We start from the raw sequence: 108,158 nt of genomic DNA on the forward strand, positions 1-108,158 counted from the left end.
TAAGATTTGCTTTCCCAAAATGCAGCACCTCGCATTTATCTGAATTAAACTCCATCTGCCACTTCTCAGCCCATTGGCCCATCTGGTCCAGATCCTGTTGTGATCTGAGGTAACCCTCTTTGCTGTCCACTACACCTCCAATTTTAGTGTCATCTGCAAACTTACTAACTGTACCTCTCATGCTCGCATCTAAATCATTTATGTAAATGACAAAAAGTAGAGGGCCCAGCACCGATCCTTGTGGCACTCCACTGGTCACAGGCCTCCAGTCTGAAAAGCAACCATCCATCACCACCCTCTGTCTTACACCAAGCATGAGCTCCAATCGTCACAGAATTTTCAATCACTCTTAGTTATTACAGAGGAATTCTTATCACCATGTGCTGAACTGGCGCCTCACAACAACAACCTGCATTTGTATAACCCCCATGAGCATAGGAAAACAATCCAAGGGTCTTCACATTAAGAGGTGACTTTGGGCAAAGATTGAGATTTTTAGGTGTGTCCCTGAAGGAGGAGAAAGTGACAGGGAAGTTTAAGGAAGGAGTTTCAGAGCATTGGGCCTGGGAAGCTGAATGCAATGGCAGAGGTATTAAAATCAAGGGTGCACACGAGCTCAGAATTCGAGTAACACAGAGACCCCAGAGGATTCTTGAGCTGGATGAGATAGAGATGGGGTGAGGACACGGAGGGATTTGAAAACAAGGACTACAATTCTGTGAATAGGAAGTACTGCATTAGATTAGGTTGGGACACCAGGCGGGTCTCTCCATTTCAGATAGAATCACAGGCTGTTAGGTCCCTGGGTGAGGAGAGATAAATTACACCCACCCCCTTCTTTATTCAATCACCCCCTCTGTTGTTTGCAACAAGGTTAATTTGAAAAGGAACCCTTGCCTTGTTTTATCCCAAGATGAATTTCCCACCATATATCCACTTAATGATTGTGACCAAATGGACCTATGTTTTGAAAAGGAATACCCTAGCCTAGGCTCTCTCAAATTAACGAAGAGAGTGAGTTTATTACTCTATGTGTGAAGAATTAGTCACGCAACACACATTAACACAGATTGAAAATATGAGTGTGGTCCAAAAAGGTAGGAGTTAAACAAAGAACAGATTGATGGATTAGGCTCTGAACATTTCACAAAGAGCAGACAGTTGAACAGTGTGGCCATTGCAGTAGGGATTACTGGCAATGTGGATGTTGGTTGTTGAACAGCTGACTTCATAATTCCTAGGTTGAAATTCTGTAGCTGTGATTCTTTTCGGCTGTGAATGAAATCTAGCATGCAGGGTGAGAGAGTGCTCTTGGGGCCCAATTTACATATGTCTGCTGCTAGCTGGATGACTTCTAGCACTCTGAGTGAGACCTGCAACACAGAAGTGACTAGGGGTTAGTCCTTCAACTGTGACCTTCACACCACTACAATACTTGAACCCACATTGGTACACACGAGAAGATTCAGTTTCACTTGACATTCCAGTAGAGTTAAAACTGGATTTTTAACCCCTGTCCTTCTGGATTTTTCGAAGGGGAAAACACAGACTGTTTATGAAGTTTGGAACATAGTCCATGGGGAGGAGGCGGGGGAGGTGAGTTAATGTTGGACACAGGTTTGTCAGCTCCTTTGTAGTCACAAGAGATCGCAGTCCAGTCAGTTTTGGGTTGTCTCATCCTACTTTTGAAGAGCAGTGGTTTGAAGTTCCTTTTGCATCTATAGATGAGGCTTTCTGTGAGACTGTCCCTCCAGACCACCATCTAATTTACATCCACAGTCCTCTCTTAAAAAAAACACTTTTTGGCTGTACAGGCTAAAAATATCCCATAGTACTCTGACCTGTGACCTGTGATCATTGATAGTGGTAAGATCCATGCAACAGGTTTTTGGATGAGGGTGTAGATAAGTGGAAGATTGGAGGTCACCAAGGAGTGCATTGGAATAGTCATGCCTAGAGATAACAAAGGAATGGGTGAGGGTTTCAGTAGCAGATGAGCTGAGGCAGACTCAATCAAGTGATATTGTTAAGATGAAATCCTGGGATAATGGTGTGTGTATATGCTGAGACATTCACCCCAGGATCAAACATAACCCAAATACATCAGAGTAAAGATTAATTTTGAGACAATGGAGTTCTCCTCATCAATTCATTGCAGCAGAGTTAAAGAGCCTGCTATTCAAACATATGATCAAATTTTAAATCAAAATTTCAGGCAAGGACTAATTCCTGCTCTGCCAACATTCAAGTTCTACAAAATTTGGGATTTCTCGGTGAGTAAAGCTAAGGTCTATGGAGTACTAATTGTTACCACTAGATGTCCGTAATGTGCATTATAAATACACACCAACCTGCAGTTCACATTTGGAATGTCCTTTCTCTAAAAGATGCTGGGCCATTTGAGACTTCCAAAATTGAGATAAAGTTATTTCTCAGACACAGGGATTAAAGAATATGCAGCTAAGACAAGGAAGTGAAGTTCAGCTACAGATCAGCCTTGATCCAATTGAATGGTGAACAGATTTGCAGGGGCTGAATGGCCACATGTTCCTACATTTCTAACAGGGCAGTGTTTTTAACATTATCAAAGGTTTTCTTACTTCAGTGTTCCTAGTCCATCCTCTACACTTTAATAAGGACGAAGAATCTCCTGAAATTAGCTCTTTAAACATGCAAGAGATGCTGATGTGAAAAGTCTCCTTCCTGTTGTCTTGCCTCTTTCTGCGTCTGGTTTTCATTTCAATTCTCACATTTGATCAGCAGTTCGCACCATTGCTGCTAAAACAAACCTTAAAGCCTAATTACAATAGCATGGCCCCGGCAAAGTTGTACTTCTGTACTTCTGCTGTACACCTTTTACTCTGGCACCTCTGCCTCAGAACCACTTTCTCTGTTTTCAGTCTTAATGCACTGAGGTAACACTGCTATTTCATAGCAGCAATAGTTGTCGGATCCTCACCTGGTTTAACACGATCATCCATTTAGTTGCCAGAAAGCGGCAATTTTGCTATGCTGCCTTCCATTTGTGTTGTCACTTAACATCAGTTTTCTGCTGATCTTTAGTTAGTTGGCAACGGACGAGCCTTGGGAAAAGTTGATGAGCAGAGAGATCTGGGACTTCAGGTCCATTGTACCCTGAAGGTGGCTGCACAGGTGGATAGAGTGGTCAAGAAGGCATATGATATGCTTGCCTCCATCGGATGGGGTATTGAGTATAAGAGCTGGCAGGTCATGTTAAAATTGTACAAGACTTTGGTTCGGCCGCATTTAGAATACTGTGTACAGTTGCGGTTGCCACATTACCAAAAGGGTGTGGACGCTTTGGAGAGGGTGCAGAGAAGGTTTACGAGGGTGTTGCCTGGTATGGAAGGTGCTAGCTATGAGGAGAGGTTGAGTAGGTTAGGATTGTTTTCATTAGAAAAAAGGAAATTGAGGGAGGACCTGATTGATGTCTACAAAATCATGAAGGGTATGGACAGGGTGGATGGAGATAAGCTTTTTCCCAGGGTGAGGGATTCAATAACGCGAGGTCATGCGTTCAAGGTGAGAGGAGAAAAGTTTAAGGGTGATACATGCGGAAAGTATTTTACACAGAGGGTGGTAGGTACCTGGAATGCATTGCCAGCAAAGGTAGTAGAGGCAGGCACGGTAGATTCATTTAAGGTGCATCTGGACAGATGGCATGAGTAGGTGGGGAGCAGAGGGATACAGATGCTTAGGAATTGGGCGATAGGTTTAGACAGTGGATTTGGATCGGCAGAGGCTTGGAGGGCCAAAGGGCCTGCTCCTGGGCTGTAAATTTTCTTTGTTCTTTGTTATAGTGTCTGGATTTCCTATTTCAATGGAAGGGTATCACTCATGAAATCATTTATATCCAAGTACAACCAGTTAACAAGCGTGACTTTCAATGATTAAGAGTTTGACCAGACATTTATCAAGAATTAGCACTCATTTAGTAAAGTTCACAATTTGGGCTATCTTATCAGTTCAATACTGGAAGGGTGCTATATTGTTAGAGCCCTGTATTTTGAATGTTGAACAGAAATCAGATCTGCCCTCTCAATGCATGTTCCAAGAGCATTATTTGACAAACAGCATAAAAGTTCTTTCACTGAACTAGTGAATGGTTCTCCCTTAATGTTTATGTTATAAGGGTGGCTTAGTCATGAGCACTGCTGCTTCACAGCCCAGGGACCTGGGTTTGATTCCAGCCTCGGGCAATTGTCTGTGTGGAGTCTGCACATTCTCCCCGTGTCTGTGTGTGGGTTTCTGTTGGGTGTTCGGGTTTCCACTGGGAGTTCTGGTTTTCCCCTATAGTCCAAACATGTGCAGATTAGTTTAATTGGCCATGCTTAATTGTCCATAGTGTCCAGGGATGGGCAGACTAGGAGGATTCAAATGGAAAATGCAGGGTTATGGGGTGGATCTGGGTGGGACCTCTGGAAGGTCAGAATGGGCGAATGACCTACTCCAAACTGTAGGAATTCTATGATTAACCAATGCTGCTAAAACAGGCAGTGAGTGTGTCTGTGTTTGTTTTCTGAAACATATCTTTCCGTGGGATTTACATGGATACTCTTACTTCCAAAATTTAATCAGCAAATTCAATTGTGTCATATGATGGGTATCATAGAAGATTCAGTTATACTTGACATTCCAGTAGAGTTAAAACTGGATTTTTAACCCCTGTCCTTCTGGATTTTTCGAAGGGGAAAACACAGACTTTTTATGCAGTTTGGAACATAGTCCATGGGGAGGAAGGAGGGGGGGGGGGTGAGTTAATGTTGGACACAGCATACATCATTCAATGCAGATATTTTCCAAAGCCAGGTCTACTGCCCTGCAGCTATTGATAAGTAAAGGTTTATAAACATCACGCTATCATTTATCTTGAGTATCACATTTACAAAATTGCCTCAATTACACTATGGTACATGTAGAATCAAGTGAAATAAGCTAATAATCAGGAACTTGGGACACTCTGCATTCATTTTAAAACATAGCCTCCTCTGTGGAGTGTCAAGTGGAGTGAGTGTTCCTCTGATTTAACACACTATCACTCAGTCCCACGGGTTGCACTGGAATTAGATTTATGTATTTAATCAGCTGCAACATCTCCTAGGCTAGGTGCTTTTATAATGTGTTATAATTTATTGAGAATGCTTAAGGTAACGACTAACAAAAAGCCTATCCGGCTCCATTCTGATATGAATCCTTGGTGTCATTTGACCGCTATATAACATGTAGCATGCTGCTGATGAATAAGTTGTGTAGACCCAAGCCTCAACGCTGGAGATATCAGTACATCTGAAATGTGTGGTTGTTTGATTTTAACTGAGTTAGAACACTTGAACAATTCAGACCATTTGCAGTCAAGAACTGGAATAGAGTCCTGTTGAGGTACTCTGTGAGGTAGACCTTCCAAGAAAGGTACATTTGGTTCTTACTGCCAATGTAGTCCTCTGTTCTATCATAATCTTATCTTCACTTTCAAACTGTTTCTTGGCTTCCACCCTCCATCTTGCTATTACGTCCCTTAGTCCTGCAAGACAATTGGGGTATGTGATTGACATACCACCGGGCTGTCCAGTCCCAATGACTGATCACTGCTGGTAGCCAGACAAGCTGCCTGGCTTTCAGTCTGCACTAAAAGGCAAGGCAAGGCAGAAGCACTCAGCCTTTAAGTCCTGATGTGGCCACAAAGCACCTGAAGGTAAGACAAAGAGAGGCACAGCAGAGATACCGCGAGCATTCAAATGGACTCAAACTGGGTGAGAGTTAATAGAACAAACTAAGAGTCCTTCAATGCACCCGGCTCCAATTCATCAGAAGGGTAGAATCATAGAACCCCGAGCATGTGGAAAGAGGCCATTTGGCACTTGGAATCCGTGCTGACCCTCCGAGCAGCATCTCATGCTATCCCCATAACCCCACATTTACCATGGCTAATCCACCTAATCTTTGGACTATAGGAGGAAACGGGAGCACTCGGTGGAAACCCACGCAGACACGGAGAGAATGTGCAAACTCCTCACCTGAGGGTGGAATCAAACCTGGGTCCCTGGCGCTGTGAGGCAGCAGCATTAAGCACTGAGCCACTGTGCCACCCCTGTGCACAAAGTACATTGGCAGCTGCACTTCAAGGCGAGGTGTTGGTGGGCTCCTAAACGCAACTTTGAATTGGAAAACTGCATGCCCAGTTGAGTTGGTAATGTGCCACAATGGTGGAGTGAAGCTGGTGGATGACAGATGCCAATCTCTGACTGATGGTGGGGTGTACGTGGTCACTGCCCATGGACCGCACCTTGAGATACTGGGGACTGCTGGCCAAGGTGGAAACCTGGAGGAGCAAGTGGAGAGCTGGATCCACCAGTTTCCCGCAAAGATTCTGTGTCAGGAATCACCACCATCTAGCTTCTCTCCACTGCATGAGAGAATAGCAAACCATGCATAAATTAGCAGAGAATAGGCACTAATCAAATGTTAATACATGCAGATAGGTCATTCACCACTCAAACCACGGGTGGAAACTCAGACCAGGTTTTCTGGATATTGGGAATCTCATTTTTCTGATCTCACCATTTTTACTTTCCTGACTCTCCGTTGGCAATACAGGAGCTGGGAATATTCAACTGAGAGAAACGAGTGCCATCACCACACTGCTCTAAGCTTCTAAAATATACATGTTGACCGACTTCAGCATTACCAACCCATCCAGAAAATCATGGCAATCACACACCAACTGTTACCAGTGAAGATTCTTACCTTCAACACAAAATGATCTCGACTCTGTCTAGAATTCCACAGCAGCCCACAATGTACGCTTGGAATGTAACTACTATCGTACTATAATCAGGAGCGATTTTATCTCTTTTCACGTTGGTTTACACATTGATCCCCCACAGCCAGTGCCAACCTCAAAGTAAATTGAGTATATTCCACCAAAGAAGAATTTGTGCCCTTTTTCTGAATGTGGCATTGTGATGTATTTCACAGCCATTATACCTTTAAGAGACATACTCACAATATCACTATTTGCCAGGAAATGACTGAGAGTAGGGAGATTTCAGATACTAACTTACTGGCAACCATTTAAAGCATGACACATACTTGACAGAATCATGCCTTTTTTCTTATTCATTCCCTCGAGGTCATTGCTGGGCCAACATGTATTGCCCGTCCCTAGTTGCCCTTGAGAAGGTGGTGGTGAGCTGTTTTCTCGAACTGGTGAGAGAATAGCAAACTATGTATACATTAGCACAGGATAGACACTAATCAGATGTTCATACACCAGGTGTCGAACTTCTTGAACGTTGTTGGAGTTGCACCTATCTAGCCGAGTGGGAACGTTGCCATCACATTCCTGACTTGTATCTTATAGATGAAGGAGAGGTTTTTGGGAGTCAGTAAGTGCGTTACTCGCTGCAGTATTCCTAGCCTTTTGAAGCCATTGTGTTTATATACCGGGTCCAGTTGAGTTTCTGATCAACAGTAACACCCCAAGGACGTTGAGATTCTGCGATGGTAATTCTGTGGTGGTTAGACTGCCTCTTTTTGGAGATGGTCATTGCCTGGCATTTAGCAGAGGTAGTTGCTGCGATGCTGGAGAGTAGAGTCAAGATTAGAGTGGTGCTGGAAAATCACAGCAGGTCAGGCAACATCCGAGGAGCAGGAAAATCGATGTTTCGGGCAAAAGCTGTTCATCAGGAATGAGGCTGGGAGCTTCGGGGGTGGAGAGATAAATGGGAGGGGGTGGGGCTGGGGAGAAGGTAGCTGAGAGTGCAATAGGTGAATGGAGGTGGGGGTAAAGGTGATAGGTCGGAGAGAAGGGTGGAGCGGATAGGTGGGAAAAGATTGACAGGTGGGAACAGGTCATGAGGACGGTGCTTAGCTGGAAGGTTGGAAATGGGATAAGGTGGGAAGAGGGTAAATGAGGAAACTGGTGAAATCCACATTGATGCCATGGGTTGAAGGGTCCTAAGGCGTAAGATGAGGCGTTCTTCCTCCAGGCATTGGGTGGTGAGGGAGCAGCAGTGGAGGAGGCCCAGGACCTGCATGTCCTCGGCAGAGTGGGAAGGGATTTGAAATGTTCGGCCATGGGGCGGTGGGGTTGATTGGTGCGGGTGTCCCGGAGATGTTCTCTGAAGCGCTCTGCGAGGAGGCGTCCGATCTCCTGAATATAGAGTAGACCGCATCGGGAGCAACGGATACAATAAACAACATGTGTGGAAGTGCAGATGAAACTTTGATGGATGTGGAAGGCTATTTTGGGGCCTTGGATAGAGGTGAGGGAGGACATGTGGGCGCAGGTTTTGCAATTCCTGCGGTGGCGGGGGAAGGTGTCAGGAGAGGAGGGTGGGTTGTTGGGGGGCATGGACCTGACCAGGTAGTTGCAGAGGGAATGGTCTTTGCGGAAAGCAGATAGGAGTGGGGAGGCAAATATATTCGTTGTGGTGGGGTCCGTTTGTAGGTGGTGGAAATGGTGAAGGATGATGCGATGTATATGGAGGTTGGTGGGGTGGAAGGTGAGCACCAGGGGGGTCCGTCCTTGTCGCGGTTGGAGGGGTGGGTTTGAGGGTGGAGGTGCGGGACGTGGATGAGATGCGTTGGAGGGCATCTTCAACCATGTGGGAGGGGAAATTGTGGTCTCTAAAAAAGGAGGCCATCTATTGTGTTCTGTGGTGGAACTGGTCCTCCTGGAAGCAGATGCGGCAGAGGTGCAGGAATTGACAACACAGGATAGCATTTTTGCAGGAGGTAGGGTGGGCGGAGGTGTAATCTAGGTAGTTGTGGGAGTCAGTGGGTTTGTAAAAAATGTTAGTGTTGAGTCATTCATCGCTGATGGAGATGGAAAGGACCAGGAAGGGGAGGGAGGTGTCTGAGATGGTCCAGGTGAATTTAAGGTCGGGATGGAATGTGTTGGTGAAGTTCATGAACTGTTCAGCTTCCTCGTGAGAGCACGAGGTGGTGCCGATACAGTCGTCAATGTAGTGGAGGAAGAGTTGGGGAGTGATGCCGGTGTAACTTCGGAAGATGGACTGTTCTACGTAGCCGAAAAAGAGACAGGCATAGCTGGGGCCCATACGGGTGCCCATGGCTACCCCTTTCGTCTGGAGGAAGTGGGAGTTTCGAAGGAGAAATTGTTGAGGATGAGGACCAGTTCAGCCAAACGAATGAGAGTGTCAGTGGAAGGGTACTGGTGGGGACATCAGGAGAGGAAAGAACAGAGGGCTTGGAGGCCCTGGTCTTGGCAGATGGAGGTGATGAGGGACTGGATATCCATGGTGAAGATGAGGCGTTGGGGGCCGAGGAAACGGAAGTCTTGGAGGAGGTGGAGGGCATGGGTGGTGTCCCGATCGAATGTGGGGAGTTCCTGGACTGGGGGGACAGGACAGTATCGATGTAAGTGGAGATGAATTTTGTGGGGCGGGAGCAGGCTGAGACAATGGGTCTGCTGGGGTGGTCAGGCTTGTGGATGTTGGGTAGGAGGTAGAATCGGGCGGTGTGGGTTCTCAAACTATGAGGTTAGAAGCTGTGGGTGGGAGATCCCCTGAGGTGATGAGGTTGTGTATAGTCTGGGAGATGATGGTTTGGTGATGGGGGGCTAAGGTCATGGTGGAGGGGGCGGTAGGATGAGGTGTTCTGGATTTGGTGCCTGGCTTCAGCAGTTTAGAGGTGAGTGCACCAAACTACCGTTTGTGTGGCACAAATGTTACTTGCCACTTGTCAGCCCAAGCTTGGATAGTGTCCTGACCTTGTTGCATTTGAACATGGACTGCTTCAGAATCTGAGGAGTTGTGAATGGGGCTGAACTTTGAGCAATTATTGGCAAACATCTCCATTTCTGACCTTATGTTGGAGGGAAGGTCATTGATGAAGCAGCTGAAGATGGTTGGGCCTTGGACACTACCCTGAGGGGCAATTGCAGAGATGTCCTGGAGCTGAGATGACTGACCCTCCACAACCACAACTATCTTCCTCTGTACCAGGTATGACTACAACCTATGAAGAGTTTGCCTCCTAATCCCCATTGATTCCAGTCTTGCTCGGGTTCTTTAACGCTACACTTGGTCAAATGTGACCTTGATATCAAGGGCTGTCACTCTCACCTCCCCTCTGGAATTCAGTTCTTTTGTCCATGTTTGAATTAAGGCTGTAATGAGGTCAGGAGCCGAGTGGCGCTGGCAGAAGCCAAACTGGGTGTCACTGAGCAAGTGCTGATTGAGAGCACTGTAGATGGCACCTTCCATCACTTTACTATATTTTACTTATTTACAACTTTAGTATGAGCCCAGCCATTTAGATGGGCCACTGAATGTGTCCATAATAGTGAGCTGTGTTATCCAGATCTAGGCTCTTGCTTTATGAGAATAACATAAGCATTTACGCATTAGGTAAAGATACCCTACTGGAAGCAAGGCCCAATTTATGTAGTCTCCTTCCTGGAAATGTTTGAAGTGAAACTTAAACCCATTCCCACAAATGCTGGATGAAAATCTGCAAACCAGAACATTCCAAGACCTCTTGGGTTGATTTTCTGGTTTTGTAAGTTGCTGCCAAGTATTGCCCCCCCCCCCCCACCCCCAAGATCTGTGCACAGAGGCACAGATTAGAGGGAGTATTAGTTAAGATCCAGGAGCTGTGAATTATGTCCCACTTCCCCTTTAGCAGCACAGGAACAGGAGGCAGACGTTAATGAAGGGACCTCAAGTTTAATTTATTCCATAAATAGCTGATCTGTACCTTAGCTCCCTCTATCTGCATTTGTTAGATCCCCGAAGACACTTACCAAACAAAATCAGCAACCTCAGTTGTACAGAAGCATATCATCAAAGGCCAACCTCTTGGGCAGGCCAATGTCAAAATTTCACAACCTGGGGGGGGCTGAGTCATTCTCCCTTTCATCACAGTATACTCAGGATACATATACTGTCCTGTCACTACATACCTCTTGAGTTAAATCCGGATCTCCTAGTTCAGAGGAAGGGTCACTACTACTGTACCATCATAGCCCTTGTTTTGTTGTTTGTATTTTTTTCTCTAATCTACCTGATCAATGGTGTGGTTACACAGCTCTGGAACAGATGGGACTTGAACCCAGGCCTCCTGGCTCAGAGGAAGGGATACCACCATGACACCACAAGAGCCCTTGTTTTGCTTTATGCACTTAGCATGGGAAGTGGAGACAGGTGTAATCTATTCAGATCTTGGAGACTCCTCAGCCTTTGAATAAGATCTTGCACCTCAACATCACGCTCCCACACTGCCACCTTATCCCTTAACGTCCAGCAATCTATCAATCCGATTTCTAAATCTGTTCACTGAGCATCAGCAGCGCTCTGGGATAGAGCTCTGCAAAGGTCCACAATTGTCTGAGTGGAGATGCTGCTCCTCATCTCAGTCCAGAACTACCAACTTCTTCACTAGCAATCATGACGCCTCAGTCTAGTCTCTCCAGGCAAAAGAAACAGCCTCCCTGCATTTACCCTTTCAAATACCTCAGAATTTAAATGTTTCATTGAGATCACCTCTCATTTTAGGGAGCCTAGAACCAAGGGTCATAGTTGAAAGACACAGGGTAAATTGTTTTGCTGGGTCCACTGTTTATCATCATTTATATAAATGGTTTGTATGTGAATCTAGGATGAATAGTTAGTAAGGTTGCAGATGACACCAAAATTGGAGATGTAGTGGACAGCGAAGAAGGTTCTGTCAAACTACAACAGGACTTTGATCAGCTGGGCCAAGGAGTGGCAGATTAAGTTTTAGATAAATGTGAGGTGTTGCATTTTGGTAAGGCAAATCAGGACAGGACTTATACTGTTAATAGTAGGGTCCTGGGGAGTGTTGCCAAAGAGACCTTGGGGTACAGGCTCATAGTTCCTCGAAAGTGAGTCGCAGGTAGATAGGATAATGAAGAAAGAATTGGTACACTTGCCTTTATTGGTCAGTGCATTGAGTATAGGAGTTGGGAGGTCGTGTTGTGCCTGTACAGGACATTGGTTAGGCCACTGTTGGAGTGTTGCATGCAATCCTCGTCTCCCTGCTATAGGATGGATATTGGGAAATTTGAAATGATTCAAAAAAGATTTACAAGGATATTGCCAGGGTTGGAGGGTGACACTATACGGAGAGACTGAATAAGCTGGGGCTGTTTTCCCTGGAGCATCAGAGGCAGAGGGGTGACCTTATAGAGGTTCATAAAATTATGAGGGGCATGGATAGGATAAATTGACAAAGTCTTTTCCCTGGGGTGGGGGAGTCCAGAACTAGAGAGCATAGGTTTAGGGTGAGAGGGGAAAGATTTAAAAGTGGTAATGTTTTCATGCAGGGGGTGGTGTGTGTGTGTGTGTGGAATGAGCTGCCAGAGGAAGTGGTGGGGGCTGGCACAATTACAATATTTAAGAGGCATCTGGATGGGTATATGAATAGGAAAGGTTTAGAGGGTTTTGGACCAAATGCTGGCAAACAGGATTCGATTAGTTTAAGATATCTGGTCGACTGAGTTGGATTGAGGGGTCTGTTTCCATGCTGTACATCTCTATGACTCTATGAAGAGAACTTTCTTTACTCAGAGTCATGAGCCATGAAATTTTCTGCCTCAGGAAACAGCTGAGGTTAAAGCATTGTACAATTTCAAGGCAATCAAAATGCGTGGGGAAAGTGGGAACAGAGTACTGAGTAATATAATACTGAATGATGGAGCAACTCGAAGGGCCAAATGGCCTAATCCTGCTCCTATTTTCTACTTCTATGTCTTATGTCTGAAACGTCAGAAAATACAGGCTGATTCTGCTCAACCTCATTCCCCACACCCCCCACCCACTTTCACAGAACAACAGAACACTTGTGGTGCAGTGGTAGTTTCCCTACCTCTGGGCAAGAATGCCCAGTCTCGCCTGCTCCAGGGATGTGTCACAACACATCTGAACAAATTGATTGAAAATATCCATCATGCAGCATGGCCTGGCAAGATGACAACAGACAGGAGACAATCCCAGGTATCCTACAAGTGTCCGTTCCCTGAAGACCCTGAGATTCACTCTCCCACGTGGGCACGCAGAAGATTGCTGTCAGACTCTGGGGTGCCTTGAGTGGCTTTAGGAACCCACAGTGTGAACAACAGAACCCTTGTAGTCGGGGTCATAGTGTCAGAACATGGAAACAGGCCCTTCAACCCAACTTGTCCTTGCCATCCAATTAATCTAACCCCATTTGTCTGCATTTCATCCATATCCCTCCGTACCTATCACATCCAAGTACATATCCAAATGTTTCTTAAATCACAAAATTGTACTTACCTTCACTACCTCTGGCAGCCTGTTCCAGACACGCATCACCCTCGGTGTAGACAAAAGTGCCCTCCTGCACCTTTTTACATCTCTCCCCTCTCACCTTAAACCTATGACCTCTAGTTTTAGACTCCGCTACCGTGGGGAAAAAGGCTATCTACCTTTTTTATGATTCTCATGATTTCATAGTTAAAAACCACACAACACCAAGTTAGCGTTCAACAGGTTTATTTGGAAGCTTCCAAGTAAACCTGTTGGACTATAACCTGGTGTTGAATGTTTTTTTAATTTTTTACACCCCAGTCCAACAGCGGCACCTCCAAATCATGATTTTGTAGACCCCTATAATGTCATCCCTCAATCTCCTATGCTGCATGGAAAAAAGCTCCGGCCTATCCAGTCTTTCCTTATAACTTGAATCTTCCAGTCCAGGTAACATCCTAGTAAATCTTTTCTGCACTCTTTCTAGTTTAAATATCCTCTTTGTGTTTGGGCGACCAAAACTGCATGCAAAAATGTGGCCTTACTAACATCTTATACAGCTGCAACATTTCAACTCCTTTACTCAATGGTCTGATCGATGAAAACAAGCATGCTGAAGGCCTTCAAATGCATGCTATTTATTTGTGAGCCCTTGTGCTACTGCAGAAAGTTCATCTAGAACTTGCTGATACTCAGGGCAGAAACCAAACAGAAATCTCCAGATCCTCATTTGCAAATGAGACATCAGGTACTGAAGGAACCTGGTATTGCAACTGGATCGTTCCATTGGATGTTTTGGGTTCTCTGTCATGTTATTATTTCTCCAAAAATACAGAAAATGTGTCTTTAAATCCTGCAAGTGAGGTACATTGCAAAAACACAAAGTCACTTCATTTTATTATTCAACATGATTGCAAATCCTGGCATTACATCAGAAATCAACTTCTAATTTTTATTCTCATAGCTAGCATTTCATTATGAAACTTTACACAGGGACATCTCACACGTGCGTAATTCAAGTAATCTGCTAGGTATTTGAATTTCCTAATACACTAAAGATACAACTGCTGACATTATTAAACCAGATAAGGTTATGGGCTTGAGCAATTTCCAGGCTGCTCCATGAATGAAGCAGTATTTCTCCAGAATGGTGCTTAATTAAAAATGTTATTTTAATGGACAACTTCTGTCCATTTTACATGAGGTTCTTTCTTTATCTATCCAGGTTGCTACCTGCAGTCAAGAAGGCAAGATCAATGACCACTAAGAGGCACTAAAGACTGCCCCACTTGGCTCCTTTCTATGTATTTCTCACTGAGAAGGCAGAGGAAAGGAGCAGGACACAACCTGACCCACGTCAATTCTTGCTCAGTAGCAATGGTAGTTAGCACAACACATGTACATGTATACAGAGTACCTACAGACCATGACTACTGTTAGGTGAGGCTCACTTTCCACACACTCTCACAAACATTCTCAGCAGCACAATTATGGCCTCTCTCTTTTTCTCTCTCTCTCACACGATACAACCATGGACAGGCCCACAGCGCAACCATAACAGCCACTGTGGATGTAACAGCAAGTCAGAGGCTACTGCAGAGAGTAACACCTCCTGACTCTCTGAAGCCTGTCCACCATCTATAGTGGCACAAGTCAGGAGTGTGATGGAATACTCCCCACTTGCCTGGATGGGGACAACTCCAGCAACACTCAAGAAGCTCCACACCATCTCGGACAAAGCAGCCGCTTGTTTGGCATCACATCCACCACCTTCAACATTCGCCAACAGTCCCAAGAGCATTTCACCACCGACTTTGCACCAACTTGCAACCCTTTACCTCTGGTTCTTAGAATGTGGGAAAACCACCAGCTGTGTGGTTCCTTCAAACCACACACTGTCCTTTATCGTTGTTCCTTCACTGCCACATTCAAAATCCAACAGCTCCTGTCTAACCATGGCATAGTGGTAATGTGACTCAAATCTCACCAAGGCAGCTGGTGAAATTTAAAATTGGCCAATCTGGAATTAAGGCAAGTTGCAGAAATGGTAACTGTGTCAACCTGTATCAATTGTTGTAAAATGTAACATCCTTTAAGGAAGGAAATCTGCTGTCCTTATTGGCCTGGCCTACACGTGACTCCAGAACCATGTGGGTGAATCCTAATTGCCCTCTGAGCTGGCCTAGCAGGTCACTCAGCTCAAGGGCAATGAAAGATGGGTGACAAAATGTTGGTTTTATCAGTGATGCCCATATCTGTGAGAAGAAAGACAGTCTTTTTCCATTTATTCATTCAACTCACCATCCCCTTCCCCTCACTTAATGTATATATTGTTTCTAAGATAGTAAAACATCACAAGAACATTTATCAAAAAAATCTTAACATTTGATATATTCACTTACACACACACTAGCATGCACTCAAATTTGCTTGCCTACTCCTTCACTCACTTGTTAACACAGAAAATAATTACTTCCCAAAAAAAGATAATTAATTCAAGCCTTAGTCTAAGTTTCCACCCATTAAATTATTTTACACTCTTACAAATGCACATGCATCCTTCTTCTCCCCCTTTAGTCTTTCAGTGACTCAGGAAGAGGAGGTGTCCTAGGCCTCAGGCTTCATCTTTCCCCGTTTTGATCCTAGTGCAATGAAACGATAGAAGGTGCAGTTTGACAGCGCAGGTCCAAAATCTGCGTATTCCTCCTCGACGTGGGGGCAGTGACTGAGAAACTGGCCCAATGTGCTCAACTTGTGCACATGGTTTGGCGGATCAAGTTCCTGTCGATTGATAGAGTGGGGATAAGATAGCCCAGCTCCCTGTAGTCTCAGGCTGCCTGTGCCATACAGGTTTATATACAAGAAAGGCATCCAGCAACCAGGTCTCAAGTCTCGTTGAAGTCACAAATAAGCTTGATTGTTCATTAAACATTGTTCGGTCGCGTGTTTCCTGCAGCTCTTCCAGCTGGAGCTCATTGATCCTGGTTTTCTGAGAAAAGGATTTTGGCGTAGACTGTAGTGGGACCCTGGGAGTTTGCTGTCGTTGGGTTGCTTGGGGCACTTGGTTGTGTTGGCACCAATTCCAACTCGGCATATGTCAGACTGTCTTCCACAATTCGTGGCTGAGGCAAGAGAAAAACAAACACACTCAAATAATTTTTTTCTGATTTTTAAAAAAGCCTACAGCATAGGTATAAAGATAATTGAAGAAAGAATCAAAGGGAGGAATGAAGAGAAACTTCCAGCAAACTGTTATGATCTGGAACGCACTGTCTGAAAAGAAAAGAGAACGTGACAGAAGCAGGAACATTCAAAAGGAATCTGCCTTCGTATTTATCATGAATAATCCAGGTAGGATCTTTAACATTAATAATAGTGGCATAGAGTATTGATGAAGCAAGTTATGCTAAACATTTCTAATTTGCTGTATGGCCTCAGCTGGGATAGTGTGATTGATTCTGGTCACAACACTGAGAAGGATCACAGAATTACAGAATCCCTACCATGCAGATAGAGGCCATTTGAGTCTACGCCAACCCTCTGAAGAGCATTCTACCAGATTCCATCCCCAAATTTCCCATGGCCAATCCACCTAACCTGCACAAACCTAGAGGCTACGGGGCAATTTAGCATGGTCAATGTTAACCTGCACAAACCTAGACACTATGGGGCAATTTAGCATGGCCAACTCACCCAGCCTGCACAAACCTAGACACTATGGGGCAATTTAGCATGGCCAACTCACCCAACCTGCACAAACCTAGACACTATGGGGAAATTTAGCATGGCCGATCCACCTAACCTGCACACCTTAGGACTGTGGGAGGAGACTGGAGCAAAGCCAGACAGAGACTAGGGAAGAACATTACATTTTTTACATTACATTACAGTGTGGAAACAGGCCCTTCAGCCCAACAAGTCCACACCGACCCGCCGAAGCGTAACCCACCCATACCCTTACATTTACCCCTTACCTAACACTATGGACAATTTAGCATGGCCAATTCACCTAACCTGCACATCTTTGGACTGTGGGAGGAAACCGGAGCACCCGGAGGAAACACGCAGACACAGGGAGAACGTGCAAACTCCACACAGTCAGTCACCTGAGGCGGGAATTGAACCCGGGTCTCTGGCGCTGTGAGGCAGCAGTGCTAACCACTGTGCCACCGTGCCACTCAAAGAGTGTCAAAATGTTGCAGAGAATGCAAAGGAGAATGATAGAGGGATGGGGAACTTCTGCTTTGAGGAGGGAACACAGAAACTGAGCTTTTTCTCCTTTCACCAGACAAGGTTAAGAGGCCATTTTTATACAGATGTTCAAAATTAAGAAGACTTTTGTTTGTGTAGAAAGGGAAGATGTTTTTATTGGAAGGAGGGTCAGAATTGAGAGGATATAGAATGAGGGCAATTGACTGTGGAAGCACAATGGTGAGAAGAATTATTTGAAATTGCTGATCATGGGGATGCTGTCTGAATGGGCGATGGAAGGAAATTCAACAACAACTTTCAAAGGGAACCTGGAGAGCTAGTTCATGGAAATGGGCCATTCAGCCCATCCAGTCCACAACAAATTCTTTACCACCCAGAGGACTGTTAAGGCTCTCATTAAGTATATTCAAGAATGAGATAGAGGGACTTTTAATCAGTGAGGGAATCAAGGGTGGTGGGGAAAAGGCAGAAACGTGGAGATGAGGATTATCAGATCAGCCTTGAATGGTGGAGCACTCAATGGGCTGAATGGCCTACTTCTGCCACTACATCTTGAAGTCTTAATTAGTTTGGACACTCTCCAAAGCATCAACAGAAGCATAATGAGCCAAATAGCCCCCTCCTGCATTGGAAGTATCTAGCAAGTGATAACTAATGGGGAAACACCAGCACCCCATTCTTAGGATCCAGTATTTGGAAGTGGATTTCTCTGGAGAACCCTCGAGACTCTATGTCAAGTGAATCTTCTCCGATTGCTTTTTTTTGGATGCTGTTGCACAACAAATTAACTAAAATAAGTCCATCTCGGAGGCACATGCACCAGGAAGATCCGGGCTTTAATCTTTGGTGACATCGTGTTTGCTGATCTCAGACAGACCTTGGTACACAAATCACAATTTGGATTATGAATGCCTGGGATACAGAGGGCAACCATCAACCAGATTTCCTGCTCCCCAGACACTACACAGTGACTTTTAATGGAATTGCATGGGATAGATTTTGACTTGAAGATACTGGACACCAAACAATACACCTTGGAAGGCAATGGCCTAGTGTTATTATCGGTAGACTATTAGTTTGGAGGCCCAGGTTCAAATCCTACCACAGCCAATGATGGGATTTAAATTGAATAAAAACCTGAAATTAAAAGTCTCATGATGACCATGAATCCATTGTCAGAAAAACCCATCTAGTTCACTAATCCCCTTTAGTGAAGGAAACTGCCATACTTACCTGGTCTGGCCTACATGTGACTCCAGATCCACAGCAATGTGGTTGACTCTTATCTGCCCTCGAGGTAACAGTGCTGGCTTAGCCAGTAACATCCTCACCCCATAAATGAATTAAAAAACAATAGGGATACCAATACATTTACAGCACTGCACAAATTCAAAGTCATGGCTCAATAGTGGGACGTCATATGACACAATTATTCATTTTCAAGGTGCCCGCTCTGATGGATTCAGACCATGGTAAAGAAGTCACCATCCAACAAGAGTAAAAAGAGATGGGAATAAAATCATACACTTAGGACCAAAAGAATTCTATTTCCATATCGTCATGAATGTACTAAAATGTGTTAAAACACTTCACAATATTATCCTAAACAGAATGACTCCGAGCCACATATGGATCAAATAACCAAAAACTTGGCAAGAGTTAAGTTTCAAGCAGTGTCTTTAAAGAGGAAAGTACAGTTACAGTAATATTGAAAGTAACCTTCAATCAGTGTGTACTGGATTCTGAGCCTCCAGGAAAGCCTTGTGACAGATTTGTGTGTGTGGGTGTCTTTGGTAAAATGATAAGTGTCCTGTGAAACATGGAGTTCAATTATACTAATCTGAGCCAGGGCCACAGGGTGGCCATTATAATTAACACTGAAAATCACAGCGGGTCAGACACCATCCGTTGCGGGAGGGGGGAAAGAGAGAGAGAGAGAGAAAACTAAAGTTCTGATGAAGATTCATCTTGACTCAAAATGTTATCTTGCTCTCTCTCCATGGATGTTGTCTGACATGGATGTGATCTCCAGCATTTGTTGTTTTCAGTGCAGATTCCAGCATCTGCAGTAATTTGCTCCTATAATTAGTACTGAAGCTATGGAGGGGTGAAACTGCCCCTGCTGACTGCTGTCCCCTGTGTGCATGTAGCGAGGGAGACAAACTGGAAAAAGGAGACATCTTTGATAACATATTACGTTCAATTCTGGTCGCCAGATTACAGGAAGAACATGGAGGCTTTGGAGAGGGTGCAGAAGAGGTTTACCAGGATGCTGCCTGGATTAGAGGGTATGAGCTATAAGGAGAGGCTAGAAAATCTCAGGTCATTTTCTCTGGAGCAGCAGAGGCTGGGGGAGACTTGATAGAAAATCAATAAAGTTAGGAGTGGCATAGATAGAGTTGGCGGTCAGAATCTTTTTCCCCCAGAGTTCAAATGTCTAATACTAGGGGGCATGCATTTAAGGTAAGAGGGGAAAGTTCAAAGGAGGTGGGAGGAGCAAGTTAACTTTACACAGAGTCTGGAACACACTGCCAGGGTGATGGTGAAGGAAGATAAAATAGGAGTGTTTAAGGGACTTTTAGATAAGCACATGAATATGCAAGGAATGGAGGGATATGGACCAAGGGCAGGCAGAAGGGATTAGTTTAATTTGGCGCCATGCTCAGCACAACACTGTGGGCCGAAGGGCCTGTTCCTGTGCTGTGTTGGTCTATGTCCAACATGACTGAATTTGGATAGGCTAACAGTGATGTGGAGAGACAAGGGTTATTCAGAATGGAGACTCAATGTTCATTTTTAGAAAATGATTCTTTCTTTTGAGGATCAATTCCATGGATGTACGGAAAATCAAAGAATATCTTGGTGTGATGGCTTGTAAAAGGAGTAAGAATGAAAGGGCAGAGGTTTGAGGTTTTCAAAACCACGAGTAGGCCGGATAGAAGAGATAGGGAGAAGTTGTTCCCACCTGTAAAAGGAACAAGAACCATAGGGATTTCAAATGATGTGCAAATGAAGCAAAGATGATGTGTGAAAAGAAAACATATTCACTCAGTAAGTAGTTCGGGTATGGAATGCACTGCCCAAAAATGTGGTGGAGACAGAGTCAATTGAGGCACTCAAGATTCTATTGGATGGCTACTTGGATAGAAATAGTGTGCAAGTATATGGAGAGAAAGATCAGCACGGGGCAATCACGCTTATTTGAAGAGATGGCACAACCGAATGGTCTCCTTTTGCATTGTAATTGACCACAGCACACAAAGTATGGGCGCTGGGAAACTAACTACAATGACGGAGTGTCTGGAGTCTTTAGAGACATCTGGTTCTAGCCAAAATTCTTTTCAGGATGGATTCAAAAACGACAGAGGTTCTAAGCTTAGTATGACACGATAGAACAGAAGCACGCCCTTCAGCCTGGTTGTTCAGCTACCCGTAAATCCTTGCACTACACCATTGACAGATGATAAGGATGGGACGGTCTCCTGATTAACCACAACCCCATGTTGTAGCAGCAAGACAACAGCCTCCCTGTTTTGTAGACTATATGCAGGTTCTTGCCAGTGGTTGTGTTCCATGGCATGTGTCACTATGAGGAACTAGCAGAAGAAAATGATGATATTGCTGCTTCTGTTCCAGCCTCTTCTTAAATGCATCTCACCTCACTGAATAAAGGGGTTTCTTCTGAATTCCTTATTCTATCTTATATTTACAGCTGCTACTTTTGGAGTCTCCCATGACTATCCCATTGAATCCTTACATAGTTATGAAGAACATGGGTCAGCTCACATTCTTTATTCTACAGAAAAAAAAGTCAACTCCTGTCCTGTCCATCCAGAGGAATATGTCCCCTAATGTCCAAATGATCCATTTATAAATGAGGCTTTAAGGAGAGCGCAAATCCAAAACTCCAGATGAAGTTTGATTCATTCAAATAGATGATAACTTCCGGATGTACCGCAGTGTTTAAAGCTTTCTAGTATGATGCCCACCTACAATTTGGGATGCTGTCACTTGAATACTCTCCCAGAAATGCTAGGGGCTGTCAACAGTGGGATCCCACCTTATGCACCAATATTCTGAAATACTTGCAAATGTTACAATGGGGGCTGTCGACAAACAACAATTGAGATTACATCTGGGAAGAATGCTTATCAAATGAATTTTTCTTTGAACTCACCTAACAAACACGTCCTTAGCTCAGCTCAGACAAGCCTAATCACAGGTTGCAAAGATCCAAAGGGGATTAGGGTAATTACAGTTTTGGGAGACTTGCCTCTTGGTGAGAGATGAACAGACTTTGTCAGAAGCTCCACCGCCCCCCACTACAGTTCAAAAGACAAACTATGAATGCAGGAGTAAGTGATCCAGGACTGAAGTAAAGCAAGTGGGACTGAAATAAAACAAAGATAGAAAGCTTATTCGAAATGCTAGAATCAAAATACAGCGCAGAGTCCAGAAGGTTGGTGTTGTGATGCAGTGGGTAATGTCCCTGCCTCTCAGCCAAAGGTTCTGAGTTCACATCTCACTCCAGGATGTGCTCATAGCAAAGGTGGACAGGTTTGTAAATCCTTCCAACATGCACCATTGGCAGGCAGAAGAGATTCCTGGTCATCTATGGGATGGAAGGAAATTGCAGCCTCAATCATCAGCATTATCCATAGCTCCAAACAATTATCCATTTGTTATCACAGCTTAGAATCCTTGGGATGTTGGGGGAGGCAGGGGTGGGGAAGGGGGGGGGCGTGGGGGCACATGGTATTGGTTCAGTTCATAGATATAAAAGCAGAGAGCTTGGTCTTAGTGGATCTGCCTATGGTGGAGATTGTGGCTGTGTGTCAGACCTGCCTTCTCGCAGAGAACTGGAGAAGTCCAGGGGAATGGAGAGAGAGGAACAGAAAGCTCTTCCCAATCTGACTGGCAGTCCTGTAGTCCCACATACACAAAACAGCCATTGGACTTCAAGGAAGTCCAGAGATCCTGGATGGGCACAGCTGGGACACCCCATGTAAAATGGAGCCACGGAATCCCTACAGTGTGGAAGCAGACCATTCAGCCAATCGAGATCATACTGACCCTCTGAAGAGCATCCCACCCAGATCTACCCCATCCCTATAACCCTGCATTTCCTCTGCCTAAACCACCTAGCCTGCACATCTTTGGAGTGTGGGAGGAAACCAGCACTTCCAATGGAAACCCACGCAGACACAGGGAGACTGTGTGGAGTTTGCACAGTGGCCTGAGGATGAAATCAAACCCAGGTCCCTGGTGCTATGAGACAGCAGTGCTAACCACTGAGCCACCGTGCTGACAGGAGTGGAGGATGAGTTCTGGAGGCTGGGGAGATGGGCATATAGAGGGTTGGATGGTGTCATATACAAGACCCCTCCAAAAAAAGGAGATAGCCTCTTTGTGCCCAACCACAGTGAGAGTACTGAAAGCTGTCTGGTTGTTCATCATGGTGTCACCTTGGCAATGGCAGAATGAGGTTTTTGTGAGGCCGTGAATTCTTCCACCAAACAGACACCTTGGGCTGATGTGAAATTCTGCCTAACACTGTATCAAACCCCACCCCCACCCCACCCCGCCCAGCCCCACTCCAACCCACCTCCACTCCACCCTTCATCATGGGTAGGATGGCAAGGAGGTGGAGGTGGCTGCTTGTCTTATTTAACAGGCCCTTTCCAACCAATATGGACTTCAAATACCCTGGCAGGGATCCCCAGAGTATAGAGAGACTCACCCCAAGGACTTTGTACTTTTAGTTAAGTTAATTCACAAAACAAAACTGAATGTTGTTCATAGTAAATACGGCAGTCTACTTGAAAAGGACACAGGGTACAATCATCCATCAATATTCCAATAGTGTCTATTAATAGTGAAACTGCAATTTGTACTTGGACCACGGCAGAGAGTTAATCAGCAAATGCAACGTTAGCAATACATTTCAAAAAGTTTAGAATACAATAGCAGGAACACACTGCTGAGGTTGTTTAAGGTTCTGGTCAGACCGCATTTGGGATATTGTGAGCAGTTTCAGGCTCTGCATCGATGGAAGGATGTGCTGTCCTGAAGGAGGGGTCCAGAGGAGATATACAAGAATGATCCTGGGGATGAAGGGCTTGTTGTATGAGGAGTGGCTGAGGATTCTGGATCTAGACTCAATGGAGTTTAGAAGGACAAGGGAGGATTTCATTGAAACTTACAAAATATTGAGAGACCTGGATAGAGTGGATGTAGAGGTGTTTCCACCAGTAGGAGAGGCTACGATCGGAAGGAACAGCCTCAGAATAAAGGGACATCCCTTTAGTATCGTGATAAGGAGTCATTTCTTCATCTAAAAGGTGGTGTACCTGTGGAACTCATTGTGGGGGACTATTCGTTGAGTGGCTTTAAGGCATAGATAGATAGGCTCTTGATTAGTAAGGGGATCATAAGTTAGAGGGAGAAGGTATGAGAATGGGGTTGAGAAACATATCAGCCAAGATTGAATGCAGGACAGAGACAAAAAAATTGCAGACGTTAGAATCCAAAGCAGGCAGGGAGGAGGCTGGAAGAACACAGCAAGTCAGGCAGGATCAGGAGGTGGAGAAGTTGACGTTTTGGGTGTAACCCTTCTTCAGGGCTGAGGGTGGGGATAGGGGGAGCTGCAGATAAATGGGGTGGCGGCGCCAGGGTAGTGAAGTGGAGAAAGGTGAGACAGGTAGACGGTACGACTTGGTTGGTCAATGGGAGGAATGAATCCCATTGGTAGGGAGGAGGAGTGGAAGGGAGGGGGAGGGGTTAGGAAGGGAGTCAGGTGATGGGGAGGGAGGTTATTTGAAATTGGAGAACTCAATGTTGAGTCCTCCAGGCTGCCCTGGTGGAAGATGAGGAGTTGTTCATCCAATTTGCGGTTTGGTTCGTTGTGGCAGTGGAAGAGGCCAAGAATGGTCATGTTGGAAGGAGCAGACTTGATGAGCTGAATGGCCTAATTCTGCTCCTATATCTTATGGTCCAAGTACAAATTGCAGTTTCACTATTAATAGACACTATTGGAATATTGATGGATGATTGTACCCTGTGGTCCTCAATGGAGACACGCTGCCAATACAGTCTGCTGGAAGAATCCATTGGCTCTCAGTAATATTGGAGAGTAGATTACATTGTCTGCAATTCAATCAGCTTCTGTGTTGAAATAAAGACTCTTGTATCATTGCCAATTCCAAACAATTCCTTTTCAGAACTTCAAACCTCCTTCATAGGGTAGGATAAAAGGTTGGCACAACATCGAGGGCCGAAGGGCCTGTACTGTCCTATGTTCTATTTTCTACATTCATCTCTGTATTAACTTCCTTCAACACTCTCCCTTCTCCCAACTCCCTACAACTTACGCAAATTCAAAACTGTAAACAAATTGCTGGAGAAATCCAGCAGGTCTGGCAGGATTTGTGGAGGGAGAAACAGTGTTAATGTTTCAAGTCCAATAGAACTATTCTTCAAAACTGTTCAGGCAAGGACTCATATTGAACTCAAAACTTCAATTCTGTTTCTGAGCAGATGCTGCCAGTTTTATGGGAACTCTAGATTGCCAGTGTCTGCATACTTTGCTTTTATTGAGGATTTAAAAGCACAAGTTTAGAACCACTTAAAATCGCTTAGCATCTCTCTCTCTCTCTCTCTCTCTCTCTATTTTAAACGTCTGTGGCATTTGGCAAACTTCATTATTAATATACATGCCCTTTTTTTCAAGTCCCTCTGTGGCCTCTACCCTCATTACCGCTGTCACTTCCTCCCACTCTATAACTTTCCAAGCCCTCTGTGCTCCTCCAACTCAGACCTCCTGCACATTTGGTCATCTATCCAAATACCTGGTTTGATGTCCAATTTTAGTCATTACCCCACTGTGTAGAGTTGGAGGACATTTTGCAAATCTTTAAAAAGTGTTACTTAAATGTGGGTGGATCTTTTTGTGGGGAGGGAGAGGGGGAGGGCAAGGGAGGGACAACCATCTCAACATCCTATCTCAGCAGAGGTTCCCAAAAGCACATCAAGTGACAGCTTTGCGGAATTATTTAACCATCAGTTTTTTTGAATAAATACAATCTTGGCTTCACAAGTTAAATGCAATAATTGAAAAACTATGCGAGGAAAGAATGATTTGGAAGCTTTTTGATCCTTACTCCTCCTCAAAGTGGCTGAAAATAATAAGAAAATTCTGTGACGTGCCACAAACTCTCGAAAAACAAAACAAAATCCAGCTGATGCTAGAAGTCCCAGACAAAAAACAGAAAGCATTAGCAACACTCAGCAGGCCCAGCAGCATCTGGACGGACAGGCATAGTGAATATTTGAAGCCATACAGTTTAAAGTAGAGTCATATTTGACTTGAAATTTTAACTTTGTGTTTCCAATGTTTGTTTTTACTCCACACCTTCTCGGGATGTTAATTTTTCCAAACTTAGTTCTACATCTTTGTATTTTAGACAGTTTTCCTTCAGGAAGTTTGTTGATTGCACCCAGACATGATTCTTCCTCCATTGATACGACTGACTAGAGGTCCAATTTTTAAAACAAAATTAATTACCCTCTTTAGAGATGTTATTACATGCCTCTGGGCCAAGCAGGACTTGTACCTGCATCTCTCAGGTCATGGAGTAGCTCAGGGGTTAGCACTGCTGCCTGACAGCACTAGGCACCAGGGTTCAGTTCCATCCTTGGTGACTGTGTGGAGTTTGCACATTCTCCCAGTGTCTGTGTGGGCTTCCCCTTGGGTGCTTTAGTTTCCTCTTAACGATGTGCAGGCTATGTAGATTAGCTAGGGGAAATTCAGGGTTACTGGAATGGTAGGGAGGGGTGGATCTGGGTGGGATGCTCTTTGGAGGGTCGGTGTGGACTCGATGGGCCAAATAGCCTGCTTCCATATTGTAGGGGTTCTACGAGGGGTAGGGACACTGCCGCAAGAGCCCTTAGAGGTGCAATTTTAAAAGAAAAAGCAAACTCAATCCAGCTGTTGAGAAGTTATATATTCAACCAACACTAGATCATCGATCTGTAAACTAACTCTTTATACATAATGTTGCCTTCTAACCCTTAATATCATTGGTTCATAAAAACCTCAATTTCAAAAAATTACAATTGATTAATTCATTACTTGCCATTTAGAAATAGGCTAGTATTCAGTCCGTGATCTCACATTTTGTGGGCCCAGTACTATAACCACTAGGCCATATTATACACAATTGTCTTGTCAAGAATCCTGGATTATCTCATGTAATGGGCACATTCGAAAACTACAAGGAGTCATGAGGAGCTGCTACTGAGAATACTATGAGAACTGAGGGGACCATGGTTCTGTTTTCAAATGATCTTAAGGCATCAGTTGAACTTTAATTGACTTTAATTGCTGAGGTTCCTGTTGCAAAAGAATACATTATTTCTGATCCTCACTCCCATACTTAATAACTGATCTCGCATGCAGCTTGAAGTCATCTCAATAATTTGCACAGAAGTCAGAATTCTGGAATAGGCTATTTTCCCTGGAGCATCGAAAGGCTGAGGGGTGACCTTAAAGGAGTTTATAAAATCATGAGGGGCATGGATAGGATGAATAGTCAAGGTCTTCTCCCCCAGAGTAGTGGAGTCCAAAACTAGGGGGCATTAATGTAAAATGAGCGGGAAAAGATTTAAATGGGACCTAAGGGACAACTTTTTCACACAGAGGGTGGTTCTGCCAGAGGAAGTGGTGGAGTCTGGTACAATTTCAACATTTAAAAGGCATCTGGATGCGTATATGATCAGGAAGGCCTTAGAGGGATGTTGGCCAACTGGTGGCAAATGGGACTAGATTTATTCAGGATATCTGATCGGCATGGATGAATTGGATTGAAGCGTCTGTTCTGAAAAGTGTGGTGCTGGAAAAGCACCGCTGGTCAGGTAACGTCCAAGGAGTCAACATTTCGAGGACAAGCTCTTCATCAGGAATGCTTTTCCAGTGCCACATTTTTCGACTCTGATCTCCAGCATCTGCGGTCCTCACTTTCTCTCCCCTGAAGTGTCTGTTTCCATGCTATACATCTCTGTGACTCTACAGCTGTAAACAGAGTGTACATCCATTGTCACCCGATCTGGGAAAGTTTAGATGTGGCCAAGGATCATTTAGTGCCAAAGCAGAAGTTATGAGTGACATGTCTCATGATGGGGAGCTCCTTCAATGCAAAATGTTCACATCGACCTCCATTAAGAGTACAGATTGTGTACTGTTCTGGGAGCCACCTTATAGGAAGGATATTAAAACATTGGAGACAGTACACAAGTGGTTTACAAGAATGGTTCCAATGATGAAGAATTTCAGGGATGAGGATAGATTGAAGAAGTTGGGACTGTTCTCCTTGAAGACTATGAGGTGGTTAGTTGGAGTTTTTCAAAATCTTGAGCAGCTGGATAGAGTAGATAGGGAGAAACTGTCCCTGCAGATAAAAGGAAAAAAGAACAGGGCACTGATCTAAGATGAGTGAAATAGTGTTTGATGTTGGTCTCAATCATTCAAAACATTTCTTCTCTTTGGAAGACAAGTGTTAATAAATATATTATTTTGTAGTCAGCCACTGGATATTAGGCTTAGAAAATTCATATAGAACAACCATGGAGCTATTAATACACTGCAGTTCAAAAGAAAAATCTAAGAACTTTGGCTTACTTTGATCCTTGCTGCATCCAAATATAAGCCAACACAAGAATTCTAACGCAATTATAACATGGACTTGGTGCTGATAGGTGATACTGTTGACTGTACCACTTCCATGAATCACATTGAAGGGACTGACACCCTAATATTGGATTTCTGCTCCCTCTTCCCCACACACCATAAAACACAGGTGCCATGGTAATAAAAGGAATGGAAGTGTGAGGTGATGGAAAAGCACAGCAGGTCAGACAGCATTTGAGGAACAGGAGAATCAATATTTCAGGCATAAGCCTTTCATCAGGAATGAGCTCAGGCATAAGCCCTTCAAGAAGCATCGATTCACCTGCTCCTCAGATTCTGCCTGACTGGCCGTCCTTTTTTCTAGTGCCACACTCTTCGACTCTGATCTGCAGCATCTGCAGTCCTCACTTTCTCCTAATAGAAAAAATGGTGAGATGTATAATATTGATTGGTTATTAAAAATTGATTGCTACAATTAGTCAATAACTCCTTTATTCTTGCATCATAAGATTACCAAAAAGGTGAACTAAATGACTTTAGGAATAATTAAATGACGAAAAGAAAGCCCATACAATTTTCAATGATGCACAAAGTTAGCTCAGTCAAAACAAAGGATAGATTTTGTCCTTTTTCTTACTTTGATCTTGGGATGCAGTCACCTCTGGCATTGCCCATCCCCAATAGTCTTTGATATGTCAACATACAATTACCGCCTACAGCAGTCATTTCAAAGTCTGAATCTTTCTGAATCGCATCTGACTTCCATTTTGCCATATTACTTTCACTAGGAGATCTGTTGTGAAAATGCTATTGGCCTTCTTGAAGTCAGATCTACAAGCATTTAGGCAAAATTCCTCCAGCATCAACTCTGAAATGGACATTCCATTGTGATTCTGGATTAGTGGTGCTGGACAGCATCCGAGGAGCAGTAAAATCGACGTTTCGGGCAAAAGCCCTTCATCAGGAAGGCTTTTGTCTGAACTGCTGTGCTTTTCCAGCACCACTAATCCAGAATTTGGTTTCCAGCGTCTGCAGTCATTGTTTTTACCCATTCCATTGTGATGGCTGAGAAGTATCTCTCCAGCCTGTTTTAACAATTCTCAAATGCTTCACAGTCCAAGGGAAGATATAGAAAACACTTCAAAATATCCTCTAAGTACATTTCCATTGACATTAATGACTGGGAGGAGCTTGTTACCAGTCATTTAAAATGGTGACGACCTGTCCAGCAAGCTGCATCACACTGAGGTCCATCAGCACAGAAAGAATGAAACGGGAGTGAGTAACCATATCCCACTACCTTGCGAATGCGCTGTGTTATGGACCGGACCATACCCCCCCAAAATATACTGAGGGTGAGACTGAGGGGGCAAGAACATGACTAAAAGACAGTGAGAGCGATTAAGAGATGGTGAAAGAGTGATTAAGATACAATGAGAGTACAAGAGAGTGACTAAGACAGCAAGAGTGTGAGAGAGCAATTAACAGACATTGAGAGTACGAGAGAGTGATTAAGATTATGAGAGCAAAAGAGTGAAAAGGCATTAATCTACAGGGAGAGAGTGATTATGAGACAGTGAGAGTACAAGACAGTGATTAAGAGACAGTGAGAGAGGAGACAGCAATTAAAAGACAGGGAGAGTTGCAAGAGAGTGATTAAGGGACAGTGAGAGTGTGAGTGCATGATTAAAAGACAGAGTATAAGCGTGATTAAGAGACAGCGAGAGAGCAATTAAAAGATGGTGAGAGTTGCGAGAGAGTGATTAAGAGACAGTGAGAATGTAAGAGTGTGAGAGAGCGAAACAGCCGGGAGAGATTCACTGCCTCCCAAACATGCTAATACCCCAGCAATAACTGCTGAAAGCCAAACCTAAAATCCCTGGTTCTACGGGTGGGAGCTTGATCACACCCATTCAGGCTGCTTCTAATGTTCCAAATGTTAAAAAAAAAACACTCAAGACCTCACGAATTGTTTATCTTGTCATACACTGTTCAGTGCTTGTCCCCCAATCTCTCTCTAAAAGAAACCAGGACAAAATCCACCTTGTAAAACCATTGTGTTCTCATCCTGTTTCATGTATCTGAAGATCTGCTGGTCAAGAACTGGCTTGTTCAGTCACAGGAAGACATTGGCAGAAACATGTGACTAGCTATCATCCTCAGATGATATCTGAATATTGCAGAGATTTCCATGGACCTGCTTTTTTAAAAAATAAAGAGTTTTATTTTTAAATTAACCTGTTTGGACAGGTTCTGATGCACAGGTGGGACTTGGACATGGCTGTCCTGGCCCAGAGAGTGCAACACACAACATAATATTGTGATCTGCTTTCTCTGCATACTGCTATTTGTGATTGTCAGCATAGTTGCAGTATAACATTTCAAAGCTTGTTGGCATAGGGTAAATTCTAACAACAAGTAGTATACTGGAGCAATAGCAATGTTGTGCCAGCAAATTACTAGGTGGAAGACATTTAACTAAAGCCTTTGCTTAACTCTTGGTGGGGAAATGAATGCAAACCTATCTGTAATTCCCTGGTTAATTAGTATAATCCTTTATGGATAAGAGCCAGCAATCGCCACATGCATGGTTTTGCTGCAATGTCATCACCATTTTCTGAATCAATCACCCTCTCACAATCTGCATTGTAATCAAATGCACACGTGACCCAATAACTTCAAAATGAAACACTAAGGGGAAAACAAAAATCGATTTACAAACAAAAGTTAATTTAAAAGAACCTGCACAAAATTTTAGAGACGTAATAAAAGAACTTCATTAAACACAATAGCCAGCAAGTGGATTAAGGCAATAATGTAATATCAAAACCACAATTGTAACACTTCAGCCATCTTGTGTTGATGTGATCAGAGTTAAATATTTTTCCTCACCAGCCTCCATAAATGTGTATGTGTTAAATCCTGTTCTCTCATTTAATTACTGTTTATTTTATTCTCATTCCATCACACTAGGTATTTGTAAAAAAAAAATGGGTCTTTACTGACGCTCTTAAAATAGTCCCAGTAAACCCAACTCATGCAAATTTTAGCACATCAAGTTATGAAATCACATTCTCCTGGTGTTTTATTGAATTATCATAAAATTGCATTGTGTTCCATTGTAGATTATCTATTTATTCTTTATTTTGTTATGAGTGGATATGAAAAATAATGCAGTGTTCTGAAAAATGGGTCACCCTACATGTTGGGTTGATGTGAGGTTTTCATACATTTTTATGATGGTCTGATAGTAGCTGTAATTCAATAAAGCCAAAGAGCACTAAATAAATAATTGGATCTTAGAAAGCAATAACGACACAATAAAATTAGCAAGGCTATGATGAGTAAATTGCATGTGAAGTGATGGAAACCCAGATACTGTAAGCGCTCATTGTCAGAGCATTACAAGCAAGCAATCTAAATATATAAATAAATACTGCAGGGAGTGGCAGATATTGATATAAAATGCAGACACTAAATAAAATGCAAACAAAAAGAGAGCAGAACGCAATACAAGTTACTGATGAGCTTGCTAATACTGGCGGGCATTTTCCTGGAGATTACATCACAACTTCCTGTTTCCAACTGCCCCATCCAAACACACAGTCTCCCCCCACAATATCTCCAATATTCATAAAAATTAGCGGAAAGTCTCCAAAGAAAATTGCCCTCGGAAATTCCCCTTGCAGCCCTGTTCAAGAGATCAAATCTAAATGGTCCAGGGAAGTCTTATCTGATCCTATGGGCCACTGTGTTAGAAGCAGACTGAAAATTAGCAATAATATTTGGTTTAAAAGATTTGCAGAATTTAAACAAGCTTCTCTGCACAGCGGAAGAAGCTGTTCCCCTCACATAGCAACATTTTTAAAAATGCTAGACTCCGTCAACTGAATAAGTATTATCAATATGTAGCTTTAATTTTAAAAATTGTGTCAGTTTTCCAAGATAACATTTTCATTCACAGAAGCTTAAAGCCAAAGGATTTGAGTTAATAAGGCACCCTTGTCAAATTAGCAATGCAGCATTTCAGCGAGGACTAAAGGATTTTGGTCTACTGAATAGGGGATTCATAAGGAATACAGAGTGCAAATCAGCCTGATTATTGTAGACAGAACTATTTTCACGAGAGGGGATTTGGATTTGGAATCAGCCTGTTTATTTTAATTATTTTGGGGAACGTATTAGAAATGTACAACTGCTAAGATATAGCTATAAGTACAAATATATATCCACAATATACTTACCAGAATGGATTTTGCATCCTGCTTCTTCAAAAACTTTTTCTTATTTGAGGTGTTTCTTGTTGGGCCTGAAATACAGGACAGAAGCATATCTTGTTCAGGTAACCAAAGAAATGCACATCTGGATTTTCCCACCAAGCGATAACGGATGTAAAAAACACAATGAGCCTTTCCATTTCAAGGCACACAACTCTCCATCTCATAACAGCAACGTGCTGCAAAAGTTGCAAATCTGAAATGAAAACAAAAGTGCTGGAGAAACTCGGCAGGTCTGGCAGCATCTGCGGAGAGAGAAATAGAATTAACGCTTCGAGTGCGATACAACTCCGCTTCAGAATTCTTGGATTGACGGGTTTTTAATTCCTTTTAATAAGTCAGCCTCACACTATCCTCCATCATTTAGCTCTTATGTAGGAGTTATTCAATCTGGGCGGAACATGTTGCAAATGTAAATTACACAGCACAGAGCTATAATGATAGCAAAGGGGTGAACCAAAATACAGAAAGGAAGTGAAATGGATAAGTGTAAAAAGAAAGGGAAGAGGATTTTTGCTTAAATTCAGAAAGATTATAACTCCAAACTTGCCACATGCAGTACATGAAGTCCACACTATCATGTACATGCCATCATTATTATATACACACTGAAAACATTACATTGTTTAGGCAGAGTAAATATACTGGCAATATTCCTGTGGTTCAGCTTAATCAAGGAAAGTCCACACTCTGAGGAAAGGTCTTGCAGTCAGTACACATTGTGGGACTTGAAACACATAAGTGGTTGAGAGTCTGCGGTCACATTCCATGTTGATCTGTAAGGACCTTTGCGATGGTCTTGCTGCATGGGTCAACATTTGGATGTTGTACATGTTAGAAATCTACTTTAATTATTTTTCATATCAGACTGGTTTTCCCCGAATGTAACTGCATAAATTGGTAAAAGCAGTTTCTACCCTATGCCTGAAAACGTTGGATCAAGGGCAAACCAATTTCTAACCTTAGAATGTTTCGCAATGGATTGAGAAATGTTACATTGTTGCTGAAGGATACAGGAAGTACCCATGAAATGCAATTAATCACTTAGAGGATGTGTTAAGAATTTATCATTGCTATTCCCCTCAGCAAAAAAATCTTCATTAATGGATTCAGAGGAAACTAATCAAAACCTTGCAGAACCGGGTATCAGAATGGTTGGGATACATGGATAATCACTGGGCTCACTTTTGGATCACAGAGTGCCTCACTTGGGATTTCTATCCCATTCTTTGTTCAAAGGTTCCCGATTAGAGCTGCATAATCATTGAATTATTTTGGATAAATCATGTGGACATGAGAAAATTAATTTGATCGGCAGTCAACAAAGTAAAAACATCCAACGCTCACTTGCTCATTGTTCGCAAGCACTGCCGGGGTGTTACTGAGTCTAGAGACTTTTAACCCACACTAACTTACTCTCACACAAGCTACCATAAATTGTGTCGGATGTCACATTAGTGACGGTGTTGTTGTGTGAAGCAGCTGGAAGAATGCAGAACAGGTAGATCAAGGAGTCAATCAGCAAGTGAGGTTGACTTGTACCAGTGGCACCATTTTGGAGTCACACACTCCAACTGACACCCTGTCAAACGTATATATCTGAACACGTGAAAGATTGCCACCTCATTTCCAACTGTCTGTTTAAAGAAATCATCAGTTGCTACCTGTTCCCGGAGAGTATTCAAGCTTTCCCCCCCCCAAGTATTCTTCTCTTATGTGACAGACAAAAGACAGGGAATTAACTCAGAATTTACTTAAACAAGCCCTTCTTTATTTTAACTCTAAGTGTAATACTCAACATAAAATGTACATTCGTTGCAACATTTACTTAGAGTACAGCATTGAAACAGACCCTTTGTCCATGCCGACCAGATATCCCAACCTAATCTAGTCCCTAGTCCCATTTGCCAGCACTTGGCCCATATTCCTCTCAACCTTTCCTATTCATATACCCATTTTATACTTCATCTAATGGAGCCCATTTACCACCCTCTGAGAAAAAGAACAGGAAAAGTCATCACCACAGGAAGTGACATCACCAATCCAAGGAAACCTAAACACATAAATAGAAAGCAGGTCACTAACACCAGTGCTTCACCAGAGGCTCACTGATGATGTTATCTAGTATGGTGACGAAATGTCTGAAAACAAACCTTCCAGCTCAGTGAGCAAATTTACATCCAGAACTTCATCTAATTTAACTTCAACTCACTCCATTTAACTTCACTTTACCTTACTTGAACTTAACCCACATTTAATCCTAACTCTAAATTTAACTCTGTAAGGTTGGCTTGAAACAATACCATGGAGGAGAAAATGAGGACTGCAGATGCTGCAGAGCAGAGCTGATAATGTGTTGCTGGAAAAGCGCAGCAGGTCAGGCAGCATCCAAGGAGCAGGAGAATCGACGTTTCGGGCATGAGCCCTTCTTCGGGCTCATGCCCGAAACGTCGATTCTCCTGCTCCTTGGATACTGCCTGACCTGCTGCACTTGAAACAATACCATCCCAATTTGAGTGAAGTGGCCAATCTTTGCTCATAATGTAGATCTTGCCTCATACTTCTTTGTCTTCTTTCACTTCAGGGCACGTGCTTCTCAAATGTTAGTCTTGCAGGCTCACTCCTGAAAAATCCTTTATTCTGTTAACTTCTATCACTAAATGTGTTCATTTCCAGAAACTTCTCTGGCACTCCGCCAATGAATTAACCAAAACCGTTTGATTCTAGCCATTGGCGTTTACTGGTAAACAACTCCCAAGGTTAAACAGTCACATTCCGTACACAGTAATTATGGTGACAATCTGTCTAGTCAACCACCATGACACTTGCCTTATTTGGTCAAGACAAAAAACTGCAGGCCACTATATGTTCTGGCTGCAGTTTTAACTGAGGTCAGAGCTTAAACCGGCTTGACCAAAATTTCCAGCATGCTGGACTGTAGGTCTTAATGTCTCGTAGCCATTTCTGCTGCTGGCCACCTGACCGATAAAGTGGCAAATGGGGGAGCTTCCATCATTCACAATCGTAGCATCACCTTCCATACACATACTTCCTTTATTCAACATCCCGCCCCCAGCAACCCCCACTACCCCCTCTCTACCATCCTCCTACCCCAATGAGCCGTCCCCTCCAATCTTTGATGTAACCAATCCCACCTCCATCCTTGCTTTGACACTGCCTCTAGTTCCAGCAATGGCCAGTGTTTCCTGTGGGACTGCTGCATTGACAGAGCTACCAGCCAATTTATACAGTCACATGTCCTTTCCAGTGCACTGGGCTATGAGCAGGGTAGTTGGTACTTAATTCCTACAGATTATGCTGTGACCTTCAAACAAATAGTGATGGTTTCTATAGTTCTTTGCAGTTGCTAATGTCGAAAAGCAGGAGCTACAATAAAACACATGGGACATCAATACATTGTCAGATCTTAATTTACTGATCATCTACAGGGATATTACAATGGGCTTCAACAGCATCTTGTATTTACAAACCTAGGAATGTGTCTGATAGACATCTTATCCATACTAGAGAAACTATGTTAACATAATGAGAACAACTTGGAACATTTCTGGTTATCTGCACAGAGGCGATTTCTTTATGGTAGTAAAAGACTAAAATGATTGTGAGCAATGCAAATCACGTAAGGTAAGTAAATAAAATGCTGGCCATCAGCTTGGTCCATTAATTAGATTTCCACTAATTCATTAATAGCAGTGTCAGAGGGAGGGTTAGGCATCTGCCAGCAATTACAAGCAGTCTCCATCAATCAATTCTTCAGCAGTCAAATTGCCTTTATGTACTTGTGTTGATTGATATCCTAAGTAGGCCTTTATTACTGTTAACTGTGTAAGCGGGAATAGCAGGAATGCTGGAAGGGGCAGTGCTTACATCTCTTTTCCCAGAATACAGCTTAATTGGCAGGCTGGGAACAGACAGCTCAAACTGTACAGTTCTTTGAGAAACAGTTGACGACACAAGGTCAGGGGAGGAGAGAGCAGGCTTCATTCATTCAGCCAACATCAGATATCAGTTGCACAAACAATACAGTCCGTTTAATTATAAAGAGTCTCTGCTACTCTTAACAATTCAAACTGACAAGGCAGTGAGTGTTTTGTTCCAAAGCAATGGAACAAAAAATGTGAAAAACCTTTAAGCATGATGGAATTACAGTATTGGACTGGACTTGCACAGTCACATGAAGCTGCAGAAAATACAGGGTCATTGTGTCCTTGGATCTCTCAACTTAGTTGAAGGGAAAGGCTTTGGGAGGGGTTGGAGGATAGATTTAAAAAACCAACTCGAGTAATGGTGTGAAACTCCAGCCCAGTAAACCAGGATAAAATATGTATAAAATGAGAAAAAGCTGGTTTAAAACAAAAATAAACAAAATGTGAAGACTGCCATGGTCATTTTCACAGAGGTTACAAATGTCCATTGTTATTTGTAAAAACCCAACATTCTACCATTTGTCACAATGGTACAGTCCGTTTCAAATTAGCAATGGGGCCAAGTTTTGTTGGTACAGATCTCAAATTCAGAAACACCATAACTTTCAGAAAAGTAGCTAAGCATCCGCTGAAATGTACTGCAGCATTAGATGGCCAAAGCACTCAGTTTGTCCCACAAATATTTCAACAGATATACCCAGGCACAGGGCAAACTTGACAGTTTTATCAATATTTGAATACAATCTTCTATCTCCCAATATCAGACTTCCCCAACACTACGGAAGAGTTATGATATGATTGTCTTAGCAAACAGTTGTGGTTCAGACCAGATCCCCTCAATATATTTTAAAAAGGTAGCCTAGACCTTGCTTTTTCATATTTAAAGGTAGATGTGAAGTGTCATGTTCCCAATGCAATGCAACTTGTCAAAACACTCAACGTTGAGCAAAACACAATTTGTTTAAATACTATAGTTAAAGTACAAACGAAAGAAAAAGAGGAATTTAGAATAACTTAAATATTGGAAAACGTAACTAAATAAGAGAAACAATACCTACTGATAATTAACTGTTCCAATATAAGCACACCCCTTGGCAAATTCAGACACAGATTCTCACACGCAGTTTTCCAATCCAGGAGGAAAAAACATCCAAAGAAAATTTAGAGAAAGTAGCAGCTAAGAGACATGCACTGAAGCCTCCAACTTTTTTGAGACACTAAAGATTTCCATTTAAAACTAAAGCTGAAAACCAAAATAAAACGAGAAAGCCTGATCTGTGAGAGCTGGCTACACCCAGGCTAATCCCATTGTTCCAACTTTTAAAAAACCCCTAGGCCTCACAAATTGGTTACTTTCTTAGAGACAGCTAGTAACCTCTGCCTTACAATCTCTTAAAAAAAAAAAGAACAGGTCAAGACAACTTCTTAAAATGATAGCATCATCACAAAACCATTTAACTAGTCAGCACAGGAAAACGCACGCTAGCAAATACGTTGGTAAGTGATAGAATTGTTCCCATCTCGAAATGTTACGTTTTCAAGTGCGTTGTAAAATCAACAGGAAAATGCCATTGTTCCCAAAAGGATTGGGCTAGACTCCTAGTTTGGTTAGCCTGTCTTACATATACTCAGTGCCATTTCTATATTTGCTGACAATCATCTCTTAGTGTTATGGTCAAACTGCTGTTAATATTCTCATAACTCAGCCAAATGGTCAATGCCTCAGTGAGAGTCTGGATATATTCAACCACAACCATATTCAATTGAGTCAATTCACTGATTCTTTTTCCAATTCAGCTCATAGGAGTAACATACTGCCTTTACTCAGTCGTTATTTCCAAAGAACAGCAATTGGACTCAACTGTTTCTTTCTCCACAGATGTGCCAGACTTGCTGATTTTCTCTAGTGATTTGTCTTTATGCCCGGCTTGCTCCAGCATCCACAGTATTTTGTTTTTATTCACCCCAGTCAAGTCCTGCTTTCACCAGAGGTCCACACAATGTGGAGGACCCAGCCAAAGTTACTGAGAGGGAAATGAACATGTCTTTTTTGTACCATGACTGAAATCAGCTCACTCAAGATTGGCAATGGGTCCTATTTGGGTGAATAGAATTATCGGTCCCTACAGTGTGGGAGCAAGCCAATTGGCCCATCAAATCCACACTGACCCGACAAAGATCAACCTACCCAGACCTACTTCCCTACCCAATCCCTGTAATCTTACATTCCCCATGGCGATCCACTTAGCTACACATCCCTGAATACTATGGGCAACTTAGCACAGCCAATCCACCTAACCTGCACATCCTTAGACTGTGGAAGGAAACCGGAGTACCCAAAAGAAACACACATAGACACAGGGAGAATGTGCATGCAGGGTTAAGGAAAACCTAAAGCTTTTTATTCATATATAAGAAGCAAGAGGGTAATGAAGGAAAGGGTTGGCTGACTCAAGGACAAAGGAGAATGATATGCGTGGAGTCAGAGACAATGGGCGAGATTCTTAATGAGTACTTTGCACTGAGAAAAGGGACGTGGCGGATGTTGAGGTTAGGGATAAATGTTTGGAATAAAGAGGGAGGAAGTGTTGTGTTTTCTAAAAGGCATTAAACTGGACAGGTCCTCAGGACCAAATGGAATCTATCCCAGATTAATGAGGGAAGTGACAGAGGAAATAGCTGCGGCTTTAACAGATATCTTTGCAGGATCTTTGAAAATGGGGGAAATCCCAGAAGACTGGAGAATTGCTAACGTTGTCCCCTTATTTAAGAAAGATCCTTAGAAAATAGACAGCAGGTTTAGATAGAGGATCTGGATTGGAGGGCCGAAGGGCCTGCTCCTGCACTGTAATGCTCTTTGTTCTACAAAGAAAGTTACCCAAGGCTGGAATCGAACCTAGGTCCTTAGCTCTGAGAGGCAGCAGTGCTAACCAGTGTGCCACTTTGCCACCTCAGGTTGTTCACACATTTCCTATCTTACACATATCCCACATCATTTCACCACCAATAGAATACTTCTAAAGCAAAATCACAATTGTTATGTCGAGCACCATGACACTATCCTTCATTAAAAGTACTATATAAATGCAGATTTGCTATTGTCAGAGAAACTCAGTAAATAATTTGCTCAAAGTCCCACAGAGAGAAAGTGAGTAGAAATGACAATTCTACATCAACACCAACTTGCCACAAAAAGACATGACCCTCTCTCACTAGTATCCTCACATACAGATGAGGAAGGACACCACTTTGACTGGGACAACACATCCATCCTAGGACAAGCCAAACAAAGACATGCACAAGAATTCCTAGAAGCATGGCATTCCAACCGGAACTCTATCAACAAACACATCACGTTAGACCCCATCTACCACCCCCTGAGAAAAGGAACAGGAAGTTACTTCACCACAGGAAATAACATCACCACTGGAAATGACATCACCAACCCAAAGAACCCCGAACATATAAATAGAAAGCAGGAATTTTCAGCGTTGCTTCGCGTGAGGTCCACTGAAGATGTTACCTAGTAGGGTAACAAAATGTCTGGAAATGAACCTTTCAGCTCAGCGAGCAAACCTACATCCAAAATGACAATTGGGCTGCAGCAATATTGTTTTAAGTTTAAATTGCACAGTGTATGATCAGCTGAAACAAACCTACTTTTAACTGGAATTGGAGGTGGCGGGTCTTGCACTACAATCTTTTTCTTTTCCGATTTGGGTTGTAGGAGTGACGTGCTTCCCGTACTCATCACTGTTTCTCCTGAACTGCAAAACACAGAACTGTTATTCTGAATGCCAAGTGGTTCGTTCTCATCATCCGACCTACACATGAAGAGATAACAAGCTGCTGATTAGAGCTCAGCCATCAGAAAGTGGCTTATTTGGCCAAGTGCAGTCCTTACCAGCCCCCTCTGTCATTCAGATTGTTTTTCTTGTTTAATGGGGGTGTGAGTGTTGTTGTTGAGGTAAGAGCTTGTTACATTTAGTGAGAAGCAGGAGCAGGCAATTCAACCTCTTGAACTTGCTCTGCCAATCAATAAAATCAAAGCTGATTTAACTGTAAATTCAAATCCACTTTCCCAAAGACTCTTTCACCCCTATGCTCAACAACAATCCTTAAAAATATTCAAAGGACACTGTTTTCAGGAAGAGAGTTCCAAAGACTGAGAAATACCGACGTCATCTCTGTTATAAATAAGTGGCCCCTGCTTTCTAAACAGTGAGCTCTAGTTCTATATTGTGATGTTGCCAGGTATGGAAGGTTTGAGTTTTTTCACTGGAGTGTAGGAGATTGAGGTGTATAAAGTCATGAGGGGGATAGATAGGATTAATGTGAGGTGTCTTTTCCCTGGGCTGGGGGATCTCAAGACTAGGGGGGAACATTTTCAAGGTCAGAGGAGAGAGATTTAAAAAAGACATGAGGAGCAAATGTTTTACACAGAGGGTGGTTCGCATGTGGAATGACTTCCAGAGGAAGTGGTGGATATGGGTACAGTTACAATGTTTAAAAGACACTTAGGTAAGTATAGGAGTAGGAATGCTTTAGAGGGAAATGGGCCAGGAGCAGGCAGGCGGACTTAGTTTAGTTTGGGATTATGGATTGGTTGGACCAAAGGGATGGTTTCTGTGCTGTGTGACTCTATAAGAGGAAACATCCTCTCAACACTTACCCTGTAAAGATTCTTCAGGTACCTATGACTCAATGAAGTCATCACTTATTCTTCTAAACTCCAGCAGATACAAGTCGAGTCTGTCCTCAAAAGGCAATCCTCCCGATATCAGGTTGTTATCTAGTAAACCTTCTCTGAACTACCTCCAATGCGTCTACATTTTTCCGTAGATAAGGTGACTAACATATGCACAGTTCGTTCTCCAGATGTGTCCTGTATAACTAAATCATAACCTCCTTAGTTTTAATATTCAAATCCTCAAGATAAATAATAGTATTCTCTTAGCGTCACTAATTAATTGCTATACCTACATATTAAACTTGTGAGATTCATAGACAAGGACATCAGAGTCCATTGTATTTCAAAGCTCTGCAACCTCTCACCATTTACACAATCAGTTCCTTTTTAATCTTTCTGTCAAATGAGGCAATTTCACATTTTCTCACTCTATACTTCATTTTCCAGACCTTTGCCGTTCACTTTAACATATTTGTACCCTCTTCACGACATGAGACCATAAGTATGCAGCCATTCAGTAAGATCAAGGCTGATTTTTTAATGTACTCAGCTCCACTTACCCACCCGCTCATCATAACCCTTAATTCCTTTACTGTTCATAAAATCTATCTTTGCCTTAAAAAACACTCAATGCGGTAGCCTCAACTGCTTCACTGGACAGGGCATTCCCATAACCCTTTGGATGAAGAAGTTCCTCCACAACTCAGTCTTAAATCTACTCCCCATTATTTTGAGGCTATGCCCCCTAGTTCTAGCTTGACCAGTTTCAATCTCCCAGCTTCTATCTTTTCTACTCCCTTCATAATTGTTTATGTTTCTCTAAGATCCCCCCTCATTCTTCGAAATTCCACTGAGTATAGTCTCAGTCTACTCAATCTCTCCTCATAGGCTAACCCTTTCAACTCCAGAATCACTTCTTCTGCACACCCTCCAGTGCCAGTACATCCTTTCCCAAGGAAGAAGACTAAAACTATACCACAGTACTCCAGGTGTGGCCTCACCAATCCACTATACAGCTGCAGCATACCCTCCCTGTTTTTAAACTCCATTCCTCTAGCAACAAAGGACAATATTCCATTTGCCTTCTTAATTCTCTGCTGCACCTGCAAACCAACTTTTTTATGATTCATGCACAAAGACAATTACATTCCTATTTATATTTTGTTAGCAAATCTGGTAACGATACCTTCCATCTCTTCATGAAAATTATTTGTACAAATAGTTTACAGTTGAGACCACAGTACCAATCCCTGTGGCAATAACACTTCTTACAACCTGATGCATTTCTGTTTGCTGTTATCCATCTAATCGTCTGTCCATGCATAAGCTTTTCCCCATCCCTAATTGCCTGGAACTGAGCTTAGTTTCTCAACCATTTTGAAAAGACAATGTAAGTCAACCATATCTGGAGTCACACGTAGATCAGACCAAGTTTGGACAACTGATTTCCTTCCCAAAAGGACGTTCGTGCACTAGATGGATTGTGATTGTAATTAATAATGGTTTCCTGATAGCAGTTATTGAGATTAGTTTTCGGTTTCTGATTTATTAATTGAGATTAAATTCCAACAGCTTTCCGAGTGGGATTCTTACCCATACCTCCAGAGAATTAGTTTGGATCTTTGGTTAACTACCCCGGTGACATCAGGGGGGCATGTCTATTCTAAACAAGGAGAACAAGCTCTTTATGGTCTACTCTTGGCAAAACAACACTGCATGTGTATAAATAACTAACAGAAATAAGCACTGTTTATTTGATAGAACTTCACCCAATTTTGGTTAATAAAAGTTTTGCCCAATTTAGAAAATTAATTTCTGTCCTAGTCAAAGTGATAATCTTAACGAAAGCCTAAATAAAATAAATATGCTAATTACAGAAAAGGCCATTATTTACTTTCTGCAAGCTGGCAAGTATTCCCCAATTGTCCACAAGACAAGACAGAGCAATGTACACAAATCTCTTGCACCTTTATAAAACAAATATATTAAATATACCAAGTGGATGTTAACCAAATATTGAAAAACAAGTCTGTATCCTGGCACTAAGGAAGACAACTACTTCTCTTTATGTGAGATTAGTTCTGTTCAGGGACAGCAAGATAAAATTCCATGCGATTCTTCAGTAATTTAATATGCAGCATAAGATTGGCCCCACAGTTTCTAAACCCTTTCTCTTCCCAAGCTCATGGTCAAGCTAGTATTGCAGTTTGATTCCATTGAAGGTTAAATTGACTCAGTTCCTGCAAACCAACACAAAGCAGGTTTTAACCCCTCACATTAAAGTCCAATTGGATTTTAATCAAAATTTATCAAACACAGGAACAAGAGTAGATTATTCATTTCCTTACATTTTCTCAGTCATTAACACTGTGAGCAGATCTGGGCACCACACCTTAGAAAGCATATATCGGAAGGGAGTACCATGTAGATTTATAACATTGATACCTGGACTTCAGGGGTTATGTTATGAGGTGAGAATGCTCAAAGTAAGCCTGTTTTTTCCAGAATTTAGAAATTAAATGGTGATCTGATCAATATCTTCAACATCTTAACAGGAAAAGGGAAGGGTAGATAAGGATAAACTATTTCTACGGTTTGGGGATTCCAGAACTAAGAGGCCTTGTTTGAGAATTAGGGTCAGACCATTGAGGAGAGATGTTAGAAGCACTTCTATACACAAAGAGTAATAGATGTTTGGAACTCTCTTCCACAAATGATGGTGGGTGCTGGATCGGTTGTTAATTTTAAGTGTGCGATAGGTAAGTTTTGTTAAGCAAAAAGCTATAAGGCATGTTGGCCAAATGCAGATCTATGGAGTTAGCCCACAGATCAGCTATGATTTCATTGTATGGTGGAACAGACTCGAGGGGCTGAATGGTCTACTTCTGTTCCTATACCAGTAAAGCTACGTGCAGTCTATAGCTCAGCTCTGTCTGCTCTAGCTCCAATTCTCAAATCCCAATCCAATAAAAGTCTATTTACCTCAATCATAAAACTCCAATAATCCTAGCATGTACAGTAGCAACAGATAAAGGTACAGTAGCTTGTCAAAATATTAGCTCTGATTTCCATAGGCTGACATTCTTTTGTAGAAAGATTTGAGTTCTTCCAAAGCAATTTTGACCAGTGGCTCTCTCTTTGTTACTTTTGGAGGGAATAACTCTGAATATCTTCACTTCTGGAAAAGGGGATGCCTGAGGTACTTGGAATGGCAACCTTCAAAAACAGAGGCTGTTTTAAAACTGGAAGCTGGATTCAAATCCAGATCAATGGGCTAGATTAACCTTCAAGGGCCCAGAGCAAAACAAAAACGTTTGAGTCGGTAGACTGACTCTTAATGCATAGCAGGCAACAATTCCTTACTGTACAGTGGTCTCTCTCACACAAATGAATGCTGCAGGTAAGATATTCAAATGGCTATACTTGTGAATGGGAAGGTGGGGAGGTTTTGTAGCAGATAAGGCTCTGGTGCAATATAGAATCCCTACAGTGTGGAAACAGTCCCTTCAGCCCAACAAGTCCACACCGACCCTCCAAAGAGTAACCCACCCAGACCCATTCCCTTACCCTACTATCCTACATTTACCCCTAACTGATGCATCTAACCTACATATCCCTGAACACTATGAGCATGGCTAATTTACCTAACCTGCACACTTTTGGATTGTGGGAGGAAACCCACGAAGACATGGGGAGAATTTGGAGATTTCACACAGACAGGCACCTAAGGTTGGAATCTAACTAGGGTCCCTGGTGCTGTGAGGCAGTAAGGCTAACCACTGAGCCACCGAGGTTGGAATCAAACTCAAGTCCCTGGCACTGTGAGGCAGCAGTGCTAACCACTGAGCCACAATGCTAGGGTAGGGAGAGTCCTTCCCCAGCAACACATCTGACCAGGTGGAGCTTGGAATTGGCAAAAGGGCCGTTGAGTGAACAAAAAAGAATTGACAAAATTCACTACGGATTTACAAAGAGGAAATACCTGCTATTGGGACCCTTTGTCAAATATTTTCTCCCTGTAAAAGAAATGCAAAAACAATTAAGCTCAGAACCAACAAAACAAAAACCAGATAAATTAGATGTTGCCTGACAAAAAGGAGACATATAAAAGTATCAACTTATATTTTGGGGTTATCACAGTCACCTCTTGTTTTCTTCCTGTTTTTCAAAGTCTGACAAACGATAATGGCTGCGAAAAGCATCATCGATATAATCCCCAGGGAGCACACCAATGTTACATAAAGATACAGATCTGAAAACAAGGCATAAACATTAACAGATGCAGGATTCCTCCAACATAAATTACAACAATCAATGCCTTCGTAAGTAAATTTCCTGTTGGCAAAAATATAGAAAAAAGAATGATCTTCTTTCGTCTGTGAGATTTAGTGATATTCCTTTACGACTTGAGTTCATAATAAAGTATAATTATTGAAACTATTTTGGCCGATTGCAAATTCACGTATAAAAAGGTACTATATAAATTCGAGCTTTCAGAATGTGTCAAAGCTCTTTACAGCCAATCCAATATTTTTCAAGTGTAGTCACAGTCACAAGGCAAGAGACTTTACAGCAAACCTCCACATAATGGATGATAGAACAGGGTCAGTAACAAAAATGGTGTACCCCTGGTTTGTAAATTCAGACCAAACAGCACACATTCAGAATTGCACAGATTTCTCAGGCTAGGTTAGGAGCTTTACATCTCTGGCATGGAATTGAACAGACAATTTTCTGACTAACAGATGAAAGCATCATAGCCTGAATCATGACTGATATTGACACTGGACAAAGCAGACAAATATAAAAAGTATTTTTTTTACTGTATGAGAGAACTTCCATTAAGGTGATTCGTAGATGCCAGTGTTGGACTGGGGTGTGTGTATCCACACACATGCACACATATATTTTGTGTGTTGAATATTTTTGGTACTTTCAGAGTTACAGTGCACTTTGCTCAAAAACCACATACATTCATATAGAACTCTGAGCTCAAAAACTGCATGAATTTATGTAAAACTCTGTTATCTAGTGTTGGACTGGGGTGTGTGTACACACACACACACGCGACAAAGACCCACATGCACACATATATTTTGTGTGTTGAATATTTTTGGTACTTTCAGAGTTACAGTGCACTTTGCTCAAAAACCACATACATTCATATAGAACTTCGAGCCCTCCACAATCACCTGATGAAGGAGCGTCGCTCCGAAAGCTAGTGCGCTTCCAATTAAACCTGTTGGACTATAACCTGGTTTTGTGTGATTTTTAACTTTCCATTAAGATGCACTTACTGAAGAAGAGCACTGGACCTGGAGTCTCATGTAAACTTACATAACTACATTGGGGAAGAAGAAAATATTTTTGTTTTTAGAAGGCGCTGTAAGATTTGGCTAATTGGCCATTTCCTTTAGCCTTTGTATATCATATACACACGTTTTCTACACCCTTCCCTGTGTCAATCATCCCTAAGAAACATGGATTAAAGGACTTCTATTATGTGAGTTTAGTGTTCCACCCTTCATAAACTCCAAGTTTCCATAACAAAGCTGCCTACATCCTGTGCTTTCTTGTAGTATCCTGCCCTTGTGTACTGCTGTACTTACCAGCTGAGCTGTTTATCCAAGGCACCAAGGGAAGAAAAAAGTTTCATTTCTCATTCACTTACCTCTCCATGGTTTTATCAGTTCTGATCTCTGCTTCACCTTCATTACGTTAACGCCCTTCTTCCATCTCTGACCTCCTTTGCATCAGCTGCTCCCTATATTCATTCATGCTTTAGTCTTACACTCAGGATCTCTTCTGCTATACTTATGCACCTCCTCTCTTCATTCAAAGCCTTAAGACTTTCAATTATACTTTACTCATCTCTCATAACTAACTGCAACCACTTCAGCATCCAATGTTACATTGGACATAAGAGCAGACAAAGTCATGCAGCTCATCGAATGTGCTCTATTATTCAATAAGACCATGACTGACCTGGTTGAAATTATTACTCCACATTCCCAGCTCCACCTGTTAATCCTTGATTCTCTTCCCTGGCAAAAATCAGTCTTGTTCTTCTGATGGTACTATGGCTTTAAGAGGCGTATTTTGTCCTATTTCGTTTTTTATGAAGAAAGCGTGAGAGAGAGGTAAAGAGTAATCTGCTCCAAAGCTAATAAAGTAAACAGCTTGTGAGACCTTTTTTTTGAAGTTGAAACTTTAGAAGCAGCCTGAATGGGTGGGGTCGAGCTCCCACAGAATCAAGATTTGTAATTTTAGTTTCTCGGTAGCAGTTGCTGGGGTCTTGAAGCTGGGTTTAGAAGCTGCAGTACATCTCTTCCTGCTTCTCTCTCTCTCTCTCTCTCTGAGTTTTTTCTTGATGTTCTTTCCTCTGGACTAGAATTATATGTGAGACAATCTAATTTACTGAATTTGTCTTTGCCAAGGGTGCGTTCGTGACCTGTTACTATATTGGGACAGTTACAGTTTGGTAGTTAAATAAGCCATTATTCTGTTATGTTTTCCAATATAGTTATGTTATTCCAATTTCTTCTTTTTTGTTGTATTTTAACTATAGTGTACGAATAAAGTGTGTTTTGCTTCAAGATTGGTAGTTTGAGCAATTGAACTGCATCCAGAATGTGATGTCTGGCATTTGCCTTTAATGTAAGAAAAAGCTAGGGTCGAGGCTATATTCATCTCTTTGGTGGGGGTTTGGTCTGGTCCATAACATTTTGTCTTAAAAATATTTAAAGATCCCACCTTCCACTGCCTTGAGACAGAGTTCCAAAGTGACTCAAACTGTCAGGAAGTTTCTCCTCATCCCTGTCCAAAAAAGGGGAGCCTAATGATCTCCAGTCCTACACTGCCCATAAGAAGAAAGATCCTTTTCACATCCATCTTGTCAAGACTTTTCAGGATCTTATAACCTTCAGTGAAGTTATCCCTCACTCTAAGTCCTAAGGGAAACAAGTTCAGCCTGTTCAATCTTTCCTCATCAAACAACAGGTATCAATCTAGAAAACCTCCTTTGAACTATCTCCAATGCATTTATATCCTTCCTTAAAAGTAATGAAACCAAAACTACTCACATTATTCGAGTTTTCAACCTGTACATCCCAGAGAATGGGTTGCAGTATTAGTAATTCCATATACAGAAGAAACAATATTCTGCTATAGCCTCAAATCTTGCTCTTCATTAGTCCCTCTTTAATTTTATTGTCAGCAATTCTAAAGACTTTACTTAATCTCAAGTGCCAAATATAATCTTTCAAAAACAGTCTCATGCATGATAGTTTTCCCTGCTCCAGAGCTCAGGGATTTAACTTGGCACAGCAAAGAACTTTACCTCCAAATATTGTCCGTCCTTCCTTCGGATTCTTGGAAATCAATACAGTGGAAGTTTCCAGAACTGGATCTGCAAGTGATAAAAATGTTGCTTATTTGCGACGGTTCACGAAGCCTTTTGTCAGTCTTTAATATGCAGTTTCAAGTGTTAGATTTTAAGTATTACCATTATTTAGTTGAAGAGATTTTCCTTTATTTTAAAGACAGCCTCCTGCGTAGATTGTCACCAAATATCAGTCGCTCAGTGCATATCAAGGTTTGACTAAGAGGTTTTATTGATCTTTCACTGAGTTGAACTGTTTGCAAGATCACAGGACACATTGGAGAGGCAGTGGTGCCAATGATAATTATTTTCTCCTGAAATTTTCAGTTTCAAGCAGAAAGGTTAACACGGCGTAACTCATTATTAATCGAAAGGGCAGTGACAGAAGGTTCCAGAAGAGTTTGCCAGGTGCTGCTCTCAGATTTCCGACTCTGACTGGATAGGTTCCCAGAAGATCTCCTCACATCCTGCCCTTCAAGATACTGTTAACCAGTCTCCTTTCTTTTTCCATCTCTTGGAATTGCGTAGGCAATTAATTTCCGATTTCTATCGACTCCAGGAGAATTCCAGAGAATTGGTCACCCCATGATGTTTAGTAACTATTATTTGTTCAGGATAAGTTGAGATAGCACTTTTTGTTTTGGATAAAGTTAGGAATTGCGCCTAAAATGCATTGGCTAGATTTTACTAAACCTGATGCCAACTCATGCTTGTGAATGTAAGAAAAAAAGCTCAAACCTCCTAACCAGCACAATTGTCTGACTCTCGCCTCTTAGAGCCAGGGAAATTACCAGTTTCCTTAGTAGGGCCCAACTTGGACAGAATGAATCTTGAAACTGGAATCTGGACGCAAAATTGACAGAAACAAGCTCCCTCTCTCTGCTATATCAAAAGGAATTAAATGGTCAATGTGAAGATGTGGGTTTCATCAGAGTGCTCCTGTTTCCTCTCACCATCCAAAAATGAAATTGATTGAGTTTTTTGAAGAAGTAACAAAGAGGAATGATGAGGGCAGCGCGGTGGATGTGATCTATATAGACTTCAATAAGGCGTTTGACAAGGTTCCCCATGGGAGACCGGTTAGCAAGGTTAGATTTCATGGAATACAGAGAGAACTAGCGACTTGGATACAGAACTGGCTCGAAGATAGAAGACAGAGGGTGGTGGTGGAGGTTTGCTTTTCAGACTGGAGGCCTGTGACCAATGGAGTGCCATAAGGGTTAGTGCTGGGTCCACTACTTTTTGTCATTTATATAAATGATTTGGAGGGATAGTTAGTAAGTTTGCAGATGACACCAAAATTGGAGTTGTAGTGGACAGCAAAGAAGGTTACCTCAGAGTACAACAGGATCTTGATCAGATGAGCCAATGGGCTGAGGAGTGGCAAACGGAGTTTAATTTAGATAAATGTGAGGTGCTTCATTTCAGAAAAGCAAATCAGAGCAGGACTTATACACTTAATGGTAAGGTCCCAGGGAGTGTTGCTGAACAAAGAGACCTTGGAGTACAGGTTCATAGTTCCTTGAAAGTAGAGTCGCGGGTAGATAGGAAAATGAAGAAGGCGTTTGGTATGCTTTCCTTTATTGGTCAGAGTATTGAGTACAGGTGTTGGGCGGTCATGTTGCAGCTCTACAGGATGTTGGTTAGGCCACTTCTGGAATACTCTGGTCTCATATCAGAAGGACGTTGTGAAACTTGAAAGTGTTCAGAAAAGATTTACAAGGATGTTGCCAGGGTTGGAGGATTTGAGCTTTAGGGAGAGGCTGAATTGGCTGGGACTGTTTTCCCTCGAGTGTCGGAGGCAGAGGGGTGACCTTAATGAGGTGTATAAAATCATGAGGGGCATGGATAGGGTAAATGGACAAAGTCCTTTCCCTGGGGTGGGGGAGTCAAGAACTACAGGACATGGGTTTAGGATGAGATAGGAAAGATATAGAAGACACCTACGGGCCAACTTTTTCACACAGAGGGTGGTGCATGTATGGAATGAACTGCCAGGGGAAATCTGTTCTGGAGCTGACCAACAGCAGGTCCTCGTATTGTGCAACAAAAGATAGGATTAAGGAATTTGCTCAGTGGAGGCACCCCTAGGTAGTAGCAACTGGAATAAGACTGAATTTTACAATCTATCAGGTTGAGAGTGACAAGTAGGTCTTTTGTACTATTTCAAATTCAAATCACCACATTTGAGAGAGCTTGAAAGTACAGCTGGCTGAAGTGAACTCGCAAATTAGAGAAACCATAGGTCAACAGAGATGCATTAGCAGATATGTAAGACCTGGACGTGCCAATGTTGGACTGGGGTGGACAAAGTTAGAAATCACACAACACCAGGTTATAATGCTTCCAAATTAACTTGTTGGACTATAACCTGGTGTTTTCTGATTTTTAACAGATATTTATGGATATATTTCAGGATATACAGATTAGAGACATTCTAATGAGTAAGAAAAATTCCAGAGGACAGACCCACCATCCACAGTTAACTAGAGGTGTAAGGAAAAGCATATAATTTTAGCAGGCCAGATGACAGCACAGAATATAAAAAGCAGTCAATAATAACCAAAAAAAAAGTGAAAAAATTGTTAGAGGAGAGAACCAGAAAAATAAAAGCAGATAGTAAGAGTTTCTATAAATATTTAAAATTGAAAATAGTGAACAATAAAGTGAGACTGGAGAATTAATAATGAAAATCAAGATAATGGCAGATGAGTTGAAGAGGTATTACACATTTGATACAGGTAATAACCCAGAACCAATGATCAATGAGGAAACAGAAGGGAGAGATGAACTCGCAATCACCAGGGAAATCGTACTGAAGAAGTTTTTGGAGCTGTGGGCTAACAAGGGCTTGGGATCTGATGGACTTCATCCCAAAATCTAAAAGAAGTGGCTAATGAGCTAGTCAGTGCATTGACTTTCCAAAACTCCCTTTATTCAGGATGGCCCCATTAAATACAGAGAGAACAAATGTATTAAAAAAAAGGGAGACAGACAGAAAGCAGGAAACTGAAAGATAGTAACTTAACATCTGGAAAGGGAAGATATTAGAAGGCATTATTAAAGCTACAACAGTGTACTTTGATCAGTTCAAGTTAATCAGCAAGAGTTAACATGGTTTTGTGAAATTTGACCAACTATGGGTATTATAGACTCATATAAGGTCATACAGCATGGAAACCAGTCCATGTCAAGCATAATCTCAAACTAAACAAGTCTCACCTACTTGCTCCTGGCCCATATCCCCCCATACACTTCCAATCATGTATCTATTTTAAGTGTTGTAATTGTGCCCTTATCCACTTTCTCTGGAGGTTCATTGCACACGTGAACCACGTTCTATATAAAATATTTGCTGTCAAAAAAAAATCTCTCTCCTCTCACCTTAAAAATGTGTCCCCTACTCTTTAAATCCCCCATCCTAGGGGGAAAAAACTACCATTAACTCTACCTACACCTCTCATTATCTTATAAACTTCTATCAGATCACCTCTCAATCTCCTATGCTCCTGTGAAAAAAACGTCCCAGCCTATCTTTATAAGTCAAACATTTCCAATTAGAATCTAGAAAGTTACCGTGCAGTACAGGCCCTTTGGCCCTCGATGTTACGCCGACCTGTGGAACCAATCTGAAGCCCATCTAACCTACACTGTTCCATTCTCGTTCATATGCCTAGCTGACGACTATTTAAATGCCCTTAAAGTTGGCAAGTCTACTGCTGTTGCAGGCAGTGCATTCCATGGCCCTACTACTCCGAGTAAAGAAACTACCTCTGACATCTGTCCTATATCTCTCATCCCTCAATTTAAAGCTATGTCCCCTCGTGCGAGCCATCACCTTCTGAGGAAAAAGGCTCTCATTGTCCACCCTATCTAATCCTCTGATCATCTTATATGACTCATTTAAATCACCTCTCAACCTTCTTCTCTCTAACAAAAACAGCCTTGAGTCCCTCAGCCTTTCCTCATAAGACCTTCTCTCCATGCCAGGTAACATCCTAGTAAATCTCCTCTGAACCATTTCCAAAGTTTCCACATCCTTCCTATAATGCAGTCACCAGAACTGTATGCAATACTCCAAATGTAGCCGCACCAGAGTTTTGTACAGCTGCAAAAAAGACTAACACACCATATGCCTTCTTAACAATACTATCAAAGCTGAAACTTTATTGCTGGAACAGCACAGCAGGTCAGGCAGCATCTAGGGAACAGAAGATTCGACGTTTCGGGCACATGCCCTTCTTCAGGAATGTGCCCGAAACGTCGAATCTTCTGTTCCCTAGATGCTGCCTGACCTGCTGTGCTGTTCCAGCAATAAAGTTTCAGCTTTGATCTCCAGCGTCTGCAGACCTCACTTTCTCCTCTAACAATACTATCAACCTAGGTGACAACTTTCAAAGATCTATATACCTGGACACCAAGATCTTTCTGCTCATCTACACTACCAAGTATCTTACCATTAGCCCAGTACTGGAGGAAACCCACACAGACATGGTGAGAATGTGCAAACTTCACTCAGAGAGTCACCCAAGGGTGGAATTGAACCAGGGTCCCTGTGAGGCAGCAGTGCTAACCAATGAACCACCATGCCACCCTATTAACTTGGTGAAAGTAATGCTGCTGAGGGTCCATAAGCTGACCTTAGACAAACACAATGGGACAGCCACCAAAACCAGTGCATCATTGACCAGTAAGGAAAGGATAACCATTCAGGGCCATTAGTAAGATGAAGAAACAATGAAATTAGAAGATATGGCTGATCAAACCTAAAGGATGGGAAGAAATCTTTTCCTTGATGTTGACCATTTGGAACACAGAAGGATCTTATTTGAAAAGTCTGCAAAGTATTTATTTTACAAATCTGAAGCCATGCTGAATTAAGAAGAAGAAAATTACACTTATATAGCAACTTCCATGTCCTCATGATGTCCCAAAAAACTTCAGGTTTTTTTTGAAGGGTAGCTAATGTTTCCATGTAGAAAATATAAATTAATACTGTTAGAAGGAAGAGGCTTTTTCTAAGGACTTGGCAGTCAATATATTAAAATGAAGATAATGATTAAGATTGTGTGAAACCATTAATAAAGTTTGAGAGTTTGCTTCTTTAAGCAGAATGAGGGGAAAGCTCATAGAAACCTATAAAATTATGAAGGGAATAGATAAGTGTTATGAACTAGGCCAGACACCTCAAAACATTTTTAAGCAGATATCCCAGACTATAACTTTGCTAATTGTTTTTACCTAGGTGTACAGTGGATATTCTCAGAGAAAAGTAGCTAGTTTGACTGCCAAGTTTTAAATAAACAAAATAGATTTACAAAATCACGGAATGAAATACAAAGGACAGAAAACAGAGTAACGAATAACGTATCCTATACAAATCCGACTTAATGATGCTGTTCTGAACATACTTGCAACAATCCACACACACATCCCTAAGCACAAACAGTGAAAAATAAAACAAACTAGAGCTTATACACTTGAAGTTAGAGAGAGAGAGAGAGAGAGAGAGAGAGAGAGAGAGAGAGAGAGAGAGAGATCATCAGCCTGCTTCACACATTCCCTGCTGCAACTGAACTGACTAAAGTTCTAAACTGATCTGCATTGCACAGCTGGAGAGTTGGCTGCACCCCCTGAGCTATACCTGTCTTTTATGACATGAAAGTCTTAGACTGGAGGTATTATCTGTTAGGGTAAACAGAAAGCCCCAGTGAATCATTCAAACTTCAGCACAATGGAGCCTGGCCAATTGCCCCTTCACTTAAAAAACTCAAGGACATAATCACCTTGTAACAGAACCAGTATTGTGACAGTAAGATAGTAGTAGAGAGGTTGTTTCAACTGGTGGGTGAAACTAGGACAAGAGGGCAAAGCCTCAAAATGAGGGGGAGCAGATTTAGGACTGAGTTGAGGAGGAACTTTCACCTGGAGGATTGTGAACCTATGGAATTCCATGCCCAGTGAAGTGGTTGAGGCTTCCTCAATAAATGTTTTTAAAACTAAGACAGGTACTTTTTTTGAACAGTAAAGGAATTAAGGGTGAGTGGGTGGCTAAGTGGAACTGAGACCATGAAAAGATCTGCCATGATCTTATTGAATGGTGGAGCAGGCTCGATGGGCCAGATGTTTTTTGGTTTTTATTGAAAAACCTGAAAAGAAACAGAAATTATCACCTGTCTCAGATTCTACAGGTCTGTTTTGATTTTCTGCAAAAATTGACAAAAAAATCATCCAAAGCCTCAGATCTTTCTTAAAAAGATAGCTTTGTTAAAAATAGAGACTTCTGAACTTACAGGGGCAGACGCTCCATAAGACATAGAAGTGGAAGCAAGGCCGTTCAGCCCATTGAGTCAACTCCGCCATTTAATCATGGCTGATGGGTGTTTCAATTCCACTTATCCATACTCTCTCCGTATCCATTAATTCCTTGTGAGATCAAGAATTTATCAATCTTTGCCTTGAAGACACCCAATGTCCCAGCCTCCACTGCGCTCCATGGTAATGAATTCCACAGGCCCACCACTCTCTGGCTGAAGAAATCTCCTCATTTCCTTTCTAGGTTGACCCCGTCTAATTTTAAGATTATGGCCAGTCTCCCCGCTTAACGGAAACAACTTCCCAGCGTCCACCCTTTCTAAGCCATGCTCCGACATCAAGTGGCTGAGTGTCAACGCAAGCAAGCAATAATGGCTGCTCATCTTGAAAAGGACATAGCTATGTTTATTTGTTCGCAGCCTTTGTACCATCTGATAAATCTCCTCTGCACTGTCTACCCATCAGAGATCATAGAAATACACATTGAACTGCATATGAACATAATCTAAGGGGGAATTAATTTACCTTCAAAAAGTGTCCAACTTTCACTTGTACTCTTCGAGATCACAGTAGTTGTCTGTGGTAAACGCACTGTTAGCAAATTCAGAAGTAAAAAAAAAGTAACCATGTGATATTTTTAAAGCTCTTTCATCATTATTACTAAAAGCACATGTGTAAAACATGATTGACCACATTAGATAGCATTGAGCATTGGCGCTGGGAGGTCATATTGCAGGTGTACAGGACATTGGTTAGGCCACCTTTGGAATATTGTGTGCAACTCTGGTCTCACCCTCCCATTGGAAGGATGTTGTGAAAGGGTTCAGAAAAGATTTACAAGGATGTTGCCAGGGTTGAAGGATTTGAGCTACTGGGAGAGGCTGAATAGGCTGGGGCTGTTTTCCATGGAGTGTCAGAGGCTGAGAGGTGACCTTGTAGAGGTTTATAAAATCATGAGGGGCATGGATAGGATAAATAGACAAGGTCTTCAAAGTTTGGGAGAAGATTTGTAGCTCGGGTGCTCGTTGTTGTGGTTCTGTTTGCCGAGCTAGGAATTTGTGTTGCAGATGTTTCGTCCCCTGTCTAGGTGACATCCTCAGTGCTTGGGAGCCTCCTGTGAAGCGCTTCTGTGATGTTTCCTCCGGCATTTATAGTATATTGGGTCTAGGTCGATGTGCTTATTGATTGAATCTGTGGATGAGTGCCATGCCTCTAGGAATTCCCTGGCTGTTCTCTGTTTGACTTGTCCTATAATAGTAGTGTTGTCCCAGTCGAATTCAACTTGCTTGTCATCTGTGTGTGTGGCTACAAAGGATAACAGCCAGGTAATTCCTAGAGGCATGGCACTCATCCACAAATTCAATCAATAAGCACATCTACCTGGACCCAACATACCGACCACTGCAACGGACAACTGGAACTGACAACCGGAAACGGAAGATTCAAACCACTATAAATGCCGGAGGAAACATCACAGAAGCGCTTCACAGGAGGCTCCCAAGCACTGAGGATGTCACCTAGACAGGGGACGAAATGTCTGCAACACAAATTCCCAGCTCGGCGAACAGAACCACAACAGACAAGGTCTTTTCCCTGGGGTGGGGGAGTCCAGAACTAGAGGGCATAGGTTTAGGATGAGACGGAGAAGATTTAAAAAGGTACCTAAGGGGCAATGTTTTCACACAGAGGGTGGTGAGTGTATGGAATGAGCTGCCAGAGGAAGTAGTAGAGGCTGGTACAATTACAGCATTTAAAAGACATCTGGATAGGTATGTGAATAGGAAAGGTTTAGAGGGATATGGGACAAACGCTGGCAAATGGAACTAGATTAGGTTGGGATACCTGGTCAGCATGGACAAGTTAGACAGAAGGGTCTGTTTCTGTGCTGTACATCTCTATGACTCTATGACTATAAGATATAGGAGTAGAATTAGGCCATTCAGCCCATCATGTCTGCTCTGCCATTCAACGATCGCTATGTTTCTGAACCCAATTCTTCTGTCTCCTCCCTGTCACCTTTGATCCCCTTTGTCCACTTTATACAGGGTTCACAGCATTATGCAGGTTTTAGCGAGATACCCCTCATTCTACTAAACTCCATCAAGAACAAATCCAGTGTTCTCAACCATACTTTATGTCACAGAGATTTCATGTGCAGCGATATTCTGTATCTCTCTGTGCATATTCAAAGCAACCGACGGTGAAAAAGATATTGTAACTGCCAGTACTTTATGGGGGGGGGGGGGGGGGAAGCAGGAACACGCCATTGAGTTGGATGATCAACCAGGATTCTAACGGATGGTGGAGCAAACACAAAGTGCCGAGTTATTCACTCCTGCTCCTATACCTCTATCCTTTTGCCAGCGATGGCAATGGCTCAAGGTGGCAGCTAACTATGGGCAACAAGTTCAGGCTTTGCCAGTGATGCTCACATCCCATGAAAGTATGAAAGGGAAGATGTGGGTCGAAGGTTTAAAGACGATCGTGTGGGATAGAGTTTGGATGGAGAGGTTAGAGGGCTGATGAGGCCTGAACCTGCCATTCAAATTCCAGAGATATACTCCCATCCCCCAGGCCTTCAGAAGTCCTTTCCTCAAAATGGCTTCTTCTATTTCTGATCTTCCTCTCATTTTACTTTCCTCTAAGCAGGTTAGCCACTGACCTCCCAACTCCAGTTATAATGGCATTTGTGGCTTATATAATGTTGGACCCCAATCTATTCAAGGATCCAGGTACATTAGCCCCTGCTTAGAGAATCTGGAACAAAAGAAAACCCAGGCAGAATCCCTACAGTATGGAAGCAAGCCACTTGGCACATGCCAAACCTCCCAAGAGCATTCCACCCCATCTCTGTAATCCTGCTAACCCACACACTACAGACAACTTAGCATGGACGATCCACCTAACCTGCACATCTTCAGACTGTGGGAGGAAACTGGAACACCTAGGAGAAACCCCACACAGGCACAAGAAGAACATGCAAACACCACACAGACAGTCGCTCAGGGCTGGAATCGAACCCAGGTTCCTGGGGATGTGAGGCAGCAGTGCTAGCCACAGAGCTACCATGTGGCTGTCCAAATGATAATAAATTGTAAATCCCTATTACCTCGCTTTTATTCCAGTTCTACAAGATCCTATCCCACACCCAACGTCCAACCTTTTTCTCTCTAGGGACTCCCTTCACATATTGATTCCAATACATTGTTGGTGTTTTTATACATTTTTCCCCTCCAAGTAATTTTGTCATCTGCATTTAAAATCATTCCTACAGGGTGTGTCTTGCAAAGATAAATCCTCATATGCCCTTATTTCTGTGTCGATTCAAAGAAATAAAGGGGAAATAGGGCTGCTAGAGAGACAACTGGTGGTGGATTAACCTGGGGGACACCACACCTCAGGAGAGGGAGGGATTGAGAAGAAGAGTCTTTCATGGTTATCTCTGTCGGTATAGAAATTGAACCCATGCTTTTAGCATAGCTTTATATTGTAAGCCAACCATCCAAGCAATTGACCTCCATTCGTATAATATCCAAGAAACTAATAGATGTTTCCACATAAGTTCAGAAATAATTTCCTTAAAATAAAAAATAAAATACTGGATGCTAGAAATCTGAAACAAACACAGAAAGTGTTGGAGAAGCTCAGGAGGTCTGGCAGCATCTGTGAAGAGAGAAATTGAGTTCATGTTTGGAATCCAATATCTAGAGTCCAGAGATGCTGCCAAACCTGCTGAGATATCCTCACTCCTTGGGAGAGTAGTTTTGCATTATTATGGGTTGAAACTTGGTATCACTCTCAAATGGGCACTATTGTGTTCAACTTACAATATTTTGTCATTAACTAGCAGTAGTTTCTACTTAGATTAGATTCCCTACGGTGTGGAAACAGGCCCTTCGGCCCAACCAGTCCACACTGACCCTCTGAAGAGTAACCCACCCAGACCCATTTCCCTCTGACTAACTGACCTAACACTATGAGCAATTTACCATGGCCAATTCACCTGATCTGCACATCTTTGTGACTGTGGGCGGAAACCGGAGCAACTGGAGGAAACCCACGCAGACACAGGGAGAATGCACAAACACCACACAGACAGTCACCCGAGGCTGGGATCGAACCTGGCACCCTGCTGCTGTGAGGTAGCAGTACTAACCACTGAGCCACTGTGCCACCCTGTTTTTTTTTAAAATCACAATTTGGAGCTTCATGGTTTCAGCAAAGTTGCATTAAAAATGTTTTTGGAAGGCAGAATTGGCAATCAGGCTAATAGCAGAGCCAGACCTAAAAGCTTAGCTGAAATGAATAATATCATTGCTGAGCCAAGCCAAAAGAAGCTTTTCAAATGCCTCTCCCAGATCTCGGCAAACTTCTCGTGAGATTGTTTTAAACAGGGAGGCTAGAAAGACGTTTACAAGCTTTGTGCTTTCCATGCAAATGCATTTTAATGAGGACATGTTAACTGTTGACATCCAGCCAGACAAAGCAGGTCAACAGAAAATACAATTGAATCATTAGTGAAAGAATTTTTAAGAAGTTTTGAGAGTTCTTGAGAGGTTGGAATAAGAGAGAGAGGATGGAATACCACTAGCTCTCTGGGCTCTACCAATGACTGTAGCTAAAGGGATTGCAGTTCGCTCGATTTAATAGTTGAAAAGCTCAAAACAAATTAGCATTAGGCAGAACAATGGACTTTAAAATCAGTGAAACCACTTCCCCTTCTCAAACAAACACAGTAACAAAGGCCATCTTTGGGAAAATCGTTGAGTCTTTACTGTTGTAAAGGAAAGTACAGGGAGAAATTGTCAAGGTGGGTCAGAGAGAAGAGCTGGAATGGAGACAGGAACTGGAAAAACAACAATTTTTATTCAATGCACACACAAGTGTACTTAATGTTGTGAATGCCGTTACTCATGGATATAAAATGCACAAAATGTTACTTTCAACTGCATTTTTAATTCTCACCTCAATAGTTGCTAAGCCAATAAGAGATTTTTTTTTATTCATTCATGGTTCGAGGGTATTGCTGGCAAGGCCAGCATTTATTGCCCATCCATAATTGCCCAAGAGGGCAGTTAAGAATCAACCTCATTGCTGTAGCTCTGAAGTGACATGTAGACGAGACCAGGTAAGGATGGCAGTTTCCTTCCCTAAAGGACATTAGTGAACCAGATGGGTTTTTCCTGACAATCAATGATGGATTGACGGTAATCATGAAAACCTTAATTCCAGATTTTCATTGAATTCAAATTCCACCATTGACTATAGCGGGATTCGAACCCCGGTCCCCAGAACATCACCTGGGTCTCTGATTAACAGTCTAGCAATAATATCCCGAGTCGTCACTTTCCCCAATTGTGGAGGATAACTTGAAAGATTATTTTTTTAATGTTCTTAATTACAAATAAAAGACAGATTATTTTTACGATCATGATTTGGAGAAGGTCTGACCATTTTATCTGCACCTTTGAGCAATGCTACTCGGTGATCAATACATACCTCTCACTTCCGTGGCGTTATCGCCATTAGATATCGAGAGCCATCTCCTATTTAGGTTTGCAATTTCCTGCACCTTACATCTGTACTGTCCTTCATCACTGTTGTGAAATTTGTTGATGATCAAAACGTAAACCTTGGCCAAGCCCTGCTCGAAGAACTGAAGCTCACATCGATGCTCCCTGCAGTTACGGAATGCTTGCACGTGGCCTGTTCGATTCAACCTCAGAATCCTTTGATTGTCATACAGTGAATTTGAAAAGAGCCAGACCAGAGATAAGTAACTGTTCCTCCTCTTCTGTTGAGATATTCGACAGAATAGGGTGCCCCGTTGTCCTTCAGTGAACTCCACCACAGGCCCTGGGGTTACAATGACCTTCAAGGCTTTACAGATATCTGCAACCAGGAAGGAAAAATTAAACTATCAATATCTCATGTTAATGTTATTCTGTTACACTGTATTAATGGTTAATGTTAGATTTTTAATGTGAGAACAAATTAGATTCGAATATTTCTCATAACTTTACTGTCAAATGGAAACAGGCCCTTCAGTCTAAACCAACTCTCCGACAAATAACCCATCCACACCCAGGCCCCTATCCTATACTTGCCCCTGACTAATGCACCTAACACTATGGGCAATTTAGCATGGCCAATTCACCTAACCTGCACATCTTTGGGTTGTGGGAGAAAACCATAGCAAATCCACGCAGGCATGGGAAGAACATACAAATTCCACACAGACAGTCGCCCAAGGCTGGAATCAAACCCAAGTCCCTGACACTATGAGGCAGCAGTGCTAACCACTGAGCCACCATGCCATTCTATTTACAACACCCTCTTATTTCAAAATTCAAAGTAAACCAAAGTTTAAATAATTTGTTGTCCTTTTACAATGACATGGTGGGTTTTAGATAGGCCATGGTCAACTGGGAAACTAGAAATCTTCCTGTTTTCTCTCTGCTGAAAGATAGAAAAGTCATAGATTCTTGGAGTAGGAGGGAGTTTAAGTGGTGGGTGCTGGGAGGTTAGTGAGGGAGACGGTGAAAGGAGGGAAGGAGGGAGAAAAGAGGTGGGGAGGACTGGATAGGTGAGGTGTGTGAGGGAGTGGACAAGGAACAGAATGGGCAGCTTTCTGTCCTTTTGGTCATTAGGCTTCTAATTTTATTTTCTGCATTGGCTGTTCACTACTATGTCAGTATAAGATGTTAGATTAATGGCATTAATATCAGTGTATTGAAGATGCATATTCATATAGGAGAAAGTGAGGACTGCAGATGCTGGAGATCAGAGCTGAAAAATGTGTTGCTGGAAAAGCACAGCAGATCAGGCAGCATCCAAGGAGCAGGAGAATCGACGGTTCGGGGATGAGCCCTTCTTCAGGAATGCAGATTCATATAGTAATGCTGTCAGTGTCATACTTTCACGTAGAGAGATAACAGGAAGTGAGTAGATGCTCAGCTAGAGTGTAGAGATAAAACGGTTAGAAAAGTTCCTACAGAAAGCTCCATTTCGACTCAGCTGCAATACTTTGAACGACTAACCAGAGCAAACCCCATTGCACAGCGAAACATCTGGTTTTGATCATAATCCAGGCGGAAAGTAGAGGTGAGAAGAGTGTACTCACCTGTGATCGAAGGACCTATGAATAAGTGTATAAAGAATCATAGATTGTACTGCACAGAAACAAACCCTTTGGTCCAACTCGTCCATTCCGACCAGATATCTTAAATTAATCTAGTCCAATTTGCCAGCACTTAGCCCATATTACTCTAAATCCTTCCTATTCATTTACCCATTCCGATACCTTTTAAATGTTGTAATTGTACCAGCCTTCACCAGTTCCTCTGGCAACTCATTCCATACACGCATCACCCTTAGGTCCCTTTTAAATCTTTTCTCTTACCTTAAACCTACGCCCTCTAGTTTTGGACTCCCCTATCCTGGGCAACTGACCTTGTCTATTCATCCTATCCATGCCCCTCATGATTTTATAAACCTCTGTGTGGTCACCCTTCAGCCTGCGAAACTCCAGGGAAAATAGCTCCAGCCTGTTCAGCCTCTCCCTATGGCTCAAACCCTCCAACCCTGACAACATCCTTGTAAATCTTTTCTGAGTTCTTTCAGGTTTTCTTTGGTAGGGAGACTCTTGTGTTGTTTTCAGGCATTCTGGAAGCTACCTTTCTATTGCGAACAAGGGGCCTTAAGGACACTTCAGCAGAACTCATCAACACTGAGCAGACCCAGCACCAAAGCTGGTTCACCTCAATCTTTGATGGAATTGCTGTGACCCAACAGCTGACTGCCATTCAAAAAAACAGTTATTTATTTTACTTATCACAAACTTGCTCACTCAGTAGTGTTTTTGGAGGAACATGAATCAGTCAGGCACCCACTATAACTGATCAGTTATTACAAGTGGCCAGAGTACTTCACAGACCATCTCTGCCTTCCAAGTTTGGACACGTGCTGCTTGCTTTGGGAATCAACACTGTTTTGGAAGTCAGGTCAAAAAGTTGGAGGAGCATGTCAATGTTTGGACGGGAGCCCTGCGACTATACCTTCGGTTGGTTGGTGGGGGCTGGGAGACATGAAAAATAAAGTTACCATTGGAAAAAAACCTTGTCCTCTCCCAGAATCCTGGGACAGCTACCTCAGCAGGGTGAACTGAAACAGGGGGTTTAATCTAGAATCCCTTTGCAAACAGTCTCAAATTATAACAAATTCCATCATAGAGTCATAGAGATGTACAGCACGGAAACAGACCCTTCGGTCCAACTCATCCATGCCGACCAGATATCCTAATCTAATTTAGTCCCATTTGCCAACACTTGGCCCATATCCCTCTCAACCCTTCCTATTCATATAACCATCCAGATATCCTTTAAATGTTGTGGAGTTGCCTGTGTTGGACTGGGGTGGACAAAGTTAAAAATCATCCAACACCAGGTTATAGTCTAATAAGTTTATTTGGAAGTACTGGCCTTTAGGTATCTCGAGAATGTGGCTTGAAAGAGGTTCTAGGATTTACATATTAATCAGCTGAAACCTGCAACTCATTCTAAAAAATGAAAGACTGAACAGCAATCTAGGTTTGTTCAATGTATCATTTCAGTTGCATGACACTCTAATCTTCCGCTATAAATTCTGTGTCTTATGATCCTGCTCCACAGCTACCCAGTGAAGGAACAGCACTCCGAAGGCTAGTACTTCTAAATAAACCTGTGGTTAGCACTGTTGCCTCACAGCGCCAGAGACCCGGGTTCAATTCCCGCCTCAGGCGACTGACTGTGTGGAGTTTGCACGTTCTCCCCATGTCTGCGTGGGTTTCCTCCGGGTGCTCCGGTTTCCTCCCACAGTCCAAAGATGTGCAGGTCAGGTGAATTGGCCATGCTAAATTGCCCGTAGTGTTAGGTAAGGGGTAAATGTAGGGGTATGGGTTGGTTGCGCTTCGGCGGGTCGGTGTGGACTTGTTGGGCCGAAGGGCCTGTTTCCACACTGTAAGTAATCTAAATCTAAAACTATAACCTGGTGTTGAGTGATTTTTAACTTTTAAATGTTGGAATTACACCAGCTTCGACCACTTCCTCTGGCAACTCATTCCATATATGCACCACCTTCTGCATGAAAAGGTTGCCTCTTAGGTCCCATTTAAATCTTTCACCTCTCACCTTAAATTTATGCCCTCCAGTTCTGGACTCACCCCATCGCAGGGAACAGATCTTGTCTATTTACCCTATCTATGCCCCTCATGAACCTTTGTAAGGTCACCCCTCAGCCTCCAACGCTCCAGACATTCTGGTTTCATTCTCCCATTCAGTTTTCATGATATTCAGTATAACACGTGATCAAATGACCTGAACTTCAAAAAACATTTTCAAAGAATGCAAATAATTTAATATTATAACTTTCAACATCTGCCAAAGTGCTATATTAAAGAAATCAGAGTGTACATTTCAGCTTTTGTTATTTTTCATCACGTTGCCACAATTTACTTTGAAATGTCTGGCATTGCTTACACGATTTGAGTTACTTGTTTTAAGCCAGTTTTTGTACGGCTCTTGTGGCTAAATGGTATTGGTTATCCAACATTAAATTGAAAACGTGAAAACAATTAGTGTTTCCTGTGGTATTTGGCTGAAATCATGAGTTGGAAAATATAACTCATTTTCTTGAAATTAAACTTGAGAATTGAACGACAATGTAACAACACATCGCCCTTTCATCCATTTCTGCTAGGCCTGAATCAAAGCCAGATTAATAGGCACATATCTGGTTCAGGGAGTTGTGTACATTTGCATCAGTACACCATGCTTCACAATGGATAAGATGAGAGAGTGGAAAACAACAAACCAGCTTGTTAGGGCATCCCAAGCTGTGGGTGTGACCCACCAAACTATCATAAGGTAAGACTTTGGGGTTGTGAGCAACATTAGTGGTCAAGCGGAGAATGATTTTGGACAGCTGTAATGTCCCTTTAATTCTTCACTTTTTCCCCAAAATGTTCAATGGTGCCAAATTGACTGTTTTCAGTTGGCTAGATGGTTGGTTTTTGAAGCAACATGATGATAACAGCGTGGGTTCAATTCCTGCACTGGCTGAGGTCACCAAAACGGACTCTCCTTCTCAACCTCTCCCTTGCCTGAGGCGTGGTGACCCTCAGGTTAAACCATCACTTATCGTCTCTCTCTCTCGCTCTCTCTCTCTCTCTAATGAGAGAGCAGCCCTATGGTCTGGTGGAACCATGATAACTGACTAACTGAGATCCTGAAAGTTGATACACATTGCAAAGTTTAAAAACAAACTGTGCAAAGGTGGATGTTCATTTTTGTAGAAAGTCGATCTTTCCATTATCGTCCCCAACACAGCTCCTGTTCCCCTCTAACCAGTCACAAAATAAAGCCCACTTCTCACCCGCTCACTCACTGTGGCTCCCTCCACAGTTGCTCAAGAGCTTTCATGCCTCTCCCATTTTAAGGCCTCAGACTTTGAGAGACATCAGTGTGAAAAAGTGGGGTTGTGATGAGTTAGAAACGTACCAGCATAGTGATAATGTCACTGCATTAATACTACCCCAGGATAGCATCCTGGGGAAAGTGAGGACTGCAGATGCTCGAGAGTCAGAGTCAAGAGTGTGGTGCTGGAAAAGGACAGCAAGTCAGGCAGCATCCTAGGAGCAGGAGAGTCAATGTTTCGGGCACAAGCCCTTCAACATTCCTGATAAAGGGCTTAGGCCCAAAATGTCAATTCTTCTGCTCCTCGGATGCTGCCTGACTTGCTAAGCTGTTCCAGCACCACCCTTTCTGACTCTAATATCCTGGGGACCTGGGTTAAAATCCCACCATGGCAGCTGATGAAGTCTGAATTCAATAAAACAAAAATTCTGGAACTAAAATCTCGCTCAATGGCCATGATGCAACCCACTGCTATAAAAACCCACCTGGTTCTTCAAGTGTCCTTTTGGGAAGGAAATCCTTACCTAGGCCTAGCCTACTAGTGACTCCAGACCTATAGCAATGTGGCTGATTCTTAACTACCCTCCAGACAATTAAGAATGGGCAGTAAATATTGGCCTAGCCTGGGACACGCAAATACTATGAATAAGAATTAACAAGTATTTCTCACAAAGGCCAACACACCATATGCCATCCTAATTGCATGTTGGACCTACATAATTGTTTTCAATGACCATGTAGAAGGACATCCAGGTCCTTTTTGTACATCAATCTTTCCCAATCTATAACTATTTAAATAATAGCCTACCATTTGTTTTTTTTCCTACTAACATGGACAAGTATCCACATTATATTGTATCTATAATGTACTTACCCACTTATTCAACCTGACTAAAATCACCCAAAGGATTAGTATGTACATCTCAGCAAAAGTGTAAAAGCTGGGTCCAAGCTCAGATTCCCCTTAGTGCACCATTTATTTCTGCCTGCCATTCTGAAAATGACTAATTTATTCTTACACGTCTTCATGTCTAACAACCAATTCTCACTCCATGCCAGTATATTACCACCAGACCCATGTAGTATGATTTTGCACAGTAACCTCTTGTGAGACTCTCAAAAGCTTTCTGAAAATTCAAATACACCACACCCACTGGTTTTCTATCATATCCAAAAGCTTTCAATAGGAATGATTTCCTTTCATGTTCTATTATCATGTCCTTATAATGGACTCCAGCATTTTCCCTACACCAATGTTCAGCAAAGCTGTCTGCTGTTTCCGATTTTCTCCCTCCCACCTTTCTTTAAAAGAAAAAGGTAGGATTACACTTACCAGCCAACAATCTGTCAGAACTGTTCTAGAATCCACAAAACTTGACAAGAAGCATTCATTTTCATATTTACTTATTGGCCAGTTCCTTTAGTTCCTTGGGGTGTAGAGTATAAGGTCATGCACCACAGTATTATTGCGAATGTGGTTTGCTCTGTCTAAAAAGTCATCCCTTCGAATAAACTTTACGTCAACCAGTCACATCCTTAGATGGTTTGGTACTAAACCTTATTTGAAAGTGTTCCTATATAGTGCTTTGGAACGTATTGCTATGTTTGAAGTACTATACAATTGCAAGGGAAACTGCAGCTCCACTAAGTTGATGTATAAAGGAGATAGTCTCTTCGACAGCACTTGAGAACAGCAATTGAAAAGAATTTCCACTAAAATGTTTGTGCAGTGTACCCTTGATAGACAACATGATATTTGTATCAGTTTTCTAGTGAACAGTTTAGATGCTGAATTTAGGAATGGTTGCAGAGAGAAGGAATTTGGACATGATTGGAGACACCATGATATGAATGGACAAGCAATTGAGAAGAAATCACTTTATGCTTTTTATGTCATGGATGGCAATGATGGACACAATGATCCCAACTGATTCACAAAACGGATGGTTAACTGATGGTTAAACGAAATGATGATATTGTGGTCAACATCGCATTTTAAGAGTTGGAGACAGTGAGGAATCCTGAGCGACCAGCAGTCTTTTTTCATTGCTCAACAGCAGACGATGTTGAAATATCCCTGGGCTGTTTGTAAAAACACGTCATATATTATTGGGAATCCTGACAGCTGCAACTTTGCAATAAACACAATTTCAGACTGAACCTCAAACACAACCTGCAGAAAGTCTTGCGTCCTACCTGTTATGTGTCGTAAGGTTTTCTGTACAGTTCTTGCTGATGTGTTCCTGATGCTTGTAGGTGCATGTTCATATTTGATTCACTGGGCTCCACAGTTGTCTCTCTATCTCACCCTGTAAGATACTTCAAACTTTTCTATCAACCCCATCTTTTCACCACCCATCTTTGGCTGAATACAGTTCTCTAAAATGCCTTATGACCTAAAAGTCTATAGTAAAACAGCTATATATGTTGTTGCTATAAAGGATCTCCTCAAATCAATGGCACTAGCGTATGTGTCACAGGAAGCTGTGATCTATTGCGAAGTTGTGGAACATTGCTACAACTTGTTGTGCCACTGCGGAATATTCTATCTTGAGAACAACTGTCAGCTAATCTCAGTTTAGGCAAGGGGATTTAGAATTTCTGGAGAATTTCATCTACCTGACATTGATGGCTATATACTTGTCAAAAACCCAGTCAAGATGCCTGAGATTATTATAAACAGAATTTTCAAAGATCAAACTGCCTTTCCCGATTTTACAATTTGACCAGGATTTGAATCCCAGTGAATTTATTTTTGCCAATGCCAAGTATAGTTGTGTCAAACAATCTAGTGAAGTCAGTGAGATCCCTGACAAGACAATGATTCATTCTTAGCAAAAAACCTCCCTTCATTTTGCAACATAAGCATAAGTCACAGTTTGGCTGTACTTTGAACAACTCCAGCCAATACAATTAAGCTTCCCTTTATATTTGTTGTAAACTTCAGCAAATATCTACACCAAATGGCAACTTTTAAAGATGTTCCCCCATTATTGAAAACCAAAGAGACATCGTTGGGCCACTGCCAATGAGAAGTAAGGACAATGTGCTTAGTGCAAATGTCAGTGGTATCTTGAACTCATTACACGTTGATTTAAACAGACCCCATGGTGCGTTTGCTATTAACCACCCTCCCCACCCTATGTTTACTGTCAAATCACATTACAGACTATCTTTAGCAGTGCTGAGTTAAGCAAGTGGCTGTGAAAACAGTGAGAAGCTGAGTGTGCAGAAACATGCGTCAACAAGAGATGTGCTGCAGGCACGAATAGCCACCTGCCGAGAGCACAGAACTCTTTGTTGTTCACCTGTCACTCAAAGCAATGCTCAATTCCTACAATCGTTTCCTGGAGAAATTCATAATGACATGTCCACAATGACATTTACTCAAACTCACAGTGAACTTTCATGCTCGAGATTATTTCATGAATCTAGACTCAATTAGGTTCCAAGTTTCCTGAGGTAAAAGGCCAGTACTTCAACTTCCATCACTTCTTTCATACAAAGCAGACCAAGGCAGACATTCCTAACTTGGCTCCATTCACCCATTCAGTGCATTGATTCTCAGGCCTTGGAGATGGTCTGTTATTGTCAAGCAAGGGCTAGAAAGAATGCCTGAGGCCAAGTGGAACAGGTGACTGCACCATTAATTGGAGGTAACGGTGTGAGAATTTCACTGGGGAGGAGGGGTGGTGAAGAGAGTTCTTGTGTGGCAGTGGTGGGAGGCCTGGGTTCAAGTCCCTCCTGCTCCAGAGGTGTTGTCATAACCAGCGTTCCCCATTAATTTCCTTTCTGGCTGCGTGCATCTCAATAGGTTGCAGTCAACATCACGATTGGCCAGCTAACACCAACCACCAGGCCTGGAACCTGGTCATACTATCTTTGAATAGATCAATCAAAATATCTTTATGAATGGGAAAGAGTGATGTTGGAGTCAGTTGTGTGTGGGTTGGAATAAAACTCTGACCAGAAAAATGTACGCTTGAACTTTATCTTGTGGCATGACAACAGATTGAAACCCGAAGTTAATGTGGATAGTTTTAACTCTTAAATCCAAAATGTGCTTTGCAAATTAAGTGGCTGAAAGACTATGTGAGAAAGCAAACACTCCAGAGAGAGAAAGCAATAGAGAACTTCAAACAACAGTCCTTCAAAGGGGAAAGAGGCAAATCAAAATTGACTAGACTGTCACCTCTTATGACTACAAGTGGTTGGCAATCCCCTTCACAACAGTAAGTCACCTCCTGAGGATTGTGCTTCAAATGGCTGACAGGTGTATTCTTGCAAGGGAAAAGGCAAAGGACAAAGGGTTTTTTTAAAAAAAGTCAGTTACCGAACTCCTCAGGAGTGTGCAAGTGGAACTGAACGTCCTCATGTTTACCTGCCTGGGTTTATGTATTAGCACACTGTGAAGGTCACAAAGTATCCCCTAGTTACACTATGCTAAAATTTAAGGTAAAGGAAATTCTGTCTCACTCCAAGTGCTATAAACCAGACAAAGGGAGAAGGGGACAAAAGAACATTCTCATCTTGAATGCTGGAATTCACTTGCAGTCAAAAGGCATCAAAAATACAAAATCTCAATGGATGTGCAAAACTAAGGGTAATGAAACTGATTGTCCAACTACAACATCAATGCTACCTGTAATCTTTACTGCAGTAGCCACAACATTTAACTATCCACAATTTGAACAATTCAGCTACCAATCTGATTTGTACATCTTTTCAAAAAGATGACTTTTCGTCTCTAATATTTCTCAGATTTAGCAAGCAATAAAATCAATTTTACCTCAAGGAACTTAGTGCAATTGGCTTCTTTTAAAACATAAGCTAATTTGGATCTGTAGAGAAGGGACTATTTTTAAGTTACAACCGACTGAGCAAGTGAGTGAAAGAGAAAGGGGAGCCAATTAATTCATCTCCTCTTGGGAGCTTAAGAGTTCAGGGTAGGACATTACTGATGAAGGGCTTGTGCCTGAAACGTCGACTCTCCTGTTCCTCAGATGCTGCCTGACCTGCTGTGCTTTTCCAGCACCATGCATTTCAAGTTTGAGGTAGGTTGCTTGACATTTTAATGAATCGGGGAACCTCACTGGAAGTTTGACCAGAAGCAATGGGGGCTTGTGCCATGACTTGAATCCACAGATGGAAACAAACAAATTAGAGAATAGTCACTTTGAAACCAATTTTTAAAAGGAGGAATTGCAAAGGCTTTCCAGAATTTGTATTGTTACACTATAGAAACATCTTCATTCGATACCAGCATATTCCTAAGCGAATTGTGGGAAAAGTTAAATTTGAGGATTTAAGTATTCTTTGCCTCAAAGAGTTAGCAGAATTACTGAGGTGTTTGGGATTAGAGTTTGGCCTAAAAAAAACCCAGAAACCTTTTAAAAACATGTGTAAACTGAAATTAATGGAATGGAGAGAGTACTGGTGAAGTGATTAAAATTGGATCAGCGCAAATTTGAAGTGTGAGAAAGGGAAAGCATAAAAACAAGACAAAGAAAACAGAGTGCAGAGCAAGGAAAGAGATTTTCAGAAAAAGCCACATGAAAAGGACCGCTCGAGCAGAGAAGGAAAAATCTGATATGGCCCATCGTGACACCATTAAGTTCAGACTTGAAGGTGGAGGCAATTCAATTTGCTCATTCGATTCCTGGATTTGAGGAGGTAGAAGGAGAAACTTTCTTTATCTCTTTTAAGCAGGTGGCCCAGCAGTTCAAGTGGCTGGATCAACATTAGTCTTCATTATTGCACTGGAAACCTTTGTGGAAAGCTCACAAAAGATCTTCTTTACCCGAGGACAATGCCATTGGTGGCACAAAAAGACCATTTTAAGTGCATGTTGCTGCAGGTATGCTGTCAAAATTTCAGATGTACCTGGAAGTTGAAAGGCTTAAGCAGCTAGCTTTTGGCATGTGGGTATAGATACTTGAAACAGAGCCAACTTAGGAAAAGAAATTCTGTGAAACAACTCTCCTTGAGGAGATCATAAACACCATCACACATCCAATAAGAACACACCTCGAGGAACAGAGAGTGACTGGGACTAGGTGGGCAACCACTGGCTGATAATCACGAGCTGAACTACAAACCTCTGTTCTTGAAGAAACCCTCCCCCAGTCACCTCCAAACAACTGGAAAAGGCTAGAGGTACAGCAACCGAGGGATAGGAAGGGAAACACTGAGTTCCCTGCTCAGGACAGAAAGACTGGCTCTGAAATGGAAAGGGAGGTAGAGAAGCTGTGCCGGAGGTGGAGGAGAGGGGGGTGTCTAGGCCAACTGCTGGAAGCTATGGGAAAAACCAGTGGGATTTATTGGGGGCACACGCACACACCTCATGTTGAAAATACTGTCAGAGCAGAACAGGCTTGCTGATAGCTCTGTCTGAGGCTGTAAAATCCTTGTGAAAGGCATACCTGAGAGTGGGGATGAGATTAAACAAATCCCTGCAAGTCTGAATGTAGAGTGGCCACATTTGCCCACAGTGAGGGCAAGCAACTTGTAGCAATACGGAGGGACACTGGGGCCAAACCCTACAGCTTGGAACCTGTATGACTTTCCAATCAGAAAGCAGCAAGTACTGAGGCACTGTGAAGAGAGAGTGAAGGATGCAGCAAATGGCCTTGGAGGGAAATCAAAGATCATAGCACCCCTACAGCTCTCTGAGAAGCCTGTTGAGATCAACGGAGGTGGAACTGTTGCAGGAGAAAGTGTACGGCATTTTCCATGACTTGGCCAGTGAGGCTGAGATGGCCAACAGAACACCTTCCAACCTGGTTACCTGAAACCTTGCCAGGGGCTCTAGAAGACCTCAAGGGAGGTAACAAATCAAACTTTCTCAGCAGAAGCTGAAAAGGCTGAGCTACTGTTAGAAGCCACTAGCTCAAATGGCAGCAGAAGCAGAACAGTCCCTGTATTAAAAATATCTTTCTGAAGTTTAAGTGGAGAGTCGCTGACAGACCTGCAAAGAGAGGAGTAGACAGCGAGACAGAGTGAGTAAGTGATGCCAAGGTACTGGAGAGGTATCACAGCATCCTTCAATGGTTGGGCATGCAAAACCCAGGCTTGTACCAGCCAGTGTTTTTACTGGCCACAGCCCCAAGAGGTTGTTGTAAAATGTTTGCAGAAACTGCCAGATTGGTGACGGAAAGCCCACAGACCACAAGAGGAACTGCACCTGAATCCTGTGCCATTTCTTGTAAAGCATTCATCAAAACAGAAAGGTGGTAGTGTGGGACCCCTGCCCAAAAGAAAAGTTGGGGTGGGGAATCTTAGCAGAGTTCCCTCATTTTCTTTTTCCCTCCAAGGTCCATGTGTGGCACTGACATTTGGAACAGGAAGACAATGCTGCTATGCATGGAACCTCAGAGCAAGTCATAGACTCAGAGATGCACAGCACAGAAACAGACTCTTCAGTCCAACTCATCCATGCCGACCAGATATCCTAACCTAATCTAGTCACATTTGCCAGCACTTGGCCCATATCCCTCTAAACCCTTCCTATTCATATACACTTCTAGATGCCTTTTAAGTGCCACTTCCTCTAGCAGCTCATTCCATATACGTACAACCTTCTGCGTGAAAAAGTTGCCCCTTAGGTCTCTTTTATATCTTTCCCCTCTCACCCTAAACCTATGCTCTGTAATTCTGGACTCCCCCACCCCAGGGAAAAGACTTTGTCCACTTATCCTATCCATGCCCCTCATGATTTTATAAACCTCCATAAGGTCATTCCCTCAGCCTCCGAAGCTCCAGGGAAAACAGCCCCAGTCTATTCAGCCTCTCCCTATAGCTCAAATCCTCCAACCCTGGCAACATCCTTGTAAATCATTTTTGAACCCTCTCAAGTTTCACAACATCCTTCCAATAGGAGGGAGACCAGAATTGCACACAATATTCCAAAACTGGTCTAACCAATGTGCTGTACAGCCGCAACATGACCTCCCAACTCCTATACTTAATGCTTTGACCAATAAAAGAAAGCATACCAAACACCTTCTTCACTATTCTACAGCACACTCAGAGGGAATGCTGACTACCAGTATCTCCTCGACATCATGAGCACGGCTAGCTGTTTTCCAGGGGCTATTCGTCTGAGAACCATATTCCTCACCCTCACCATAGTCCTCTTGGACAGATCCAATCAGACCAGGGCTCACATTCCATGTCCAAGATATTACAGGAAGTCATGGACAACCTGGGCATGATCCAGCAGAAATCTTTAGTGTGTCATCCATAGCCACAGGAAGCATTAGATTAGTATCACCAGACCCTACAATGATTACCATGGCACACTGCCATGGTAACACCCCTGACTGGGGTAAAGGACTAGATTTTCTCCTGTAATAAAAAGAAAACCAAAGGACAGTGGAGACTGGAAATCTGAAACACAAACAGGAATTGCTGGAGAAACCCGGCAGGTCTGGCAGCATCTGTGGAGAGAATCAGAGTTAATGCTTCTCGTCCACTTACCCTTCTTCAGACTTCTAGACTTTCTTCTGTTTGGCAGCAGAACTCACGGAGCTGGAAATATTAACCCTCTCCACAGATGGTGCCAGATCTACCGAGTACTTTAGCTTTATTTCACCAGAGTGAATCAAAGGTGAAAATGAGGACAGATTAGATATGTTAAACCTGTACTCTTTTGGTGCCAACGATCAAAGGGTGCATTTGGATTCGACCAGAGTAGATCGAGAAAAAAAAATATTTCCTCTGATGAGGCAGTCTGAAACAAAACAGGCACAACCTTCCAACTCTTGCTGGGGATAATGTCACAAAGCTTTGCTACAAACAAACAAAACTTTTTGACTCTCTCCCTCAAAAATGACTGGAATGTAGGGGCTCATCAATTGAAAATTTCATATTTGAGACTTATAGACTTTTAATTGCTTAAAGTATTAAAGTTATGGAATTGAAAAAAATAGTTGGGGTAAGGTATAAATCAGTAATTTTCTCACTGAATAACGGAATAATCTTCCCAAGCTCCTGTTCAGTCCAGGATACTGAGCACCTGAGTAACACCGGGATTCATAACAAATGCATTTATATCAATAAACCTCAATGCTATTGCATTTCTTTCTGAAATCATTATACAATTTGTGATTTTACTCACAGCCAGTTACCTTCCTATGGAGTTGCTCCTAGCAGAAGAACATAGTGGGTCTTTTGCTCTCTTCGGCATCTTTGCTCACATAGAATCCTTGCAGTTCACAGACAGAATAGCATTTGGATTCATCATGATCTGGATTTTAAATGCTGTCAGAGGGCCCAGTTGATCACTACTAGCAGACAGCTGGGCATTAACACACTGACACACACACGCACACCATATGCACTAAAATTATAAGGCATCTCAAATATTTTAATGAATGGTTATACCAGATAATTCCTAGATAATTGCAGCAAACAATTTTGTTTAACTTTATCATTAACTGAAAACAAAGATATTTGGGTGTGGGACAATAGCTGTTGAGCTAACTTTGGAACATTCAGCTCATAGAGTCATAAAGTTTTACAGCATGGATACAGACCCTTTGGCCCAACCAGTCCATGCAGACCTTAATCCCAAACTAAACTAGTCCCACATGTCTGGTCCTGGCTCATATCTCTCCAAACCTTTCCTCCTCATGTACTTATTCAAATGTCTTCTAAATATTGTAATTGTACCTGCACCAACCACATCTTCTGGAAGTTCATTCCACACACGAACCACCCTCGTGTGTGGAATATTTACTCCTCGTGTCATTTTAAATCTCTCTCTCCTCACCCTAAAAATGTACCTCCAAGTCTTGAAATCCCCCATCCTAGGGGAAAAGACAATTACCATTAACTCTATCTATACCCTTCATTATTTTATATTGTGTAAGGCCGCCTCTCAATCTCCTACGGTCCTGTGAAAGAAGTCCCAGCCTATTCAGTCTTTCTTTATAACTCAAACCTTCCAAACCCAGCAATATCTTGGTGAACCTTCTCCAGCTTAATAGTATCCTCCCTATAACTCGACAACCAGAACTGGGCACAGTACTCCAGAAGAGGTCTCACCAATGTCCTATACAACCTCAACATGATTTCCCAACTCCTATACTCAAAAGACTGAGCAATAAAGGCAAGAGTGCCAAATGCCTTTTGCCCCACATGTGCTTCCTTTGCAATGTTGCATGGCTTGTAGAACTCTCTTACCTCAATACTGTACTGTTGTGCAGAACTCTGCACAGTTACAATCCCCACCCTCCTACTGATAAAACTTGCACCATCTACATTGCCCTCAAAAGTAGAGTCCAAAATAAATAGCATTGCCGCAAGCAAGTACATCATGTGTTGGCACGGACACGGTTTGTTTCATTCTTCATGGTTTGCTCCTTTTAAACTGGGCCAAACATCAAGTAACTAGAAAGTCTCAAAACCACTTTGCTTGTAAGTAATACAGGCAAATGTAAGGCCTCTCATACCCATTTTGCTGGGGAAGATACCAAATACTATTGCATGTGAGCATGAAAGTTATCTATCAGTGCATGAAAGTGGTCACCTCATGTTACCTGACTCACTCTAAGATCCTAATCCTTGGAGGTCTTCTAAAAGAGTCTTGCAAGCATCTCAAGTGTGTGCTGGCTGCAGTATAACTCCCATTTACTGTAAAACAAAGCTCTCCAGACACTTTGAGTGGCTTGTTCTGCCTTTTGAACTTTGGGAGAGACCAGCCTTAGGCTTTCCTGGGTGTTTTGCAACATGCAAGTTACCATTCTAAGTTCTGTTGCAGAAAGAAGTGCTCCACTTTTATAACTAGACAGGGTGCAGGCAGGGATGAAACAAATTTGGGGCATTCGGATTTATCCAGCAACCTCCATTATCAATAGTGGAGGGAGGGATCATAGAAACTCTACAGTGCAGGTGCAGACTACTCAGCCCATTGAGTCCACACTGACCCTCTGAAGTGCATCCCACCCAGATTCACCCCATCCCTGTAATACTGCATTTCCCTTGGCTGATCTACCTAGCATGCACATCCCTGGACACGACAGGGAAATTTAGCATAGCCAATCCACCTAACCTGCACACCTTGGATTGCGGGAGAAAAGGGCATTCAAAAAGCATGGCGCTGGAAAAGCACAGCAGGTCAGGCAGCATCCAAGGAGCAGGACAGTAGATGTTTTGGGCTTCAGTCCTTCATCAGGAATGTCCAGAGCAAACCCACAGACACAGGGAAAATGCAGAAACTCCATACAGAGAGTCACCTGAGGATGGAATTGAACCCAGGTCCCTGGTGCTGTGAAGCAGCAGTGCTAACCACCGAGCCACCATGCCACTCCAAATTGCTGTAGATTAGATGATTAGATTCCCTACAGTGAGGAAACAGGCTCTTCGGCCCAACAAGTCCTCACCAAAGAGCAACCCACCCAGACTCATTCCCCTACATTTACCTCTGACTAATGCACCTAACACTATGGGCAATTTAGCATGGCCAATTCACCTAACCTGCACATCTTTGGACTGTGTGAGGAAACTGGAGTACCTGGACACGGGGAGAAGGTGCAAACTCCAAACAGACATTAAAAAGTCACCACTGCAACATTTTGTTTAGAAGGCTGCAGATTTAAAAATCTAAATAGCAAAGCATTTAACATGGGCAGGGCATCACAGAAACCAGGAACTTTTCAAAATTGTGTGAATATTTGAAGGGGACAAATTGCAGGGCTATGGGGAAAGGGAAGAGGTTTGAAACCAACTGAACAATGGTTTTACAGATATCTGCCGATAACAGATAGCTTTGCAGTATTCATGAATACAGGTGAGGTCCTGGAGGACTGGAGAATTGCTAATGTTATCCCCTGGTTTAAGAAGTGTAGCAGGGATGATCCATGCAATTATAGGCTAGTGAAGCTGACATCAGTGGTAGGGAAGATACTTACATTAGGAAGAAAATTGGCTTATCAGTGATAGGCAACATGGTTTTTTTTAGATTAGATTAGATTACTTACAGTGTGGAAACAGGCCCTTCGGCCCAACAAGTCCACACCGACCCGCCGAAGCGCAACCCACCCATTCCCCTACATTTTACCCCTTGACCTAACACTACGGGCAATTTAGCATGGCCAATTCACCTGACCTGCACATCTTTGGACTGTGGGAGGAAACCGGAGCACCCGGAGGAAACCCACGCAGACACGGGGAGAATGTGCAAACTCCACACAATTAGTCGCCTGAGTCGGGAATTGAACCCGGGTCTCTGGCGCTGTGAGGCAGCAGTGCTAACCACTGTGCCACCGTGCCGCCCACAGTTTTGTGCAGGGAAGGTCATGTCTTACCAACTTAATAGAATTCTCTGAAGGTGGCAATGCACGTCAATAGAGTGATCAAGAAGGCATGCGGCATGCTTTCCTTCTTCGGACAGGGTATTGACTACAAGAGTTGGCAAAGTTGATTGATGAGGGAAGGGCTGTCGATGTCAGAGACACGGACTTTAGTAAGGCACTTGATAAGGTTCCCCATGGTAGGCTGATGGAGAAAGTGTGGTCGCATGGGATCCAGGGTGTACTAGTGAGAACAAATAGAGAACTGGCTGGGCAGCAGGAGACAGAGAGTAGTAGAGGAAGGGAGTTTCTCAAAATGGAGGACTGTGACCAGTGGTGTTGCACAGGGATCCATGTTGGATCCACTGTTTATGATATATATAAATGATCTGGAGGAAGGTATAGATGGTCTAATTAGCAAGTTTGCAGATGACACTAAGATTGGTGGAGTTGCAGATAGTGAAGGGGACTGTTAAAAAATGCAGCAGAATATAGGTAGATCAGAGAGCTGGGCAGAGAAATGGCAGATGGAGTTCAATCTGGGCAATTGTGAGGTGATGCATTTTGGAAGACCCAATTCAAGAGCGAACTATACGGTAAACAAAAAAAGCCCTAGAGAAAATTGATGTACAGAGAGATTGGGTGTTCAGGTCCATTGTACCCTGAAGGTGGCAATGCAGGTCAATAGAGTGGTCAAGAAGGCATATGGCATGCTTTCTTTCTTCGGACAGGGTATTGAGTACAAGAGTTGGCAGGTCATGTTACAGTTTGTATAGGACGTTGGTTTAGCTACATTTGGAATACTGCGTACAGTTCTGGTCACGACATTACCAGAAAGATGTGAATGCTTTGGAGACGGTGCAGAGGAGGTTCACCAGGGTGTTGCCTGTTTTGGAGAGCACTAGCTATGAAGCGAGGTTGAGCAGATTAGGATTATTTTCATTAGAAAGACAGATGTTGAGGCTCTGACTGAGGTCTACAAAATCATGAGAGGTATAGACAGGGTGGATAGCAAGAAGCTTTTTCCCCCAGAGTGGGGGCCTCAATTACTTGGGGTCATGAGTTCAAGTTGAAAGAGGAAATGTTTAAGTGAGATATGCATGGAAAGTTCTTTACGCAGAGGGTGGTGAGTGCCTGGAACATGTTGCCAGCAAAGGTGGTAGAGGTGGGCACGATAGCATCATTTAAGATTTATCTAGACAGATATATGAATGGGGAAGGAGCAGAGGAATACAGATCCTTAGAAAATAGGTGACAGGTTTAGACAGAGGATCGACGCAGGCTTGGAGGGCCTTAGGGTCTGTTCCTGTGCTGTAATTTTCTTTGTTCTTTGTTCTTAAAGAACCTGCATAGACCCAATGGGCCAAAAGTACTGTTTTGTTTCATTTGATCATGTGGGAAATTGTGAACATTTGAAACGGCTGCAGACAGCACAACAGTCTGGGTGTACTACAGTTCAAGCTTGGAAAGTCATTTCCTTTTACAGAATCACGCTGTATCATCGAACACAAACTGGCACAAATCAGCATAGTTTTGACTGTGTGCACTGCAAAAACACAAACTCGAAGACAGGATTGTAGTGGCAGTTTACAATACTCAGCGAGGATTCCCTTAAAGCTGTAAAGTACCCAGAGAGGGTGAAAATCAAAATTTTGCATTCAAAGTACCGCAATATACTTTCTATCTTATAGCTGGTTCTCTCTTCTTTACCACACACCCACCAACCCCCGCCATTTCCATATGGAGAATAGGATGAGATTGTCTGTAGACACTGGGATAATGGGTGAACAGCACTGGGTCTGAATGATGCTAGGCTGGCATGGGAAAGTGAGAGAAAGGGAGGTGCCACCTTACTGTCTGTGACCTACAGAGGAGTGGGCATCCAACTGACCCACTCCCTATTGACAGGCCAATGAACCAACTAGGGGTAGGCAGACAAACAGATGAAGGAAATGTTGGATAATAGCACGTACTCTGCCCAAGCTAAAACCTGTGGAAAAGGTGCATTGAGTTGACAAGAGGAAAGATGTGAATGACCGAGAGAGGATATAGAGGAGATTCACCAGTGTGTTGTCTAAGTCAGCTATGGAGGGCACGTAGCTGCACCTGCACATTCCGAGATACTATGGGCAATCTAGCATGGCCAATCCATCTAACCTGCACATCTCTGGACAGCAGAGCACCTGGTGGAACCCCACACAGACACAGGGAGAATGTGCAAACTCCACACAGTCACCCAAGATTGGGGTCAAACCCAAGTCCCAGGTGCTGTGAGGCAGCAGTGCTAACCACTGAGCCATGCAGTGCCACCTTGATCTATTTGAGGTGTACCAAGTTCTAAGGGACATGGGGGAGAAACTCTTCCTGTTAGTAGAGGGGGGCAAAGAATACAATTGGGAAATGGTGGAGGGAGCAGATTATAAGGCAAAGGAACAGGAGATTTAGAGGAAAACATTTCACCCACAGAATGGGGGGGGGGGTCATCTGAAATCCACTGACTCAAAAAGGGTGCTGCATGCAGGAACCTTCCAGGCAGGGAGGTAGTTGAGCTCTTGAAATCCCACAGCGAGGTACAGGAGACCCTGGTTCGAGTCTCACCTGCTCCAGAGGTGTATAAAAACAGGTCGATTAAAAAAAATGGTTAGACGCCAAATGAGATTGGAATACATAGATGAGTGATGACCAATACGGGAGCGATCGGCCTCCTGCCATAGTGTTTTAAAATTAAACTGACTCCGGGTAGAAAATTACTGCAGCGTTTTCTGAAGAAAATTCCCAAAGGACTCCAAACAGTTTCTAACTTGTGTGGCACATTGAAATGATCACATCCTGTTGTTTTTTTCTCTCTCTCTCTTCCAGTGAAAGATTTGAATATTTGGAGAGCCATAACAGGGCACTTCTTACCTATAGCCAGGAGTCCTGTCAATAAAACCACGACCCCCAGGATTTTCATGCCTTCATACGGACAAGTCGCTTAAACGAAGCAAAGCCAAGGTGTGAAAATCTGGCATGTTAAATGGTGAGTCGACTCTCTACACAAGCGCACACACACCAAAGCCCTACTCTGTACGAATATAGGAAATGCTGAGAGTCCGCCGAGCAAGTTTGGAATTCCTCGCAGTCCGCTTTTACATGGAACGAGACGGCTTGAAGTTCATTGTCAGTGCGTCTGACACAGATGGAAAGCAGATAAGAGAAGAACTCCACTGTTTTGCTGCAGCAGTTTTTGCAAAATAACTTTCCAGTGAATGCACGCGGGGGGGGGGGGGGGACTCCAACTAGTTGCATGCAAGTTCGGTGCTCCCCTCCCTGACTGTGTAACTGTGCTCGAATGTTTAAAAGGTTTGACAGGGGGGAGTTACAAGGGGAGGGAATTTGGGAGTGGCTGAGGGGATTCGGATCTGCCTGTGTGACTAATTTCACAGGCATTTCCATTTGGAGGGAATTAACTTATATATACATTAATTATTTCATTGCGATCCCGTGCAGTCCTATTCCTTTTGAATGTTACCCAACAGGAGGTTTTTTTTTTGGTTGAACTTGTAACTTTAAGCGAATTCAAAGCAGCAATATTGACCGTGACCATGTTCCTACCCCCTCAGTGCTGGAGACTCTCAGCAGACCTATGTGCTGCATGTAACATCTGGTTGTGTGTTGTTGGGAGAAACTGCACCAAGCATCGATGCTGATTTTTGCGCCTCCTGGAGTTTGAGCCTGATTTTCCTCGCGTTCTCTCTCTACACTGTTCGTGACCGTTGGGGTGGGGGTGCCGGGAGGGATTAATGATCGATTTGTAGGCTGTGTTAGACTGAACTCTTCCAATTGACATTTTATTTGGACATTAATAAATGAAACCCAAACTCCTTAACATAGAACAGTATAGCACATTTGGTCCTCAACGTTGTGCCTGCCTTTTATACTAGTCTTAGATCAAACTAACCTACATAACCTTCATTGTACCATCGTCCATGTGCCTATCCAAGAGTCGCTTAAAAGTCCCTAATGTATCTGACTCGATATTTTCTACTTGCTAAATATGACCTTTCCCCTACATAGGGAGGGGAAGGGTAAATTAGATTAGATTACTTACAGTGTGGAAACAGGCCCTTCAGCCCAACAAGTCCACACCGACCCTCCAACGAGCAACCCCCCCAGAGCCATTCCCCTACATTTACCCCTTTACCTAACAGTACAGGCAATTTAGCATGGCTAATTCACCTGACCTGCACATCTTTGGATTGTGGGAGGAAACCGGAGCACCTGGAGGAAACCCACACAGACACAGGGAGAATGGGCAAACTCCACACAGACAGTTGCCTGAGGCATGAATTGAACCCAGGTCTCTGGTGCTGTGAGGCAGCAGTGCTAACCACTGTGCCACCGTGCTGCCCCAAATTAAATGGTAAAGTTGCCACAGCCCTGGTGAACCTAGAGACTGGCATCAGGCAATTGTGTGGAGTTTGCACATTCTCCCAATGTCTGCGTGGGTCTCCTCCTGGTGTTCCAATTTCCTCCCACATTCCAAAGGTTAGATAGTTGGTCATGCTAAATTACCCATAACATCCAGGGATGTGCAGATTAGGTGGGTTAGCCATGGGAAATGCAAGGTTACAGGGATAGGTAGCAGGGTGGATCTGGGTGGAATGCTGTTCAGAGGCTGATGTAACTCAGTGGGCCAAATAGCCTGCTTCCACACTGTAGCGATTCTATGATTCCAACCAAGGGGCTCCTCTCTCAATAGAGAGAGACAACTGGTGATGGTTTAACCTCAGGAAAAGGGGAAAGGTTGAGAAGGAGAGTCCTTCACTGTAACCTTTGCTGGAATTGAACCCACACCGTTGGTATAACTCCAAATCATAAATTAGCCATCCAGCTAACTTGCAAGTGCAATTTAGATATTGAATAACCATTTTAAAAAAAAGTAACGTTGCTATAATCTCGTAGAGAGCCAACTGATGGTGGTTTAACCTGGGGGGTCACGATGCCTCAGTTGAGAGGAGAGGTTACAACAGAGGGACAATTAGAAAAGTATCTGCAAGGTTAGGGGCCAAGTGTTGGAAAATGAGATTAGAATAGATAGGTACTTGACGATCAACATGGACCTGAGGGACAAATCAGAGTGGTCATTCTTTGGATGCGATCTTAAGCCAAGACCACATTTTCCATCTCATGTAGACCGGAGAGATTGTGATGGAAAATGTGGTCTTGGCTTAAGATCGGATCCAAAAGATGACCACTCTGATTCCATGGAAAGAGCTGTTCAAGAGTTTTCTCCCAGTATTGTGGTTATTTATATTCTTCAATTACTGCCACTATCACAATCACGCTAAAGTCTGTGGGAGCTGCATTTTCCTACATTGGAACAGTGAATTTCAAATCTTAATTAACTGGCTTTGAGTCTTGGGATATTGTGAAATTGTGAAAAGCATTACATAAACACAAATTCTTTATTACCACTTAAGATCATCCTGTTATGCAGAGCAGTAATGCTGCAGGCCTCTGAGGGTAGATAATGCTGTAGAATATTGCAGGAGTGAATCTATAGCCTGCACTTGGATCGGGTCTGTTGCCAAGTGGAATGTCTACTGGCATGCAGAAAAACTAAGCTTATTGTTCCAAATAATTTTGTACATATATGTTTCATTGGTGCTGGGCTTCTAGGGATTCTGGTGTATTCTGATATTGGAGTGGCATGGTGGCTCAGTGGTAAGCACTGCTACCTCACAGCACCAAGGACCTGGGTTTGATTTCAGCCTCAGGTGACTGTGTGGAGTTTGCACATTCTTCCCCATGTCTGAGTGGGGTTTCCTCTGGGTACTCCAGTTTCCTCCCAAAGATGTTCAGCTTAGGTGAATCAGTCTTAGTGTTCAGAGATGTGTAGGTTAGTCAGGGGTAAATATAGGGGACAGGAATGGGTCTGGGTCGGTTATGCTTTGAAGGGTTGGTGTGGACTTGTTGGGTCAAATGGCCTGTTTCCACACTGTAGGGTTTCAAAGATAACACTTGGCCCTTCTTGCGAGAGTGGAGGCTCACTTAACTCTCAGCCAAAGCCACAATGTGGGGGACCTGGCAGAAATGGAGCTTTATTTCTCTGGAGGATATAATGTTAACAGCTCATCTGTCTTGTTCCATGAGCAAAGCTGCCCCGCCCCTTCCCGGCATTCCCAGGGGGCCAGCTGGAAGCTCAACACATGGCTGGGGCACAGTGTGAAGGGAAGTGCCGGCAGGTGAAACTTGTGATTTGTGAGGAGGAGATGGAAAAGGGAAATACTCCAGGCAAAGAAAAGGACTTCAGTGAGGCCACCTGCCAAGCTGGTGAAGTTAAAGTATTAATTCTCCTCTGATAAGCCAAAGTTAGATCAGGCTCAGTTACTAAGCTAATTAGGTCATGAGGGAACCTTTAAATCTGGCATGGCTATTATACCTGTAGTGAACAAGAAGGACATCTGTGTAAGCAAACTGTTTCTTTGTTAAAGCTCACCAGATTCTTTTTGTTTAAATTTTTCTAATTCTGATTTTTTTTTCCACTCGTTTGGAGCTATCAACATTGCAGATAAAAAAAGCTTTAAAAATATATTTAGAAATGCTGTCTTTTCTTCATTGCTGAAGTAATTGACTCTAAATAACGGCCTGGGTTTGGAGGTTGTAATGACTGCATTTTCAATTATTGCCCAGTGAAACTAACACCAGCTTCTCACTTCTACACATGCACTTTTTTTCACCTATAATCGTGATATTTGCATTTTGTAACTTAGCAACAGGTGTGGGCCATTCAGCCCCTCAAATCATTTCAACCATTCAGTTCGATCTTGGAAGTCCTGTATCTTTTTTATATAATATATTTTTATTAAGAAAAAATAGATTTTTAAATATTGAAGCCCTGTATCTTAACTTTATTAACATGCCTAGGTTCTGTAACCCTTCATAACCAACCTACACAGAATATCTACCAATCACTCTTCTGAAATTCTCAATTGCCCATCAACAAGCTCAACAGCTTTACGGAGGAGACAGTACTGGGTTTTCTCTGTTCTGACAGGATTTAATGTAGCCTATCAGGCCAAGAAATATGGTGCTGAAAATGTGTTGCTGGAAAAGCGCAGCAGGTCAGGCAGCATCCAGGGAACAGGAGAATCGACGATTCGAGCATAAGCCCTTCTTCAGGAATAAGCCTCATGCCTGACCTGCTGCACTTTTCCAGCAACACATTTTCAGCTCTGATCTCCAGCATCTGCAGACCTCACTTTCTCCTCAAGAAATATGGTGGCCCAGTCAATCGTGGAAGAGGTCCCACATCAGTTTCCATCGTGGGATTCCTATCCCTTTCTAGTGGTCTATTAGTTAGGTTCATCAGTGAACCAATTGACCTAAGCCCACCACAACTTTAACACTGGTTCGAGTTTGAAATAGAAACTGTCTGCTTTTCCTTGTCTCCCAAAGGCCACCTTGGGTTAGCCAGTGACCTCCCTGGGAGAGGGGTTCTTCGTTGAAAGGCACTCCTTGCCCGAGTGTGAGATCTGGCTTGGAAACTTAGCGGGTGTGGGGTGAGGTGGGGGGAGGATGCTGACAGCCAACCTGTATTGCCTGTATTGCCCACCTCACAATTCCTTACTCACCTTTGGCTTGGTATCCATTAGGGATCCTGGGCCTTGGGTGAGTGCATTGTCATCAGCTGGTAGCACTGGTCTTTAATAGACTGGCAGCTCTCAGCAAGCAGCACGTGCACCTACATGGCTCTGAATTCATCTTGTGGATGAATAAGGCCATGTGGCCAGCGATTTAACTGACTAATGAGCACTCAATATCATCAGGCCTGCCCCATGGAACAGACTGAAGTAGTTCTAGAGTCATAGACTCATAGAGTCATGCAGCATGGAAACAGACTTTGGTCCAATTCATCTATGCCAACCAAGTTTCCCAAACTAACCTAATCCCACTTGCCTGCGTTTGGCCCATATCCCTCTAACTTTTCTTGTTCATGTACCTACCCAAATGTTTTTTAAATGTTGTAACTATATCTACATTGACCACTTCCTATGGCAGTTCATTCTACACATGAAACAACCTTTGTGTGAAAAAGGTATCCCTCAGGTCCCTTTTAAATCTTTCTCCTCTCACCCCTAGTTTTCAATTTCAATTCCCCACCATGGGGAAAAGACCTTTGTTAGTCACCTTACCTGTGCCCCTCATAATTTTACATAATCGATAAGATCACCCCTCAATCTCCCACGCTCCAGTGAAGAAGGTCTCAGCCTATCCAGCCTCACCTTTTAACTCAAACCCTCCAGACCTAGCAACGTCCTGAACCCTCTCCAAGTTAATAATATCCTTCCTATAGCAGGGCGACCAGAACTGGACACAGCACTCCAAAAGAGGCCTCAGCAACACCTTGTACAGCTTCAACATGACATCTCAACTCCTGTACCCAAATGTCTAAGCAATAAAGGCAGAATTTAATTTGGATAAATGTGAGGTGCTACATTTTGGGAAAGCAAACCTTAGCAGGACTTATACACTTAATGGTAAGGTCCTCAGGAGTGTTACTGAACAAAGGGACCTTGGAGTGCAGGTTCATAGCTCCTTGAAAGTAAAGTCACAGGTAGATAGGACAGTGAAGAAGATGTTTGGCATGCTTTCCTTTATTGGTCACAGTATTGAGTACAGGGGTTGGAAGGTCATGTTGTGGCTGGACAGGACATTGGTTAGGCCACTGTTGGAATATTGTGTGCAATTCTGGTCTCCTTCCTATCGGAAGGATGTTATGAAACTTGAAAGGGTGCAGAAAATACTTACAATGATGTTGCCTTGGTTGGAGGATTTGAGCTACAGGGAGAGACTGAATAGGCTGGGGCTGTTTTCTCTGCAGCTTCGGAGGTTTATAAAATCATGAGGGGGATGGACAGGATGAATAGACAAAGTCTTTTCCCTGGGGATACAGAACTAGAGGGCATAGGTTTAGGGTGAGAGGGGAAAGATATAAAAGAGACCTAAGGGGCAACGCTTTCACACAAAGGGTGGTACGTGTATGGAATGAGTTTCCAGAGGAACTGGTGGAGGCTGTTACAATTGCAACATTTAAAAGGCATTTGGATGGGTATATGAATAGGAAGAGTTTGGAGGGATATGGGCTGGGTGCTGGCATGTGGGACTAGATTGGTTGGGATAACTGGTCGGCATGGACGTGTTGGACCGAAGGGTCAATTTCCATGCTGTATAGCTCTATGACTCTAAGTGTGTGAAACACCTTCTTAACCACTCTGTCTATCTGTGATGCAACTTTGAAGAACTATGTACCTGAACCCCTAGGTGTCTCTGTTGGCAACACTACCCAGGGAGTGATGTTAATAATACCCAGGACACTATTATTAACCGTCTAAGTCCTGCCTTTGTTTGTTTTCCTGATGTAGAGCTTATGCCTAAAATGTCAATTCTCCTGCTGCTTGGATGCTGTCTGACCTGCTGTGCTTTTCCAGCGCCACACTCTCCACTCTGATCTCCGGCATCTGCAGTCCTCACTTTCTCCTTGTTTGTTTTACCAAAATGCAGCACCTTGCATTTATCCAAATTGAACTCCATCTACCACTCCTCAGCCTATTAACCCAGTTGATCACAATTCTGTTGTAATCTTAGAAAACCTTCTTCATACTGCCAATTTTGGTGTCATCCGTAACTTACTATCCAGGCCTCCTAAATCCTCACCTGAATCACTTATAAAAAGGACAAACAAAAGTAGGCCCAGCACTGATCGCTGTAGAACACCTCTGGTCACAGGCTTCTAGTCTGAAAAACAACCCTCCACCAACACCCTCTGTCTCCTACCATCGAGCCAACTTTGTGTCCAATTGGCAAGCCCATGCCTGAATCCCATGTGATCTAACTTTACTAATTAGTCTACCCTGTGGAACCTTGTCAAAAGCTTTACTTAAGTCCATATAGACAATGTCTCCCTCTTGATCCTTTTCTGGATATGTCCTGGAAAAACTGAATCAAGTTTGTGAGACAGGATTTCCCATGCACAAAGCCACGCCGACTATCCTAACCTGTCCTTATCTCTCCAAATGCATGTTAATCCTATATCTTAGAATCCCCTGCAACAACGTACCCACTACTAATGTGGGTGGGTGGTTGGGTGGGTTATTCCTCACCAGTTCTTTAACAAATAATCCATTAAATACAGACCCCTTTGTGTAAAGAGGTCTTTTGTGATATCATTACATTTGACATTCCTCAGTGGAGATTCTTATCCCCACAGCCTGGTTATGCTTCCCCATTTTGTTGTGGCTGCAGATGTGATATCCCAAATCATTAAACTCCCTCATGAGGAGGGACGACCCGGCTCCCCATCTTTATTTATCTGCCCCCCCACAGCTGGTCACAACAAGGTTAATTTAAAAATGTATCTTTTCCCACACTGAATACCTTCCTCCCAGCACCAAATTAGATTAGATTTCTTACAGCATGGAAACAGGCCCTTCGGCCCAACAAGTCGACACCAAACCTCTGAAGAGTAACCCACCCAAACCCATTTCCCTCTGACTAATGCATTTAACACTATGGGCAACTTAGCTTGGCCAATTCATCTGGGCTGCACATCTTTGGACTGTGGGAGGAAACTGCAGCACCCGGAGGAGACTTATGTAGACACGGGGAGAATGTGAAAATTCCACACAGTCAGTCACCCAAGGCTGGAATTGAACCTGGGACCCTGGTGCTGTGAGGAAGCAGTGCTAACTGCTGAGCCATCACACCACCCCATATATTCTTAAGGCACCAATTTCTACAGTTAACAAAGAGAAAGTTTAGTAATTATTAAGTGCAAGAAAATTAGTAATTCCAAAATTTGGAAAGGCTTCATCTTTAATTTTTCGTTTAAAAGTGGATTCAAGGTGACAAATTCTAATCCTTTTGCTTCATCTCTGAGTTCAATCACAGCCACAACCACCCATTCCTTTTGTTGTCCTGTTGTCTTTGTCTCGCTGTCAAATTTGTAACACTGAGAGTTAGATTAGATCTTTACCTGCAATACACGTTCGGGTAGGGTAAGTTCTTCAACAGTGACCTTCAACTTTATCGTATTTATCTTGCCCTGATAAGATAAAGATTTCTAAAATGCTAGAGGCACTTCTAGTTGGCAATTTAAGGACTACGGACATTTTATCTTAAATAATCGGGCCGTATTAGGAAGGCAGTTGGGTGTCCAGGACTAACTCATAAAAACATGGTTATTGACACCTTTACAAAAAGACATTTGAATAAGTACATGGATAGGAAAGGTGAGGATGGAAATGGGCCAAACACAAGCAAGTGAGACCACTTTAGTTTGGGAACATGTTTAGTGCGGACCTGTTGGACCAAAGGGTCAGTTTCCATGCTGTACGACTCTATAAAATTAGAAAATGAAAGTTTGGATTATAAGGAAAATCATCATAGCCCTACAAAACCATAGGGCTGTTCTGTTTTTAGAATGAGATGACCAGTGGTGATTTAACCTGAGGATTATTAGTTGTTTCTATAACTCAAAGCAAAAATGGAACTGTGTGGTGTTCACCCCTTGGTGGTAAGAGAGCATGTAATGTTTGAAAGAAGCGGATTTGATGCTTTAGTGAGATTAGCTGGCAGCTGGTCCCGTTGGGTTGAAAAGAAACAGAAACTGCCCAGCAATAGCTTTTTTGGATTGGTTTGAAGTAAACGTTTTGCGAAGAACTCAAAGAACAGAGCAGTGGGACATAAGACCTCTGAAAGATGTAAATATAGGCCAATGTGTTTCACAACAATGTCTATTGACAGTATCATAAAAGGTTAATGACAATCAGTAAGCAGACTAATTATTCTCCTCCATTTTGATGGATAAGTTTGGATCATTTCACTTTTGCTTGTATGAGGTAACATTTCGCCAATGTGGCAGCATGGTGGCTCAGTGGTTAGCACTGCTGCCTGACAGCACCAGGGACCTGGATTTGATTCCATCCCCAGGCGAATGTTTGTGTGGAGTTTACACATTCTCCCTGTGTCTGTGTGTATTTCCTCCAAGTGCTCTGATTTCCTCCCGTAGTCTAAAGAATTGCAGGTCAGGTAAATTGGCCATGCTAAATTGTACATAGTGTTTAGGGATGTGTAGGTTAGGTGCATAATGTAGGGGAATGGATCTGGATGGGTTATTCTTCGGAGGGTCGGAGTGGACTTGTTGGGCCGAAGGGCCTGTTTCCACACTGTAGGGATTCTGTTATCAATCTTTTACCTCCGTACTTGACTCAACTCAGCTCTGATGAAGAGTCATCTAGACTCGAAACGTTAGCTTGCTCTCTTTCCATGGATCCTTCCCAACCCACTGTGATCTCCAGCAATTTTTAAAATTTTCAGCATCTACAGTAATTCGCTCCTAAATTAAAAATATATGCTTTTGGATTTCAGTTATGCTTAAGCTCAAGGACAGGAGTTCCTTTCTGAAAGGATGAAAAATCTAGCTTGGACATGAAGTCCCCTACTATGCTGATACTGTTGTCTTGTTTGAACAACAACATTAAGCAGGAAATGTTTCAGTCCCATTTTCGAGGCACATCCATTCATTGGAAGCTGTTCCACATTAGCGCGCACACACACACACAGTGCCTGACTCCTCCGCTGTCAAGAATGAGGCTTTCTGCAGACTCAGAACATCTTTCATCTCCCTTCTTTCCCAGTTCTTCAGCCATTTTAATTACTTGAGTTAGAGTTGGTAGTGGGACTGACCCAACATCACAAAAAATGATAGAGCAAAACAGAAGCATTGAATCATTTAATTGATTGTCCAATCCACGATGATTTATAAACTTGCTAAAACAGGATGTGGATTTTAATTTCCTTTCACAGCCTCTTGCGAGGCAGCCAAGTGCTTTTGCGAAGGATTAAAACTGTACCAATAGAATCAGCTAGAGAAAAAAACATTCTGCATTTGTTAATTCACTGATATGAACCATCAAATTAAATGTGATTTGGAACTGTGCCTCTGCAAACACTATAAATAGCAAACAATGCCATAGGATTATAGGTCTTTATTCTAACCGAAGGAGAGCTGATATTTTAGTGGTTAAATGAACTACCAATTTCTGAGTTGCATAGACTTTGAAGGTTCCATGTGTCTGCCCTGGTCAGTGCTCAGCTAGCTGCTCACTGTTAGGACAGCAGTGGATTCTCTGTACTGGGCCCAAGAGTCAAGGTCACCCCCTTCTGAAACCCTGAAGACATGAACCTGACCGTGTACTGAAGTGATGCCTCCCATGGGTAAGTATTCACTGCTTTGGCTCATTTGTGCTGAGTAGTCACATGACACCAGTAGTCACATGTCCAACAGGTTTATTTGAAATCACAAGCTTTCAGAGCGCTGCTCGTTCATCAGGTGGACTATAACTTGGTGTTCTGCTGTTGTCCACCACAGTCCAACGCGGCCACGTCCACATTATGGCCTTTCAAACAAGGTACACGTGAGAAGCTGTACCTGTGTAGCTTTGTGGCACAAGGCAGGAATGCATTTAGGAGAGGAGGTGGAATTTAAAAATTAAAAACTAGCAGTCAACATTAATCTGAGACCTGAGAGAGAGAGAGACATGACGAGTGACTAATTTAAGCTGAGAGTCACCATATCTCAGGCAAGAGGTAAGGTCAATACCTTTTTAGTGACTCAGCCAGTGTGGGAATTGAACCCACACTGTTGGTCACTCCACAGCCATCCAAGCTAACGGGGCCAGTACTCATTGGAATGTAGAAGAATGTGAGGTGACCTTATTGAAACATACAAGATTCTTCGAGGACTTGCAGGATAGATGCTGAAAGGTTGATTCCCTGTATGAGAGAGTCGAGTGCAAAATCTCAGAATAAGGGGTCACCCATTTAAGACAGAGATGAGGAGCAATTTCTTCCCTCAGAGAGTTGTGAATCTGTGGAGTTCTTTACTGCAAATGGCTGATGCTGTGTTATTAATTAATTCTAGGCTGAGATAGAAAAGTAGACGCCCAGGTTTCCTCCAGGTGCTCTTTTTTCCTCCCACAGTCCAAAGATGTGCAGATTAGGTGGATTGGCCATGGCTAAATTGGCCATCGTGTCCACCGATATGCAGGTGAGGTGGGTTAGCCATGGGAAATGCATGGTTACAGCGATGGGGTGGGTTTGGGAGGGATGCTGTTTCAGGGTTCGGTGTGGACTCAATGGGCTAAATTGTCCATCAAGCAGCTATCAGGCTAACCCCTAAATGGCCTGCTTCCACACTGTAGGGATTCTACTATTCTATGAATTTTAATCAGTAAGGGAATCAAGAGTTATGAGGTTAAGGCAGGAAAAGTAGAGTTGGGATTGATCTCATTTGAATGGCGGAGCAGACTCGACGGGCTGAATGGCCTACTGTGGTTTTATGTTCACATAAATGTGCAAAAGCAATTGCCAATAGGAACAGAAAATGCTGGAAGACGTTAATAACTTGCTAGTGTCTGCGAAGAGAGAAACACAGTTGATGGTGGGTATGACTTGCTCAAAACCTCATTACGTGGAGTTCAGGTCAGTCAAATGCTTGTCAGGTCAATGACCTTTCATTCAAACTCTGATGAACCTGAAACTCAAATTGTGTTTCTCCCTCTCTCCTGCAGATGCTGCCTGACCCACTGAACATTTCTAGCAATTTCTATTTTTGCTTTAGTGTTTGAACCAATGCCAAATTGTCCTGACCATAAAATGCATTATCTATAATAAGGCACATAGGCATGCCAGCAGTATCACTGTATCATTTTGGAAGGGCCATGCAATGAATCTTGGACAGGGACTGTGCAAGAGGACACGGTACATTTTCTGAATGAAAGCACTTCTTTCACACAGAGAGTCACCAAACAGAACATATGTTGCATAAGAGGTTATGCTTTAGCAAGAATGTTGCAGTGAAGGGGTTAGCCTGATAGCTGCTTGATGGACAATGTGGAATAGAATGATTTAATTTGAACAACAGCACACTCTTTTGTTCGTTGATTGTCTCATCTCGATTCCATGATGGGTAAGGGCAAAGGAGTTCACTTCCTTTGGTACTGTCAGTGCTCTCCTTCATAAGAATAACAAATTAATGCAGATTGTAGCCTTAAACAGGCAAGCGCCTGACACAATTTCGCTAGAGTCTGATAAAATTTTGTCATTATTTCTTACATTGTTTTGCTACTATGGTTTAAATGAAACACTCAGGACTGTCGGATAATTGAATCATACATGGTCTGTCATAGACTGATAATCTTCACATAAGAAATTTCATTTCTCTGAATGATGATTGATCATGCTGACTGGCAGGAGATTATGACAAATTATCCAGGCAGAGACAATAAATTAATCAAACCCCCGGCAGTGGATTCACAGAAGGCAGATGCTGCTCTGTGCTGGCTTATTTCCTCTCACTGACACAGGATGACCCTTCGGCACTCACTGCGCTACTCTGGGCTTTTCCACTCCCAATCTGTGAGGTTATCTCACGGGGCACTGCCCTCTCACCCAGGGCAAGTATGGACAGACCACATCCTGTCCAGGGCTGACCCCTGGGGTCCAGCAGTGCATGGTGGAGGTCAAGAGCAGAGGAGACCTAGGATTTTTACTGAGGTTACAGATGCAATGGGCAGAAATGCAGCAAACATTAAGCCTTTGAGTTATTGGAAGTGTGACCCGGGGATAGCAAAGGAAACTGATCGCGGCCATGTAAAATGTCCCCAAGGCCCAGTAAGTGCTTCGCTACAGTAAGTCACTCAATCCTACAGTAACGAAACAACACAATGTCATTAATCAGCAGTGAATTTGCTTATTGTCAGCACCATTACACAAATAATTCAGTCAATGGTTACCACTAATTATTTACTATGGGCCATAACGCATTTGTAGTGTCAACAGTATTTTCAAGAGATAGGTTTCTATGAAAGCTATTAAGGCTTTACCATGGTAAATGCAAAGCAGTTACTCATCATAACATGATTAACACGTCTGACAGATATTAAAGTATATCCAAGACACCAGCTATTACTGTCAGAAATTTCCATGTGCTGACCATTACTAGCACAATACGGATCAATATGTTAAAAAGTACTAAATTAATTCCGTTCTGAGCCATACGATAAATTGCCAGTATTCTGAGTAACTGGCTTCAACCATGAAAGGTCTCAAAGCTGCATATGCAAACCAAGAGTGGTTTAAAGAGCCGCCACCTGTGCTTTGTGAAGGACCCTCTTTTCCCATCCCAACTATTAAAATGAGGAGGTCAGCCAGGCGATAATTATTATCATAATGATACTTAGCCCAACAGTGGGAGCTTTTGCAAGACATTGGCAGTGTCCTTATCTCTGAGCCAGAAGGCCTAGTTTTAAGTCCCACCTGCTCCAGAGATGTGTAATAACACATCAAAAATACCTTAATCTCACAATGATATATTCATCTATGACTTCTTTCTAGAGCTATTCTCCGAAATAAGGATGTTTGGATTTGAGAACATTTGAGAATGAAATATATGCCTTTGAATTAGATTCGAGAAAAACCTATAGAGAGCCCTTCACAGAATATCTTGCAGACACTTCAATATGCTTTGATGATCAGACTCTATTATAAATAGGACACACAACACTAACCTTCCAGTGAACTCTCATAAACAATATTGTGACAGTGATCAGATAATCTGTCTTCAGTGATGTTGGTTGAAGAATAGATATCAGCCACTTGACAGAGAGAATCCTCCAAGTTTTCTTTGAACAGCACTGAGAGATCATTTCCATCCACCCTAGCGACCTCTGTTGAACACCACTTCCAAAATGCAGTATCTCTGATAGTATAGCTCTCCCTCAGTGCCATACCGGAGTGTCAGCCAAGGTTTTGTGTTCAAGTCTCAGAGGTGAATCCCTTCTGATACTGTGGTAAGAGTGCTATGGCTGATGGTGTTGAGGCTGATGGTGTTGATGGTGTCAATGATTTTATATACCAGTTTTATATTTCAAGTTTCATAATCCTTTGTTGATATGCTGAGTGTGATAATGTTTGGACACAGTCAGGATATTGGGATATTTTTTATGCTGAGTCTATCCTGTTAATATCTCTCAACAGGAGATTGATGTAACTCAAGTCTTTCTAACTTCTTATGACCATGAGCTGGACTGGTTTGCGTTCATCTCATTATGATGGCGAATTAGATGCAGTTTCTTCCGTGTTTGGATACAGTCAGGATATTGGGATATTTTTTATGCTGAGTCTATCCTGTTAATATCTCTCAACAGGAGATTGATGTAACTCAAGTCTTTCTAACTTCTTATGATCATGAGCCGGACTGATTTGCGTTCATCTCATTATGATGGCAAATTAGATGCATTTTCTTCCGCGTTTAGGGGAACAGTTACATCCAAATCTGTCAGGGCAGTGTATTGGCAGTCTTCAGACTTAATTTCAAAGCATATGGTTTCTGGAGGTGGACAGTGCTTTTCTCCTGTTTATGTTTTCTCATCAGCAAAATTAGTTCAGAAATTAGTATAAATGTTGGTGTGGTTTGGATTAGATACAATCTCAGAAGTCACCAAAAATTGAACTGATCTCCTTTGACTCTTCAAAACTATTCGCATTTTTAAATCTCTCTATTGCCTTTCTTTCTTTTTCCTATAATTGGGTACTTCCTGCAACCTCCACTCGGAACGTTCACAATTTTCCTTGCACCGCTATTGACCACAAGTCCCTGCCTAAATCTTTCTGCCTCTCTTTCTCTCTATCATCCTTTAAGAAAGCCTTAAAACCCACATAACGTTAGAGAGTCATGCAGATGTACAGCATGGAAACAGACACTTCGGTCAAACCTGTCCATGCTGACCAGATATCCTAACCTAATCTAGTCCTGTTTGAGGGCACTTGGCCCATATCCCTCTAAACCCTTCCTATTCATATACCCATCCGGATCCTTGTAAATCTTTTCTGAACCCTTTCAAGTTTCAAAATATCTTGGGCTGTACTTTGGGTCTCCTGCACTGACAGGTCAGACTTTATCTGTTGAGGTTCCCGTGGAGCATTTCAAAAGGTTTGATATTTTTAAAACATAATTTGTTGGAAACTGTTTGGATACACAATAAGCAAGAGAAACTGGTTCTGTTAGGATGTGGACAGGGCATAGAGCCAGGTTGAATGTTTTTATTATCCTTGCCTTCTGTCCGCAAATGGATGGGTTATGTTTGAAAAGGCTATTTCCTGAACCCATATTTGTGAAGGCAAATCTAAAAATTATGCTCAGTAAACTCTCTCTTTTTAAACCAGGAGTGTTGTTTATTCGCACATGCAAACCCAGTACGGTATTGCTCGAGTTCATCCAGACAGGCGCAAGAAAGGTACAAGAAAGAAAGGAGTTTTACATTATTGAAACTAAAAAGTAAAGTTTTGAATTCATGTGAACATCGGAATCTAGTGAGAGGGAGTTAATATCCAGATAAGTCCGGATGGGCGATGAATAGGAGTGGTAGAATTCCTTTAAAGTTGGAGGTCAGGCAGCGAGTTTGTAGACAGGAAACCAGTCCGCTTTTCAGGAGAATACAAGAATCTTTCTGGAAATAGGCTTAAACTCCAAAATAGTTAGCATGGAGTGCAGCTTCCTTTGCTGGTGTTATCACAGCATGGACGTCACAAACAGGCTGTTTCAAAAGAACAGAATTGTATAATTAAAACTGTCCAAAATGCACAGGAGCTTTGTTCGTGTGAAGATGGCTATTGTTCAGTCATTTAGGTTTATGAGGGAGATTCTATCCCTCTGGGGAAAATCCATTGAGGTGTAATAAGGGATCTATCACATTAGATGCTTCTATCACCTCTGCAGGCATCATGAGTCTTAATATGTCTCTACTGCTGTCAGTCCAGGCTGGGAGAGAGAGTCTCCGTCCCTTTTTGTTTCAATGTTTTGTAATGTGTGCCCCTAATCAATAGGCATAATATTTCATATAAGTGATTCACTGAGCTATGTTCTTCTGCAATCTACTGGTAAAAGTATCCAGAATTGTTGTCAACTTGTAACCCACATGACCTGTATTTGTACTTCTAAAACATTCACAAAGTCTGGTTTGAAACAAAAGAGAAAGAACAGTTTTTTTTCAACATTTTGCAGTATCCTTCCTGTTCCATGGGCATGGTATAAAATATTAAAGAACAATCAAGTGGATTCAGTGAGATTAGTCTCAGCCCCACAATCAGCACTCCAAATTGCATGTACAACTAGAATAAAATAAACTTTCAGTTCAGGAAATGAATACCCTATGGACTCAGTATGAGTTGGAACTTTGGTACTGTAAAGAGAATTCAAAAGGTTGTGGTTTGTTTTGTGGGGGATGGGGAGATGGGTGGGTGGACGTGGCTCTTCAATCGTGGCTTCATTCCAAATTACTCATGGCTTTCAGGGATAGGCTGTCTTCAACTCATTTCTTCCCATGTATTTTGTTTACTAAGTATGCAAGAGACTAGTGTGCAGTGCATGGTATCTCAACACACTATGGAAGCTGTGTGCACTTTGAATGTTGACAGGGCTTCACGATAAGTCTATGTTCTTATTCGTGTTAGTCACATTTTGAAGGGACAAGCCCCTTTTTGGGGATGTGTCCTTCTGCTCGGACAACGCATGCTCATGCTCTAGTCAAGAGGCTCATGATGGGGTGGCACGGTGGCTCAGTTGTTAGCACTCTTGCCTCATTGCACCAGGGGCCCAGCTTTGATTGCAGCCTCAGACAGCTATGTGTGTAGAGCTTGCACGTTCTCCCTGTCTCTGTGTGGGTTTCCTCTGGGAGTTCCAGTCCAAAGATGTGCAGGTTAGGTAGATCAGCCATGCTAAATTGCCCAGGGATATGTAGATTTAGGTGGATTAGCCATGGGAAAGCAAGAGAATGGGGTTGAGGAAATTTAGCAGGCAAGATTAAATGGCGGAGCAGACTCGATGGGCTGAATGGCCTAATTTCTGCTCCTATGTCTTAAATGCAAAGTTACAGGGATAGGATAGGGGGTGGTCTGGGTGGGATGCTCTTCAGACAGTTGGTGCAGACTCAATGGGCTGAGTGGCCTGCTTCCATACTGCAGGGATTCTTTGATAACATGACAATGAAGACTTAAACCAGGAACAGAAACACAAAGACATTTAAGGAGTCAGGTGGACTTATCCTGTCTGCCCTCAGACACAATTGATCTAATTCTTCATGAACTGATAAATTGCTGAGTATACAGGTGCCACAGATTTACCTCATTATTTGCACCTCTTACAGAGAAAACATATAATAATTCAGGGAGGCCAGACAAGCCAGAAAAACCAAGAAAAATAATCCATATCATCAGGAAGAAGATCATTCCTGCAAAATATCTCCTGCAGTTCCTACAACCCATGGGAGGTGAATTGTATGGGTGTACAAAAACAACTCAACTCTCAGAGCTTGACTGATCAGTAATTGATGTATTATAAAAGAAGTTACAGGGAGAAAACCATTTAGCGCATCCTATTAAAGGATTTCAAAGCTTTGAGTTTGGAGAATTGAGCCGTCTGGGTGTGGGAGGGCCTGGGAAGAGGCCAGAGGCAGATTCGTGCACTGTTCTTAACAAGACCATGGAGAGACAGTACAGAGGGAGCAAACCAATTACATATCACTTGATGTGACATCATTCATTTACATTATATGCTGGCTTGCAGACATGTGATCCTGCTTTTCCCCATCTTCTTTGTCCCATTTCTACAGGCCATTCAACACATAGCCAGCTGCAGTGACCGTAAGGGAGCCCATTATTTCATAGAAGCCCTAAGGTGCAGGAAACAGGACGTTCAGCTCATTGAGTCCGCACCAACTTTCCAAAGAGCATTCCACTCAGACCCACCCTGTCCCTGTAACCCATAACTAATCCAACTCGCCTGTAATCCATGGACACTATGGGGCAAGTTAGCATAGATAATCCTCCTAACCTGCACATCTGTAGACTGTGGGAGGAACCCGGAGCACCTGGAGGAAACTGACGCAGACATGGGGAGAAGGTGCGAACTCCACACACACAATCACCCGAGGCTAGAATCGAACCTGGGTCTCTGGTGCTGTGAGGCTAACCACTGAGCCATTGGGCTGCCCTAGAAATTGCATTGAGTGGGTTCCTTCATGGTGATGCAGTCCTCCTTGTCCTTGCACTGAGAAGACGATTAGCTTGGACCAAACTCTGTACAAGAAATGAAACTAATGGACTAATGGTGCTATCTTCTTGAAAATGATATCGATTTCCTTGACAATGGTTGATCAAAGGTGGAGGAGTTAGATCCAGGGGCTAGTGTGTTATAGGTTTGCTCATGGCAAAAACATGACTGTACAGCTGACCTTACAATCATACTTTACTGGTGTCAAGCTTCTGATTTCAGAACCATGTTACTGGGACATTAGAAACATTCCTCATTGATGATTTTCATTATGCACTCCTAAAAGTTAAATCTTTGCATAATTCTTAAAAATCAAACTTAGAGTAAAAGCGATAAGACTATTGCAATACCCCAAGACCAATCACATGACTATATTAGGTTTGAAGTCTATGAAACAATGCAGCTTCTGATCGTTGTCATCACATCAATGCTATCTTCTGGTTTGTCTCAAATTGCCTGGAACTCACTGTAATCCAACTAATACATTTACCAACACGCTTCACTAAAGCTTTGCTACAGTTTAGAGTTGGCCTTTTTACCATCTCTCGCCCAATCCTTCAGATAAGTTTTTATATCTTTAATGTGCCTGACATCAGTTTTTTTGTCCAAAAGCAGATGTTCCTCAAGAAATTCTTGCCTAAAGTAGACATTGTACCATTAAAGGTCGTCCTTCTGACGCGTGCTTCAACTAAATCTGCATGCAGGATACAGACAGTGCGGAGACAAGGGACAAAGTTCAACATAACCTTTTCTTCTTAGCACTGGATACAGAACTAAACACTCGACTGTATTCAACTAGGGTCTGTGAAATGAGTTCATATGCAACTCAAAAGGGAATTAATGACACAAATCAGAATCATTCCGAGGTTATTTTCTTGAACGTTTACTGCAAAATACCTGCTTCTTATCTAAATTCAGGTACTGGATTCTTCACAATGAATTAAAACTGTAATTGGATCAGTACAAGGCAAACAAATTAAGTTAAAATACCAATTAAACACTAATTAAGGGGTACAGCTGATGACAATAGCAACCTGCCATAGCCCACATTATTTCTGTGCACTGAAGATATATCTGTAGCAGGTTTTAATTCTTCCAGTCTATTAAACAAGTACTTAGTTAAAAATCTGTCAGACGCATTCAGCTACTTAAGGGACTGCAGTGATTTATAGAACTATTAGGATTCATTATCATTGACTGTGATGCTATCACACAGGCTCCTTTTAGAGTTTGTAAGCAATGCTTGATCTTTTAAAATAAACTATGTACATCTATAGGTGCAGAAATTTGGTACACACACCCCCTGAAAATGTTAGATTGCATTCACATTTGCATTCAAGACAGAGAAAAAATACAGGAGGAAAAAGCAAAATAAATTATTTGAAAGAAAGAAAATACATTTAATGTCAGTATTGATTATTATGGTCATGGTCAACAGGGAGCAAGAGGGTAAACAAAATTCTGCAAAGCACACTTCATTGGTGTACAGTAATTGGATTCTTGCTAATAAAGAGAGAACTTTGACATGGTGACTTTCATGATTTTGCAAAATCCAAAGTGCTGTAGAGCTAATATTTTGGAAATATGGCCATTGTTGTAACATGAGGAAATATAAGTCCTAATGTTCTGATGGATTTGGTACACTCTTTAAGAGGCTCTTAGTGTCAATTTTGAGACTGAGAGTCACTTAGTTAAAAAAAAGTACTTCAACCCCAGCCAGAATCATGTTCTTTTATTGCAGTTTTCACTTCCAACTGTGTTTAACATAGGATGGCAGTGTACATCATCAGTCATGATTTGGAGATGCCGGTGTTGGACTGGGGTATACAAAGTTAAAAATCACACAACGCCAACTCCATCACCACTTGATGAAAGAGCAGTGCTCTGAAAGCTAGTACTTCCCAATAAACCTATTGGACTATAACTTGGTGTTGTGTGATTGTGGTGGAGGCTGGTACAATTGCAACATTTAAGAGGCATTTGGATGGGTATATGAATAGGAAGGGTTTGGAGGGATATGGGCCGGGTGCTAGATTGGGTTGGGATATTTGGTCAGCATGGACAGGTTGGACTGAAGGGTCTGTTTCCATGCTGTACATCTCTATGACTCTATGATTCTATGATCAGTGACATTTAGACAACCTGGAAGACTAATTTTGGTGAGTGGTATTAGGATTATTATGAGTTTCCACATTTAGGTTCGTTGGTGTATGTCAGTGCTGAGCCTATTTAGAGAGATGGCTGGTCCTGAATCATTGACACACCTTCATAGAACATGGCTAGACACAAGCCCACTTTGGAATATTGAACCTCAAGTTGAAAGAAAAAAGTTGGGTGTTAGCACTGCTGCCTCACAGCACCAGGGTCCCAGGTTTGATTCCAGCCTTGGGTGACTGTGTGGAGTTTGCACATTCTCCCCGTGTCTGCGTGGGTTTCCTCCGGGTGCTCCGGTTTCCTCCCATAATCCAAAGATTTGCAGGTCAAGTGAATTGGCCATACTAAATTGCCCATAGTGTTAGGTGCATTAGTCAGAGGGAGTTAGGTCTGAGTGGGTTACTTTTCAGAGGGTCAGTGTGGACGTGTTGGGCTGAAGGGCCTGTTTTCACACTGTAGGGAATCTAATCTAATCTAATCAGGTCTATGCCCTTTTATCTGTAATGCACTGCACTTAATAAATCTGTATTCCCAGACAGTAGTACAACTGTGGTTGCCCCTGGTCTGCTCAACTATTCTATCTGAGCTTCACAAGCATCCTGTCATAAGGCAATGTTGTATTAAAAATTTTTTTAAACCTAATACTTTGCTCAAGCCAGCAGTAAATTTATATATTTAGGCACCATTTATGGAGTTGACCAGTTTTTGAGGCTGTGTAAATAGACTGTGCGACTATCTAAAAGGGGTCAGGAAATATCTCTGTGTACCAAACACAGCCAAAGGTTGTAGAAGCCTTGGAAAAGGAAACTATTGATGATGTGGGCACTAATTGTACAAATTTACATTGTAGCACCAGTAATAAAAACAGGTTTGGCAGCATGTGCCAAGAGAGAATCAGAGTTAATGTCCTAATGACACTTCTTCAAAAATGAAGCAAGCTGGGAAATCTCTCAAGGGTCAAAAAATGTGACTAATCACAGTAGAGTTTACCATCAACTACAAGCAGCTTAACAGGACAATGTGACGATTTGGATTTGGATGGATTGTCCTTATTGATGAGGCAGGCTAATGGATTGTATTGTCCAAGTTCCTTACAGCAACAGCCAAACACTGTCTTTATCTTTGAGCTGAGAACATTCGCCCATTGGTTCTCTGTGACGTCCAGACCATCTTGTACCTCTCGGGGAAAATGACACAGCAGTTTTCTGTCATTTTCTATGGACAAAAGGATTGTGAATGTATGGACACATGTGGTATTCTCCGGAGCTGGAGGGCTGTGGACATGTCTTTATCATTACATCTGCAGCTATTAGAGGTGATTCAGGACGATTACTTGATGCGATGTGAGAGTAGTTACCAGCCCATTGACTGGGGCCTACAGAATGTCTACACAAATGCTGGACTCCCTGCCTGTGCCAGTCAATGGCAGTGTAGGGCTCTTGCTCATCCACCACATTCTGAATGGTTCTGATTTGACATGATCCATGACTTGTCTGGTGTATGGAGTTTGTCATGCTGCAAACAAATTCAGGAAACCAAGTACTTTATTCTCTTCCCACCCAAATGCTGTCCTCTGACCCGAAACAGGAAATCATATTGACATTGATTTGGCAAGCAAATATATTACACAGTAAGGGTTTGCTCCTGGCAGGGACAATTGACATCTTGCAGTTGGTCTGCCTCAATCTGTATAAGCCCCTGGTTGCCTCTCCTGCCATTCAGATCTGATCACGTTTCCTGGAGGGCTATTTCATTCAGGGTCCTTGAATGCTTGTATAGCGAATGCTTACCCAGTCTCTGGAGCACATCTGGACAGCCCCGAACTGAAACAGTGCATCAGGCTCTACAACTGTTGGGGGTGCTATCTGTCTGATCTCTGTTAGCCTTCTAACAACACAGAGAAATATGAGAGTATAACCAAGGTGAGACCCCGCCCAACCTGGTAATACACTTTTCTATTGGGCAGAAATTATAAAAGTTTGTGTACATATGCAAATATATTCAAGAACAGCTTTTTCCCAGCTGTTATTAGACTTCTGAATGGACCCCTCAAATTTTAAATTTAATGTTGATCTTGCTCTTTGTGCATTTCTCTGAAGCCGTAACATTGCATTCCTTGCTCTGTGCTATTACCTAACAAACTGTGTATGGTACGATCTGCCTGTACTAAATGCAAAACAAAACTTTTCACTGTACCTAGATATGTGCGACAATAGAAAAATCAAATCAAATATATTTTTGGCATTGGTAAAGTACATTGATCTGTACACCATGTGCTATGTGTGCAGAATTGTCTCTACATTTCTGCAATACCCTACCTTGAATTCATAATACCTTTAATAACTTTAAAAAAAGTGAATGAGAGACTGGGGCATATTCCCTATTTGCACCAGTGGCCTCTTATGTCCTCTTGGGTTGGCTCAAGCCAGAGGTGGCGCTGGAAAAGCAGGGCTGATACTGAAGAGCTAATGCTCGAAATGTTGACTCTCCTGCTCCTCTGATGCTGCCTGACCGGCTGTGCTTTTCCAGCACCACACTCTTCACCACTCTCCCCTGTCCACCCTCGCCCCCTCTACAGGTCAGCCAGACTGGACACCAACAACAAGACTGCTGCTACAGCTGCCTGTGTGGGGTAAGTTTGCAAATAGCACACACACACACACACACACCTTTTACTGCAACGTTTTGACAGGTTCCACCTCTGCCCCGTACAGGACAATTTTGGTTAGATTTTCTGGGGGGGGGGGGGTGGTTTAGGGTACACCCCTCTGTAGAACACCAGGGAGAGTGTGGGGAGAGAGAGAGGGCGGGAGGTCAGTCATTTGGAGACGGTGCTTGTTTAATCACTGTAAACAAAAGACGCGATCACTGTTGGAAACACGTCTTTGATGTAATGTTTCTATCGGGGACCTTGAGATCTCCTTCGGATAATCCAATTTTCGGATAATTGGCATTGGGATAATTGAGGTTGCTCTGTATTTCAGATAGGACACTCCAGCAGCCTGTATTTAGCTCTCTTTGATGTTGGGAGCAAACGACTGCAGATTCTGTAATCTATGCTAAAAAGAAAAGATGCTGGAGATCACAGTGGGTCAGGCAGCAACCATGGAGAGACAGCAAGTTAACTTTTCAAGTCCAGATGACTCTTCATCAACTTTGATGAAGAATCATCTGGACTCAAAATGCGAGTTTGCTCTCTCTCCATGGATGCTGTCTGACCCACTGTGATCTCCAGCATTTTTTCTTTCAGTCTTTTTGCTGCTGTGTCTTTCTGGAGGGGGGGGGGGGTTGCACAAGAATTAGAATCAATGAGCGACACAGACTGCAACAACAAATGATATGCCTTGTCAGCCAGCGTATGGTTTGCGTTTTATAGCATGGGCCATCAGGATTGCACATGTACCCGTGGAGTCATATGCCTTCCATTTGCTTACACTCAGCCAGATCCCATCGAACAAAACACCGTATTATAATTGTGACACTGGGGCTTGAATGTTGCAGTAAAATTAAAATACTGCAGATGCTGGAAATCTGAAACAAATACAGAGGATGTGAGAGAAACTTAGCAAGTCTGAGAGCATGTGTGGAGACAGATGCATAGTTCAAGAGGAAGTGACCTTGATAATCCATCCGAATCCTAACTATTGTTTTGAGCACAGTATGACTTCTTCAGAACACTTGAGTTTTTTGATGTTTTGTTGAGTGGACATTATCCTGGATAATTCTATCCATTATCTCTGCAAGACTAAATATGGGAATTACAGTGTTGCAACTAACCAGTAATAAAAAGCTTTTTGATGCTCCCTTTGTCCCAGTGAGACCCAGGTATAAAGATCGATAGCCAAGGTCAAGTGGAAATGACTTGAGAGTTCACGCAGCCAGATTTTAAATCTCCTGCACAGAAACATGTGAACTAGCCAATGATTGAGCAGTACACATTTCTGTTTCCAATTGGAATGAGGGCTGAGTGAAATTCTAGATTTGAACTTTCTATTGAGGAGGAAAAGTTTGCAAAATATAAATGTCCCTTAGCTGCAGTCAGCGCCATTGTTCTGGGGTCTCAGGTGACAAGAAAACCTTTATATTAGAAATCCAGCCTTTCTTGCGTCGTGGTGGGTTAGAACGTTGTGTAACCTTAGAGCCTTTTACAACAATCCAGTGGTCTCCATCACCAATATAGCTCTGCTCTCCAAATTTTCTTTGTTTAGTTGGGATTTACAGCTCCCATTTGCCATGGTGGGTTTGAATTCACCTTTCCCAATCATTCCTACAGGCCTTTGGATTACTAAGTGAGTAATTATTTTGAATTATATCATGCGATGTGGTCATCACTGGCAAATTTAGTATTTGGTGGCTATTTCTAATTGCTCTCGAACTGTGTTTCTTTAATATTCCAGACTCATTAATTGAATTGAAATTCCATTAGCTGCTGTGATGGATTTGGAACCTTTGCCCCCAGAGCATGAGCCTGGATCTCGGGATTATTAGTCCAGTGACATTAACACTTTCCCACTATTTCACTCCAAAATGTACCTGTACTCCACAAAAATGTATTATTTTCTTTATGTGAACAGATAGTAAATGGAGTCACAGCATCATAGAGATATACAGCATCAAAACAGACGCTTTGATCCAACATGTCCATGCTGACCAGATAGCCTAAATTAATTCAGTCCCATTTGCCAGTATTTGGCCCATATCCCTCTCAATCCTTCCCATTCATTTATCATCCAGTTATACTGTTATAATTGTACCAGCCTCCACCACTTCCTCTGGCTGTTCATTCCATACATGCACCACCCTCTGCATGAAAAAATTTGCCCCTCATGTCCCTGTTAAACCATTCCCATCTCACCTTAAACCTAGATCTGGACCCCCTTACTCCAGGGAAAAGACCTTGATTGTTCAACCTATCCATGCCCCTTATGATTTTATAAACCTCTATAAGGTCACCTCTCAGCCTCCGTTGCTCCAGGGAAAACAGCCCCAGTCTATTCAGCCTCTCCCTATAGCTTAAACCCTCCAAACCTGGCAACACTCTTGTAAATCTTTTCTGAGCTTTTTCAAGTTTCACATAGTCAATATCTTTCCTATAGTAGGAAGCAATGTAAGGATATTGTAGATTGGATGCTATCAGGAATTATTAAACTCACAGATTGACATAGAACCAATTCCAATAAGATTTGGAGAAAGCAGGGAAAAAAGGTTAGCTGTTAACCGATGCTTTACGATTACTGTGGCAGGCAAACCTTGCAGTTTATCCTGATACTCAGTAAGATCCGAAATCACTCACTGGCATCACTCACACACCTTTAAATCCCACTCCGGAGTATAAATCCAGGCTGACACTTCAGTTCAGCTCTGAGGAGGGCAACACTACTCCACATGCTATGCTCGTGAAGAAAATCTTCAACTTCTAATTGCCCTCCCAGTTTGATGCAATTGGTGCCATTTGAAGAAGAGTAAGGCAGACTCCCGCATGTTGTAAACACCAGTCATCCTCAAAACATCTTCACTAAAAAAGAGAGAATGATGGTGAACTTGGAGGAAGAGTCGAACCGCGAATGAAATGTTAACCCTGTTTCTCACTCTCCAGATGCTGCCTATTGTGTTGAGTTTCTCCAGCACTCTCTGTTTGTTGCAGAGTTCCAGTGTCACAGTGCAATGTTTTTATTCACCAAAAAGTGGGTTATCCAGGAATTACATGTTTGTTGTTTGATCTTGCTGTATAGAGTTAGGTGCCATCTTTCCCTGTCTACGCTTTAAAAGTAATTAATTGGCTGCAAGGTTTGACCTAAGGTTTTATAACTGCTACTTAAATGCACATTCTTTCTTTCACTTAACACTGAATGTCAAATTAGATTAGATTCCCTATAGTGTGGAAATAGGCCCTTCAGCCCAACAAGTCCTCACCGACCCTCTGAAGAGTTACCCACCCAGACCCATTTCTCTCTGACTAATGCACCCAACATTATGGGCAATTTAGCCTGGCCAATTCACATCTTTGGACTGTGGGAGGAAACTGGAGCACACCCACACAGACACAGGGAGAACGTGCAAACTCCACACAGATGGTTGCCCAAGTTTGGAATTGAACCTGGGAGCCTGGTTCTGTGAGGCAGCAGTGCTGCCCAGTGTTTCCAAGGAAGAGGCTGGCTGTGAAATTACGTTATATATAAATGGAATTAAATTATACATTTTGGGTGAAGTTCATCAAACTTTGCAATGTAAAATGTGACAGTCAAATGCTTTAATTGTAAAATAATGAAAGCTGCTTTATCAAATGGAACTAAATTAAATTGAACTTTTACTGTCCATAGAAAATTCTAAAAGTTGATCATTAGGTAATTATAATAGCATGAAAGTACCCCTTTCCGTGAAGCAAGTGGACAAAAATAACAGTTAATAATACTGATCATAAAGGGGAAGTACAATGAGGTATTAGACACTGCTGATAAAGTAGTTATAATGATGGGGTAACTAGAGAGGGTGGGTGGTCACCAAGCCCCTGGATTTTGATTCTGTATGCAAGCTACTCTGCCTGAATTTTATTTAAGGCTCTACACATCAGTGTCTATGTCGATCAGTCCTGTAGCTTAATGCTACAGTCAGCGTGAAACAGGCAATTTCCACTGCATGTGACATCAGGAGCGGTATCAGTTACAACTCCTCTGCACTCAACATTGATTTCTACAACTTCAGATCCTAACCACTGCTCCCAGTTTATCACACAGTAAGGCATTGATAAATATTCTCTAGTTTCCCATCCTTTGTTATCTGTGCTGCTCCATTACGAATCACTTTTGCCTTTATTGCACTGTCATCACATTGTTGACTTAATTACTCTTGTTCTCCACCCTGTAACATGTCTTCCCACTATCCCATCCCTGTACCACAGTTTCTGTTTGTGTAAGTTCTATTAATTCTCTCACATCTGATGATAAATGGTTAACCTGAAAGTTTGGCCTGAATATTGTGGAAATGATGAGGTGTCAGCTGACATCTGGAGACCACCTCATCTATCTCCCCAAGTCTGCACTTTCAGAAAGTCTCCCTGCATCTTGAAGGATTTAATAGAAAATTGTCGGGCCCATCCCAAAGACACCATGGGCCAAAGAGCCTTTTCAGGGTTATCTGACTCTATCACTCAAAGGAGAAAGTGAGAACTGCAGATGCTGGAGATCAGAGCTGAAAATGTGTTGCTGGAAAAGCGCAGCAGGTCAGGCAGCATCCAAGGAACAGGAGAATCAACGTTTCGGGCATAAGCCCTTCTTCAGGAATGAGGAAAGTGTGTCCAGCAGGCTAAGATAAAAGGTAGGGAGGAGG

At 42.6% G+C, this 108,158-nt stretch overlaps 1 protein-coding gene and 1 long non-coding RNA gene across 3 annotated transcripts; one reads left to right on the top strand and one right to left on the bottom strand.

Moving 5' to 3' along the window:
• The first annotated feature begins 14,141 nt into the window (after window positions 1–14,141).
• LOC122541817 lies at window positions 14,142–23,677 on the top strand. The gene is made up of 3 exons (XR_006309681.1): window positions 14,142–14,408; window positions 15,239–15,240; window positions 23,668–23,677. It is a non-coding gene; the product is annotated as an uncharacterized LOC122541817 (long non-coding RNA).
• vstm4a (V-set and transmembrane domain containing 4a) lies at window positions 14,979–81,169 on the bottom strand. Of its 2 annotated transcripts, none has more exons than XM_043678832.1 (9): window positions 80,429–81,154; window positions 60,280–60,672; window positions 55,306–55,371; window positions 48,424–48,492; window positions 45,229–45,336; window positions 45,067–45,100; window positions 40,055–40,161; window positions 32,415–32,479; window positions 14,979–16,396 (listed from the first exon to the last, which is right to left on the bottom strand). In XM_043678832.1, exons 1-9 carry the CDS (start codon window positions 80,475–80,477, stop codon window positions 16,247–16,249), a joined length of 1,041 nt encoding a protein of 346 aa, XP_043534767.1. In that variant the 5' UTR covers window positions 80,478–81,154; the 3' UTR covers window positions 14,979–16,246. The 2 variants fall into 2 exon arrangements, with proteins under 2 accessions (XP_043534767.1, XP_043534768.1); XM_043678833.1 differs by lacking the exon at window positions 14,979–16,396 and adding an exon at window positions 27,491–27,931 and having other exon boundaries at window positions 80,429–81,169.
• Between the last annotated feature and the right edge of the window lie 26,989 nt (window positions 81,170–108,158).

Source organism: Chiloscyllium plagiosum, chromosome 38 (genome assembly GCF_004010195.1).
Source record: "Chiloscyllium plagiosum isolate BGI_BamShark_2017 chromosome 38, ASM401019v2, whole genome shotgun sequence".
In the NCBI taxonomy this organism is placed as follows: Eukaryota; Metazoa; Chordata; class Chondrichthyes; order Orectolobiformes; family Hemiscylliidae; genus Chiloscyllium; species Chiloscyllium plagiosum.

What these genes read in the sequence shown, in the direction of transcription:
- vstm4a (XM_043678832.1), bottom strand. Translation starts at nt 80,477, where the DNA reads ATGAAAATCCTGGGGGTCGTGGTTTTATTGACAGGACTCCTGGCTATA. An exon ending in AAACAGGAAGAAAACAAGAG is followed by an intron (nt 45,101 to 45,228) that starts GTGACTGTGATA and finishes TTTCTTTTACAG; the next exon opens with GGAGAAAATATTTGACAAAG. An exon ending in ACCTCCAATTCCAGTTAAAA is followed by an intron (nt 32,480 to 40,054) that starts GTAGGTTTGTTT and finishes CCTGTATTTCAG; the next exon opens with GCCCAACAAGAAACACCTCA.